The 143,071-nt window shown below is 48.5% G+C and overlaps 1 protein-coding gene and 3 long non-coding RNA genes across 5 annotated transcripts in view; 3 read left to right on the forward strand and 1 right to left on the reverse strand.

Moving 5' to 3' along the window:
• Positions 1-5,467: 5,467 nt before the first annotated feature.
• Positions 5,468-10,554, forward strand: EN1 (engrailed homeobox 1). Its single transcript, XM_036105277.2, has 2 exons — positions 5,468-6,347; positions 9,455-10,554. The coding sequence occupies exons 1-2, from the start codon at positions 5,507-5,509 to the stop codon at positions 9,769-9,771; spliced, it is 1,158 nt and encodes a 385-aa protein (XP_035961170.1). The 5' UTR covers positions 5,468-5,506; the 3' UTR covers positions 9,772-10,554.
• Positions 10,555-15,029: 4,475 nt separating this feature from the next.
• On the reverse strand, positions 15,030-17,457 carry LOC118543878 (uncharacterized). The gene is made up of 2 exons (XR_013447084.1): positions 16,548-17,457; positions 15,030-15,198 (listed from the first exon to the last, which is right to left on the reverse strand). It is a non-coding gene; the product is annotated as an uncharacterized LOC118543878 (long non-coding RNA).
• A 153-nt stretch (positions 17,458-17,610) lies between these two features.
• On the forward strand, positions 17,611-87,995 carry LOC118543877 (uncharacterized). 2 transcript variants are annotated; one of them, XR_013447083.1, is made up of 5 exons: positions 17,611-17,751; positions 33,388-33,604; positions 69,013-69,130; positions 86,226-87,011; positions 87,249-87,995. It is a non-coding gene; the product is annotated as an uncharacterized LOC118543877 (long non-coding RNA). The 2 variants fall into 2 exon arrangements; XR_013447082.1 differs by having other exon boundaries at positions 86,226-87,995.
• Positions 87,996-141,282: 53,287 nt separating this feature from the next.
• Positions 141,283-143,071, forward strand: part of LOC144381495 (uncharacterized) — a 9,769-nt gene continuing 7,980 nt past the window's right edge. Inside the window, exons 1-2 of the long non-coding RNA XR_013446746.1 lie at positions 141,283-141,299; positions 141,777-141,939. This is a non-coding gene — a long non-coding RNA (uncharacterized LOC144381495). The remainder of the gene's footprint in view (positions 141,300-141,776; positions 141,940-143,071) is intronic.

The following is a 143,071-nucleotide window of genomic DNA, read 5'->3' on the forward strand; positions in this document are numbered from 1 at the left end:
AAGGGAGAAAACCCTGTGGGAAGGCAGAATGGTGGGGACATAAATCCAAATATTGAAATCCCCAAAGGGGACAACCTCCAACAGCACGTACCTTTCTTTCTTTCCTTCCTTCCTTCTTTCTTTTTCTTTCTTTCTTTCTTTCTTTCTTTCTTTCTTTCTTTCTTTCTTTCTTTCTTTCTTTTTCTTTCTTTCTTTCTTTCTTCTTTCTTTCCTTTTCTTTCTTTCCTTCCTTTCTTTTCTTTTCTTTCTTTCTTTTTCTTTTTCTTTCTTTCTTTCAAATTTCTAGGAACCTGGACATTTACTGGTGTATTTCATGCACACGGGGAAAAAAAAAAAAGAAATTCCCCCCGATCCACACCCCCCCAGTCTTCTGGGTCATCTACAAACAAAGCTGCCACCCCAATTTCGAGAGTCAACGGAGCATTCTATTTTCCATGGTTTGCCTCCCACGCATCCCCCCACCCATCTCAGTTTTTGCCCTTCCCCCGCCTCCCCCAGTCCCACTCCAAGCTTCGGGCAGAATTGCTTAGGATCCCTAACCAATACCCAAGGAATCCCCCTGCACCCACCCACCCCCCACATTATTATCGCCTCCAAATGAAGACCAAAACCAAGAGCGCTAATTGAATTAGTCTATTGAAAGGACTGTCAGGTACAATGACGTGGCTCGAGGCCCCACATTTCCCAAGGTCTATAGGCTTTGGGGACCTGCAATGTATAGTCTGACCTTCTGGCTCATAATAATACCGCAGCACTTGTAGCAGAAATCTCCTCGCATTCACTCCCAACAAAACCGCTGGTCACCCAGTCCCCGTAGGAAGGCTGCACGCTATTGTGTTGCGACAACTCATTCATGTCCCGCACCACGAGGCCCCACTGCCATCTGATCTACACTCGAAATGCGATTACCACCGTGTGCATGCAACACGCTCGCACTCTCGGCCCATCGCGCACACGCCTGACCAGGCTGCAAGGGTTTCCTTCACAATTCTCCTCACACCCATCCTCAAAAGAGAGGGGGAAAGAGGCAGGACCATGACATTTGTCTCTGCCTAAACGAGATCCAAAATTCTGCGGAGATGCAGGCTGGCGGGAGATCTCTTTTTTTGGAACAGCATGCACCCAAGCGCACACAAACACATTTCTCCAGGCCCAACTGGCTGGTGAGGCAGAATCGGGTGTATACTCTGAAGTGTACATACACGAGCCTCCTGCCATGCACACAAATACACAGACACACAATCAGGGTTTTTATAGACTCTCTTTGTGGTTCTCACATTCACAAGCAAATAGACAAAAATACAGGGTTTGGCCCCTACAGCCATGGGCCACTCTGCAAATTGATAAGTGGTTTTCGCAAGAATGGGAAGAGGAGAAACAAAGGTATAATTTCTCAGCCTTCACCTTGAAAAGCACTCATCAGTCTTCTGCTATGTGACCCTCAGACTTCTCTAGCACCCCCTAAACACACAAACATACTTCCTGTCTGTTTGGCCAGGTGCCTTTTGCTCCACAGAAGTTCCTGTTAGCCACAGAGAATGCAGAAAATGGAGGAAGTAGTCTGGGACTGGGAGAGAGGCAGTAGGGTTGGGGTCTCTATCCTGCTTCCCCCACCCCCCACACCACCACCAGTGAAAGCCTCTTTGGGCCCCCTCCTTCCCTCGAGTGGGGAAACAAACCATAGGGGCTCCCCTCTTCAGCATTTAAAACAAAACATCTTTTTCCTTATTCTCCACTTCAACGTGGGCTGGGTATGGAAACAAGCTTGGGGCCGATCTATTACACAGATGTGGCTAGGTCAGTGGCCTTCTGTGGAGCCTCTTGCCCTGGGGAAACTGCACAACTCAGAACTTCAAGGCAATGGAAAGGGGCACTGGGTGCCTCCAAACTTCCATACCTCTAGCCCAGAAGCAGAGGGCGTTTGGAGAAAGGGACTCCATTCTCTTCCTTGTAGATTTCCCCACCTGCTTCCTGTCAGTCTACCTGCTGGCCATCCCCACCTGGATATCTATTAAGTTGGAAGAAATTCCTTAATTCTCAAAGGCAGAAAAGAGTACCCCCAAACGCACAGCCACACAAATGTATTCAGATGTGCACACCCACGGCTCCATTCACACGCAACCCCTTTACCCACATGCAACTCACCCTGCCGGTACTTTCTCACCCACATGCCCAGTCCTGAGCCCTCTCCGAGTCCTCTGGACCCCCTCACACACCCATCTCGGCCAACATTTGCTCACTCTCAGCACACACACACCTCACTGCCAGGCTTGCTAGGACACCAACCCGCTAGCATAGTATGTTCATTTTCAGGACGGAGAAGAGGGCGTGGGCCCGGGTGGGGGTCGTGGAGAGCTGACGGTGCTGGGTGCGGAGCATCGGGGGCACAGGCCTGGCCTGGGGGAGGTGGGGGGGACCAGGCAGCGCGCCGGAGCGCCGCCTAATCCAGCCTGAGCTCGTGGGCCGCGGGTGCATTTATCATCCCATTACTGTAACAAATCCGGGCTCCACTACATGAAAGGTAAAATGAATTACCGACGTTAAGCCGTCAATAAAGTCATTTCTGTAAATGGTGTCTCCAAAGGGCCGCCGCATTATTCAGCTGGCTTTATCAGCTGGCTGGAAATTACGTGGAAGAGCCGGGCCGCGCGGCGCGCGGGGCCGCTCACTTTGATTAAGCGTCTTGCCAGCGCGATGTGACAGAGCTTTTGACCAGGGTTTTATTCACAGGCCTGTGATGAACGCCAAGCTGATCAGGCGGAATGAAGAGTAATTAAAACCTATAAATTATCTTCCGCAGCCCTTCTCGAGGCGTCTCCTGCAGGCGAGATAAGGCGTCGAGACCCTATTTACGGCGCTGAAAGGGACGGCGGCGCACAAAAGCTACGCGGCTAAATAGGATATTGATAGTGTCCTAATTAGAATTTAATTAAGTACCCACGCTCGCTTGCGGGATAAAGATTTCAATTTTGCGAACTTAAATATAAATAAAATCCCACCCCCATTTTGGGGAGAAAAGGTGGGGGCACCGGGAGATTTCGGGGAGCCCTTGGGTGTAGAACTGAAGAGGACCCGGTAGACTCCAAGGTGGGGTTAGAGGGGCAGCTTGGGAGGGCTGAGGACATCACGGCGGGCCTGCTTAGCGCAGCGCTCCCGAAAATGGTTCGGGCAGCCCCCAGGCCGCCGGGCAGGTCTAACCGGGATCTGTGAGAGCCCCGGGTATAAGAAGACCCTCGGCTGACCCGAAGATGAAGCGGGCAATCCGAACTCTCGCTCTCCACCAGCCCCTCGGAGAAACTTCGGCTCCTGCGGTGGTTCGGCCTTTTGCGGTTTTCGTTTTATTTTCCTCCTAACCCTCTGTGACTTTTCGGGGCACGGGGGATTATTCTGTATTGTCCTGTAAGACAATATCCCCAGAGACCCTTTCTCCGCCGTCCCAGTTGAGGATGGCGGACAGGGAGAACAGGTTCTCTGGAGCTCCAAGCTAACATCCCTAAGAAGGCCTAAGTTGCCCAAGCTTTCCTAGCCACTCTCCCGCACCGCAGGCTTCAGGACAGTCTGAGCCTGGCCCTCCAAAACAGCCGGGCAGACAAACCCTGCTGGTGTCCAGCGCCTCCCCTCCCCTCACCCCATCCTTGGCGACGGGAAAACTTTTAGGGTACCTCGACCAGGAAACAGAGAAAAAGAGCCCAGCGGAATGGAGACGGGTCTCCGCGAGCGTGGAATTGGCATGAGCCTCCGCGCTCCCCCAAAGCTTGGGAAGAAAATGCGGGGTTAGAGCCAGAGGCCTCCAGGGAGTCGGGAGCAATTCCAGAGAGATCTGGGCAACCGGGGTAAACTCGTCCACATCGTCAGCTGGCTAGGACTAACACTTAGGGTGCAGTACTTTCATTTGTTTGATTTCACTTCTCAGGAAAATCTAACCGGAGGTTGCCCTGAACCCAAAAGCCGTGCCTCGCGCACATCGGCACTCAGACTTGCTTAGCCCGGGGGCCCGCCCAGGACAACTCCACGATGCCGGGATGGCTTCGACTCCAGCGGCCAGGGAAAGAACAGGCGCCTGGCGCGACCCGCGCTCGGGCTCTCTCGCGCCCTCTGGGCTTGGCTTCATGGCGCCAGGACAGCTCCCGGGGGTTGTCGAAGGTCCGGACAGGGTAGGACAGGAGTACGGATACTCCGGAAAGGACACGCAATGCAGCTGGCCGGCATGCACTGCAAAACCTACAGACAGACGCTAGCTAGGCGCAGCTGGCCTCCGGAGTTTGCTATTTATGAAAAAATAAACTGCTTCTCTGAAAGTAACCAACTCTTGGTCTTTTTCACATCTCTGACCCTCTTCGTCTCACCCTTCTCCCTACATACACACAGACACACACACACACACACACACACACACACACACAGACATACACATACGGACATTTCACCCTTCATAACAAGAAGAGAGAAAATAAAAGCCTGAGTTTCTTAGGCACAGGGATGTAAAAGAGCCGAGGCCCCCCTGCTTCCTGACCCCGTGCCCGGCGCGCACGCACCCATAATCCTGCATTTCTCCAACAAGTTGTTTATGGAGTTGCTTCTCTATTTGCCTACACCCCGAAATCCACCCCTCCCTGGTCTCCTTTGCCCCTTTCTCGGTCCCGGCTTGAAAGAGGGGGAGGGGCTCGGCGCGGGTGGGGGAGGGCGGGCCGGACGCGCGGGGCCCTAGCCGCGGCGCCCCCTCTCCGCCAGGGCCGCCGCCCCCGGATTATTTATCCGCAAAGTCCCGCGCGCGCCCATTGGGCCGAGGCCCGGGTGTCAGCGCGAGTCCTGGCTCGCCATTGGCCCCGCACACGTGCGGCCTGACTCACGTGCTTCCGGTTTGAAGGCAAAAAGTGTGCCTGGGTGATTTTTTTTTTAAGCGAGAGAGTTTGTGCAAAGATCCGAGCTGTCAGAGATTTGAAAAAAAAAAAAAAGGCAGCCCCGGCGCTGGCGGAGACGCGCTCTCCCTGCAAAAAAAGCAAAGGCGATTAAAGGCGCTGCCAGCCTCGCGCTCTGGGCACAGCTTAGCGTGACACTCGGGGAAGTCAAACCCCTCACTACTGCCTAGGAAGATGGCTAGACTTTAAAGACTATTTTTTTCCCTTTAAGAAAAAAAAATTTCTTGGAGCTTTTTTTCTTTTCTTTTTCTTTTTGTTTTCTTTTTGGCCGTGGCTTACTCCCCATTTAAAACAAATCATTGAATCTGGTTGCAGAAAGAAAAAAAAGAAATAGCCAAGTGTCTCCATATCTGGATGTCTACAAATTAGAGAGAGGGAGAGACAGCGAGATCTATCTGCTCGATAAGAGCGAGCGATCCAGGCCAGACGCCTGGGTTTTTTTTCCTGCACCCGCCCCGTGCCTTCGCTGGGGCTTCGCCGGCCTCCTTCCTCCGCGCACCCCCACGGGCCGCTGGCAAAGTGGGGTGGGGAGCGAAGCGGGGGGGGCGGGGGCCGGCGCGGCGGCCGGGGCGGCGGGGCGGCCGAGCATGGAAGAACAGCAGCCGGAACCTAAAAGTCAGCGCGACTCGGGCCTCGGCGCGGCGGCGGTGGCGGCGGCCCCGGGCAGCCTGAGCCTGAGCCTGAGCCCCGGCGCCAGCGGCAGCAGCGGCAGCGATGGAGACAGCGTGCCCGTGTCCCCGCAGCCCGCGCCCCCCTCGCCGCCCGCGGCGCCCTGCCTGCCGCCCCTGGCCCACCACCCGCACCTCCCCCCGCACCCCCCGCCCCCGCCGCCGCCGCCGCCGCAGCATCTCGCGGCGCCTGCTCACCAGCCGCAGCCCGCGGCCCAGCTGCACCGCACCACCAACTTTTTCATCGACAACATCCTGAGGCCGGACTTCGGCTGCAAAAAGGAGCAGCCGCCGCCGCAGCTCCTGGTGGCAGCGGCGGCCGGAGGAGGCGCAGGAGGAGGCCGGGTCGAGCGTGACAGAGGCCAGACGGGCGCAGGTAGAGACCCTGTCCACCCGCTGGGCACGCGGGCGCCGGGCGCCGCCTCGCTCCTGTGCGCCCCGGACGTGAACTGTGGCCCACCCGACGGCTCTCCGCCAGCCGCCGGCGGCGGTGCGGGTGCGTCTAAAGCCGGGAACCCGGCGGCCGCGGCGGCCGCGGCGGCGGCGGCAGCGGCCAAGCCTTCGGACAGCGGCGGCGGCAGCGGAGGCGGCGTGGGGAGCCCTAGTGCGCAGGGTGCCAAGTACCCGGAGCATGGCAACCCCGCCATCCTGCTTATGGGCTCAGCCAACGGCGGGCCCGTGGTCAAAACTGACTCGCAGCAGCCCCTCGTATGGCCCGCCTGGGTGTACTGCACGCGCTACTCGGATCGCCCGTCCTCCGGTGAGTACCCAACCCCGGGCTGCGCCATGTCTTTCGGGCCCGTGGACGCCCCCAGAACTCTCAGCCGCCGCTGTGCTGGGGAGAGCAGACCCGGCCTTGGGTGCTCTCTTCTCTCACGCCTGCTTCCTCCTGACCCCCGTCCCAGTCACAGCCGGGTGTGCCCCCAGTCCTGCGCTCCTGGCCTCTGTGGCCACCACTCGAGAGGCTACAGCTCCTGGCTCGGGAAGCTCGAGTCCCGATCCTTCCTTCGGTGTTGAACTCCGAGCCCCTCGGGCCTTCTTTGTGTTTTACACCTTTATTATTCTTAGAAAAAACACAATCAGCCATTGATTTTTCTTCCAGGGAGAGAGGTGTTTAGAGCAGGCGGGAAGGTGGGCCTAGCGGTCTGGGTCTGAAATCCCTCTAGCCAGGTCCTGCGGAGGCCGAAATGGAGCCAGGCTCTGATCAGAGAAATAATCGTCACCTTGTGTTCTTACAAACACAAACACCATCTCGACATTTTCTGAGGCGAGTTCATTTACAGAGAGATAGATTGGAGGACACACGGAAAGAGAGAAAAAAGCCTTTGATAGCCGTGCCTCTTCCCCAGGCCGGGTAAGCTAGGGAGTCTGACCCGGGTGGGTAGAATCCAGGGAAAGATGGTTGCCAAAACAGTCGGTGCCGAGAGGGCCCTGGCTCCTGGTTCTCTAGAGCTCACAGACAGTGGGAGTGGAGAGGAGACCGGTCAGGCTCGGGCCAGATCGCGGGGGCACGGGGCATGATTGGCAGCCTCCTCGGCAGCTTCTCCGTGGCGCGGCGCGCACACCCTCCGGCCCTGCCCCTTCTCCTTCTTTGACTCCTTTCTTCCCTGTATCTGCCAGTTAGCAGATTTCTGCCAGCTGTAGGTTGTTTTTCTCGACTTCCTTCGGCCCTTTTCTCGCGTGTTCCTCGCGCTTGGAAACCCCGAGGCCGAGAGACCTGCGCTGGGACAGTCCTAGGCCCCAGGAGAGGAGGCTGGGGCCTGCCCGCCTCCCGGGTCGGCAGCGCCAGAGAGGCCCGTGGGCGCGGCGAGGAGGACGGCAGGGGTTCTGGCCTACAATTGGTGTTTCGGACACCCGGGTCCGGTAGGAGGCCGGGCACAGCGTAGCCATGCGCCGCTCTACTCCGGCTGGTGTCCAGCCTCCCCACGGTTGCCGGCCGGGCGCGGATCGATGCGCGCTATCAGCCCCCGCCATCTCGAGCCCCGTTATTGACACGTCGGGCTCCCTGAACCTCCGAAAAGCTGCTTTGATTGACTCGCCTGATGGATAGAGTGATTGAGCTGTCAGGCTGGGCGGCTCAGGCTGGCCAGGAGGCTACGATTTTATTACAAGTGTCCGTGCCTCTGCACACACATACACAACAACACTCTCACAACATCCCGGACGCACAACGCACAGCGAGGCCTTTCCGGAGATGTGCACATTTCCTGGGCCACCTCTGCCCGCTCAGCTAATTATTAATCTAAACCAAGGCCGTCCTTCCTCCCCACCCCACCTCTCAGTCCTCTCCGCAAGGCGCTTAGGAGTGGGCCTTGCCTTTGTTCTTGGCCGCTTTCCCTCTTCTGTGCCAGGGGAGGCAGGGGACGGGCTCCTCCTGCGTGGGCAGTTCAGGGAGACGAACCTCAGCCCAGACCTGAGTCGCTGCAGTCAGCCAGGCCTGGACTCTTTTGTCACAGGACAGCTGGTGACCCCAGGCGCTGGCCTGTCTGCCGAGCCAAGCAGCCCAGCTTGCCCCTCTGTTGCTAGGTTTGGAGATGCTGGTGAAGACCCTTCTTTCCAGACAGTTTCTGATATTAAAGGGCCGGACAGGGACTTAACATGGCTCAGGAAGCTCCCATAACCACGAAAGGCCCCCCAAGTAAATGCCGGAAAACTTGGGTCTGAGGCTGAGGAACAGCTTTAAAGGCTGTCTCCTCTTTCCCCCTCCTCTCTCCAGGGCTGGGCTCCACAGCAGCTCTCTTCCCACACTAGGTTTTGGGAGAATCTTCACATTCTTGGGGAGATTTGCTGGGGCCTCTTCCCATATCCGTCTTAGGGGCAAAGCACCGATTTCTGTCCACATTGTCCCTCTGTCTCTCTCCCTCTGCCCGTATTTTGCTCATGAATGGGGGGAGGACCGATGGAGTCTCCTTGCAAATGTCATCGATGGGCAAGGGAAGCAGATCTGGCCTGTTTTTGTTATACAGGACTTTTCAATCCTGAAACTGCAGCTTATGTGTTCGAAAGAGAGAGAAGGGAGACCTTGCCTGTACGGCTAGGTGGAGGAATGGGGAGGGTCCTCTCTTTCTTACTGGCACCATCCAAGGGGCAAAGCAGAGAACCCTGGAGACCAGGGTCATGTGGGTAAGGTGTGCAACTTGGGTGAAAGCCTTGTTCCGCCTTCAGAGAAGAGGGTGGTCAGTGTCTCCCTGGGACCCTAAAAAGGGCTTCCTTTAGGCCAAAGAGAAAGGAAGAGCCCAGAGAACATACACCAAAGACTTTGGATCTAGGCAAGCCCCTCACAGTCTCCTCCCTATCCCCCTGTTTTCTGGGGTCAATAGCTACAAGCAGAGGGGGTCTTATCATCGTAAGTGCTGGGCATAGGTGCGCTTCTTGAGGAGGAAGGGAGGATTAGTTTGCAGGCTGGCCATTCCCTCAGGGCAGTCCTGCCCGGTGTCTTCACTGGCCCAGGCTTGAGCCTCTTTTTATTCCAGGGCTGTGAAGACAGCAGGCCCCTGACCTCCAACTCTGGGATCCACCGGATGGGGCTCCAAATATCTCTCCATCTTGGATTATGGGATTTAAGCGTGGCACGCTGCTCTCTGGTTCCGCGAATTGGGGTGTGGGATGCACGGACAAGCTCGGCCGGTTTTCCTCCGCGGCCCTTCTGGCCCCCCAGAGAAGTTGGCGACCCCAGCAGCCAGGCGACTGATCTCGGGGCTAGTCGGCGGGAGGGAGGCAGGGGCGCAGCAGGGCCTCGGCTATCGCCCCGGAAGCGCGGGGCGCCATCCCCGCTCGGCTCTGCAATTCTCACGGCTTCCTCTGCCCTCTCCCCCCTCCCCTCTGCCCTCCGTCCCCACCCCCACCCGGCCCTCTCCGCCGCTGCAGGTCCGCGCACCAGGAAGCTGAAGAAGAAGAAGAACGAGAAGGAGGACAAGCGGCCGCGGACGGCGTTCACGGCCGAGCAGCTGCAGAGACTCAAGGCGGAGTTCCAGGCGAACCGCTACATCACGGAGCAGCGGCGGCAGACCCTGGCCCAGGAGCTCAGCCTCAACGAGTCCCAGATCAAGATCTGGTTCCAGAACAAACGCGCCAAGATCAAGAAAGCCACGGGCATCAAGAACGGCCTGGCGCTGCACCTCATGGCGCAGGGACTGTACAACCACTCCACCACCACGGTCCAGGACAAAGACGAGAGCGAGTAGCCGCCCGCCGGCTGGGGCCGCGCGGTCCGGCCGCCGCGCCCGCGCCTCCTCCTGGCATCGCCGTCGCCGCCGCCGCCCGGCCGGCCGCACGCCGGGGGAGAAAGAATCCGCGCACAGGAGGGAGGGAGCAACAGGGAAAAGAGAGAGAGAGATTCTCAGAATGGAGAGTCACGTTTGAACGAAACATTTTTAAAAAGGGAGAAAGACTCGGACAGGTGCTATCGAAAAATAAGATCTATTCTCTATTCACAGTATAAGGGGCGAAACTGCGAACTCCTTAAAGCTCTATCTAGCCAAACCGCTTACGACCTTGTATATATTTAATTTCAGGTAAGGAAAAGAAATATGTGTAGCGATCTCTATTTGCTGGACTTTTTATTAATCTCCTTTATTATTATTGTTATAATTATTATAATTATTATAATTATTTTATCCCCCACCTCCGCCTCGCTGCCCCCGGCCCAGTTTCGTTTTCGTTGCCTTTTTTCTTTTGAATGTTGTTGCTTCTCCGGTGCCTCCCGCCCCGCATCGCTGGCCCTCGTTTCTCTGGGACTTTTCTTTGTGTGCGTGAGAGTGTGTTTCCTCGCGTGTCTGCCCTTCGCCTCTTCCCCGCCTCCCCAGCCCCTTCTGTCGGTCTGTCTGTCCTGCTCCCCTTTCGTTTTCCGGAGACTTGTTGAGAAATACGACCCCACAGACTGCGAGACTGAACCGCCGCTACAAGCCAAAGATTTTATTATGTTCAGAAACCTGTAGTCTGAAATAAAGTGTACACTGTGCTCACGAGCCGTTGGCGGCCCTCCTCCTTGCGGGCTCGGGAAGGGCGTGGGCGCAGGGCACGCGAGGGCCCCGCGCGCATCGCGCACACACCGGGCGGCGAGCCCCGGGCGGCCCGGCCCGGCCTTGCGATCACCGCACAACGAATACCGGGGGCAAGACGAGCGCGCCGCGGTAGAGGCGGCCCAGAGCCGGGTAGGTCCCGGTCTGGAGGGTCCGGAGGCCCACTCCTGGTCTCTGATGGCGTCCAAAGGAGCCCAAAGACAAAACAAAACAAAAAAAACAACAAACCCCAGTCCTGACTTCGGAAGCACTGCCAGGGCGTCGGGCTGCTCCCTGTGCCGGCCCAGGCCCAGCCTGGCTTTGCCCTCCTCCTGCTCACCCTGCCCCGCTCCTTGCGTCGGCCTGCACCTTTCCCTTTTCTGTCCTTCCTCCCCTCACAACCCCATGCGGGTTTTGCTTGAGGTTTTCCCCTCCAGAAGCGCAAGGCCTTCCCAAGGCCGGCAGAGGTGAGGGGCTGCCTCCAGGGCTGAGCTGCCCACGAGGGCAAGGGGCTCTTCGGCCGGGCCTCTGGGCCTGGTCTCTAGGCCGCCGGGACTTCACCGCTCTTAGTTCGGAGAAGTGATTCCGTTCGCGAAGCGGCAGGTCGAGGGCGGCCCTTGGAGCCTCTCCTGGCCCGGATCTCCTGGTCCCGCATAGCCCAGGGAGAAGAGGCCTAGATGCTGGGAAGCGATGCTGCTGGGATCATTTTTGGGCCGGAATTCCCACGTGGGCACAGGCCTGCCTCGCCCAGACCCAAAACCTAAGCGGGATCACTCTCCGAATGCCAACAAAGGTTTGCTTCCTGCTTGAGGGGGGAGGAGGCACAGACACAAGCCTTCTGAACCCTCAGGGCACGTGGACTTCCCAGAGGGAAATGTCTGCACTCTTGCCCCTGACCCTGGGGCCTTCCCTTCCTGGGCAGGCACTGGGCCCCCTACCTTCAGGGACTAGGAGGAGGAAAGGGAGGTCCCTTTTGTCCAGGATTTGTTTTTTAATGGTAAATCCTCCTTTCCTCCTTTCTTCCTGTCTTCTGAAATATGTGTATGTACCTGTCCGTGTGTGGCTAGATATGTAGGTGTCCTTGCAGACTCCTGTGCATATGTGATCACGTGCAAATGTAGGTGCATCTGAGGAGCTACCTGGTTTCGTGTGTCCCTGCATGTCTGAGTATTGTGCTCACTGGGTGTTCATTTCTCTGTAATTAGATGCACACTTGGATGTTTGTGAGCTTGCGGTGTATGTACATGTGTCCATTAGTGTTTGCACACCAGAATGCCTGCAGGTGTGTTTGTGGGGCTCGTGCATGCATGGGAACTCTGTTTCTGTGTTCTTCCCTTGAGTTTCTTTCCTGTTGTTTTTGCAGGATTGATTTTGTGAGAAGTGAGAATGGTCATTCTGCCTTTTTCCTTGAGAAACTTCCCGCTGATTTGGGCCTATATCCTGGGAAGTGACAGAGCTAGTAGGCTCCAAGTCCCTGCTCAAGGGTTTGGGAGCCTGAGGTTCAATGGCCTGGAGTTGGAGAGCGTATTTGATATTGCCATGGGTTCCCAACTTTATTGCAGTAAATCTTTTCCTCCCTTTCACGCCTTCTTGGGGTGTGTAGGCTAACCTCTGCACATAATGGGTGCTTACCCACTCCTTGAGTGAAGAGTTGGAAGCAGAGGCCAGGGGTGGCCCTTCTCTCGGATGGCCCCTGAAAATGGTTTTCTGGTGGTTGGATGTACATCCTTTGCCTTTCTTGGTGGGGAAGGGGGCTCAGGATCTTCAGGCTCTCCAGGGCTTCAGATTAGAGGGTCTGAGACTTGGAGCCCAGGGTCCTCTTCCCCTCATCCACAGAGCTCAGAACATCAGGAAGGGTCCTGGCCACCTCCAGATGTGGTGTTGGGGGCGCTATGCTCTACAGAGAACCTGATCCTTTGAGTGCCTGGAAATGGGGCTACCCTTTCTTTGCCTTTCATCACGGTGGCCCTTAGGGTACCTAAGCCCTTCGAGACCACCAGATCTAGAGGCTGGGGCAGGGGCAAAGGCCAGGAGCCATCCTGTTCCTTAAGGCTCCTCTTCACCACTCTCAGGAGGTCAAAGCCAAGAGCTCTTCCCCTCAACCCTGGGGGAGAAGGAGGAGGTGATGACCCCTCCCTAAGATTGTATTAATAAAGCTTATGGATCTGTTATTATTATGTAATTTGATTTCTTCCCCATATCTCCTTTTATATTCCAACCCCTATGGGCGAAGAGAATTTTCTTCTTTGTTCAGTGGAGAAAACTCAAGCTCAAACGACTTAACATATTTGGTCCATGCCTTCTCTGTGGCTGTGTGTCTTTTTCTACGTCATCTCTACTCTTAACAACTGCCTCAACCTCAGGAATCCAGCCCTGGCCCTGACTTTCCTACCTTCCTGACTTCCTCATCCCCATTTCCCCTTCCTGATTGGGGCTGAGGAGAGAGGAAGAGGACTCTGGTCAGACCTCTTTCTTGTTCCCCCTCTAAAAAAAGAAAGTAATAATAATCATAAACAAGCATTGATTTCTCTGATTTATGGGGCTGGCTTAGGGAGTCGCCTGTGTATTAAAAAGTCTGAGGTTGCATCGAAATAAATAGTTGAGTGTGCTATCCCAACTTCCTCATTTTCTACCTTTAAAAAAAAAAAGATCGGATTGAACCATAAACTTAAATCTTCCTCAGCCCAGAAGGAAATACACACTAGCCGAGTCTAAACAGTATTGATCCCTGGCTCTTTCTGAGGGCAAAGGTCTCTGTTTTCTTGCTCAAAATTCTTGTTCCTTCAGTAGGGTCAGGGGGAGGCTGCAGATAGAGGAGGGGATATTGGGATGTGTGGGGCTGCGGTATGTGTGTGTAAGCTTCTATGTTTGTGGGTTGTACGGTGAGGGGCCTTTGTATAGGGGTGGCATTAAGTATATTTGTTCAGGCTTGGGAGGTGAAAGTGTGTGTTTGGGGTGTATGGCTGCCAATAGTTTGGTGTTTGTGAGTGTGTGCATGTGTGGCCAATTCTCAGGGCCCCTAGGCTGGGCTGCCCAGGGCACAGAGAGGGAGTGGCCTGCTAGCCTGCTCCTTACCTGGCTCCCACAGCCCCATGACCTATTCAGGATTTCCAGAGATGATCTCACCAGGGAGGTCGCTGTGTCCCGGTCTCCCTCTACCCCAACTCCCCCATCCAATGCCCTCAGTAAAAGGCCTACTTGCATGGGCAGGGCTGAGCCTTGGCTGACTCCTAGAGGCCAAAGGCCACGGCCAGGGGTGGAGAGGCTCTGGCCAGACTCCTTACCCTGGATGAAGGTGGTTCTCTAGAGGGGTCATCAGCTCTTCCAGTGGTTAGCCTAGATTTTCCTTTTTGTGTTGGAGAAAACCCTATTCATCTGGCAATAGAAGCTGCCTTCCACTATGCTCAGACATGGGCAGGGGGCGGGGAGGGGCAGGGAGGCAGGGCAGCAGCCCTCCCTTAGCCTTGCCTCACCTCAGGGTGGGTTCCGGATGGAGTATTCCCTCTGGGGGAGGTGGCAGAGTATTGCTCCATCCCTCTGAACGCCCCCCCCACCCCCAGACTGCTCTTCTCCCAATTTGAACTCAGGTGAGAGGGCTACTCTCCTGTGGCAACTTGTGGAAAGGGGACTTCGCCAATCCCCATTCCTCCTCCAAATGCTTTAGGCCAGTCTTTTAATGAAGTCCCATTGTTGGGAGGGGGTCCTCAGGGATTCTGGAATAAAAAGGTTTCATTTCACAGGCAGGGTTGGGGGGGTTGGGGGAGGGTGGGGGGGAAGTCCTGAGAGAGTAAGTACCTCATTCAAAAGCACACAGCAAGGGAGAGGCACCCCCCACCCCCAGCTTTCCTAGCAGTCCAGTGTCCTTGCCACTGCACCACCGAGTGGGTAGAGTTACTGCACAGCCAGCCACTCCGCACACGCGCGCATGCTTCTGCACATCAAAGAGCACAAGCACGCATTCATCCATGTGTACACGTGCACACACATGTAGAAAATGTGTGCATATACAAAGAAATGTACATGGGCTGATGTGTGGAGGTGTGTTCCCAGCGAGCACAGGGACATTGCCTGTGTAGAAGCTTCTGGCACACACTCATGCACGGTCCAGGAATACACATACTGGTACCCAACACATACCTGCCTGCCTCTTCCATGGAGGCCACCAGGGAGAACTGGGATGGAGGTGGGTGGGTTGATTGGGTGGGGGCCAGGAAGACGGGAATCAGGGCAGCCAGGGGAGTGATGGGGTAGCCCCCTCTCTCTCCCAGGAGGCAGCTGGATCCAGGTGACTCTAAGCTCAGACACAAGACACACAGGTACAACTCCCTCGGGCCTTACAGTGTACCCTGCACCTTCCCAGGTGCATCTCTTGGGGGAATAGCAGGCCTCAGGCAGGAGGAGGCAAAGTTTCTAAAAACAGATTTCCCAGAGAGCTTGGTAAATCCTGGGCCATTACAATTTATTCCTTGGATTTGCTTCTCAATGCAGTCTTTCCAGGCTGAGGTGTCACTCTGGAGGTGGAACTCTGGAATTCTCCCCACAGATATGAGAGTGGGTTGCTTTGTGAAGATTTCAGGCCACGGTGATGGAAGACTCTAGGTATAGGCGAGTCTGTAGAAAAGCAAGGACTTACTGTGGGTGTGTAGGCACACACATCTTATCCTGAAAAGAGAACTGGTATCAATCATTCCCCATTGGGCTCTTGGTGATAGGAAGGAGGTGGGGTGGTAGAAGGGAGGTGGGGTAGAAAGGAGGTGGGGAAGGGGTGGGATGGGAGAAGTGGGTAAGAGAGTTGCGTAGAGGAGGTGGTGAGCACAAGCATCCCCCCTCCTCAACTTTGTTGGGGAATGGGGTAAAACTCCCGCAAGCTTTTAGGGACAAACAGCCACCGGCAAATTCCTCCCTGCCCCCTGCCACCACGCAAGCGCACTGGGGAGTGTTTGGCAGCGCCAGCAGGGGTCCGCTCATCCTCCCTGAGGCCTGAAGACCGTGCAGTGGGGCCAGAGGAATACAATTACAGCGCAGAGGGGAGGGAGACCCCTGCGGGCAAGACAGAAGGAGTCCCCAGAAGAGAGGGACCCACAAATATTTAAAATTTGGCCACAACGGCTGCAAGAGTGGGCTAGGGCCCTGACAGACCAACCAACTCAGGCAGAAAGACTCCCAGTTCTGCCATCTGATAAAGCCCACACAATGGGAAACCTGACTGATAAAGTTCTGCTGCTGCTTGGCAGGCAGGGCTGGGGAGAAGCCACCAGGAATAGTCTCCAGGTCTCCAAGCTGAAGGTAATTAGATGCTGAAGAAAACAAAGCAAGTCCCAGAAACCACCACAGCAGATCTCTCCCTGTCCACTCCCCTTCACTTCCATGAGCAGGACTTGTCCATTGGACAGGATGGAGACAGTTCAGAAGAGGACACTTCCAGAAATTTAAAACTAGTAATAACATAATCATTATTTATTGCTAGCTCACACTGCTAGCTATTTAGCATAATTTACCTCATTTAACCTCATACATTTCTTTGAGTTGGATAGTATCATCCCCATTTTACAGATAAGAAAATTGAGGCCCAGGGTCTTCTTGCCAAGGTCACACCAAACCACATTAAAACTTATACTGTAATAATGCATCGTTAGACTACCAGACTGATTGGCCCTGGCACCTCGCAGTATCAAGTCTCCACCATACGGACACTTGGCACATGGCAGGGAGAGGCACAGGCTTGCGTTCAGGGCTAGTGTCCGTCTTTTGCAGTCTCAAGTAGGAGTGGTCCTCAACTCCCACCTCCCCACCCTGCACTCCCCCCCACCCCAGGCTCCTAAATCAGGGCTGAACTCCTGCTCTCGAACCCCACTCCACCCAGGTCTCAGATTAGGTTCCTGGGGGTTCCGTCTTTTCCGCATTCAAGGACCCCAGCCCTCCACAGTCAGCAGTGTCTGCCTCCTTCCTTATTCTCCCACCTGTACCCAGGCGGGTGCGGGCGGAAGCAGCCCGCCCCAGCCAGGCGTCTCCGACTTTGGCCTTGCTCCAGCCCGGTGCAGCGGCCTGCGCCCTGAGCTCAGGGCCCCTCGCAGATGCACTTCCGGTCAGCGCGGCCCAGGCCCCAGGCCCTGATCGCCCCGAGTCCTCTGTCCAGTGGGGTGTTCGAGATGGGAACTCATCCGGGGCTCGCCTTCCCTCCAGGCACCGCGAAACCCCAATTCTGTTCGCCCAGCTCGGGCCTCGGCTCCTGAGCCTCCGCTCGTTGCAGACGCGAAGGGAAGGGCCACTCCGGCCATGTCCTCGCGCCCGACCTCCGTGCGGCGACAGGGACCCGCGCTCCTGCCGCAGCCTCTCCCCCGCCCCACTGGGTTCTCCCAAGCGACTGTTCTTTGTGCAGTTTCGATTTGTGTCTAGGCCGGGTTCGCGTTCCTTTCTGTCATTTTCTATGGGCTTCCCAGCCCCTGAGTTCCTCCACGTCCTCTGCTCCGAGGTTTCCGTTTTCCGCTCCGGAGGGCACCCTCCTGCGGCCAACTTCTCCGGCCTCCGCTGCGGGTGTGCCCGGGCGTCCCTGGGGCTCCCCGCCTTCCGTCTCCTCCCTTACCCGGCCCAGCTCTCAAGTTCGCTCCCCGCTGCTCCGAGGGAGGCCGGCGTGTTCCGACCTTCCTGTCCCCCTCCCCCGGCCGGCGCGAGGGACCAGCGCTGACCTTGGAGGCCGCCACGCTGCTCCCCCAATGTTCTCCTGTCACCCCTCCCCTCCTTGACTCGATGGTTCCCAAGTCCTGGCCACTGGTGGCAGGGGAGTGGGGGCGGCGCCCTTCCTCTGGCAGTAACGCGCATCGGCTTGCAATCTTGGCTGCGCACGCCGCGGCTCCGAGGAGCCGGGCCTGGGATCAAACCAGGGAGGAGGAGGGGTGGACCTCCAGACTGGGAGATCCGACTTTATTTTTGTTGCTTCAACTTGTCCCGAACGGTTAGACGAGGCGCGCTCGCGCACACACACCACGGGGAGTCCAAACCCTCGCCGGCTCCGCTCGCTGGCTGGACCCGCCGGCTCAGCGCCGCGCGCGCCCTTGGCCCGCCTGAAGGCCCCGGCGTCAGAGGGCTCCCGCGCCTGCCTCCGCCGTGCGCGCTTGGGGCGGCCCTGACCCCAGAAGGGCCGCCAGCTGAATTTTCCCGGACTAGGTGAGCGCCTTCCGAAATCCCCCACGCGGGATCCTTTTTAGGGCCGAGAAAAAGTTGCAAGTAGCAGCCCAATTCCCTGCTGCCTCTTCCTTCAGTAAAGCTAGCACCTTCAGGGCCCAGATATTTGCCCACCTTCCCTCTCCTCTTCTGGAGATAATTTGGCCAAGTCACTTCCCTATGCACAGCTGCGGTTTCCCACTCGGGTTCACTGTTTACTTGGAATTTCTTTAAAACCAGCGGCGCCAAATTGCCCTCGCTCTGCGTCTTCTCTGGGCGGGCCTCCGCCCAGGCCTTGCGGAGCTTCCAGAAGGGCGCGGTCGGGCAAGGAGGGCGCGAGAGGCCTGGGCCTAGCTGGGACGCGTCCTTCGATTCTTTGCTCGATTTCCCACGCCCGCCGCCCCGCCCCTGCAGAGTGAGCTCCGGCCTTCACCGCGGGCCACCTCACTTCGGGCTCCGACCCAGTGGCGTCTCCTCCTCATTAGGCGGAAGCCAGGGGGACTCGGGATGTTGATACCCCAGAGAGGACAGTTGGACCCAGTTCCACCCTCATCAGGCCTCGAGTGCCTTATCTATTGTCTGAAATGCCCTCACAGGGCCGAGCTCATTGGCGGTGCATATCTAGTGTGGGGTGGTTTGGCAATGGCAGGGAAGTGAGGGGCCCAAGGTGCTGGGTGAGTGTTGGCGGAGGAGAGAATTTGAAGGATACAGTCTCCCCGGGCCAGTTTCATTCAACTAAAGTAAACGAAGTGCCGTTTGGGGGATAAAACTTTTGGGGCTCTCCGACCCCGCAGGACCTGGGGGTGCGGTGTGGGGGAAGGAGGCCCTGTGTGTTGTGCACTCCGCGTGCAAACTTCGGCCCCAAACAGAAGCAGCCACCAAGTGAAAGTAAGCAGGGATGTCCGGGGCCGGGGAAGGCACCACCACGGCTGACGGCTGACGTTCCTGCGTGCGAGGGAAGAAGACGCTGCTCCCAGCCGCGGCCTGGGCGAGGCGGACGTCTCCATCGAATCTGCTCATTTGCTTTTCTCCGGGACGACAACTCTCGATCTCTTCCTCCCTAGGCTCCCGCACCCCCTGTTACCCCAGGGAGAGTTGTTTGTACCACCGCCCTCCTCCTAGGAGAGCTGCCCGCATTTGGATTTGGCCCACCAATCCAAGCAATTCAAGACCTGCCTGGCGAGGCGCTAGGCGGTCCTCCCTCCAGCTTCCCGGGGTGGGGTGGGGGACCCCCTTCTCCCCTAGAGACCCTCTAGAGCCAGAGTGTTGATGATCATTACTTTAAATTAAAAGTCCCTTTTTTCCTTCCGTCTAAGCCCCAACTTAGTTTCAGAGAATGAAGCGTGAAAGCTCTTTTATGGAGATTACCGATGCTTCATTTATTCCCGCAAATGGCAAACACGGCCCCGGGAAAAACCGAGCGAGCGAGCTCCTTGTCTCGGATCCTCAGCCGTCTCCGTGTTCACAAGCTCACTTGGCTGTGAGACGGGGCGTCGGGGAAAGCCCCTGCAGTGGGCTTACCTGGGGAAGGGAAGAGTTCCTTTGCTGGGTCTGTGGCAGCAGTCTCCCGCTGGATGGGAAAAGGACCTAGCTACAAACCCCCGACTGGAGAGCTGAGAGATTTGGGACCAGGGAAGTGTGTGTGTGTGTATGTGTGTGTGTGTGTGTATGTATGGGGGGGGTGTCCAGAGCATTACCCTTGAGGATCCTTGAGGTATGGAATTTATGCCTGATCCCGAGATACTGGTTATCCTCAACTGCCTGGGTTTCTCTTGCATTTCCTTTTGACAGTGGGATTTGGGGTGCATTGCAGGAGAGAACCAGGAGACCCATGTGCCGCCTCCTGACCTCATTTCCCTTTCCCTTTCCAACCCTACACCAGCCTTTGTGACCTTCTCCATGCTGGGCCAAGTGGTTGTGTTCATAGTGACAGTTCTCTCTCCACAGTTTTATTTTGGTACCTATGCATGGCCCCAAGGGCTGGTAGTCCCTTCTGGAAAGGGTGGGTCATTTTGGAAATGGATCCAGAGCCTCTTAACCTTTGATTATACAAAAGTCACCTAGTGACCTGGTGGTTGTCTCCTCCTTTATCAGGGGTTCTTTGGTCATTTCACAAGGGGCAGTTGGAAGGAAGCAAGGAGAGCCTCCAGGAGAAAAACGACAGCGAGTTCTTATTCTTTTGAGACAGAGCAGGAAAGTTTGAAGAGGGAAAAGTATAAGCTTCTGGAAGGAGAATTTCCCGAGTTCAGGCTGAAATTCCTTTGTGACACTGTGTTATTAACTCCAACACAGTGGCGTCTCCACATTCCAGCTAGCCCACTCTGGGAACCCCTCTGACACAAAAGCTATTGTTTGGGGGGGGTGTGGATAACCAGGAGGGGCCATCAGCCCTTCCTCGTCTCACCTTACCCAGCTCCCAGGTTGCAAGGAAAGTGAAAGTGCTGCTTTTGTTTTAGAGGGGCTTGTGTTTTGTTTTTGTTTTTGTTTTTTTTTAAGAAGATAGCCTATGGAAGTGTGAGAGTGGGAGCTGCCCTCCAGTGTCAGTGGACCAGGCTAAAAAAAAAAAAAATGCACTTTTCCTTAGTATATAGCTGGTGACTTGTCTATAGCTTGCCCGGGAGTCAGGCCTATGTAGGTGCCTTTTCTGCCCTTAATGGGTGATGGCTCTTATACCACAGAGGTCCTCAGTGGCCAAGAGGGGCAGTGTAAATGGGTTTTGAGAGCAAGGTCACCCTACAGAGCCTGTGGAGGTTCCGTTCAGAGAGGGAAGGCGAGGCTCCCTAGGTGGGGCCAGGGTGCCGCATGAAGTATGTGTGAACACACCACACTGAGTCGGGAAAGAAGGAAAGAGGGCTTGCTGCTTGCATGAACAGTTGCCAACTTTCATTAATTACTCAGTCACTTTAATGTGAAAGCAAATACCAAAATGCTTTAGTGCCCATTCTGGATTAATGGCCTGCAAAATTAGATGAGGAGGGGGCCAAAATGAGAGTTGAGGTGTTCAGGACTATGCAACCCTTCTTTTAAATCCAGAGGGCTTTTTGGGTGGTTTTGGTTTTTCTGTCCCCGCCCCCCCCCCCCCCCCCCCCGCAGAAATGCCTCAGCAATGCCTGAGGTGGTGGTCTGTAATTTGAAGACTTAAAACAAAAGGTATTCCTTCGTGAACAGAGGTGGGAGTCTCATGATGACAAGCGTCAGAGGGGAAACCTTCTGCTGTTTTCTGATCAATTATTCAGTCCCTCAGCCTGGCCTACACTGAGTGCCCGTGACCCACAGAAGTGGGCACCAGTGGGAACGGATTCCTTATGTTCTAGGTGCTCATTTTGGTGTGCGATAGCCCAGGTTTTCACGTTAGCCAAATGGGTTCCTGAAGGCTATGCCTGGGTGTTTGGAATATTGTAAACAGATTCGGAGCCTATCTCTTAACTTCAGGAATGTCAGAGACAATACCTCTGGGACCATTTTTGGTTGGTTAACTTAGCTGAACTTATAACCTGTGAAATAGAAAACAAAGTCAAGTTTAGGTGAGCCTACCTTAGTTTACGATGTCGGTAGCTTCAGGGAAAAAAAAAATGCTTCCAACTTCTCCCACATTGAATCTGTTTAGGATAGTAAAATATACCACAGATTTACTGAATTTAGAGGTTATGTTTGCTTTTCCTTGATACTTTTCCTTCTTATCCTTGTATTTGTTCGTGGGTGTTGTCAATACATGTGCCGGCACTTTGGATGGATTTTTCTGGGAATTGTGTTTGTACGGAGCAGTGTCAAACAGCTTTAGGCTTTGGGTTTGGAACGGGGCATAAAGGGCTGGAATGCAGGGTGACTTTGCATTCTGGTTGTCACAAGATGTAGATGAAGCCAGAAGGGCATCTGTGAAATGGCTCAGGGTCTATTTGGGGGTAATGTTCCTCAGAGTTATTACCAAGGCAAATACCTTCTTCACCATAAGCATCACATTTCCGAATGGGCAAAACTGGGGCAGAAATTTGAAACATCTTACTGGGGCCATTTTATGTTTAATAGCTTGCCGTAAGTTCACTGTTGCAGGCCTAGCCCTTGAAGGATACATTCTTGGAATTCTGGGGCTCTTTCTGGGATTCTTTTAGGCACAGTCTATACATGTAAACCAGTTTGAGTAAAAGTGACACAGTGAAATAGGAGTCGGTTGAAGTCAAACAAATAGCAATGTGGTTCTTTAAACTACTTCCCACCCCTTGCCCAGACTGGGCTGTGGGTGAAGAGCAGGCCTGTGGCCAGTCTTCCTACCAAGTGTACCGTGTGCCCCCAACTTCCTGGGGTTTAATAGGGTGTAGGTAGGGGACAGATTGGGGGGACTGACACCCCAGAATTAATTCCCTTTTGAAATCAAGTGAATTTACCCTAAGTGAATACCTTTCATACAATCGGAGGATGTCGGATCCCAGGGGGAGGAATTCAGAGTTGGCCTTTGAGCCGGAAGATGACTCACATCTCCTTGGTGCTCAGGTTTGAAACTCAAATCCTAGGCCCTTGAAAAGTGTGTGTGTTTCCTCCAAGAGGTTATGGGACCTACACAGAAGCTACACTTGAACTACTTCAACCTCAAGGAAGGTCCCTTTTTTTCTCTTATTAATTTCTATAGTTAAGGACCTTATAAAAGAGATGGCTGTGTGTACTTTTCCTTGGGAACCCTAGACAGTGAGCTGTCAGCCTCTCTGTGGGGCCAAGGATTTAATATGCACAGAGGTGGGACGCCGAGGATCAAACAGAGTAAGTTGCAGAACCACCCAGGATCAAGACGAAATCGGCCCCCTTAGATGATCTGACTCCTTATCTTTGGCGTCGGCACAAACGAGTCATCCCAATCCCTGCAGTTTTTCCAAACTTACCTAGAGTCTCATCCCTGACATTCTGACAGGCAGATGCCAGAGTGAAAATGGCAGTTTATGCCACTGTTTGACCATCTCGGCTGTTGTTTATTTATTTTCCTGTGTGGGAGGGAGTGAAGAGATTACAGGAGGAGAGGATTTCTGGGAACCTTTAATGGTAGACATAGGCTGATCTTTTTTTAAAAAATGGAGTTTGCCGTTTAATAAATAAAACTGCATGTGTCAATCTGGGAAATGTGACGTGTATTTGGGTGGATAAAAGATTCATGAGGAGTCAAATCACGGGATGTGTTGGATGCAGCTTCCTTCCGTGTCTAGAGTCACATTCTGAAGAAGGCAGGTCTCTCCCCTCAGGTAACTCCGGGGCAGGCCTCAGCCTTGTAGGCCTTCATGAGAGGGAGGAGCTGGCCAGACTCCTGGGTCCACGGGTCACGTTTGTCTCCCAAGTGCCTGTCCTCCACCCCCCTCTCCCCCGAGTCCAAGTAGTAGGAAATGCCTCGGAATGACTTTATGCAAAAAGGAGTGGAGGGGTGCCCTTGAGCTTTTGGCGCTCGATTTGGACTGTTTTCTTTCTATCACAACGTGTGTCTGAATGGTGGGAACTTTCTATCTGGAAGAGAATTATTTTTGTGCACAATTGTCCGTCCTGCTAGGAAAGTTATGGCTGCCTTATAAAAGGGGACTGCCGCTCTTCCTTTGTCCTAGGTTGGGAAGGCCTCCTGGTCAATAAATACATATTAATCATGTAAAAGGATTGACATGCAAATGAAGGGCACCATTGACAGGCCCTGGATGGCAGAGGGGAAGCCCTTCTGCAGCTGTGGTCCTGGCCGGAGGAAGCCAGGGCCGCACCAGGCTTTTTGCTGGGCGTTTTCTAGAGGGTTAAACACCCTTTTCTAATAATTGAAAGAGTTAATTGAGCTGGAGATTGCTTTAGGATCTTTCGCTTGCATCCTTCTTAGCTTTGTCAAATCTCCAGGTTTGTGGGGTTTTTTTGTTTGTTTGTTTTGTTTTGTGTGCGTGTGTTTTTTGTTTTGTTTTGTTTTGTTTTGTTTTTTAATTTAAGTCTGGCAGTAGGCAGGCCGCCCTTTGGATCGCTGTGTCTCTGGGCCCAACTGGAAGTCTCTAAAGGTACTTTGTTCTTCTGATCAAAGAAAAGTTCAACCCAACAGAAAAGTGGTTAAAAGCTTAGCGGAATTTTTTGAGGAATGCTTGATATTGCAGGAATAATTATTAGTTGCCATTATGAATTACTGCTTATAAAATAGCATGTTGTACATTGTTGTAGCTTTCTTCACAGAGCACAGAAGACAAAATAACCTTGCTATAGGCAGGGCTAAGCTTTGATTCAGATTTTTCTACGTGCATGACACCTGTAGGTACGTTCAGTCCACAGCAATGATTTTCAGGATACATATGACCACTGAAGAATATGATTTAGTGTCAGGATATGTACAGAAAATCTTTTGCTCTAAAGACAGAATAAAAGACAGTATTATGCAGTATTATGTACTAGCAGGTCTTTGAGGTGAATATAATTGCTTTATCCATTATGAATTATTAGAATTTAAGAAAATATCTTAACTCCTCTATAAGACTCGGTTATTCTATATACAGAAAATCGAAGTGAAGAGTATTTGAGCAAATGGTTGGTGTAACTTTGATTTTCCTCCTTTAGGGGTACGGGATCTTTAAGGGGTGGACAATTGGAATTTACATGATTTAGGCTCAGAGTTATGCCTAGAAGCACTTGTCAGCCAAAATGTATGTGTTCAGTAACTTTGGAATTGGACCGCAAAGCAGATTTTGATGATATTCCTGCTCAGGCCAGAGGTGTGAAAACGGGCCTTAGTTTGGTAAAGACAGTGGATGGATGTCTGCGGGTTCTGGCAGGTCAGGGCCTGGGAATAGTTCCCGGGGAGCCATGTGCATGGGCCTGCTTGCTGTCTTTCTTTTGTGGTCTGTGCCTAATCTTATCTGATGCTCTGCAACTGAGTAACGGGTCTAGCCACACCAACTGGAGGAAACAAGTGGGAATCTGAATGGTCTTCCTTTCCTGGTCTGAAGCACTAACCTCCCTGTCTTGTGGGTTAAATGTCTCTGAGGATGACCGAGGGACCCAGCTCCTTCTGTATTTTGGGGCTCTATTAGCACTCGGACCGGGATATTGACTTGTCAAAACATTTGCATTTTCCTCTTTAAATAAATTCATGAAAATGTTTTTCGATGGGGCTTGTCGGCTCTGAAAATCCACACCCAGTTTAAAATCAAGCACCAAGTCTCCACAATTCTCACTATGGACCTATTATGCTTTAGTGTGCTTTGCTAATGTTTATCTAGATTCTGGAAGAATCGAACGTTACCTAGAATTCGAACCTGGCAAACATGTTGTCTTTTGAATAACTGCGTGTGTGTGTTTGTGTGTGTGTGTGTAAAAAAAGTAGCTACCACCAGAGATAAATTATTTAACATGATTTTCCTGTATTGTGGAGAGTCAGGCTGAGCCTCATTTTTTGGATTATGATTTGTATTATGAAATGCTTATCAAATGTTTTCCAAAGATTAGTTTAATTTTAATTAAATAAACCTTTCTCAAGAGGAGGCTCCCAACTATTTCTTGTACCCAGAGGCTAACGTACTTGTTGGTTTTAATTATTTTCTGCTGTTACCCAAACTGCTTTGGGTACTCCCGCCCAATTAAATCAAAAGCGCAGGTTCCTTATACACAATATGTTTAATATTTAATTTTAATTAAATTAATTAAATTGTTTATTTAATTTTATGTGCATTATTGTGCATAGAATGATGCAAAATTCATGATAGGAAGAGTTAGGGTGGGGAGGTGAATCAGAGAGCTTTCAAACAAGCTAATTACGGAGCTTAAAGGAAACTTCCCCTTCATTTCCAGGGAAACATCCTTACCAGAACCTGAACTTTCTCTCCCAGCGGTCCATGACTGCGGCCGCTGTGGAGGAGGGTCTGTTGGCCTCTTTCATCCTCTGGAGCTCGTCTTACAATTTGCAGCTGCAGCAGCAGCTCGGCAGAGGACAGGGTATGTGCGGGCATGTACACGCTGTTGTCACGGCTCACGCTCGAGTGACATTTCCTACTTTGCTGAACAAGGAGCCACCAGCACAGTGCTCCTGGAAGGGACCGTTTTCTCCCAAAGACACAGGCAAAACTTCCAGAAATGTCTTCCCACCCAGGAAGGGCCCATTCTAATGGCTTTGAGCTGTGGGATCCAGGCCAGGGCTTAGAACCGTGGAGGCTTGTGAGGGGGCTCACCTTATGGTTGGGAGCAATTCTTTTAAGGGAGGGGACCGTTGGCTTGGCTCAGTTGCATCTTTAGGGCATGGTTTTTCAGGAATGTTTTCGTCTGCACTGTGCTACACTGAACTGTCTCTCACTGGAGTGCTTAGTTCCCAGGAAATCTGATTTAACAGACATAGGAAATAGAGACCCCGAAGCCCCCAGATTTCTCTCTTGTCTGAGTCGTCTCTAAAACAAGGGGCTCTGGAATAAAAAGTTTGAAGTACCCCAGTTGAAGGAGCCCACTGAAATGTGAGGCATTTTCTTACCTCTCTTCCTGATTTTCCTGACTTAACAAATAATGACATTATCACCATTGTGGCCTGGCCCTTGGGGCACCTGAGCCAAATTTTCCAAACTTGACCTCATGAGGTGACGCATTCGCTGAATGTCTTTTCACTTCGGGGTTTTGCACATCTGGGCCGCGGTGGACTATTTATATTTACACAATTCATCACTCTATAATTTTTTTTTTTTTTGTGGGAGGGGATAGTTTCTTTCCTGGAGCCTTCTGCTTATTGAGACTCATTAGCTGTATGTAGTGAAATATAACCTTTAACGTGATTTGCTCAGCCACTGGGAGAAAAAAAGGAGAGGAAAAAAATAAATGGACAGAAGAACGAAAGTGAGAAAGGAAAAAGAGAGAGCGAGAACTAGTTCCCATAGGTGAAGCTGTTGGAATTCTCACTAGCCACCTTACTTGAGAGCAGGGTGCTAAAAATAAACTCTCTTTCTCTTCTTTGCTGTTGTTTGTTTGCTTCCCCCCCACCCCCCAAGGCTGGTTTTGTTTCAGTAGATTAAATATTATCATAAAAGTAGCTGATGATGCAGGAAATTAAAAATCAGGTTGTGGAATATTTTGCAAAAGCCTTTTTATACCTACAGCTCCTACCCAGTTGGGACAAACATTAGTTTTAAACCGAAAGCATTTGTCAGGATGAATTTTTGCTTCATATTCGGGAAATATTGAGGAGCACAGTTAGCCTGAATGGAAAATCAAAGTGGAAAAAAGAGTAAAAAAAGTAAAAAGTGAGTTTAGAGGGAAATCAGCGTTGGCTCACTGGGCAAAAAAAAAAAAAGAAATGTCCTCACCTTCCATTTATGCTGTACATCTGTAAGCTTGAAAACATTTTTAGTATAAAACACAAACCTGTGTCGTTACAAGACATGTGTCTGAGGGCAGACACCATCGAATTTGTGGGACGCTGCTGTGTCACCACGTTTGGCATCAAATTATGAATTAAACAAGAAGAATGAATAACAAATTAGGATTCGCCTAAGCTTAGCTTTGTGCAGTGGGACAATGAAAATTTATTTGAATTCTATTCCTTGATGAGGTTACAGATTTTTCTCCCCACAGAAGATACACATTAATGCTGTGGAGACAATTATTGGAAGTTCATTTTCTGCGCCCATCTTAGAAACCTTTTCATGGAAGCAGGAAACTCCTGTGCAGATTTCGATTTTCGACAAGCCCCTGACTACAGAACTTTTTCTTTGCCCCTCTCGATGGAGGAATCATTTGTTAGAAATATTTTGAAGGTGATAGCAGTGCTGAGTTGTGTGTCTGTGTGGGTGTGCTTCTTTGTTTTTGTTCTTTGTCGCCAAAGTGTAGGAAAACAATTGTTAAAGATGTTGGCTTTTAAGAGTCCTACGCCCGGCTCAGAAATGATAGGCTTCTGACAGCTGGACCTGTTTGTGAAAAAAAGAAAGAAAGAAAGAAAGAAAGACCATAATTTCCAAAGCCGACTGCACTTTTCAAAGTACAGTCCACTGTTCCTCCTCACCTAACTGGAACCGGGAAATAATGTGTTGTGACCCTGGCTAATGCCTTCACCACATGCTGAAATTGGGGCGAAGAAAGGAAAGGTGGCTGGAATGCTCACAAGGGAGCAGACAAGCAGACAAGTTAGATATAGTGCGAGCAATTTCTTGTGTTGCTGGATGTGAGAAAACTTTTCAAGCCCTTAATGTAACCCATATGCATCATCATTCCAAGCTTATTAAAGAGGCTAAATAGATAGACATATAAGATAGACATAAAAATATCACCTGCTCACATGCCGAGGGTATTTGGGGAAATTAAAACAAAACATAAGCCGGTGTGACTGTTGGTTATTTGCTGCGTGAGCGTATGTTACACCTAAGGGATGTCGCCTTATTATTATTATTTATTTTTCTAAGCAGCTTTTTCCCTTTGAGGGGTTTTAGGTCCGCAGGAAAGTGGTGGAGACTCTTGCCTATTTGTAGGGTTACTGTAAAAATTACAAGTTTGCCTCTTACTGAGTTCATTCTCAAGAGCCGGAAGGCTTCTTGCTGAGGTTAGATCTGATGCGATTTGTGCAGCTTCTTCGTTAGGGTTCCTGTCTCGCTTGAGGAAGACGCACCGGGCTTCGCGAACAAAATGGGTTTAGAAAATAAAACGACAGTGAAGTGTATACAGATAGCCGATGGCTTAAAACAATAGCCAGGTTTCGTCAAAGGAACAGCTTTGCGTGGACTGTTTTCAAGGAGGTGCCCCTGTGGTCTCACCTCGCCTCCCTTCCAGCCTGTCTGCTTCTGTAGACACGATTCCTGCTAGCTTGCTGTGTCTTTCTCCGTGTCGCCTTTGAGATCTGACCACAACTGGGGCAGAACCTGACGGCTCCCCTCTCCACCCCCCGCTTCCCTTCCAAGTCCAAGGCCTGTCTGGTGCCCCTGCCCTCGTATTTCTGCTCTGGGGCCTTGAGCAGCAAGCAGTTAATGTATTATGTTAGGTTTTGTCTCTTAATTTCAAAAGTGGGGGGCTAGGGAGGTAGAGAGTATGTGTGTGGTGTGTAACCCCTCTTGGAAATCAATCACCGAAGTCCCTCCTCAGAGGTCCTGAAAATCTCCTCTTGACTCCCTCCTCCCGCTGACCCCCTCACCCTCTCGCTGCCTGCCTCCATCCCGACCTGCTAATCACATTCAGGCCAAAGGCAGGGCCCGGCTACCTGGCTGCCGCCCAGAGGACATTTTATTTTATTTACAGATAAGCTGTTAACCCCTGAAATATGGATTCTCCTGGAAGCTGTGACACAAGGAAGACTAGCCCACTCGGGCAGTTCCAGCCCGGAGCTGCGGTAGTACTCACCTTAATGAGCTGTGTCGTTCGGAACAGAGCCCACAAGCCAGAGGTCGGGGGGTGGGAGGAGGTGGGGGGGGACGCCCGGCCCCCTCCCAGCCTTGCCACCTGAGGGGACATGAAAACATGTGTGCAGCCCAAGGCCTGGCCTCAGAGTGGATTCCACTCCAGGCTCTGGTGGGATCTCTGCTTTCGGTCACCAAGTGGGTTCGAAGGTGATGATCTCACACTTGGGTTTATACACTTTTCTGTGTATTTCTAAATAACAGTTGCCCTCTCCGAAGCAAGGACTTTGAACGGATATGCCCTTCTTCCCACAAGACTGTAACTACTCACAATCTTCAAAGAGCATCTCTTTCAGAATGACCTTTGTGAGTTAGTGTACAAATCACATATTCACACACATGCCCTGTCACAGACAAATAAAAGCCGTTTTGTGATTTTATATCCAGACCTTGCTCTTGCTCAAAATGGCTTTTCCCGGTCTGATCACTCACCTTATTCATCAGACTTGGCTCAGAAGGACTTTTGACTCTTTCCCAAACTCAGATCTTCCTTGAAGCAAGAAACTTCTCTATCACTGGCGATTTTCAGAAGAGTGTACCACATGCCCCGACACACTTCCAGAAGAGTTCTTAGGGGTTTTAAGCATGGCAGTTGTAATTGGAATAAACCTATGAGTCCCTGGGCATCTCTTGGAAGGCGACAAAATACACCTTGGATGTGAACGTTTTGGGTTGGTGACAATTCCATTCTCAAAACAATGTAGCCAGCAGACCTGCCATAATCCACCCCACCCCACCCCACCCCACCCCACCCCACCCCACCAAGCCAGCTTGGAGCTTGCTCCACTGGTAGCTGGACAACTAGTAAATATTTGTTTGAATTTCAAGCAGGGTAGGGCAGGTTCCTCAGATGAAAATCTGAGGCCTGGTTTTAAAGACATGGTAAAATGTTTGGTATCGGAGAACCTGGTAATGGTATGTCTTTAGCAAACTCTATTTGCATCTTTAAGACTTCTCTGGTAATATAGATGTGTGGATAACAATGATGTATAAAAATTCATTAGCCATGAAGCATGTTCTGAGAATATATTGTTGGTGAGGGCAGACCTAATCCTTAGCAAGTATGTTTCTTCGTTTCCATTCATTTCTTACATATATATTTTATATGTCTATAGTTTGTATGTAATATGTATATATTTTAAGCAGCCCCAGGATGCCCCACCCTTTCTACTAGGACACCGGAAGAGGGCTAATTAGGAGGGCATCTACACTGGTACATCTGAGCCTGTGGCATTGGTAAAGGAAGGGCTCCTAAAACAATTTGGGGGGAGGTAATTTGATATTTGACATTTCCTTATACATAAATTTCTGGTTAGGCTGTTTTATTTTGGATTGCTTTTGTAGGCACTCTACCCCCACCCGTGCATGATGGATCCCTATGCTCAGTGCCTGTAGGAGGAGGAGTCCCAAGTCAAAGAGAGCCCCAGGGGTGTGAGTACATGCCTAGAGAGGCTGAGGCGGGGCTTCAAGGGCTCCCCAAAGGAGGGATAGAGCATGGGGCAACTTCTCTGGCAGGCTTGACCACTACCCCGGGGAGGCCACGCTGCGCTTTCCGGCACAGAACATGGTGCTGGGGTCACGAGGCCAGCTTCTGCCACCAGCTGTGTGATCTTAAGTAGGACTCTTATCATCTCTGGATGGGAGCCTAGCATTTGCAAGATAAAATGATTGGATGAGCTCAGCAGTTCCCTACTTGAGGTCTTTGACAGGAGTATCCTGGGGAGGAGGGACCTATAGTAAGTCCCATTGTTTTCAGGCGACTGCTGGAAACTTCCGCCCTCCACTTGCTAAGGCTGCCTTGGCCAACCACACTTGACATTTCCTAGCTTTGGGTGGGAGGTAGAGCAGTTCCTTGGGCTCATGGATGCTGTTTCATGCTGACCAGGAGCTCTGGCTGCCAGTTACATGTGTCTTTGGTTAATAAAAATGGGAAAATAAATGTATTGTTATTCAATAAATATTTAAAAATCAATAACACTTATAAGATACCTGGCATATTGTTGGCCCTTAATAAATGGTAGTCGTCATTATTATTAATATTCTTCTAGCTTATCTGGTTGGCAAGAGCTTTTAAAACGTAGGCCATAGCAGGGACATTCATGGGGAGACAGTTGGGAGCCCAGGGGGCTGGTTTCCAGACCCTTCCAAGAAATAGTATGATCTCAGGTTCTCCTGGCTGCAGGCTCCTGGTGCAGGAGGGCAGGGTGGGCACGTGAGGACTGGCGATCCCAAGACACCGAACCCCAGGGAACAGAGTCTCCAGCCCTATTTCACGTAGAGCCCACCCTTTCCCCCAGCTCCTTCTTAGTCCTGAGCTGGCCCCATCTGCTGGGTGGACCGGCAGTCCAGCTCTGGTGGGCAGGGTCTTGAGACTGAACCTCAACAGCCTGGCTGCCTGATCCTTTGCTAACTACGGGTTGCATGGTCTGACGCGAATAGGGATGGGGTTAGGGAGAGACATAAGACTTACGAGGGACGGTTTTCTTCCTCAGCGAGTTTCACATCTCCTCGTCAAGGTGATGTAATTCAGAGTGCAATTGCACAATTGCTTTCATAGAATTTTTTTTAAAATTTTTTATTGTTATGTTAATCACCATACATTACATCATTAGTTTTTGATGTAGTCTTCCATGATTCATTGTTTGTGCATAACACCCAGTGCTCCATGCAGAATGTGCCCTCTTTAATACCCATCACCAGGCTAACCCATCCTCCCACCCCACTCCCCTCTAGAACCCTCAGTTTGTTTTTCAGAGTCCATCGTCTCTCATGGTTCGTCTCCCCCTCTTTCATAGAATTTTATGCCACACATTATAATAAGAACTACAATTTATTGACTGCTTCCTATTTGCCCAACGCTCTCTGGGATATTTGTGTATATATTATCTCACTGACTTTTTAGACAAGCCCTGAAGGGTGTATCAGTATTTCCATTTGATGATTTCAGACACTGAGGCTCAGAGAGGTTAAGCGACTTGCCCAAGATTACACAGCTAGATAGTGGCAGAGCTGGGATTTAAAGCCCATGCTCTTTCCAAATATTAAAGATTTGTTGCAATTTGATGAAATATCCCACAGTATGAGGAAGACAAACATTAGCAAGTTCCCAAAGAGTCACAGAGTGAAAGGTAATCCAGAAATGCTTCCGGGAAGAAGAGAGTTGTTGTTGTTGTTGTTTTTAGGAGAGTTTTGAGTTGGCTCTTGAAGGGGAAAGGGAACAGGGAACAGGGGATTGAAGGGGAAGGTGTGGACTGAGCTGGGGGCCGCGTGTGTGCAGGAGAGATGGGAGAGCCGGCATGCTGGTTTTGCGGTGATGGCAGAAGGCTGAGCCCCCTGAGGGTCAGATTGAGAGTGATGCCCCATGATTGCCGCTTGGGGAATAGGTGACATGGTTGGACACCTGTCTCTTTCTGATGCCTTTGGCTCTGTCTTTCTTTTTGGCTACCATTACCTCTCTGCCCACTGGTGGCAAGGGCTGCTCTGGGACTCCTACTCTGTGGACAGCAGTCAGATTCCAGGAAAAAATTGGCCAGGGATTTACTTTTCTGCTCCCTCCTCCCCTCCACCCTTCCTCCCCTCCTCCATCCTTCCTTCCTTCCTTCCTTTCTTCCTCCCTCTCCCCCTCCCTTTCTTTTTCTCTGTCCCTCCTAATATTTTCTTTTCAAGACTAGCATTTAGGCAAGAATAAAACTGAATGAGACCAACCACTCGTAGTGTAGCTCTCCCACCCCACCACTCCAAACCGCAATTTTCTGCTTTTCTCCAGCGCCTTCTGGCTCTTGTCCATTTGTTCCCATCAGGCTGACGGTTGTAAACACTGGGTAGATACAACCTTTTATTTCTTTTGACGTTGATATCAGAACCTTTTTTTCCCTTACGTTGTCACAAAATTATCAATGGGTGCCTATATCCCACTGGGCCCCGGGGGAACCCTGATGGACAGAAGCTTCTCACCATGGCTGCATTTCTAGTTGTTTCTTTGGGGGGGGCTCCTTTCCTGCTGCTCTTATCACTGAGAGACCCAAGAGGTGGGCAGGGACTGTGGGAGCAGAACGCAGAGGGGTTGGGCTGCCTGGGGAGGGGGACGGGGCAGGCAATAAGTCAACTGACAGAGATACCTCGGGGGATACATGCGGCTGGTGGGAGCCAGGAGAACGGGGTGGCACTGCCAGGGTGGCTGATACTTATTTCTTGCAACTATTATGAGGACTGAACGAGATCATGTTTGCAAAGCTTCTAGCTTTCAGTAAACATAGTTCCCTTACTGCGCTTTCCTTCCTTTCTCCTTCAGATGGTCTTGAGCAACTCGGAGGTATTGATGATGGATACAATGATCTCTGTATAAGGAGGTCTTAGCTATGGGCCTGGCAAAACGATGGTCAACCCATTCATTCAACAGATGTCTGCAGAGCAGCTGCTATGTTCCAGAATGTGGGCCTGAATGAGACAGGCAAGACCTCTGCCAACATGGACCTCACAGTCTCGTCGGAGAGCCAACAGATAAACAGGTAAACACAAAGATAAGAATGTCCCACAATGTTAGTTCTATAAAAGGATGCCAGATGTTTAAACTGGGAGGTCAGGGGTGGCAACTGAATTTTAGATGGAAAGGCCTGGAGGGGTATTTGGTTGGAAAGCAGGGCCAGGGGATCTGTCTCAAAATGGTTTTTTCTTAAGGTGGGAGTTTCTTTGGATGTGTCTTTGGGAGGGAGCCATTTAGGATTTTATGGGAGGAAGAAGCTAATGTAGGCTTTCCCCAAAGCCCATCCTCTCATGCCAACACTGTTGAGGGGATAATTAATATCTGAGCTAAGTTCTGCACGATGAGAAGGAAACAGCACGTGAAGTTCTGGGGGAAGATGTGTGTGGCCATGGCCAGCACTCAGGGAGGTGTGGGAAGAGGGGGCAGGGTGTGTGGGGGAGGGCTCCGGGAGGCTGAGCAGGCAGGGCCTGTGTGCCTGTGCCCTCAGGGTTTGATTTCCAGTGCAGGGAGTCACTGGAAGGCTCTCAGCAGGGCTGGGGTGCCCTGGTCGGGCTCAGGGTGTAGGCATTTAGACATTAGAAAATCTTTTAGAGGAAGCAGTAAGTATGAATGGCAGACCCAGGCGTGATCAGGCCTATCTGGGATTGTCACACGTGCTGGGTCCTATTGGGTGAACTAGAATGTGAATTGGTATAAATAGAGTACATGCTATGGCCAATGAGACATTCGGAAGAGACGCCACAGTTGTGATGTTTCTGTGACCGTGAGGCAAAGGGGAGACCTGGGGAGGAACCTGGGAGAAGCCTGAGTGGAGGACCGTGTCCAACGCATAGGGGGAAAGGAAGGCTGGGGCTCTGTGTGTGTGTGTGTGTGTGTGGGGGGGGGTCCGCTGGGCATTGGATGCCCCCCTTTCTTCTCCTGGTGTGGCTCCCCCCGATCAATGACTGTGTCCATGGACCCGCCAGGCCTTAGGCTGGCGCAGCTTCTCCCGGGCCATTCGTGAGCTTCCTTGGGTTCCCAGGGCCTGGCCACTGCTCCTTCTCTCAGGAGTCTCTCCATCCCTGCTGCCGCCAAGAGTAGGCTCACATCTACAGGGAACATGGATTGTTGTGATTCTGTTATGATTCTTGAAGAGCAAGTGCGTGTCTATCAGCTCACCTGTGTACACGTATTCAGACACTTCTGGTCACACCAACTTGAGCGACTTCTTGCCGCCACGCAGATCCTCTGACGTATATCACCCCCCACACATGGGCCTGACTCGCCAGGTCCTGGCAACCCACAGATGTTTGTATACATTCGTGGACCTGCCACAGTGCAACTCACCTCATCGGTTGGATTCACATGCAAGCTCCCAACACAAAAGGCTGCACCAGCAGAAGATCCTTGCTTTCCTGGACCCTCCCTCTGAGGAGCAGGTCTGGGTACAATGCGCCGTCCATGAGGCTCAAAATGCAAATTCCATAGACAGGCGACTCTGAAACTATGCTTCATGACCACTTAGCGAGTCATGAAATCAATTCGCGGGGTTGCAACTAACTTCCAAAGAAAGTGCAGAAGATAAATTTGGATGGAATAGTACGGGAAATGTGAGTCGGTCTGTCCTATGCAGTAAGGATAAGTGTAACGTGAGCTTTTTTTCAAATGCGTATTATGTGTACCAGATTGCAGTGGAATTTTTTGTTTTTACTGTGACTTGTGGCAGAAAATGTTTGAAAGGCACCACAAAACCTTCTATCTTAGTCTAGCACTGTGATGGGCAGTACGAGGAGCCCTTTCCCCTCCCCTGCCCTCCAGAGATGCTGGCTAGTGGGGAGCCTGAGCCCCCGCAGAGCTCAGTGATGTGGCCTACTTGTGCCCTGACCCAGGGGGGTGGAGGGGTGAGGCTGGAAGCTGAGACGCTGTCTGGTGGGTTGGCTGAGAAAGAAGCCAGGAGATGCTTATAAACCTGAGTGGACAGGACCGGTGGACGGGTTGGTGGTGGCAGAGGGGTAAGTGACGGCTGAGGCTCCAGCCAGGTTTGGGTGTGGGGTGGACTGGGGCTGGGAATGCAGGTAGAGGAGAGACTTGTCTTTTGTGAAGGTGGATAGTGAGATTTGACACCAGCATATTGAGTTTGGGTGGCAAGGGAGACTTTTAGTTGGCCACAGCCGTGGTGGTCCTGGGTAGGGTCTGGGAGACAGTATGGGTCGGAGGTGCAGATGTGGGGTCTGTTGCACGGGTGGGAGCGAAAGTGGGCTCAGGGGGGCAGGGGGTCAAGAAGAGGCCCAGGAGAGAGCCCCGAGAACCACTGCCATGCAAGGAAGGACCAGAGGCAGGGACACTGTGATGGGAGAGAGGCTGTTCTAGAAGCCAGGGGGTGAGTTCCAGGGAAGAGGCATGGCCTGCTGTGTCCCAGGCGTCCCTGAGCAGAGAATCTAACCAGAGAGGAGACCTGAAACAACCAGATGGCTGCTCGGGACTGAACTTCATGCTGTCGGCTCCGTGGGCCAGTGCGCCCCCCGAGACCTGCCAGGACTTCCCTTGACATGTTGTCATCAAGAGCCAGGAGGGAAGAGAGTGAGGTTGGGACGAGGTAGAGGTAGAGCTGTGTTGTCAAACTGGCAGAGCCACCGGCCTCCCCTCCCCTCAGCCGCCGAGTGACACGGCCCCCTACCACAGCAAGGGACATCGGGAGACATGGGTTATAACTCTGGCCATCAGGAGCTCCCCTCACTCTCCACAGGCCTCATTTCCTGACCGAAAAACAAATGGGATGTCACCAGAATGATCTCTTAGATCTCTGCCTTCTCTAAAATTCTTTAAAGCCGTCTGCGAAATGGGGTTTATCATCCTTGCCCTGCTTCCTTCACAGGAGGAACGCTTTGGAGAATCGTCAAGAACCACCAAAGCAAGGGTATTAAGATTATAGTCATCATTCAGGGTATTTACCCAAAGAAAATGAATACACTAATTTGAAAAGATACACGCACCTCTATGTTTACTATAGCCTCATGTGTAATAGCCAAGATATGGAAGTAGCCCCAGTGTCTATTACTAGATGAATGGATTAAAAAAAAGTGATATACATACACAACGGAATATCACTTGGCCATAAAAAAGAATGAAGTCTTGCCATTTGCAAAAACATGGACGGATCTAGAGAGTATTATGCTAAGAGAAATAAGTCAGACAGGGGCGCCTGGGTGGTGCAGTAGGTTGAGCATCTGACTCTTGGTTTCGGCTTGGGTTGTAATCTTGGGGTCGTGGGATCGAACCCCACGTCGGGCTCCGTGCTCAGTATGGAGTCGGCTTGAGACTCTCTCCCTCTCCCTCTGCCCCCTGCACATGCGCTCTCTCTCTCAAATAAATAAATCTTTAAAAAAAAAGAAATAAGGCAGACAGAGAAAGAAAAACATCATATGATTTCACTTATAGTGGAGTCTAAAAAACAAAACAAATGATTATGTAAACAAACAAACAACAACAAAAATAGAAACAAACTCAGAACTCTAGAGAACACACCGATGGTTGCCAGAGGGGAGGGGTGTTGGGCACGGGGAAAATAGGTGAAGGGGATTAAGAGATCCAAACTTCCAGTTATGAAATAAATAAGCCACAGTGATGAGAAGTACAACATAGGGAATACTGTCAATAATATTCTCATAACTTCGTGTGGAGACGGATGATAACTAGACTTACCGTGGTGAGCATTTTGTAACGTATGCAAGTGTTGAATCATTATGTGGTATGTCCGAAACTAATAACATGTATCAACTATACTTCAATTAGAGATTTCGAAAAGGGTTATGGTTGTTCATAATTAGACTCAAAAAGGCCCTCAGCAGCCTGAGGTAGCCAGGTAGCTGTCAGATCTCTCCATTCCTTTCTCCTTCCTCTCTACCTGCTTACCCGTTTGCCGCTGTATTCTCAAAATTGTGCATAGTGGTTGGCAAAAATGGGGGGATAGGAGGAACTGAGGCATTAAGCCAGTGAGTAATTGTTGGGTACAGACTGGGTGCAGGTCTCTGTTAGATGCTGGGGTTACCATGGAGACCAGGATACAGGATTGGCCGTGAAGGCTTCTGCTGTTGGTGCACAGCAGAACCACCCCTGCAGTTCTTCAAACCCAGATTCCATGGGTCCCGTGCTAGACCCACCTCTCTCAAAGCTTCAAGGAGGCCACCTTGGCATGTGTCTGTTTAAAAAACTCCATAGGGGATTTAATTGCACTTGGAAGGGTGAGGTGAGGACCAACCACTGAGTGGGAAGACGCAAAGCAGCTCCCTGAGATGGAGTGGTAAGTGCTAGAAGAAAGTAGGGTCATGAGTGCTGGGACGGAGTGCTAAGGAACCCCAGAGCAGGGGTGTGTGAACATAGATGCAGTCAAGGAAGACTTCCTGAAGGAGATGCTGCCCATACTGAATTTTGAAGGATGTGGGAAGAGGGAATAGCAGGTGCGAAGGCACGGAAGCTTTAAATGGATGGCCATATGCCACCTTAAAGGTGTCTACACATAAAGTGCACAGTCCGGCTTAGAGGTATACCTTATAGGCAAACCCACCTGTGACCCTGAGAAAGTCCTATTGCAGATCCCTCCCTTTTCAGAACACGGGCTGGCTTCATCATGAGGCTGGATGTGTTCTCTGGGGAACCGGTTCCTGTTAATAATGGATTTATGCAAACAAGAGTAGCAACCGTATTAAAGCACACCAGGGTGAGAGGCAGGCTTTTCTCAGATTTCACCCGGATCAGGCAGGAACAAATGGGTAAATTTACCAAGGCTTCATTATGGGCAGGTCTGTCCTGCATTGTTGCTAGCTATTGTAAAGAAAGTATTATTCCCGCCATCTTAGCTGTTCAGAGAGATGGAGTGACTTGCCCAAGGTCACACAGCAAGTGTGTGGAGAATGAGGACTTGGGTCTAATCCTACTTGGGCACACAATGAGGTGGCTAAGAGTGTGGTAGCCAAATTTCCTGGGCTTGAATCCCTCATCCATGTGTCTGAGGGATCTCGGGGCAATTTCCTTCAGCTCTGGGCTCAGTTTCCTCATCTTTAAGAAGGAGAGGCTCATGGGGCACCTGGGTGGCTCAGTTGTTAAGCATCTGCCTTCGGCACAGGTCATGATCCCAGGGTCCTGGGATCAAGCCCTGCATTGGGCTCCCTGCTCAGTGGGGAGCCTGCTTCTCCCTCTCCCTTTGCCTCCCCCCAACTCATGCTCTCTCTCTCTCTCTCTTTCTCAAGTAAATAAATAAAATCTTTAAAAAAAAAGAAGGCGAGGCTGACAGAGCCTTCCTGGTAGTGCTCTGGTGAGGACTGAATGCGCAGTGCCTGAGCATAGTGGGTGCCCAGTCAGTGGTGCTGAGAACACCCCAATGCTGGTGGCGGTCACGCTCACTCCTAAGTCTGGGCTCCCGCCCTGTCACACCCAGGGAACGGGTCTGAGGGACTCAGATTCGGCAGTGCCCAGACTGCCTACCCAGCTCTGACATTCCGGAATGGGTTGTGAGTCTCAGTTTCTGGAAACCCAGCTGAAGTCCTGGGATAACTTGCCTGGAGGCACGTGGATTATCCCTTCGACCTTCCTGAGCACCCAGTTTGCTCGACTTGGCAGAGGCGGGTACGGGGACAGAAGCCTCCCTGTCTCGTCTGGGATGGTGTCGGTCGTCTCCTGTCAGGAGGCTGGGCTGCCTTGTAGAGCTCTGGGGAAAACTATGGATGTAAAAGTAGAATGGGTTGTCGTGGAGAGGGCGCTGGCCTACCTGCCCCAGCGGTAGACAGGAGAGACAGCAAGAGAAAACTCTGAAAGTGGCCGATTTTCTGCAAGTATTCAGTTTTAAAGCCCTTTGGATGCAATTTCTAAAGGGCCTATGTGCAGGGGCAAGCACCGTGGCAGGGCTCAGGGCCGTCAGAGGCTGCAAGGGCATGGCTGGGGGGCAGGTGGAGGCCTGCCAAGCGGGACTGCAGCCCAAGCAGGGGGGCTGGGGGGAATTTCTATGCAAATGAGCCTGACAGAGGCAGGTGTGTGTGTGTGTGTGTGCGTGTGCGCACGCACCATGATGGCAACCACACTCCTAACACTCCTAAGGGCGCATCCTGGAAGCTTCGGGAAGCTGCTCGAGAAGAAAGCCAGAGACAAAGGGCTGGGAGGAACAATGCCAGTGAAGATGGGCACGAGTCAGAGCCCAGGACTGGGACCTGCTGCTTCCAAGACCCCCAGCTCTAGGCCTGCTGGAGGTGGGAGGGGGCGATGGGCCCAGGGCAGGATGGCCATCAAGGTTGGGACACCTCTGACAGAGCTTTTCCTATGCTGTGGCGGGAGCAAAAGATGCTGCCTGCTTCTTTCCTGTGGGTCAACTGAGGTGGAGAGTCGGGGCACAGTTATCTAGAAAATGGCATCGGAATCCATTGTGAAAGTCAAGGGGCTTCTCAATTTGGCCCAAATCATCCCAGCTGTGTGGTCGCAATGATTCTTTTCCTCAGCCAATTCAAAATAGTAATGGTTTGCGGCCAGACCCTGTGGGAACCTGCGAATCTTCAGGACCTGCTGACGTAGGGGAGGTGCTCAGGAGAGAATATTGAAGAGACAGAAGAGAAACTCTCATGCCAGGTGGGCTGAGGAGCATTCCAGGCGCCATGAGGAACACCAAGCAACATAGCGGATGAGGGCCTCACTGGCCGGAGAGACAGAGCTCACCCAGGAAGGACAATGGCCATAGCTAATAGTTTTGAGCATTTGCTATGCGCAAGGCTGTTCTCAGTTCTTTACGTATATTAAGTCCTTTAAGTCCTGTGAGAATATGAGGTAGGTGGAATTACGAAGCCCCTTTGACTAACATGGAGACCGAGGCACAGGAGTTCAAATTACGTTCGTGAGGCCCCAGAGTGAGGGCCAATCCCGCGGGGAAGATATGATGGACACCTTAGTGCAGCTGAGGGAATGAAGCCCAGAGAGACCAAGGTATCCAGGATCACTCAGATGTATGCAGAACCCCCCTTGGCTAGCTGGTACCTGGGTATGCAGAGGCCCGCGTGGGGCGTGTGTAGACCTTTGACTGTAGCCCCAACCCAGGCCTTGTGACCTGAAACATAGGCATTTTCTGCTGGTCCTTCATGCCTGGGGACCCTCAGATACCCGGAGTCCCCCCCAGGTCCTCTGGAACCCCTGGGCTACTGGCATCCTGGGGCCTGCCCTGCCTGCCAGGAGCAGATTTGCCCAGCCATTCGGCTTTCTCCACAAGTGCTCCCGGGCTGAAGATGGAGCTGGACCTCGGGGCTTCCTTAGAGAGACTTGGGGTCTGCACTCAGCGCAGCACAAGCCTGCACTGCTAAAGCAGCTCGACTGTTGGACATCCTCTTGCTGGACCCTGTTGAGGGGCTCAGACTTCATCAGTGGCTTGTAAACATTTGGGGCCAAGATTCCTTTGTTTAAATAACATCTTATTCAAAAGTTTTGTAAGACAACAGTGGCGCTGGGCTGGCTGAGGATGGCAAGGCCCCTGCAGCTTGGTGGCTGGCCTCGTCTGGATGCTGTGAAGGCCACGCCTCAGGGCCCCCTGGGTTCCTTGGAGCACATGTGAACCCCCATGAAACAGGTGCTTTCTGACGTCCTGTCGCCCTAACACCACGTCTTGTGGAGAAGCTTGAACGCACAGCAGGGCCATGTCTTTGGGGTCCAGGCCTGCTTCTGGTCTGTTTTGGGGAGCGGACAAAGAGAAAGGACAAAGGCTTCTGGGTCCCTTTGGCCTTCATCCCACTCAGCAAGTGCATTTGTGGGTTTGGGGTGAACAGACCCACGTTTTAATCTCATCGCTTCCAGTTCCTAGCTGGGTGACCTCAGATAAATCATTCCATGGGTGCAAGCCTGTTTCCTCTCCCTCGAAGGGGTGCTGGGTTTGAGTCAAGTAACACCCGCCGAGTCCTTAGCCTGGCTTCTGGCCCAGTGTACTCATGTGCTACACCACGGCTCTCCAGGGGTGTTTGGGTCCGGCTCTGGCAGGCACGTGATGTCAAGGCTGGACCCAGGCTTTACTTCTGGCAAAACTGGGAGGTGCTCTGGGCTCCTCCTTTCTTTCAGCTACCCCCTTCTTCCTGCTCCCCTCGGATGCCACCAACAAAGCTGTCTTAGTCGTGACATTCTCTGGCCCGACAGCTTGTCTTATCAAGGTCACACACTCTTTGGGTCTCCCAAGGTGAACATCAGCAAGCCTGCTACACCGGGCTCCTCTCCCAGGTAGGGCAATGAATTTTGTCCCGTAGAACTTGACCGTGCTCTCCTGGCCACCTGCCCGGGGACACCTGGCCTGCTCACCTTTCTGCCCTCAGCACCCAACTCCAGCCCAGGGCATTTCAAACAGGCCATTTTAATGGCGTATTGGGATAGAATGATCTTCCTTCTTTCTGATCCAAAAGAGTGATCCTGAAGATAGAAATGTCTGGCCAGCTCCGGGGGTGTAAAAAAAGATTCCCTTGTGCAAAGACCCTAACGCCCTTTAAATTATGGAAGGGTCTATGTGACAGGCCTTTGCTGTGAGGCCCGAGGGGGAGGGTTTGCTGTTTTGTTCGGGAGGCAGGTTTTTAACATCAGAAAATGTCAGTCGAGGCTGTGGATTGGTGCAGGAGGGAGAAAGGGACTTGTTAGACCCAGACCAGGACCTTCTTTGAGAGGCCGGAGAGGAATTCTTTGACTAAAACAAGCCATTCTCAATGCCAGGGAAGGAGTTCTTTGTCTCCGTGGTAGCCAGAGATGATGTAGGATGGATGCCAGGAAGAAATACAAATTTCCCAGGGGAGGATGCAGACCAGCTGAAGGAAATCAGCATTTTTCCAGAAAACCATGATGGCGGTACCAAAGGCCAGCACAGCTGCCACCGTCTGGATCTTCTGGAGCCTATTACCTGGCCCAACGCCCCCAAGTCTGGGGTGCTTGTATCATCCAGGTAATGGAATACAAACACGTGTGTTTTCCTGCACAATTACAGCTCTCGCAGCGTGGGCCTAAATAGTGACTCCAAAGGCAGAGCCAGGGGGCTTCGGGGACTATCCATGTGGAAGGCGATGTTTCAGAGACTTTGGCAGGAAGGCTGAAGTTCAGTGCTGCTTGCAGTAACCCAGACTCCCGTCTGCTTTGTGCTCTGAAGGCCAGAGTGTTGGGTCTGATTTTGTACACCTGCCCGGTTGCCCTGTGGAGGTGGCAGTAGAGGTTCGACCAAAAGGTGAGGGACAAGAATCTGTGGCTCGGGGCAGTCAAGACCCTTGTGCCAAGGGGAAGCCTCTTGCGTCTGCATCCAGAAGCAGTGCCCGCTAGGAGAGTGGACAGCAAGACCCTTGGCCCAGGGGCATCTGCTTCTCTGATTCAGATGCCAGAGCTGACCAGGAGCTTATACAGCATCTAGTCTAACCCCTTCATCCCACAGGCCAGGAAAGCGATCTGGAGCTGCTGAATGACTGGCCGTTGGAATTTCAGTGGGCATTTTAAATACCTCTGATCCCTTTGAATAGGATCAGCATCCCCAAACACCACTGTGCTTATTAAGTAACCCACAGTTTGGGGCAGGGTTGAAATGAGAATCCAGGCTATAAAAAAAGGCCACTTAGGAAAAAAAAAAAACCAACAAAACTAATGCCATAAGCAAAATGAAATGAAAAACTGGGGGAGAATGTTTGTAACTCATCATATCGGGAAAGAATGAATTTCTTTAATATATGAGGAGCCATTATAAGTTAATAAGAAAAGAACCAACAACTCAACAGAAAATTTATCTGGGAATAGACATCATTTACAGTAGAGGAGGTTCAAATTGCTCTTAAAATATTTGCAGAATTGCTCAACTTCACGCATAATAGCGGAAATACACATTTAAAATTTGAGAGACTGCTTTTTAACTATCCAGTTGGCAAAGATCAAAAAGGTCCGCATCACCTAGTGCTGGCCTAGGCTGTGGGGAAACAGACACTTATATGCAATGTTGTTGGAAGTATAAATTGATAAAATCTCTATGAAGAGTAATTTGATAATAACTATCAAAATGAAAAATGCATGTTCCTTTTCACCTCCAGGAATCTCTCCTATAAATACATTAGCACACTTGCGAAGCGAGCAGATACAAAGTCTATCAGTAAAACACTGGCAACAACAAAGGAGTTAGAGTCAAATAATTAAGAGCCTACTTCCATAGAGGACTTCTTAGATAAATTATGGTATATCCAGATAATAAAATATTACACAGCCATTAAAAAGAATGAACCAGTGCTCTGGATGGATATAGAATAATCCCAAATGCATATTTTTTTTTAAAGATTTTATTTATTTATTTGACAGAGAGAGACACAGCGAGAGAGGGAACACAAGCAGGATGAGTGGGAGAGGGAGAAGCAGGCTTCCCACGGAGCAGGGAGCCCGACGTGGGGCTAGATCCCAGAACCCCGGGATCATGACCTGAGCCGAAGGCAGATGCTTAACGACTGAGCCACCCAGGCACCCCCAAATGCATATTTTTTTATATGACAAAAGTAATTGCAGAATACATGCAACCATTTGCATGAATAATAATATATATATTATATATATACACACATATTTGAAATTGCTTGTATGTGCATAGGTTCTCTTTGGGAGGATGCACACAAAATAGCAGTGGTGGCCTCTGGGAAGGGAAAGTGGATGTCTCTCAGCACAAGTCTTGGCTGAGCACATGTCTGGGATGGGGTGGAGGGAAACTTTTCACTGTATGCTCTTTGGTTTCTTTTGAATTTTGTATCATGTGTGTCTATTCCTAGTTTTAAAAAAATGACAAACATTTAATTCAGCTACAGAAGATTTAAAGACGAGGGTCTCGGGGCCAATCTCACCTGTCATGACAATTCCACCTGGCTGACTGTGACCTTGGTGAGGCGCAGGCCAGAGAATGTCTGGGGTGCGGAGGAGCTAGGCTGGCTCAGAAGGTCTGGGGACACCCCCCTCCCCCCCGCAGTACACTGGAATCAAAATGGAGCATTTGAAATGCCAGTGATCTTGAAAACAAATGGCTAGTTGGACCAAATGGCAGGCCCGTTTCCAAGTGTCTGTCTGACTTTTTCTCCTCCCCGTCCAGGAGGGTAAGGTCTATGAGGTTAGGGATGGTTGGGTAGCCTTTTGCAGAGCCTGGGGCCTGCCTGAGTAGTGCTGAGCACAAGGCCGGTGACGAAGTCAGCTGGCTTTTGAACTCAGTGGGTATCATCTGGCCCTGCTGTATTCTCTGAGGTGAGATCTGCACTGGGAACAGGTGGTACAACAGAAAGAACACGGCATTTGGAGTCACGCTGACCTGGCTTTGGGTGTGGACTCTACAAATATGAGGATTATAGTGTTAAATTAATTATACAAGGGGACTGTAATGTCCCTGCGGCCTACACAAGGAAACCTAAATCTAAGGCTGTAAATGCCTCAAGGTTATGAAATCAAAACGCGAAGGACAACCAATCAGAGACAGCCAGCTAGGTGTTCAGCTATAACCAATCAAAGAGTTTCCTTCCTTTGCTCTGGCATTTTCTCTTTATAAATCTTTCCCTGAGCTCCTGGAGGCAGAACACTCCTAACCAACTTCTGGTTTGGTGCTGCCCAATGTGAATCCGTTTTCACTCAAATCATCTGTTAAACATTTTAATATGCCTCAGTTTATCTTTTAATAATAGTTAGGAGCATGATCCTTAAGCTTTCTGAGTCTCTGCTTTTCATCAGCAAAATGGGGATGATCTTATCCATTCCAAAGGGCTGTCATTAGGTCTGATGTGAGTGAGGATGCAGTACCCAGAGTCTCAGCACCTCCCAGACGCCCCTGTGGCCTGGTGTAGGTGGCACTCTTGGACCATGGTAGATGGCTACATTAATTAACGGGCTCTAGGCAGGTGGCCTAGGTCTAAATCCTGGTTGTGCAAATTATAAGCTGTGAAATTTAAGATAAATGACTTAACCTCTCTGTGTTACATAACCTGTAAAATTGGGATAATAATAGTACCTAGGTCATCTAGAGTTGTTGTGAGCATAAAAAGTGAGAGATAACTTGTTCCATAAAGCACGTAGCACCGAGCCTGACTTGGAATCAACAGTCAAGAATATTAGCTGTCATTCTTATTATTAGTATTGGTTTGGAACAACTGGATAAATCTAGTCAGTCAATGACTGGTCTTAAAATTTAGTGATCAGGGGCGCCTGGGTGGCTCAGTCATTAGACATCTGACTCTTGATTTCGGCTCAGGTCAAGATCTCATGGGTAGGGATCATTGAGCCCCCAGACCCCCAGACACAGGCTCCGCCCTCAGCAGGGAGTCTGCTTCTCTGCTTCTCCCTCTCCCTCTGCCCCTCCGCTAGCTCTCACTCACTGTCTCTCTCTCAAATAAAGAAATTAATTTTTTAAAAAAAGTTTAGTTATCAGGTTGAACTTTTTCTTTTTTTTGGACACACAGTGGGAGATGCTGGAATTGGCATCTCCGGTGCGGGCAGCTTACATTTTCCAGAGATACAGATCAAGCAAATGGGCAAAACACACCCAATTAGACTCACCATGAAACTGCATCCCATCTGTCAGTGCCCATGTGGGACCAGGTCAGGGAGGAGTCACGAAGGGGCTTATTTCAAAGAAATAAAAAACGCCGCGCTGAGCCCTGTTGTTCAGGGAGAAACACTGAGCATTTGGAGTGGTCTTTGAAGGAAATGGAAATGAAATTCACAAGACCTTGGTGGCGGGTAGAGGCAGGGTCTGCGTCATGGGGGGAAGCTGGATTTTTTTCTGAGGTTCTGAGTATAAGGAACGGGGAGGCCGTGTTTGGGAAGCTGCAGTGTTTTTGGCTTTCTTTCCCGGAAAGAAACATTATTTGGGGGTGTGGGGTGAGGGAAGGCTAGTGGAGGCAGAAAACTTCTAGACAGAACAACTGGAAGGGTGTAGGCTATTGCACAGGCTCGAGAAACTGACTTTGAGGGGGCTTAGCGCAGCGAAGAACTCCAAAGAGGTACAAGGACACAGTGGAACCGATTATTGAAGTCATGTCAGAAGGGAGATTTGTTAGAGGGATTTAATAGCAACAATAATTCACTAGGTGCCTCCTCCCACATTAGATGACACATCCCAGCAGCACCAGTAATGAGGAGCCCCAGTAATCCTGAGGTGAGGGGAGGGAGGGAAGAGGGCTCAATGCACGGTACATATATTAACTTCTAAAATAAGCCAAAGAACACATCCTACGGAAAGGATACCTGGGCCCCGCCAGGGCCTCCTGTCTCTCCGACATTTTATTAGAACTTTGTGTAATTGATTGCTTTTTGATTCAGGAGTTTCCGGAAGAGTGTTTCCATCCTATGGCTGGGCCAGGCTGAAGCTCAAGGTGGGGGGAACCTGCTGCTCTTCACTGCTTCCGAATGGAATGTTTTTGAGACAGAAGCATGGGGGCTCTTTCCCCTATGTTTCACGCAGATCTCCCTTAGGAGATCACTTCCACCCTGAAGTGTTTGCTAGGATAGCATGTGGGGTTCCGAAACAGGCTTACCCCAGCATCTGATCACTCCCTGGCTACACTCTTCTGAATGGGAGTGGAATCGGAGGCCACTTTTCACAGAGGGGAGCTGCGCTGGGCCCCACCTCTGGTCCACAGGAAAGCCTAGGACAGGGACATCCAGCCAAAGCCCTCCCTGGCCACCTGCGATCATTCCAGAAGCGCCGTGAATCTCAGCGCCCTTGGCACAATGAGAGAAGCAATCGAAACAGGATCTAGGTCCAAGCTGTTACTTAATTACGATTATTATTTTTCATTTCACCACCAGGAAATTTCAACCCCAGGATGGCCGAAAGCAGAAGGCCGCACACCCTGGAGTCGGAAACCTATTTTGTAAGCACTTCCTCACAGCCTCCCAAAGTTTAAATATTAATTTGCCTGTAATTGGCGGAGAAAACAAACAGGCAAATTAAAAACGCGACAAAGCTGACTTTCTCCTTCCTCGGAGCTCCCTCCCTTTTCATTTCACTGCCGCCCGCCTAGAACGGGGTTATAAGACAATGGGACCCAGAGCTGGGTGGAATTCTAAGCCTGGGCTTGCCTTAAAGCTACAATATGGATTTAATTTATATGCAAATGCAAGCAATAAAAAGGCAGACACTGTAGAAATTATAGGGTTTCCCCCCTCCTTTTCTTAGGAGATGCTCAAACCCTTTCTCTCCTCTTCCCACTAAGACCTAATTATTATTGGTTCTTGCTCCCTTCCCCTCTCCTCCTGCCCACTCTGGGTGTAAACTGGGCCTTTTAAGAAAAGCAATGGAAGATTGAGAATAAGAGAAGGAGCATCAGGATAATTTCACAGTCTGACTCCCCACCCCCACTTGGGTTTTTTTTTTTTTTTTTGCCTGCCGGGGCCCTCCTGTTGGTCAGTAGAACGCAAAACTGATCAAAGCCAGCCGGAAGCCTTAAGTAGGCCAAAATGGGGCTAAAGTATGCTAATAGAGGAGCTAAATATACTTTAATCCTGTTATAATACAAGGTAACTTGGAGGCAGGGAAAGGGCCCAGTGGCTTTGGCAGGGGGCGGAGGGGGGCTGGGGACCCCTGTGAACCCTGAATAGAAGTTGCTTCCTATTCTTTCTCTGGCTGGGGGTGGGGTGGGGGCCTTCTTCCTCAGATGCCCACACGAGCCCCGCCTGTCCCGTTTACTGAGTGTCAACAGTTGGGTGAGCAAGACTTCTCAGCCCTTAGATCAGGACCCTGTGACCCTCCGCACTGAGGCCGCACCATTCAGCCAAGCCTTCCAGCTGTTGTCTGAAGGATGAAGGGTTTTTGTTTTTTTTTTTCAAAGTAGGGCATGGCTTAGGAGAACACTAGGCAACAGTTTTAAATTATGTCCTTACCACCACCCAGCTTGCTCTGCAGATCGTGGGGTGGGGAGTTGGTCTGTGCAAGGCCCGGCGTGTCTAGCCTGGTGAAGAGCAACATGGACACACAGATCCATTTTGGGCAGCGCTGAGCAGGCCTTGGAAGGGAACCAGCCTCTCTGGCCACCTTCAGAGCTGGCTTCCACCAGGCTAGCCTTGATTTTACGGAGGAGACTGGGACTGGAAGTTGATTTGGTTAACTCTCGCTGAAACAAGAGCTGGGGTACTCTGTTTCCCATCTCTTTCTGGGCTCTCGGCCTTGGAGGCTCATTCCAGAGCATTTCCTGGGCCCGGTCTCCCTTTGGAAGCACCGGGGTCCAGGCCCCCCTCCCCTCCAGGAGGACCTCAGAGGACACGATGCAGTTTTGCAGCCCCGCCAACTGACGCTGGTATCAGAAGCTTGGAAACAAAGGTCGCATTGAGGCCTACCTCCCACTGTGCGGCTGGAAGTCTGAAGGGTGGGGTGGGGAGGAGGCCAACGGTCCCAGATACCTCTCTGTTAAGTACAAATTACATACTGGATATATTAAGTTGTAATGGTGTATTTTGCCTCTGACTTAGTTTCGTGAGAACGCCGGTGCATCCTCCCAAATGCTGAGTGCGTGACACATGCAAACAAAAAGAATTCAATCCTGACAGAATATGTTTTGTTTGAATTCAGGCCCAGCTTTCTCTTTCCTTCTTTCTTTCTTCCTTCCTTCCTGCCTGCTTGCCTTCCTTCCTTCCTCCCTCCCTCCCTTTCCTTCCTTCCTTCCTTTCTTCCTTCCTTTCTTCCCTCTTTCCTTCCTTCCTTCCTCCCTCCCTCCCTGCCTTCCTCCCCTTCCTTCCTTCCTTCCTTCCTTCCATCTTTCTCTTTCTTCCTCCCTCCCTCCCTTCCTTCTTCTTTCTTTTCTTTTTATTCTTTCTCTTTTCCCTCAGTCGCTCTTACTCTCTTCCTTCCTCCCTGCCCCCCGCCCCTCCTCAAAGTCCCCACCTGGATACTCCAAGCGGCAGAACACTTCCAACGCACTGTGCTTTGGGGAGCATTGGCTTATGAAGTCGGCCAGAATGTGTATGAATGATCCTATTCTGAAAACCTGGCACTGAACAAAGAGATCATTTCTATACCTGCCCCCCCCACCCCCACCAGGCCTCCATATCCTGGTCTGTAAGGTGAGGGGGTTGTACCAGGTGTTCCCTGAGTTTCCTGGAAGCCTCTGACAGTCCAGGTGGCTGTCTGCCCCGACCTCTGCTGCATGTGTACGTGGGAGTCTGGAAGGGTTGAGGACACAGTAGGTGGGGAGCGTGCGTTCAGTGTTGACGCGTCGAATGCATCACCCGGATGTTGCAGGGAAGGACCTGGTGCGCCAGTGTCGCCCAATGCAAAGAGAACCCACAGACAACTTAAGAGAGACAGTTTGGATCCTGGCTGTACCACTTCCTGGCATTGAGATCTGGGGCAAATGCTTAAACTCTTCACACTTGAGTTTCTTAATCTGCAAAATGGGGGTAAGAATCTCTATTTCTTGGGATTTTGAGGATCTCACGAGCTGATACCTCTGACGTGCTTAATAGGGCCCTTAGAACATGGTGAGTACCTCTTGAAAGTTACCTCTTACTACTCCAAGACTTAAAATGTTGCTGCTCCCATGTTACCAGAGGAAAAGTCCCTTTCTGTCCTTTTAAGGTTTCAGCAAGGGTCAAATGCATAATCTGCCTGGAGCCAGTTCTGAGGGTTCATCTGCCTCCATTATGTTTTCCTGCCAAGTGCAAGACATTCGGTGTTGCTCAGATCTGGCTTCAGGGTGGATGCTGAGGTCCTTGGTCCTGAGGTGGGTCTAAGGCTCTCCTCTCACATTCTCCCTCTCTTTGGTTCTGCTTTTCCTCTCACATATCTTCCTGGAGTCCTGGCGTATGGCCTCGATGAGCATACAGAGAAATAAAAACTATTTGCAAATGTCCCATCTGGCCAAGACTTTCTATTTCTCGCTTGAGTAGAACCCTCACCCCCACCCCCACCCCCAACAACGAATCTTGAGGCCTGACTCATCACTTCTGTGTTTGCAACAACTCATAAACTGGTTTTAATTATACGGTGCTTTTCCAAATAAACAACCCTACCGAAAGAGAAAACAACCTCTGATTTTTGTTGAATTAAGTGAGGAACAATCCCAGCACCATGACCGCTGAGACGAGTCAGTGACCGGAGGCTTCTAATGCTGTCCTTGTGCTCCTACCTGCCCTCCCTGGACGGGAGCAACAAGGACATAGGGAACCAGCCCGGGCTGGGGGGTGGGGGGGTGATTCGACAAGAAAAACCCCAAACGGAATTTCAGGACGGGGCTCCAGATCTCAGCTGAAATTCAGGAGTTTTTTGGTAGCAGTATTGCCAGGGGAAAAATAAGCCAAGATCTTTGTCTCCATCATAAACAAACACAATATTATCCTGGCTACAGTCTGACCCACGAAGCATCCTCCGCTTGACTTCCAGACAGAATGCTGTCGCCCGCGTATGAATAGTGGTAGCGGATTTCTGAGCAATTCCTTTTCTTCCTTCATTTGAACGCTTTATGTTCCACACATTCATTAACAGTTCCCTGCATGTCTCATTATTATCTCATCAAACATTTATTATTACTTCAAGATAGATAATTAAAATTTTATACAATTATTCTCTCTGTATGACAATCCATGGATTTCGGATCTCTCCACCCTCCCCAGAACTCATCTGCACCCTCACAATCGGGTCACAAAACTCACGAAGTTCCAATTCACCGTGCAGAAAGCAGAGGAACAAAATCTAAAATTCAGTTTAAATGGGACTTGCGTTTCCTGAATAATGACTCAGTTATGGCAGTTGTAAAAGAATCAGAGAAAGAGGTCTCGCAGGACAATCCTTGTTCTTCATCAAATAAATAACCCGTCTCCATTGATAACATTACAGGGTAGACAAACAATGTCCATGAGTGATTCTTAAAGCTAGAAGTGGATTTGTTAGAAACAAGGACTCCCAGGCAGCAAATGCAATAAACTCCCAAAGATTAGCAAAGAATTACTGTCTTTGCAGGATGCATATTACATTTAGGATTAAGAAATTTTGATATGGATTATATATCACACATATTGCACAGAGCACAGAAGTATCGAATTCATTGCAACCAGGGTGAGATATTTTTTTTTAGTGGAATTTAAGAATGTAGGTTGGGTTTTCGGCTACTTACAGCTCGGAAGAGAATTTCCGGGTGGGAGGAACTTTCAGCCTTAACAAGCCCTTGGCCTCTTGTTTTTCATGTGCCGTTTCCCTGCCTAGACCCGAGCGCAAGCGGAAAAGTCATCTGAGACCAAACCCGGCCCTGAGGGGCATGCAATTTCTGAAATTGCTTGAATTTGGTTTTGGAGCTATAAATCTTACTGTTGCCCCGAAAAATAATCAGTGCCAACCTCCAGGAAATTCAAACTGTCTCGCATTTCTTCCTTAAATATGCAAACCGGGGAGCTGTTGGTTTAGTCTGTCCGGTTAATTAAACGGGTTTACGCTACTTAATTTGGGGAAAACATGAAGGCTATCCTTACCTATCACCCCGATCCAAAGAAGGAGGCGGCGATGGGTTGGGAACCCATCTCTTCTAAACTTTTTAAAAGTGTGGTCTGAAAAGCATCCCTTGGCAAGCAACCATTTTCCCCACTTTGGGGCTTTTCACACATAGCTGGCTCAGATTTCAGCGTCGCTCACAGGAGAACGTGTGCTCTGCTCTCCGGCGGTGTGGGTGGTGCAGCATGTGGGGCAGGGACAGACCGGGGTTCTGAGCTGGGGAATAGGCCGGAAGGCTCGCCTTTTAAACAGGCACTCGGGCTGTTTAGCCCTTGTGTGTTGGTACATAGGTCCGCCCTGGGACTCACGCCCTGGGACACAGGGCCAATGCCCCTGCTGATCGATGCCCACTGACTGATGCTAAGTCTCTCCCTTCTCCCGGGCGCTCTCCACATGTTCTTAGTCAATGGCAACCGTACAACTCAGCTGCAAGAATTTATTAACATATAAAACAGGCCTGGCATGTAGAGAAAGAATGGTCCTTGCCTTCAGGGAACTTTAATTCATTAATTTTTGTGGTGCTTTTCCCATGTGCTGAGCAAATAAAACAGTGCACAATACGGACGGACTCTCCCTGACGTAGGATGGTTCCCAATTTAAGAGTTTTAAACTTTGTGATGGTGTGAAAGTGATACCCATCCAAGTAGAAGCTGTACTTGGAATTCTGAATTTGGATCTTTTCCGGGGCTATGCGGTGCTCTCTTGTGGGGCTGGGCAGGGCAGCGAGCCAGGTGATCCCCAGGACAAACAGCTGAGACACTTAAAACTACTCTGTACCCCGAGTGCCGTTCTGTTTCTCATTTTCAGTAAGGTATCCAATCAATTACATGGGATGTTCAGCCCTTTTTTATAAAATAGGCCATGTGTTAGATGACTTTGCCCTGCTGAAGGCTAACGTAAGTGTTCTGAGCACATTTAACGTAGGCGAGGCTAAGCTGTGATGTTTGGTAGGTGAGGTATAGTAAATATGCTTTCGACTTAACAGTATTTTCAACTTAGGAGGGGTTTATCGGGATGTAACTACACTGTAAGATCGAGGAAGCTCTGTGCAGGCAGAATATAATTTGGTCTCAAAGCGTTTGGTATAGATGGTGATCCTAAGAGGTCTGAGGGGTTTGGAAGGCTTAGGGGTGGCTTCAGGGTAGGGGGCTGTGTGATAATGGAGCAGGGAGATGGTGCATAGGCTTTGAAGAACCTAGAGCATGCTCGATGTTAGGGCCCCCAGGAGCCTAGTCACACCTTTATCAAATCCTTATTGGGCCTCTATAGGATAAACAAGGCACCAGGTTAACTGATGTGAAGGTAGTCCCCAGAGATCTTCTGAGTAATATAAACAGGAGGGGGCAAGATGTGATTCATCTTTGTAACTCCCACCCTAACTCCTTAGGAGGCACTTCACTCAAAAACTATACTTGTAACTAAATTAAAATCCGTATCTGTCCTTCTGGATGTTCTTTGTTTGCAAAGGGCTATTGAATCTTTTATTTTTTCCCCCTTAGGTGTTTTCAGGTCCTTCCTCTTCCATTCTGCAGATTCTAGAGTCTTTCCTTCAGGATGCTCAGATCTTGGGTCTCAGCGTGCTTCCTGACATCTCAATACATGAGTATTATCTGAGTGTCCCTTGGGTCAGCCAAGGTGTGAGGCTTCTTTGCATGGGGTGGAAGCACAAGGGAGGTATCTGCCCTCCAAAGCTTGACTTTTGATTAGGAAGGTAATAACTAAAATTCACTGCTGTCTAGTGAGGTCATTGTCACGGTGAACCTGTGAGGTTGGGTGTTGCATTGTCAACCGTTTTGGAGAGGGGAAAAGTGAGTCCCAGGATGGTTTCTAAGCTGTCAAAAGTCACACAGCTAGTGGCTGAGTGACCCAAGTCCCTCCTTCAGAGTTTGAGAGGGGCACCCAGAACACTGGGCTTCGGTGTCTGTCCGGGGCAAGGATCACGTTTAGCTCGTCTACGCACACCTGGCAGAAATGACTTTAGTAAGGATGGGGGCTGCATCTAGAGGCTCATCTGTGACAAGAACAGACCAGCAAACAGCAGGATAACCTAACGCCAGTGCCACGCACAGTTTTTATTTTGCATTTCTCCTTCATTGTCTCCCTGCTACGGCGGTGTTGACCAGTCAGTGAGAAATGCTCCTTTGTGTGCCCAGACGCAACCTAACATGGAACAAATCTGAGCTCACCCTCTCCCCTAGCCCCGTTAAATTGGTTTGATCAGCCTGGTGGCCTGGAATGTCTGAAGTCTTGCAAAAGACACAGGCATGTTTGTTGGTGGGTTTCACATACACTCCCAAATTGACATGACTCAACCGTTGCAAACCTATCTCTGTCTGCTTCTTGCACCGCCCCTGTCCCTCTGCCCAGCCCCCACCATCCTTGCCACCAACATAGCAGAGGGAATATATCAGACTGACCCTTTTATTTTTTTTTAAGATTTTATTTATTTATTTGAGAGAGAGAGAACACAAGCAGGGAGGAGGGGCAGAGGGCGAGGGAGAAACAGACTCCCAGAGGAGCAGGGAGCCTGACGCAGGGCTCGATCCCAGGACCCTGGCGTCATGGCCTGAGTTGAAGGCAGCGGCTTAACCAACTGAGTCACGCAGGTGCCCCCAGATTGACCCTTTTAAACATCATTTAATCCTGAACAAAATCCTGATTTTAATGATGGAGTGAGTGAGCGTCTACGTCTTAGAAAAGTCAAAAGTGCTACACAAACGCAAGGTGGGGTGGAAGGGCAGTCTGGCTTAGGAACGAGTAGGGCTGGTCTGGGCTCAAAATCCCAAAGGTGTGACTTTGGACAAGTCACTGAACCGCTCTTGAATTTCTGTGTCCTTTTTGGAAATGAAGGCTAATAGGGGTTGCCATGGAGACAAAGTGAAGTACTCTGTGCAGAGCACTTGGCACGGTGCTTGGGATGGAGGGGGCACTCCATCAAGGGTAGCTATTACTATTCGCATTTCTAGCTCCCACGTACATCTGATGGCGTTCGTCCCACACTCGCGACCAAGAACACTTCGCTGTCCCATTACTCCCTGGATCCTGACATCCTCTGGTGCCGTGACAAAGGCCTGGAATAGGGGTTAGGGTTGTCTCAAACAAGCCAGGCAAGTATTGTCAAGGAGTGAGGGGCCGGATCAGGAAGCAGTAGAGAGCGGTGGGGTCTGTGGCAAACCTCACAGGGTGATTGTGATTCCGTTCTAGCCAATGCCAGGTATAAATGTGGGCCAAAGCCCCAGATTTTTCAAAGAAAGCCATACTTTTTTTTTTCTTTTAGTGTGTAATTAGTTGGTAACTGCTTAATATCTTTTGAAAATATCATTCAGGCCGACTCTGTGTGGGCCAAACCAAACATGCCTGTGGGCCAGATGCAGGCCTCCAGGGTGTGACCTCTGGCTCAGAAAGCCTGCCTTCTTCTGGAAAGGCAGAAGCTACTAGGCACTTCATCTTGTGTGAAGTGCTGTGAAAGTCTAGGCCGGCTCTCATCAGAACATGGAGACCATTAAATGAGTGTCTAGCGCAGTGCTTGGCAGCTAATAGGCAATCAGTGTTGTTAGGGTTGTATGTTCTAGAGTGCATATTTTCCCAGGATCACTTAGATCAGTGATAGCTTTGGGGTCCACGTCAATTTCAATTTTCAGTCCCCATTTCAGAGTGAGTGTCATTTATATGATCTTAGGGGCATCATTATGGTTTTCTGGGTACAATCCATTTCTCTTAATACATTTTGCATTCTTATTTGCCATTGATATAATTATCCCTGAGGCATTTTAGTACTAGAAGGGCCTTTAGAAATAACCTAGTTTCACCTCCCTATTTCACAGAAAAGGAGCCCCGACATTCCAGAGAAGTTGAATGGCTTACCCAAGGTCTTACAAGAGGGCTGCTTGGACTTCTTCCTTGGATCTGAAATTCCAGCTCTATCTTTACTTAGTCCAGGGCCAGGCCAAGAGCTTGTCTGACAAGGACCAGATGGGAAACATCACCCCGTCTGGGTCTGGGGACTGGTGGGTGGTCCACACTACTAGTCGTGACCTGAGTAATGGCACCTGACCCATGGGGGGTGAGAGGGAAGGAAGGGGTGCTGGTAGGAAGGGTATGGAGGGGAATTGCAGCCCTGGGAGGAAAGGGTCTCTGACTCTTGGAAAGTCCCTAACTCCCTGACCCAGCTTGATTTTTTTCCACCTCCTCATATCCCATGCTGTGTGATGATGTATTATCTTCATTGTCTGTCTCCTGCCAGTAGAATGTAAGGTCCATGAGGACAGAGTGCTTTATTTTGGTTACTGCTGTATCCCCCATGCTCAGCACAGGGCCTGGAGCAGAGGTGACTCCTACAGTGTTTGTTGAATGAATAACAGTGACAATGTGCACACACGTGAGAGTGGTCATATTTGTCTCCATCCTTCATGCATGGGAGGGAAGGGAGCAGTCACAGCTCCATTTATGCCTGAGGTGGTTTAGGCATCTTGCTCGCAGTGACACTGCTAGAAAGTTCTTGATAGACCAGGCTCAGAAACCAGTCCCCCGATTCGAATCATGGGGTCCCGTCCCTTCATCACTGCGTGTATAAATTCCACAGTCTGGACAATACAACTCGGACTGCCACTTCTGTGCTTATGGGTGGAAAGGAAGCCTTGAGCTAAAAGCTTGCAATTTAAGGAAAAAAAAATCATCGGAGAGATTCATGCATAGAATATCATATTTCTCTGGCTTGGAGTGGTTGATACCGAGACGGAGCTTCTCCTGTTTGAAATAAAAATGATCCCACTTTTATCCCCAAAACTTTGTCTGAGGTCACGCTCCAGATGGAAAGCAGGAAGTGTCTTCCGAATTGAGGAAATGAGGTTAAAGCCCGAATCCCAAAGCTGGCACCCAGACTTGGAGAGCTCCCAGGAAATCAGAGGACTCATCCCATTCATAGAATTATGGACTCACGGGGCTTAGAGCTGAATGGACCTTAGAAATACCATCTGGCCCTGTGTTTCCCAAAGAGTGGCGCATAGACTCCTGCTAACAAGAATATAAGCATTTTGTTTTTTAATAGTTACATGTTTTTAAAGATTTTTATTTATTTATTCGACAGAGAGGCACAGCGAGAGAGGGAACACAAGCAGGGGAGTGGGAGAGGGAGAAGCAGGCGTCCCATTGAGCAGGGAGCCCGATGCGGGGCTCGATCCCGGGACCCTGGGACCATGACCTGAGCTGAAGGCAGACGCTTAATGACTGAGCCACCCAGGTGCCCCTTAATAGTTACATTTTTATTTTAATATGCAGTAGACAGAAATTACTATTTTATCTGTTCCTGATTTCAGGCTACTGTTTTAGGATAAAGAGGGTAGAAAAGTGAGTTATTAAAAAAGAAGTACTAGGTTTAATTTTGAGGAAATGGCAAAAATCCTGTTGGCACGTAAATGCCTGAAGTTTGGGAAACTTAATTTTGTAGTGAAGGAGGAAAAGACCTGGTAATATCCTTCACAAGGTCATTAAACAAATTGGTGGCGAAGCTATGATTTGAGTGCGGGTCTTCAGGCTCCCCGGCCAGTGGAATTCCCAAGGAGGGACAGCATCTTCCCCAGTCTCCCCAACTACTATATTCATCCTTTCCTGTCCACTATTACTCTGTCATCCCTCCACTCAACAAATGTTTCCTGGGCAGCCATGGCCAGGTATCGGGTGGGATAGAGAAGCCGTGGGAGGATTATGTTATTTCCCTTGTCCCGACGGAGCCTTCCGTCCATCCGTCCATGCATCGAGGCACTCATATGAATCAGGAGCGAACACCATGCACTTTTGTTCATACATCCTCAGTCCCCCGTTATGATCACTTTATCAACCAGATGCACCTCTTTCTGTACCAGTGTTACAGTCAGGATAAAACATGCACAAAAGAAACGAATAAGTGTGCTAAAAATAAAGCAAGTGGCACTTTAAAATGTTAAGATATTTGATTCATCAGTAGGACCAAAGGAACTAAATATGAAAAGAGGAATACAAAGGAAAACAAAAGAAACTACTATGGGAAGAACAAGTGGATGAGCTAAAGGTATATTAAGTAATACTTCCTGTTCTTTAAAAAATTAATTTTGTTAGTGGCAAAGAAGCGTTTTTGTCTTCACTCAAAATTGCCATGAGCTTTAGAAAAATATATTGGAATATGTTTTCATGTTGGTTTAAACCTTTATAATAGGCCATTGGATTCAAAGTTCTGGTTCAGTTTTATTTTACTTATTTATTGTTTAATGCTTAGTTTTAATGGTTGTCAGGGCTGAAAAAAAAAGAATCTTTACAAAGACACAGACATCCAAATGGAAGAAATGCAATGCTGGCTGTGCTTACTCAATCAAGATGCTCATTTAAAAAAAATTCCACCCAGCAATTACACAAAGGTTTTTATCGAAATTCATCTAGTCAGCTAGTCAGTTTCCATCTTCCTTAATGTCAATTCTTGTAAGCTAATCAAAAGTTATATTTTTAACAAATGGGTTCAAGATCCACTGACGCTCCTCTTTGGGAATATTTTTAAATAGGTTAGGGATTGTTTCCAAGTTTTTAAAGTGTGCAGATATGAGGGCTTTTTCAAGAAAAGGTATTACATATGTTATCTCAGAACAAAATCCCGCAATGATGGAAACATTTTCAAACATCCATGCTCAAGGTACTTTGCTATAGCACACTAGACTTTGGCAAAACAGTTATTTATCACTTGTTTAAAATACGACTTTTACCTGGAAAGGATATGTTTTTAAAAAACTAAGAATATTTCAGCTGTTATACTACAATAGCTAGTTTCATCACAGAAAACTCCAGCGAATTTAGAACACATATTTTTTTGTACAAGAAAAATGTATAATTCATCTTAAAATTGATCACTTTTTAAAAAAAGATTTATTTAGGGGCGCCTGGGTGGCTCAGTCATTAAGCGTCTGCCTTCGGCTCAGGTCATGATCCCAGGGTCCTGGGATCGAGCCCCGCATCGGGCTCCCTGCTCGGCGGGAAGCCTCCCTCTCCCTCTCCCACTCCCCCTGCTTGTGTTCCCTCTCTTGCTGTGTCTCTCTCTGTCAAATAAATAAATAAAACCTTTAAAAAAAATAAAAATGATTTATTTATTTATTAGAGAGAGAGAAAGCGAACACAAGCAGGGAGAGGGGCACATGGAAAGGGAGAGAGAGAATCTCAAGCAGATTCCTCGCTGAGTGCAGAGCCCAACCCGGGGGCTCGATCCCATGCCCCTGAGATAATGACTTGAGACAGAATCAAGAGTCAGATGCTTTACCGACTTGAGCCACCCAGGCACCCAAAATTGATCACCTTTTAAAAAATAGTTTGCCATGAGAAAACTTAGAGTCCTCGTACGGTACAAAAGATTTTCACGGTCACTCCACATCAGATTACAAAGTGTTGTAAACATTCTACTACTTAAGTTAATGTAATCCATAACTCCCATACAGACCGTACACATCACGAGATGCTGAAACAGTCAGAGGAGTGAGGAGGCCACTGTCATCCCCATCATACTATAGACCAGCCACAGTCCCCTCTAAATTCCCCACCTACCACGTGACATATGAGGCTCTGACTTAAGGACCCAGCGAGGGCAACGGATGTGAAATCCTGAATTCTGTACTTGTAAATTTGTGCTACTTTTTAGACACAGAATAAACACAAGTAGAATTTCTTACTTGTTCTCCACACATCCTACATGGAGGTGATCCAATTGGAGAAAGATCCAGAATGGTCCGCATTGCAGAATTATGTGGCATAGACTTTAAGGCAGGTGGGCTGAGATGTCAGGTAGGTGTCATCGAGGGGGTGGGCACAGGCTGGGTACTGGATGAGTGAGGTGATTTGGAAGAGGGAGAGGAGCCGATCAGTGTCCATGTGGCAGGCAGGACACCCCAGGCAGCCTTCTGGGAAGGTATGGGCTCCCTTTTGGCTTTGCCTCTTAGCAGAAACTGACAGGCTGACCCGAAGCCAAGAAGCCCACCTCCTCTGACCGAGGGTAAGCTGGGGCAGCACGATATGGGGTTGGGGGTTGGTGGTTGGGGTCGGTGCTCCTCTGATTCCTGGTGGAACCACAGGGTCCAGTCTGTCTGCCTGCCACTGCCCATCCCCACCCATGTCCACCTTCGCCTTGCCATCACTGTGTCCTGGTTTCTGGGAACGGTCCAGCCACCCTGATGAGGCCAATACATAATTCCTTCAGGAGCCATTGCCCTGAGGCTCTTTTGTCTATATTTGGCACCTTAAGGTTGGCCAGCCCTGAACACAGTAGCTCTCACAGATAGCAGCCCTTAAAGTGAAGGATCAGAAATCATAGGCCACAGTAACGTAAAGACATTTCCTGCCATGCTTCCTAAAAACCATGGCCAGATGCTCCCCCGTTGGCCATGGAGGGACTCTCTCCATGCAGGTGTCTGTAGAGGCGCCAAGAGCTCTGTCCCTCGTCCCAGGCCCTGGGACTCAGCATGTCCTCGAATTCTCCTGCTAATTCCTATCACCACCACTTTGGCTTAGGAGGCACTGCTACTCCTTTCATTCTTAGGCCCAAACTTAGAAAATACCTTCCTTTCCTGATCCCATAATAAGGTCAGAAGGTTCGAGGTTCAAGGCTCTGTAATTTCCATGTAGCCAATTTAAATCCATGCACTGTTTGCAGGTCTGAGGAATGAACTTCAGAAGACCTGGCTTATAGGTGTAATCGTCTTCATGGGTGCATGCCTCCTTAGCGCCCACCACCCAGGAAATACGTCTAGACTCCTCGATTCCTCAAAGTCCAAGTTCAAGGCAGTGAAGCCCTAGATGTAGAGAAAGACATGTGGCCAATCTTTTTGGTCTCATGCCAGCCTTCTGGGTTTTAGTTTTCTCTCTGGGGTTCCTTGTCTTTCCTGAAAGGCGATGCCATTTCCCCGTGCTGGGCACAGCCATCCGTAAAGATTTTGCTTATCTCTTTGAGCTTGTAGACCATTAACTAATTCAGCTAACAAATATTTATTTTCTACCATGTGCTTGGCTCTGGGAGAAATGCTGAATATCCAACAGTGAGGGACACTGGCATGGTCTCTGTTCTTCATGAGCTTACAGGCCAGTGGGGGAGCTCATCTGAAACACATGACCGTACAAATGAATGTATGATTACCAATAGGACCAGTGCTACAAATTAAAAATCTGGGATCTACAGTAGGCGATAATAGGGGCGATGGGCGGGGACTGACATTATCTCTGAGGGAGAGGGCTTTGAGCTGAGGCTGGAAGGAGACAGTGGAGGAGGAAGAGGGTAGCAGACAGAGGGAAATGTGAGCCAAAATCTGCAGTCAAAGAGAAGCTTGGCTCAAAGACTCAGCAGCCGATAAGTGTGGCTAAGCCAGGAGCGGTTCCCCATGAAGCTGGAGAGACAGGCAGGGGCAAAATCACAGCTGGTCTTGTGAGTGGTGGCAATGACTTTGGACTTCATCTTAAAAGTGGAGAGGCACTAAAAGTCTCAAACCCAGGGAATGCCATGATTGGATTGTGTGTTAAGAAGTTCACCCCGGCTGGCTGTATCGAGGGGAGGGAATAAGACAAGGTTAAGAGACCGGAGGCTATTGAAAGCTATTGATAATGACGATGTTGAATAGGATAGTGGAGGATCTTAGAATAAGATGAAGACAATGGAAGATCTCGGTGGTATCTTGAAACCAGCTAAGGTGACCGAATTTACACCATAGAGATTAGCGAATGATACAGACCAGGGCTTTCTTTTCCCTGGAGAACTGGTTGTTCAACTTTTACCAGTATACCACTGCTTACAGATAACCTCTGTTTTGCTAGCAAGTGGCTAAGGACTCACTCCCAGAGCATGTCATGTGGCTGGGGATCTGCCTGCCAGACGGCCTCCGGGCCTCCACTGGCAATGAATCAGTCCTTGAACTGCCATCAGCCTGGGATGCATGTGGCCAGGCAGTGAATATGCATTTTGAATACGCTGTGATTCAAATTCAACAAACATTAATAAGCTTGCCACTGTCTGCCAGGGACAGTGATTAGCACAGAGGGCCACGGAGATGAACTTTGCTCCGTCTTTTCTCCCTAAATGAGGAGAAACGATCCCGTCCTCAGGATATAGAATGTCAGGCCTGCATGTGAAATTCAGAAATTCAGAAATGAAGTGTGAGTAGTGTTCTCTGGAAGGGGTGGGAGAAGAAGGATTTGTTCCAAATGAGGGGATATAGCTATGAGGATGGGGTGCTCGGGATGGCAGAATGAGCAGGTTTTCAGCAAGAAGAGGAAGAGAGAGGAGAATTCCTGCTTGGGAAGCAGCACAAGCAAAGGCCCATACGTAGGGAAGCATGAGGTATATTTAGGGATTAACAACCAATCAATATTAAATGGGAACATTAAATGTGTGTGTGTGTGTGAGAGAGAGAGAGAGAGAGAGAGAGAGAGTGTGTGTGTGAGTGTGTTGGTGGGCGGGAGTCTTAAATGTCATGCCAAGGCATTCTGATGTTGTCTGCAGGCAATGGGGAAGCAGAGAAGGTTCTGGGCGTTGACTCAGGCAGGCAACAGTATGGCTTGGGGGTGGACCTCCGTCAGGGAGACTGTTCCGTAATGACATTTGGTTCCCGCGTCCCCATCTGTGCTCCATCATTCCACAATGTGCTGGGGACCTTCTGTTCTGCCGGTCTCAGCGCCACTCTGGTCTCCTTTAATGGCCCTGACACACATACCACGCTCAGGCCCAGCTGGGTGGCCCCAGTTAATACTGCACGGATGCCAAACTCAGATGGTGGACCTCTGGGTCAACACCTTGGGACCCCCAGAAGGTGGCGCTGTGCAGGCCTGCTGGTGCCTTGGACCACCATGATAGGGCACACCATAACATGCAATGACATAGATCCCTGGTAGGTGTTCCGAAATGGCCATTTCTCAATGTCCCTTCTCTCTGATGCCAGAGAGGCAGAGGACTCAGCGTACCGGCCACACAGACACAGGAGGAAGAGCTCGGTGAACTGGGGCTGGTTATTTCACCTCTGAGAGCCTCAGTGTTGTCAACCATGAAAAGGAGGCTAGTAACACCAACTGTAGACTTGTGAGGGCTGAGGTCACAGCATCTGTAAATGAGGTTGAGAATTTATTGTTGGACCAACCCAGGTGCGAACCCAGCTTTGTGACTCGGCCACATTGTTTTGCACCCTTAAACCCCAGTTTCTTTAAACAGTGGTAGTGATCACTTTCTAAGATGGTTTTAAAGATCCAGTGCGATACTGTTTGTAAGCACTGGGTACATAGTGGTCAATCAACGGTGGATGTCATTGTTGTGTGATTTGTGTTAAAGTGCTTCATTGAGTGGCGGACAGAAATTCTGGCCTGGCCTATCAGACCACCAGAGCCCCGATCCTTCACTTGGCTCATGTTTGACACTGTCCCCCACAGATGGGACATGCCACGTGGAGCGGCAGCAGAGGGAGAGGCTGGGGTACTGGTGCTGCTTCTCTTGGGAGCTCTGCTCCTTGGAGGCATCTAGGAGGTTTCAGGAGAGGACATGATGACCGGGCTGGTTCCTCTGAGGCTGGATGGGACTGCCGTGCAGCATGGTGCATGCATTTGGCATAGAGAGGGCCACTCAATTAACGGCCCCAAGCAATGAAATGCTCCAGAGCACCTGGAAGCACAGGCCCCCCTGGTCATGTTCCCACCAACAGTGAGGAAACCTCATGTTCTGTTGGACAGATCCTCCTTCACATATAATGGCAAAGACCCTTCCCTTGACCAGACTTTAGTCAGGCTCCTTGAGCCGTCTTTTTGACTAGGCCTTGTCCTCGGGCCCCATCTTTGGCCTACTAAGTCCAATTGTAGCAAGACTCCTTCCCGGTTAGTGTAGAGGGAATACCCCACCCTCGAAATCTGGTCAGACTCCTCATCCCCCATCCTTGATATGTGATCTCCGTGGCCTCTGAGCAGGTCCTGACCTCACCCGTCCACTCAAAGTGGTCACTGAAAGGTGGTTGGCACGATCCTGGCCCAGCCTGGATCTCACCATAGCCTGGCCTGGGTTGTGCAGATGGGCCCACATGGTCTTGGCACAAGCAGCTTCTAGGCTCTCTTGTTGGATCCACTGGTGTTATGTTCAATTCCCACTGGCTGGGACTGTGGGCTGGTCTTCTCCAGTGTGAACACTCTGACTCCCGACACTTGAAGGTCTAGCTTCTGCCCAACACTCATCTCCACCAGGCCCCAAGCCATCTTCAGTCTCATTGGCCCTTCCATGCTGAATGGGACTACAGTCCCCTATACTCCATGCTTTCATCTGCGCCAGTGGCCTGGATTGTTCTTCCTCTTCTTTGTCTGGCTAAATCCTACCTACCCTTCAATCTTCAACCAAGGGACCACCTCCACCTGACCCCATTCTCTGTCTACCAGCCCAGGCTGGCACAGGTGTACCCTTGAAGCTCCCCAGTACCTGGACCCCCTCCACTGAGGCATGGATTTTGCTATACTGTCCTCACCTTTACATGGACTATTGCCCAGAGGACACCCAGGAACCTGCCCAGGTGCATAGCTCAGGTTTGTTGAATGAATGAAAGTGTCCAGCTGACCTCGAGATCCCTTCTTTTTTCCTTCTCTGCTTATGTTTTGTACTCCCAGACACCTGCCTTTCTATTCTGTTTCTGGAACCTTGAGTCTACCTGTGAACCCATGAGGCTGATTGGCCTTGAACTCAACAGGAAAGAGGGAAGCAGAGGCAGTGCTCCGAGTCTAACTTCTTGCCTTCATGTTGGCTAATGTCCAAGCCACCCAGGCGGATGGTCCCCTTATCTCATTTAAAACAAGGAGAAGGCTTCTCATTCACTCCTCTGCAATAATCACCCTTGACATAAATCCAAGCCGCTATTGCTCTTACTTAATGTGCCTGCTTATTCTTTTTACTCCAGCTCCAAACTCCTTCACCAGGCTCCCAGGACTTCCCAGTCTGGTTAACCCTGGCTAATCCTTCTCTCATCCACCATATGCGCCCATCACCCCCCCCCCCCCCCCCCCCCAGTTCACCACTTCTTAAACATTTCCTGGGACTTTGCACATACTGTTCCTTTCACAGGGAATGCCCTTCCCTCTCTTCCCTGATGCATCATCTTCCCCAAGACCTGGTTTGATGTCTCTTCTAGTTCCCATGGAATTAGCCACTCCCTCTCCAGGGTCCCTGTAAAACCCCAAGTCATATGTTGAGGACCCCATTGACCAAATGTTGCTTTAGTTGTTCGTCTATACTTTACTCTCACTAGAGAGTATGATGACGCCTGACTTTTACTTGCTCCCTCTTGCCTCTCCCACCCCTCTAGCCTCAGAGACATGTCCGATCCATGGTAGGTCCTTCATAAACACTTGGTCTGATGGGAATTTCTTTCCTAGCTCCATCTGGCCACCCAGGTCCTTGTTCCACAATGACGTGCTCCCCAGCGTTATCCATCGCTCAGGATCTGCATTGAACGAGATCCTCAGGGGATGCATACATACCCTTAAATTTGAGAACCACTAGCTGAACATTCAGAGTTCCTGGTGTCTGACCCACATCTTCACTGCTTTTAGCTGGCCCCTGGGACAAAACCCCACGGCGCTGGCCCTTTCTCTTCCCAGGGGCTTGAGAATGTTGCATTGCACCTTTGCATGTCCTCAAGCAGAATAAATGAGAGCAGCACTCCTAATGTGCCAACCAGCAGGTTCCTCTCTTCTAATCCAGTCCAGATGCTTTTGGTGACTCCCTTTCTGGAATGTAAAAATAACACTATTACCAACCCCTCCTCCTAGTAGCCTTTTCTCTGTAGCCAAGTTAATTCCAAATAGAACATCTGGAAATTCTATTTTGTTGCCTAATTTAAACCAGACTAAAACCAATCTGCATAAAAGTTTATGAACTTTCTGGGGCCTCACACCTTATATTTCCCCATCTGCAGAAGCCTGCAATTTGGAGGCCAGAAATAGGAAGGATTTGCGCCATCTCTTTCTCTAGCCCTGGGGAGAGTGTTTGTGGCTTTGTGTATTGGGGCGGAGAGGCAGGCTGGAGGTGCAGTGGGTGGGGTGGAGGGAGAGGCCAAGGAGGGAAATGGATAGAGCTGCACTTTCTTGGACAAAAATAAATCTGCATGTAGATTTAAAGGCCCTTTAACTTTACGCTGAGGTGGTGGGTGGCAGGAGGGGGTTGGGGGAGGAGGGGATGCCAGGTGGGGGAAGAAAAATGGAGTGTCAGGCAATGCGAGAGGGGAACAGGGAAGGAGGCATGCATCACCGAGAATAAACTTCGAGGAGAATTTCAGCAGCTGCCCATTGGAGCCAAAGGCCCAGGACTTAAGACGAGGCTAATAGGGCTCCGGTGTTTGTTATTAGTTTGGGGACTCACAGGAGTGGGGGGGTGGGCAGCGCAGAAGTGTGGGGCAGGGAGGAGCCTTCGTCAGTCTGGGTGGGGAGTGGGCAATAAAATCAACTCTTGATATTTTAAGCAAGAGTCAATAGAATCCCCAAATGCCGGCACAATTTTTTTTTTTTGGTAGAAATTGACCAGATGACTCAAAAATTTATGTGGGATAGCAAAGCACCCATACTAGCCTAACCATTTTTATTTTTTATTTTTTTAAAGATTTTATTTATTTGAGAGAGAGAGAGAGCATGAGCAGGGGGGAGGGGTAGAGGGAGAGGAAGAAGCAGACTCCCCACTGAGCAGGGACTCCCATGCGTGGGGGGGGTGGATTGGGGGCACCTCGATCCCAGGACCCTGAGATCATGACCTGACTGAGCTGGAAGGCAGACGCTTAACCGACTGAGCCACCCAGGTGCCCCTAGCCTAACAATTTTTAAAAAAAGCAAAAGGAAGTTAGAGGACTCCCATAACTCAATTTCAGGATTTACTGTAAGTCTACAGGAATCAAGGCAATGTGGTATTAGTGAAGAGATAGACATACTGATGATCTGAGTGGGAAGAAACCTAGTAGAGTGAATTAGATGCTTACAAAAGTATTGCAAGGGTAGGGGGAGTAGGTAGGATCTAGCCTGGGCCTCCAGGATCAAGTCCCAGAATACGGCTCTGCACAACCCATCCCCAGGGGAGCGACAGCATCGGAGGCCACCACGGAGTCACTGTGATCCAGGAATCAGGAAGCTGGACTCAGGGGGCTGCCTCCGCCACCCCACGTGTCTCTTGAGCCCCAGAAACCTGAAAAGGGGATGCTGGAATGCTGCTGAAGAAATTCCTCGCTCGTCATGATTTTTCTTGTTGGCAGGCGAGACAGGGAAGGGGAGAGAAAAAATATCCAAAGGAGACTCCATTGCATGCCTGCCTTCCAAACCCTGGGGGAGCCCCCTCGCATCGAGCACGCCAGCTGTAAAGGACTCTGGGAAATGTATTTCTATGCTTTCCAGTCCCTGTCGTATTGGAAGTTGCTCAAGAAGTGGGAAGCAAAGGAGCTTGAGAAACCAGCCCGTAGCAAACTAACCCGTACCTCCGGGATGCTGGAACTCCTGCTGACACTATTGATATGTACATTCTCCAGCCATCCTCAAACGCTGCTCCTGACAGGCAGAGCTCCATGCTAGGTGCTGGGGCTGCAGGATTGTATAGAACAGAGATCAGGGAAATATATTAGCTAACACGCACCGGGCACGATGATGGAAGCTTGCATGGATTACCTTGTCAATCTTTATGATGCCCTGGTGAGATAGGCACTGTTATTCCCTGCCCTCCCCTGCCTGTTATAGATGGAGAACTGATGCTAGAACAGACAGATGACTCACGCAAGGTCACAGAGCTAGTCGGTGGCGGACTAGAGGTTTGAACTCAGCTCATCTGACTCTGAAGCTCTTTCCTCTCTGTACCTTTCCTGCTAAGCTGCCTCAAAAATATACATCTGCAAGACATTACAAAGGTTGGAAGGAAAAGAATGCCCAGCACCCATGGGTGAGACTTGTCCATTCATGTTCTGCTTCCCACTGAGGTGGAGGAGGTCCCTGCCCTCCTCCGAGAGGTCATTAATCCCTTCTGAAACTGTTTTATAGGTCTGGTTGCTGTACAGTCACTTGGATGATACGGGTGCAATTAACTTTTCAACATGGCAGGTGCGGTGGGTTAAACTGCATGTTCCCCAAAGACGTGTCCAAGTCCTAAACCCTGGTAGCTGTGAATGTGATGTGTTTGGAAACAGGGCCTTTGCAGATGTACTTAAGGTATGATTGTAGGATGAGATTATCCTGGGTTAGAGTGGGTCCTAAGTCCAATGACCAGTGTCCTGATAAGAGACAGATCATGAGGAGACAGGAGGAGAAGGCCACGTGAAGATGGAGGCAGAGCTTGGAGGGATGTGGCCACGAGCCTTGGAGCACCAGCAGCCACCGGAAGCTGGAAGAGGCAGGGAAGGATGGTCCCCTCGAGGCTTCGGAGGGGTGTGGCCCTTCGGACACCTTGATTTCAGACGCCACCCTCCAGAACTGTGGGAAAATACATTTCTGTTGTTTTAACCCCTCAGTTGTGATTATTTGTTATGACAATCTGAGGATATTAACACAATAGGTAAAGTAGAGCTCCCTTTCATGGGAGAAATCTTCGAGCTTCAGTTGGGTTTTCCTTCTAGAATTTACAGTTGGTTTGCAGGCACTCTGACCTTCATCTTTACAGACTGAGCATTCATTTGCTTTTCAAGGTGTTTTGTTTTGTTTTGTTTTGTTTTTTTAACAATCTTCTCTCTGTCTTTGAACTTCTTTCTAAATCTCTCTTGCTACTCCAGGTCCTATACTTTCTAGGGGCTACAAGGAAGAATGGCAAAGCATTGGCTTCGGAGTCAGATAGCTGTGGGTTTAAGTGCTGACTTTGCTGTGGGACCTTGGGCAGGTTGTTTACCCTCTCTGGGCTTTGTTTACCTCACCTGTAAAATATCACACCTCACCTCATAAGACGGGCAGATGAGGTAATGTGCCTGACACAATGTTTAGCAAATAGTAGTTCTCATTCTTTTCCCTTTTCTTTTAAGACCAAAGAAAGTCAAGACCCTCTTCGAGGCAGCTTTCTCCGAGAAACCTTAGCCCCAGAGTCCTATCCAGGCCATGAGGTGCGGCCGTCCTTACCAACGGTATCATCAATCCAGTCTTGTGCGTATACCATTGTGTGCTGTCCCCTCAGGTACACAGACCTCCCCCGTCCCCCCCCCCCCCCCCCCCCGCCGGGAGAGCCATCCTAGGGCCTCCGCCTCTGCCTCCTGTCTTCCTCTTGCAGCTTCTGTCAGCATCTCGACAGGGCAGGCCACACAGGAGCCATGTGGAAGTTTTACCCCAGAGTGGGTGTAAACCACTGCCCAACCATTGGGAATGCTGTGTCTTTATTCCCCTGAACCCCGTTTCCTGAAAGTGACCGTGTGAAAACCCAACCTGGAAATAATTAAGTAGAAATGGGGTGCCCCGGGGAGTGGCACGGCATCGAAATGGGGAAGGTCACCTCTAAATGGAGTAGAAGCTCATTAGTTCTTCCCTTTCTTGCAAACACAATAATTCTTAAAAAAAAAAAAAAGGCAAAAGAAAAGAACCTGTCACTTTTGCCCCATTTCTCAGTGGGTTCTGCACAGCCTCACTGAAGGGAAGCCTCATTACGAAGACTTTATTAAGCTTGCAAAACAGACGAGGAAGTGCAGCGAGAAGCATGCAGAGCAAAACTTGCCAAAATAAATGAACAAAGCACTTCCTGATGCCTGGGCCCTTCGGGAACGTAAGCCCAGGAGACCTCATAGACTATTAGGATGCAACTTTATTAACTTCACTTGGGCTTGTGGCAGTTAGCCTGGGGGCAGCTCCAGCAGCTCCTGGCCGGACTGCTGGCTCCAAGTTCACCTCCTGCTTGGTCCTGGTGGGCCACTGGCTGCCCGTCCTTGAGTGTTGGCCGCTGCAGCCCATTTGCTCCTCTTGCTGCAAGGCCCCAGGGTCAGCGGCTCTGTTTGGGGGTGTCTTTTGCTAAGATAAGCTTCTCACTTGTCTGTGCATCTATAGCCAAGGTCATAGAAGGAAGAGGGCGGGTGGGAGAGGCAGGAGGAGGGAAGCCGGGCAGGGATGATCATTTTTTGCAATTAGGATAGGCATATTCCTGTCACACCAGATCGCTCAACCATTATGCCACCCCACCCCAAAGTGACCCCTCTTTGCAAACAGGTGAACAGGCGTATTACCCTAGCACCCCTTTCCCTCTGGGGGAGTCCCTGGGGAAGTGACTTCAGCTCTGAGCCCCAGGCTTCTCATCTGTGAAATGGGCTGACAGCACCACCCACCTGGCGGGGTGGTCCTAACTTTGAGGATGTACATGAATGCCAGCCCCGCAGCTAGCAGGTAGTGGGCACCTGCCTGTCCCTCCTCCTCGCCTCCTCCCGCCCCATAAGGATGACCGAAGTGCCCTTCCAGGAGCTGCTCTGGGCAGGGGGAACGTGGTGCACAGATGGGGAGCTATAGGCTGGTTGAGGCACTGTTGGCCTTGACCTCTCACTGCAGGCTGGCCAGACCTGAGTTCATCTAAATCCTTTTCAAAGCATCTTCTAGCTTTAGCCTATGTTTCTTGGGAGGATCGTGTGGTCCCTGTTGTCCTGAAACGTGCTTGTTCATGTCCTTTAGGACTCCCTTCTTTGTGGGAAGAATGCAGTGTGGGAAGAGGACCAGAAGGTCCTGAAGCTTCCAGCCCCTGCAAGAATCACCTCCTGTGTCTCTCTGGCCCTTGAATTTGGGATTCAGCGGGCCAAGGACAGTCTAAAGAGGGGCACAGATCAATCCCACCAGAGCAAGCTGGAGGAGGTTCCCCACAACCAGCTGTCTGGGTGGGCACAGTTAGGGTTCCAGTAGAGGTAGCCGACATAGTGGTTAAGAGGGGCCTCTGGTCTCCAAATTGCGGGGGGTCAGCTCCCAGCTTCAGTTCTTTCTTCTGGGAGACTCATGGCAAGTCCCTTCATTCTCTAAGCCTCAATCGCTCCATGGAAATAGTGACGCAATCCAGTGAGATAGAGTGCCCAGCGCTATACACGTTGCTGTTTTAGTTTTAGTGTTTATTTTTTTTAAAGATTTTATTTATTTATTTGACACAGAGAGAGCCAGAGAGCAAGCACAAGCAGGGGGAACGGCAGGCAGGGGAGAAGCAGGCTCCCTGCTGAACAAGGAGCCCGACGTGGGGCTGGATCCCAGGACCCAGGGATCATGACCTGAGCCGAAGGCAGCCGCTTAACCAACTGAGCCACCCAGGCGCCCCTTAGTGTTTATTTTTAATCAGGAGGAAGACATAGTGGTTTGCAGATGTGATCTTGCTCTTTTTGGCTCTGCAGACAGGGGGACGGTCGACATGAATGAGACTTCTACGAGATGCAGGCCAGTAGGGAGAGAGACAGATCTTTAGTTAACATACACCGGGTGATGGAAGAGTAAGGAAGCGTGATTAAAGTGCAGGGAGTGGGGATGTGTGATTCTGTCTTGTGGATGAGGGTTTGGAGATGGCTTGACAAAGGGACAGCAGGTGTGTTGAGCCCAGCTGGGTGACGGCAGGCCGGGGAGGGGACCCATGTTGCATGGTATCTTACTACTGTTTGCATGATGCCTATGCCTCCTGCCCATGGGAGCCACCACTCTAGGCGAGGAGAGGGTAAGGCAGGGATGGGGCTGGGGGATCATGGGAGGGACACTATGTCTGGCCTTGCCTAGATGCTCAGTGACTTGGTCCCAGTCTCAGGTTCATGAGAGAAGTCTCATTCTGCCTGAGGTCTTGTTTTCTTATCCAAGGGGAGGGCTGAGCTTCATTCTAGCTCTGAAGTTCTAGGTCCAAAGGGTCATTCTGGTTCCCAGAAATAAGTTCAAGGAGTGGTCACAATCTCAGAGAGCAGTAAAAAGTGAAGAGGGGGCAGGTGAACACATCACCTACCAGGGGTGGAAAAGTGAGGGCTTTGGGTCCTCCAGAGGAGAGGGGTGCCTGGAGGCTTCAGGCAGATGGAAAATCTGGGGCTGTGGCCCAGAATTCCTGATTCAATGGCTCATTTCTCTTTATGACACATTAGCTACCTTTAGTCATGTGATATGGCTTTGTCACTCTGGATTTTCTGAAAAAAATATTTTAACTCCTCTTCACCTCTTTGATGGGTGTCATCTCACACCATATTAAACGACAGAGTGAGGTGGGTGCTGGGACATGGGACAATCAGCGCAGGCCTGGGGAAGGCATTTTAGAGCAAGCGATTGGAGACGGGGGTGGGGTGGGCAGTTAAAGCTATAAGAACCATCAGGTCAGTCTAAAAACGGGAGGATGATTTCTCGCTGGGTCCTGATAAAGGCTTCAGAGATTCCTACATTGGTGGGATGCAATCTTGGGAGGCCCTGAATTCGTTCACCTCAAGGATGGCAAATCCATAGTATGCATTTCACAACTGCTATTTGCACCCATGGCAGGCATCATTAATCGATCACAGCACTCTTTCCCAGTGAGCCAGGAAAGAACAACCTCAGAATCCCTTTCCATGTAGTGTCTGGGTAGCCGCTGTTGGTCAGCTGGAGGGGGCATGCAAGGGGACTCTGTCTGACCTCAATGATCTGGCCCAATCTCTTATGTGTTGTTGGGGAAACTGAAGCCCAGAGAAGATTTGCCGAAGCCTCCAAGTTGGTTCATGGCAGTCCCGGGATTAGAACTCTGGTCTCCTATCTCTGAATCTTTTGTTTTGTGTACCAAATCATTCTGTTTTATTTGCATCACTCTGGAAAAAAAAAAAAGGAAGCGCAAAAAGATGCCATAATTGCTCATCACCTACCAGCTGTCACCTGGCAGTGAGCACCAGCCGTGGATTCTTTCCCGTGTTGATGGTACTTGTTCTGCCTTCATGGACAGTTGATTTCACTGATGGCCTCCCACGCACCTTTCTGCCCAACTTTGGGGAATTTGCTCTCACCCTCCTGCTTTCCTGCTACCAAGTCTGGGGGACCAGGCAGACCAGAGGGGGTTCTTAGGGAAGATGACAAGAGAAGGGAAAGAACATTTTCTAGTACTATTTCCATAGATGGGAAATCTAAAACTAGAAGGGCCCTGAGGGGGCATTTTCATTAATAATAATAATAATAATAATAATAATAATAAAGAATCACATAACCTCCAACACGGCTGCACATCCTCATGAAAAAGTGATCTTTTTGTCTGGAAAATCAGGTCATTACTGCATTTCATTGTTACCTCTGCCTAGGTTCCATCCAGAAATCATTTTCTTTGAAAAGAGATCAGCCAATTGCTGAACAGGGGAGGGTGTTTGAATGGACCTTCTATCTGAAAGCTGTGAGTGTGTACCTCTGAAAGAGAGCGCTGGGACTCCCAGTTTCCCTGAGATTGGCTGATCCCCAGAGAGCAGACTGCATTCGGGAAACCAATGACTCACGCTGTCTTTCCTTCAGCCAGGCTCTCGAACATGCAGCTCAGTGCAACTCAGCAGCCCCTTACCGAGCAGAGAATTCCTTCGGGGAAACCCACTTCAGCAGTGATGACTCTCCACGTTGCCTTAGAGCTCTGTTATTTTCCGTCATCCTATCTGCCCCTAACTTACAACAGTTCTTGTTGGCAGCCCATTTCACATCCCATTTCACAGGGAACATGGACTGTGTCAGAGAAGCTAGGAGGTCTGTCTGGTGCCACAGTGCACGCCCACCACCCAAGATTGCCCATGTCACCAGACATAGGTAGACTCAGGCCGGCGTGTACAGCTTCTGCTTGTTCCTGCTAAATTTAATACCTGCTAAATTGAACAGAAGGTGGCCATCTTTTTTGATGGCTGTAGAACATCATTGCAGTGCATGTTGAGCTTGGTTAATCTGGAGTTTGTTCCTAAAGATGTTATGTTTGTGGTGGTGCTGGTTGGTGCTGCTAGACCCACTTCAAGCATCATGGCAGGGAGAAGTGTGCACGGATGCAGAGTACAATTTAAGTGTGTGGCAGTTATTTCTGGAATAGTCTCTGCCCCCCAGACACATATAAAATGACACATATATATGTGTACCTGAGGTTTCAAAGGCCATCTGTTACATCCTGCTTCAACGCAGTGTTCACCTAAGTTGTTCAAGATGGAAGTGTCTCTTTCATTCATTTTCCCTTTCAGAGAGTGTCAACGAAGGAGAGTCCCTAACATCTGTGGGTCAACCACTTTAACATTTACCGACTCACATGGTCAGGAAATTAATCCTGACATTTAACCTAAATTCTTCTTGTTGACTGTTTCCTCTGTTCCAGACTCAGTGGGGCGAGAGCACAGCTACTCGCCAGTCTTCTTTGCCCCACCTGCTCATGGAGGACAAGTCCCACAATGCCACTCTCTATCTGTCTCTTCAGGTTCAAGGGGAACAACTCGCTTGAGGGTTTTACCTTTTTTCAGAGGACCTGTTTGCCTTTCCGTATTTCCCACATCACTCTTGAATTGTAGTTCAGGGCAATTCTGATTAAGTGGTTCTGTTTTATGTCAGACCATGCATGCTGTGTACCTTTCTCCCCCCTCCCACACAATTTTCTCTGTTAAAAACAAGTCACACAGGGGCACCTGGGTGGCTCAGGTCATGATCTCAGGGTTGTGAGGTCGAGCCCTGCGTCAGGCTCACATGCTGGGCGTGGAGGCTGCTTGAGATTCTCTCTCTGCCTCTCTTTCTCTCTCTCTCCAAAAAAAAACCACACACAAAAATAAGTCACACAAAACAACCACAGCCCTGCCTAAATGACTTGTTATATACTTTTATACTTGTATAAATTGTTATACAATGATATACTATTGTTCTCTGCTTCTTTTTTTTTTTTTTTTTTTTTTGGTGCTCTTTGTGTATTATTCTTTTATCCTGAGTCTGGATCATTTTTTTTTATTTTTTATTTTTTTTAAAGATTTTATTTATTTCTTTGACAGAGAGAGACACAGCGAGAGAGGGAACACAAGCAGGGGGAGTGGAAGAGGGAGAAGCAGGCTTCCCGCTGAGCAGGAAGCCCAATGTGGGGCTCAATCCCAGGATCCTGGGATCATGACCTGAGCCGAAGGCAGACGCTTAACGACTGAGCCACCCAGGCGCCCCTGGATCATTTTTATTTTTAAAAGAATCCTGCTTAACACATTTCCTTGTTGAATCAGATCTTGAAGATGAAAGCCATACCTTCAATATGGCCCATGGATGTGAGTTGTTACAGAGGGTTCTCCTATACTTTCTTCTTTTTTTTTTTTAGTAATATGTGTAATCTTTATTACCAATCTTAATCTTTTTTATATGACTGAAAAATTATTTTATGGTAGTACAATTAAAATAATGCTAAAACTGTCAGCATAACAGAATTAAACTAAAGTAACTACTACAATATTGTACCCCAAACCAGCTAATTTAAATGCAAAATACTTTGTAAAGGCTATTTATCTGGGCTAATGCATGTTAAAGGATTTAAGGAGTAGTTTGTGTAGCTGAAATAAAAGGAAAAATAAGCACTGTACAGCAATCTTTACTATTGTTTAACATGAGGGAAATATTAAATAGGTTTGTATATAGACCACTTGAGGAAAATTCCTATACTTTCTTCTTATACTTAGAGATAACTTGCATGAATATACTCTTGTGGTTTCAAAATTGAAAAACAAAAATAAAAAATAATATTATTGAGCATTTGGGGTCTACCCAGAGGGGGTATAGATCTAAGCTCTTGTTCTCAAAGGTTAGGATTGTTTTGATAATGCAAGATGTTTACACATGATCTTTGAAGAGCATAGTTTAAGATAGAATATATTCAGGGATGGAGTGTGTGGTAACAATGACAATACTGGGCCCAAGCATGTGCTAAGCACATTATGTAAATCATTGAAATGGGTCATTAATGAAAGAAAAACTCCAAGAAAGGATAGTTTGGTGAGGGATAGAGAAGTCAGAACAGTGTTCTGGAAGAGGAAGGACTTGGGTTGGGCCTAGGTTTCTTTGCCTTTGTTTTTTCATTACACAGTGCTTGCAAGGTTAGTGAAGGTTAACATTTTTAGAGATAAGAAAATTGATAGACATTCTTAGGTTGAGGAGTCTCATTCCTATTATAATGGTATGTTATTTTACAGATGATCCTGTCTTTAGGAGGGGCCCTTAGCCCAGGTACATTTGGGGCAACGGCTGGTTTAACATGGATCCAGACCAGATTTTGCAAAATGATTTGCCATTGACAAGAAGGTTAACAGGCAAGTGGTTGTGGATAAAAGTCTGTTCTCGAAGACTCCACATACCTGAGTCCATAGCTCTCTGTGCATGTACTCCCAGCAGAGTTAAGAGTGAGGATGTCTGTATTTTTATTGCAAATGAGAAAGCGATACTTGAAGGAATCAAATGTCAGGGCTCCACATTCAGCCTCTAGCTCTGAGAGCAGAATCAGAGCAAAAGCCCTCCAACTAACTCAGTGGAAAAATGAGGACCTGAGTGGAGCTAGCACTGGTCCCCGATTTACTCCCCTTCTAAAAGGGAGACGTTCACACACATTTCCTCCAGCAGGTCAGACATGCTCTGCCGGCACGATGGGTCCTGAGCGTAACTGCATTCTGGAACATCATCTGTTCAAGCCACTTTTCTGTGCAAGGCACAGGAAGTAAGGTGGACCCTCAACGGAGGGTGAGGGGCCCCGAAGATGAGGAGGTGACTCTGCCTCTAGTGAGTTTTGGGCCATTGGACCACTTGGGCATGGAAATTAGTAACCAGATGTGCCAGGGGAGGTGTGTTAAAATCAGGGTCCTCCATTTGATAATGTTCTCTCCATCTCACCATCCCAGCAGAAGGCAACTTTTCTCACCTCTGAACGACTCTTGAGCAACATGATGACCTGGCATTATTATAGTTATATATACACATGTAGTACATGTATGATGCCCTCTGATTGACTACAGAGTCAGTCTGTCTCCCTGGCCATCTTAGCATTTCCCACAGTGCCTTGCACCATGGGCAGACCATATTTGTTGACAGATGAGAGAATGAGTGAATGGTGTTAGTGGGACGAGGGCTGTAGGTGCCAGAGAGGGGAAAGCTTAATTAATTTAAATTTATTTATCTAACTGGTATTTATCTAACTGGTATTAATTGAGCACCTGCTGTATGCTAGGCACTCTCCCAAGGGCTGGGATATAGCCATGAACAAGATGGACAAAAGCTCTGCTCCCAGGGTGTTTCCATTCACATTGGGAACTTCACGTCCCACTTGAAGATATGAGCAGGTTTCACAGTAGAGCCAGCTGTGACCTTGGCCTTGGAATATGGAAGTAATTTTGGTGGGTGGAAAAGAGTAGGGAGGTGATTACAGATGCAGGGTATGAGCAAAAACCTAAAGTAAACCAGGTACCTTTCCATCACAGGTAAGTGATGTAGATTCTGTTTTTTCCTCTTGAGTATACCTTGCTATCAGAAGACATTTGTGGGGTCTGCTGTGCTGATTCCAAATTGAGAGAGAGGTGAAGAAGGAGGATAACTATTTATCGGGCTGGACTTTACTTCATTTACTCTTCACAGTGGTGCTATAAGTTGGTTGCCATCTCTGTTTTGCAGAGGATATTGTTCCCCAGGGAGGATGCATGACTCGCTCAAGGTCACACAAGAGGATTTAAACCCAGTCTATCTGGACTCCCAAACCTATCCTCTTGACACTTGGCCACCAAAGCAAGGGTTCGAGCAAATGAACAAGCAAGTCAACAAACAAGCCAAGTCTCTGGTGAATCTCTTTGCTCCTGTTTTCTACATGGATCCTCCCAACATTTCAGTTCTGGCCACGCCATGCTGAAAGCAGCATGACTCTGCTTGGGGCTCATGCCTATTCTTGAATGTCAGCTCATGGCAGTGAAGCCCATGGGAACACTTTTAGGTTGGCCGGGAAGTGGGGGGAGGAGGGAGGGTCCTTCACCTGATAATGGCTGTGGGGGAAATTAAGCAGAAGAGACAGAAAATAAGACACCAGACCCACAGCAAAGTCAAAGGGCAGTGGGAAGAGTCTTGTTCAAGTTCCCTTAGAATGTTTGGGTGAAATCATGGGCATTTCCATGGATTTCCTAATGGCCAAACCTCAAGAGATGCTTTTTGTTTTCCTCTGATCCTTGATTTGTTCTGGTTTTCTGTTCTCTTCCTAGAAGCCTTGACCTGCTCCATCTCTTCAATTTCATTACGCTCAAGACTGGCTGAAAACTTGGACACCGTTTCCCTAGCCCCTAGGTATTTAGTCTTCCTGGAAATAAGCATTCAGTCCCTTTTTAAAATAGGCTGAATTTAATCATTGTGGGTGGATCGCTAGCTGTCCTCCAGCTGCACCATATTTCCTATCCCCCCCATTGCAGCTACATAGAGCCATGTGACTAGTCCTCCCCAGTGGAATGGGAGAAGGAGTGATATGGCCATTTCTGTCTGACCCATCAAAACTCTCATCCTCTTTTTCTGTTCCTGTGGGCAAGAATGGCAAGGACAAGGGTAGCCTTGGAAACCACTTGGCAGAGCTTCTGTTTGCCTGGATCCCCAAGCGACTGTGCACAGTAGAGCTGTCCACCAGTATGGAACTTGGCCCCGGATGGTTACTGTATACTTGGGTTGTGTTTGAGCCACTCTATGTCTTGGGTGTGTTGGTGACAGCTGTTCAGCCTACCCCAACTGTATCGATTTCCTGGCGATGCCATAACAAAGTACCACAAACCAGGTGGATTAAACCAACAGAAATTTGTTCTGTCACAGTTCTGAGGCTAGAAGTCTGGAATCAAGATGTTGACATAGTTGGCTCCTTTTAAGAGCTCTGAGGGAGAATCCGTTCCATGCCTTTCTCCTGGCTTCTGGTGATGGCAGGCAATCTTCACCATTCCTTGGCTTGGAGATGCAGCATTCCAGGCTCCGTTTCCGTCTTCATGTAGTCTTCTCCCTGCATCTCTGTGCTTTCACATGGTCTTCTTCCCTCTGTCTCCCTCCTCGTTTTATATGGACATCAGTCATAAGGAGTGAAGGGCCCGTCCTTCTCCAGTATGACCTCATCTTAATTTAACTAATTACATCTGTAACCATTCTATTTCCAAGTAAAGTTACATTCTGAGGCACTGAGGGTAGGACTTCAACGTATCTTTTCTTTGCGGGGGGGGGGGGGGGAGACACAATTCAACCCATAACATCAATTAATACAAGCAACAAACAAAATGCAGAGAAATCCCCAAAGTCATAGCGTAAGTACAGCGGATTCTTGCAGCAACTCACCTTTGATACTAGAGTCTGAGGTGGATTTTCAGTTCTCCTCTTGTCCTTTCCTGGAAAACAGGCCCATCCAGCCTTTATTCTCCTGGATCCTGGGTCAGGCAGTTGAGCCTGAATCCATAGATAGGTTTAAATGGCCTCTTGGGTAAAAACATCTTGGGTCTCAATTTTCTTATCAGCAGAAGGAGAATGTTGATTCATGTCCTGCTGACCTTACAGGGCTTCAAATAAGGATCAAATCAGTATGTAATGGTAACAACCGATGTGCATAACATGCTTTAGAGTTTAGCATGATCTCATCATTCTTGGTAAACCTTTCCATTTTTTTGCTAGTTGGCACTCAGGTGTACAAAATTGAGTTAAGCAGTTCATGGCAAGCCATGCCAAACATAATTTTTCCTCTCATTTTATTATTTATTTCATTTCTTTCATGGTTAGTTCTCATTTTCTGTCACCTATCAGTGGCCCCAGGGGCTTCTGCTACTAGAGCACATTCTTTTCTTAGAATGGGACCCAACCACTTTCTGTCCCCAGTGGGATTCCCACAGTTTCTGTGATGGAAGCTGGGGTCAGCAGCCCCCTCCTCTCTTCTGGGTGGGGTTTAGGGAGGGAGCTGGTAGCTCAAACCAGTTCAGGATGTGGTCCAACACAATCGAAGCTTGTGTATACCAATTTATTATTTTCGTCCTTCCTCCATTCCTCAGCTCCAAATAAATAAGGAAACTAAAGGGAAGGAAAAACGGATTGTAAGACAAAATGAGGGGTAAGGTTGGTATACAGAAATCCCACCGTAAGTCCTGTGTCGTTTTAGAGATCTTCTTGAGCTTCCGGGTAGCCAAAGCAAAAAGTAAGGCAAATGATTGATTATGAAAATGAGCAAGTTGTTCCTTAAGAGAAGCCTGGCTTTCCTGGCAAGGAGGCCTGAACCTTGTATCTCCTGAGATCCTCAGTGAAATTCATATACCAAACACAGCAGTGATTGTATACCATGACTTTTAAAATGGGCAAACTCCATTTTTACTTATTTCCTTTTACCTCATTTTTTGACATGATGCATATGATGCTCATTAGGAATTTGCAAATTAAAACAATTATATACCTATGAGAATGGCCAAAATCCAAAATACTGACCACACCAAATGCTGGTAAGGATGTGAAAGAACAGGAACTCTCATTTGTTTCTGGTGGAAATATAAAATGGTAAAACTACTTTGGAAGACAGTCTGGCAGTTTCTTACAAGATTAAACATACGTTTATCGTATGATCTAGCAGTTGTGTTCCTTAGTGTTTACCTAAATGAGTTGAAAACTTACATCCATAGAAGAACCTGCGCACAAATGTTTATAGTACCTTTATTCATAATTGCCAAAACTTGGAAGCAACCAAGATATCTTTTAATGGATGAAGAGATTAACAGACTCTAGTACATCCAGACCATGGAATATTATTCAACAATAAAAAGAAATGAACTTTCAAGCCACAAAAGGACATGAAGGAACCTTCAATAAATATTGCTAAGTGCAAGAAGCCAATCTGAAAAGGCTACATCCTATATGATTCTAACTATGTAACATTCTGGAAAAAGCAAAACTACAGAGATGGCACAAAGATCAATGATTGTCCGGGGTTGGGTGGCATGGAGGTGGGAGAGGAAGAGAGAGATGAATAGATGGAGACAGGAGATTTTTAGGACAGTGGAGTTATTTTTCTGTCTGATACTGTAATGGTGGATACATGTCATTATACGTTTGTCAAAACCCATAGAATGTGCGACACAAAAAGTGAGTCTTAATGTAAATTACAGAGTTTAGTTAACAATAATGTTTTAATATTGGCTCACCAATTGTAACACATGTACCCCTCTAGTCTAAGATGTTAAAAAATAGGGGATATTGGGGTTTGTGCAAGTGTATATGGGAACTCATATTTTTCACTCAAATTTTTTCTTAAATCCTAAAACTGCTCAATAAAAGGATCATTACTAAAAAAAAAAATGATGCACCTCTAGGTTCTCCTGGAATTGCCAGCCACTAGGAATGGACTCAGCACCCCCAGGCAGTGCCAAAGTCTTCCCTTTTTTGCACCTGTCCCATAGAGCCCACAGGCTTCCAGAAAAGTCTTCCTGACTTACCTCCAGCAAGGGAGCCAGATTCCCTGAAGAAGGCAAGCCTTGGGGTGGGGGGGACCTAGCACAGGAGGAGGGGGGTCCTCTTACCCCCCTGCTCACCACCACACATGGGCTTACTCTCAAGTAGGTCCTTTTAACTGCTTCTCAGCTGGGGTGTAGTCATTGTCAAGTCAACATGTTACCTAAAATATGTTGAGAAGGCACCGCTTTTAGACAGAGTATTCAAGGCAAACCCCTTCTTGTGTTGTCCTGGTGTCTACTATGACTTCCATTCAGGGTATCGGTAAACTGAGGCTCAGAGACCAAGTCCCACAGCTCTAGATGGCAGAGGGAGGACTGAGTCCAGGGCTAAGGATGAGCCCTCATCATCACACCCATCTGCTCCACTGGGTGGACAGGCCTCCTGGCCTGCCCCGCCCCGCCCTCACCTCCCCCAGCGCACCTCCTCCACGTCCAGCCCTCTGGCCCCAGAAACCCAGCCCCGTGCTCAGCTCTATCTGTCCCTCGCCCCGCCCCTGGCCTGCATCTGCCGTCTGGACTTTCCCACCCTCCTGTACAAAGCCACGTGTTTGGGAGGTAGGAGTTCCCATTTACACTGCAGCAAAAAATGAGAAAAAAAAATTTCGTCTTAGATGTTTACTTAAAAAAAAATCCAAAGACTTATCTCTGAAAGTGTACACACAATAGCAGATGTTGTTTAACAGGCTTGTAGGACATTCCCAAAAAGTTATAAACATATCTTTCAGTGGTTACTTAAGATAAACAGATAGAAGTCACATATTTTTTAGTACAAGAGACAGCTTGCTGTTTGGAAGCCAAATAAAGATTCCTGAGTGTGAGATGCACCTGAAAAAGATTAGGAGATCGTATCAAGGACATTAAGCTGGGGCCAAATCTAACATGCTTTTCTTGGAGTTGTGTCTCTGCAAAAAAAAAAAAAAAAAAAAAAAAAAAAAAATGGGTTCCATCTCCATGCAGGGGACTTAGGGCTGATAGGGGCTTAGGGGACCTTTTCTCCGCACCTCTGCTGTGTTTCCCTTCTCTGGCGCCAGGCCCCAGCCACCCGGACAGGCTGCATGGCTCACTTCTACCTCATGGCTCCACTCAGCCAATGTTTGCTGAGCACTTCCTGGGTGCTGGGTGCCGACCAGGTGCCAGGCACACAGACTTGACATGGACGGCTCAGTCCGGCCAGGGAAGCCGATGTATAAATGGATACTTTAATCAAATGCGATCGCTTGTGGAAGCATCCGGTGATGCTTAATCGTATGGGCTTGGGAGCCAGACTCCTTGGATTCAAATCCTGACTTTGACACTTCCTTGCGCTATATCCTGGGGCAAGTTAATTTATCTCTCTGTGCTTCAGTTTTATCATCTATGCAATGGAAGTAATAATAGTACCTGCCTATATAATGTATCGCCTTAAAAAAAAAAGATTTTATTTGTTCATTTGCGAGAGAGAGAGAGCACAAGTGGGGCAAAGGGACAGAGGAAGAGGGAGAAGCAGGCTCCCCACTGAGCAGGGAGCCCAATGCGGGACTCGATCCCAGGACTCCGGGATCATGACCTGAGCCCCAGGCAGACGCTTAACCGACTGAGCCATTCAGGTGTCCCAATGTATTGCCTTCTGTGTAAAAAATTACCCAAAGCTTAGTGGCTTAAAAATCAACTTTTTGAATGTCACGGTTTCTGTGGGTCAAGAAGAGAACGCTGGGTGTTATACTCAACTAATGAATCACTGAACATTATATCAAAAACTAATGATGTATTTAGTTTGGCTAAGTTGGCTAATTGAATTTAAATTAAAAAAAAGGAATATGGGCATTGCTATTGGGTGCCTCATACTCTGAATCTCTCACAAGAGTGTAATCAAGGTGCGGGCTAGGCTGTGGTCTTCTCGGGGCTCCGCTGGGGAGAGCCTGCCTCCAGATTCACTCACACTCACGAAGCTGCTGGTGGCTTCAGGTTCTCGCTGGCTGTTGGCCAGGCACATCAGGCTCTTGCCACATGGATCTGTAGGATACTCACAACCCGCAGCTTGCTCCTCCCAGAGTGAGACCAAAGAGAGGGAGGGAGAGAGTGGGAGAGAATATTTTTGTTACCTAGTTTCTGATGTGACATCCCATTCCTTTTGTCATATTTTTTTTTAAAGATTTTATTTATTTATTTAAAAGAGAGAGAGAGCAGGAATAGGGGGCAGGGAGAGGGAGAAGCAGGCTCCCTGGTGAGCAGGGAGCCCAATGCGGGACTTGATTCCAGGACCCAGGGATCATGACCTGAGCCGAAGGCAGATGCTTAACCAACTGAGCCACCCAGGCACCTCCCTTTTGCCATATTTTTTTATCTAAAGCCAGTAACCAGGTGCAGCTCCCACTGCAGGGGAGGGATTTGCACAGGGCAGTGAACCAGGGGTCACTGGGGCCACCCTCGAGGCCATCCTGTGGTACCCCCCCTACCTCATAGGATTGTTGTGAGGATCGGATGAGTTTATCTTTGCAAAATGCTTAGCCCAGAACTGAGTTCTCCTCTCTCCCATTTTAAGATTTAATTGCTCAGATGATTGGAACTCTCACCTCAAAACACACAGGCATGTGCGCACAAACATCCTATCCTCCCATCCTCTCTTGTCTTCTTTTCCCGTCTGTTTCCTTACCCTTGTCGATAAGCCTCATGGCAGTAGGGGTTTTTGTCAGAATCAGTGGCTGGCGTGTAGCGTTTTCTCTGATAAATCATTATCGGATTGATTGGCAGGATCGAACTGTGCCTCCCTTGGAAGAGGCAGTGTTGCAATGCTATGATCCCACTACTCAGTGGTGGTGGCCCCATGTCTTGTTGAGCTTTCTTGCTCTTCTCAATAGCACATACCATCCTTTGTGTCGGACCATCTCCAGCACCCCAGAGGGTCCCTGAGTGCCTCTCGGAGCTCAAGACCATCTTTGATGTCAGAATTTTCCCACCATGGCTAACTCAACCCCCTCCCACTGTGGCTGAGCAGGGCTGTGATGCGGCCCATGGGTGGCACTCATCATGTGAAGGGTAGTCGGGCCTTCAATCCTGGGACCCTGAGCCCTTCGCTCTGGCCTCTTCAGAGAGTGGCCACTGGCTGAATCTGTCATGTCACAGGAGAAGCTGCCCGGGGGAAGGACCGGGGGTGGGCTTAGGGGTGAGTCCCTGATCTGCCATTGAGCCTAGCTTTGACTTGCAATTCCTCAACTTGGCCATGGCCTCTCAAACTCTAAAGTGATACTGTTCACCTGGGAGATCTTGTTAAAATAAAAATCGGAGTTAGCCGTGTGGGGTGGGGCCCAAGATTATGCCTTTCTAACAAGCTCCCAGGCAGTGCCGGAGTGGCTGGTCTGTGGGCCCCACCGTGATTAGCAGCAAGGAAACAGACAACAGCAGCTCCTCTGTGCAGAGATCCAAAAAAGCCAGTGTTTCCACTCCTTTTGTGCAGATTCCAACTGAGCGGTAAAGCCACAAGCAAGTAGGAAAAACAAAGATGCAGAATCAAATGTAACTAGGGGTGTGGGAAGACAGGGCACACCCTTTGGATGATGTATAATTAACATGAGCCTGCAGGGAAGGTCCACTCTAGAAGGATAGAGAGCAGGGACTTTAGGTTGGTTGGAAAGAGAAACTGGGGGTCAGTTTGCAAAAGGTTTTGAATGCCAGGTTCAAGTCTCTGGATTTGGTTCTGAAGTCCAGGGTTGCCAAATGCAAATGCCTACAAGCATTCTTTTGAGACAGTAAGGAGTGGTGGGGTCTGTGGTCAATGGTGAGAGCGTGTCTATCCAAGGGGGCAATTCCTACTCAGCTCCAGCTGATTGTTCTCATGGGAGATTATAGTTGGACCTTCCGATTTTTCAAACAAAGTCACGTATTTGGAATTTTATGTAAAATCTTCCAATTTTTAGAAGTTGTGAGGCCAAATGAAATTTATTTGGGACCATATCTGGCTTGCGATCCTGCAATTCACGACCTCAGATAGAGGTAAAAGGCAACCAGTAAAGGCGTGGGTCAGGAAGCTGCTTCTTGGAAGAAACCAGTGCCTGGATAAAGTCCACAGCAGCTGAGAACCTTGGTCAGGAGAGAGTGTGCTGACTGTGCACCTGTGATCTGGACGTCCTCCTAAGTAGTCATACTTCCGGGTAAGAGGTCTCCCAAGGACTGAGGGAAGGTGTTCACCTGGAGTGGAGATAATCACCTGCTCTAAACATGAGAACTAAATGTGCCTCCACCTTTTCTGCCACGCCCCAAGGCTGGCCACCTCCGGCATCATTAGAGGGCGTCATGCAGTGTGAGGTCAGGTAGCAGAGGGGAGCCAGGGGATGTTTGCTCACACCTCAATCCGGTCATTTCTTAGCTTGTTGACCACTGGCAAGTCAGCTAACCTCTCTTGCCTCAGTTTCCCTTATTTATAATAATCTTGCCTCTCTCACAAGGTAGTTGAGAATCAAATGAGATAACATAGGGAAACACCACTGTGTCTTGCACAGACTAAGTGATCAATTGATAACGATGATGATGATGATGATGATGATGATGATGATTGTCATCATCCAGTTTGGGGGCAGTGAAATATATTATCCTTGGAAGGGTCATTAGGGATCACTCAACCTAATCACTTTACAGGGGGAAACTGAGGCTCAGAGCAGGTAGGTGGTTTGGTCAAGGCCCCACGGGAAGGTGGAGTCAGCGAGATCCACCAGCTCCCACCCCTTGTGCTACATGTTTCTCCCCAGCAATGAACACAGGGCCTGGCACGTGGTTGTTTGTGGAATGAATGAATGAACCGATAGCCATGGAAGAACCAGCCATTTCTCTCATTTTCTCTCTGTGTTTATAACATTTCATTCGTGATTCACCCGCAGGTACGTGGAGAAGAGAGAAGCGATTTACATAGGATTCACGGATCCGGGGATGTAGAAATGGTGAAGAATTCACATGGTGTTGGAGCTGGTGGATACTGTCTCTCCAGCCGGCCAGCCTCTTTCTCACCCTCCCTCTCATTCTTCCTTCCATCCCTCCTGCTTCCTGCCTGTCAGTCTGCCAATTATTCTTTCATTCAATCCATTTTTATTGAGCATCTACTACATGTCAGGTTCTTCAGGCACTGGGGATGCAAGATTGAGTAAAACTGTCAGGATATAGGCAGTTGTTAAATGTTGTAAATACTTACAGGATTTCCTTCACCAAGAAATCCCCAGGCTCAAGGAAGCAGCTGCTCAACTCCCACCAAACAGGGCACATCAAACCCGGAGCACGGTCCCCAGGAAGCCGCCGTCTATGTGCAAACCCCAATTTTCCACAATTTTTGAGTGCCTACTGTGGGCTGGCGCTGGGCTAGGCACATAGGCACCCCGCTTCCCACTGACAGGGGTGTGGGATGAGTTCTAAAGCTGCTTCTTCCTGCACGAGTAGCTGGATGCTGTCTCGACAACACCAAATATCAGGGGGCGAAACAGAGCAGACTGTGTGCTTCCTGATGTCTCCAGAGACACCGAGATTGCTGTTTCCATAAAGATATTTGGGTTTCCTGCGGATGAAGGAGGCTTCTTTGTCCTTCAGAAGTTTGTTGGTAATGGGGCCAATCAGCATCAATGTGCAATAAAACTGGGCTTTCATCCGAAGGACATGGAATGTCTCTAATGCAAGTGGTGAGAAATTTCAGATATTTTTAAATAGAAAAAGAGTTCCTTGGCAGTATTAGGAAATCATGTCCCTTGCAGACTGAATTTTCCAGGTTTTAGCCAGATGGCAGGGTTTGGAGGCCTGAGTTAGCCCTGTCCGCACAGCTATTCTGGAAATCTGGAAAGACAGCTTCTCTAGGCAGCCAACCGAGATGGCTGAAATGATAAAAAATACGTTTTTTTTTTTTCTTTGCTTAACTGCAGGTGTTTTGGCCTTCATTAGCGGCATCAAGGGTCTGTCCTCTCAGAGCCCAGCTCTCTGGAGGGTGAAGCGACTGACAACTTCTTCCAGTTCTGGGCCGAACCCTGCCTTAACTATCTCGCACTGCACTGCAGACCCACCCACTGGTGGAAGAGAAGGCTCTGATAAGGGAAAAAAGACAATATCTCCAAGTGTTTCAAGTACAAGTGCTAGACCCCATGTGTTCTCTTCTAACAAAGGTCAGCAGAGAAGAAGATGCCGGTGATTTGTTGGTCTGACTTTACCTATTTGAAAAATGCCCTCCATGCTTCAACATGACACTCTCGAGCATTTCCTATCCTCTTGACAGATCCCAGAAAATTCACAAAGCTGCAGACATTATTGCCCGAGATAACTGGGAAGTGGTGTATTCGTGGCAGCACAAATAGGGAAAGAAAATGAATTGTTTGCAAAAAAAAAAAAAATGCATGGGCACATAGGAAGACATTTATGCACAGATTTATAAGTTCCTATAAATGCCACTTCTAGAATATTCATCTCAATCCAGAGCCGTTTCTTTTTCTGAAAAGTAATTCTTAATAAAGATTCCATCACCCTCGGTAAACCTTCAAGTATTTCTTTCATATCTTACACGAGAGGATGCTTCTTTCTCAGTCAGGACTGCTGGTGTCTTGGTCCCCTGCTGGAGGGGTGAAGTTTACTGCTTGCTCCTTTTGTGTGAAGGGAAAATAAAAGTGGGGTTCTCTTTCTTCTGGTTTGTTTTCTTGAGCTTGTAATTTTAAAATATCTTCTTTCAGGGCCCCTTAGATATTGACTACCATGGCACAGAAGTCAAGCAAAGGGGACTCTGTCACCTGACAAGTCTGCCCCCCACTGAGACATCAGGCAGGGATATCTGGGTAAAAATCCCAGGCTCGAACGCAGTTGTGTGATTTCCTATGATAAATAGCTTGGACGAATGCTAATCAAAATTACTTTCTGCTTCTACCTTATTCAGCAAGACGAATGCATGACATGGCCCCAGAGGCTGGGGTTTGTTAATTTGCAGATGTCTTTGCTCAGGTCTGTCTGACTAGGCTGGCAGCTCTCTGTGCACACAGGGCGGAGCGTGGGCCCCTCTGTCGTGGGCCCCTCGTCTTCTCCCCTGCTCACCGGATTCTGCAACTCGGGCACCATCCACGATGCCCACTCAGGGAAGCAACTCTGGATCTCTCACATGCTGGAAATGTACATTGCAGACAGCAAAAGGGATCCCGGTGATGTGAAGACAGAGACACTGATGGTGTGCATTACCGTTCTCCTCTCTAGGACACACCCCTTCCAGGTGGACATAGGTAATCAAATGGGCAGGAAGGAATGAGAGATTTTTTTTTTTTCCAATCGGATATTTGGATCACAAGATGCAATCTCAAGAGATCAACAGCTTGAGAAACCACTATGCATGTGGGTTGAAGGATTTCAGGAAGAGTCCCCAGTAGGGCAACCAGATCAGTGAAGAGGGTGTCACTGCCATTTTAAGACTCAGCTAATGATGTCAGGGAAAAGCAAAGGCTAATTTCAACCGGGTGAAATGGTGGATATATGAATAGAGATTGACAAACTTAGACCACCACAGGCTGTGTGCCTCCTGTTTTTGCTGCCTTCAATTTTTGCAGCTTTGTGGGAAGGACCAGTTAAAACCACCCAAAGACCAGGTCTATGAAGGTCTATTTGATGGGACTGAGTTTCCTGGCCGCGAGCCTTGCACGATCCCCATACAGGGACCCCATCTGAAAGGGACGTGTTGGCCTGGTGTGAGAGCGATGCCGTTTCCCTCCTAGGTCTTAACCTTTCCTAGCGAGACAGACAACCAGGGAAGTAGGAAATCGAAACAAGCTATGTTTAGCCGAATTTTACATACCATAATCTCTTTACCATGGTCCAGCAAGGCAGGAATGCTCAGGCCGATCAGTTCTGGTACAAATCCATTCCAGAGGGGAGTGATTTACAACTTAGCACCATTCTCGACTCTTTCCTGAGAGTGAAGTTAAATGACCCAAGAATAACAGGACTCTGCACCAGAACTAGGGAGAATGGTTTTCTAAAGGGTGGTCTCAGGAGTAGGTTTTCACCTGCAGAAACGCAGGTGCGGGCACTGCTCCGAAGTCCTGGTCATCAGGGTCAAGGCTCATTCCTATTTTAAGAGGACGGTGGTGTGGTGAGTTATGAGGTCTGAGGGAGGAGTGGGCCTGGCCCAGGGGCCTTTTGTTGCCTTCTTACCAAGGAATCTTGAGTTGATCCAGGCCAGGGATACATGGCTCGTTCCCCCCTCCTCCTGACGCCAAGCCTGGTCGCTGGTGACCAGCCCCATGGAGGTCCTTCTGCCTCCAGCATGATGCCAAAAGATCCATCCCAGTGGTGTTGGAAGGCAAAGGTTGAATGGGTGGGCCCTGGCGGAGAAAGAAACAAGGGCAAAGGTTTGAAACACCATTGGTTAAAATACCTCGATGTAAAAATGAGCCCCTTGAACGCGTCTGAGAGGGTCTAAACACCCATCTGACAGGGCTTATAAATAGACAAGTGAGATGTTGAAATTATTTTAAGACAGATGCCTTTTTAAACTGTATTCGGAGCACCTTTCAGGGCTCCTCATGGCACAGTTCCTCGAGCAGGAGGTATTTCATCTTCGGAACATCTGGAACTGTCAAGGAGGTAGCCCTGCAGACCCCAGCAGATGCAGGCACTTCCACATAAAAGTGCGCCAGCAAATCACGCCTGCAACTGCAGACCAGCTCAAGTGTTCCGCAGCAGCGACTGAGGAAGCAGGGCTCAGGCGGGGAGCACAGCTCACGGGAGCCCCTGGCCCCCCTCCACTCCTACTGCTGGAATCAACCCTTAAAAAAACAATTCGGCTGCAATTGTTTTTGTTTTAAAGATTTACTTATTTGAGGAAGAGAGAGTGTGCGCGAGGTGGGGGAGGCAGGCAAGAAGGAGAAGGAGAGAGAGAATCTCTCCACTGAGAGTCAGAGCCCGACGTGGGGGCTTGATCCCACGACTCTGAGATCATGACCCGAGCCGAAACCAAAAGTCGGATGCTTAACCGACTGAGCCACCCAGGCTCCCCCTTTCTCTGCAATTCTTTACCAAGTGGCTAACCAACTGCAAGCCAGTTTGTTTCCTTGTCTTGTAGGAAGTGATTGACAGAAAAGTCTTTTTTGTTCCCCGCTTTGGGGTAACATTTTCTCCATCCCATAAATCCATAGGCTTGACAGAATAGGGTCAGTTTGTGCTGTTACTCAAAGAATCCCCATGCTTGCTTGCTTTGGGTTTTCCACTGGCCTTGTTGGTCTGTGGGCAGGCAGGGCGGGGGGGGGGGGGTGTCACGGCACCTTGCCCATGAAGGGGGCCAGTGTGGCCCCATACTGCCTTCTTACGGCAGGTAAAGCCATGTGGCAAAGTCAGACCCCCCTCCCCCCGGACGCTGACCACTCGGCCCCAGAAGGGACTTCTTCCATTAAAGCCCCAGACAAAACTGATGATACTTTATCTTTTCAGGGGCTAAGGCTCAAGTGTGCCTTCAAAACCTGTGTCTCAATGCATCGCTTGAATTTTTTTTTTTTTTTTTTTTGTGGCTGCATGCCAAAGTGCTACAGGAGAAATAAAAACAGGAGAACCTCACAAGGACTGAGCTGGAACTTTATACAACTTTTCTATAAATTATAGCAATAAAATAAATACTGCTGATAATAATAATAATAAATAATAATAATAATAAATGCCTTGATCAGTTTTATGAAAACATTTGGACCTTGCGGGACAGAGGAGGAAATGAAACTGGATGTTGGAAGCTTTGGGATTTATAAGAACTTCTTTGGCCAACGTAATAAAGACAATCTTCCAGAGTGAAGGGAAAGCTGGTGTTACGATGGAATCTCCACCACTGTCACTGTTTTCTCTCTGCTGTAGTGGCAAGCCAGCCACCACCCTGGTGACCAAGTACATCCTCAAAATTAACTTCCCGGCAGATGAAGTGATGCTCTCCGCAACTTAGTGAGGCGGGTTGCTTGGCCCCTATTAAACCGAGCCAGGCATGCTGAGGGGTGGCAATGATTTCAGGGTCAAACGTTGAAACATCTGGTACCTCCCTAGAGCCAGTGTCGGCCGAGACACCGCTGTTTGGGCGGGAGGGGCAGGAAGCCCCCGGCTGCCATTCTGTGCATCTGTGCATTGGAGTGCTTGGTTCTTTTCCCCTCTGCTTCTCAGGGAAGAATGCCCGAGTGAGGACAGGCAGCCGCACAACTTCTACCACCCTGTGGTAACTTCATGCCATGACATACACTGCCCAGATGGGCCTTCACTGCCATTCCTGTGATAAGCGGCACCCCGGGTGCCTGGGCACCCCATTTCATCCTGCGGTCCACGGTGGGGGGGCAGCTTTAGCGGAGCTCTGGAGGTCAACAGCAACACGTCTTTGTCAACAGCAAATTTTGAAAGATCTCAGAATCACCAACGCTGGCCCTCCATGGTCGAGGAATTGGCCACGAGACAGACCCAGAACAGGTTTCAGCCAGAGCCCAATGGCGATGTCCCACGTCCAACACCGTCTCGGGGGCCGGGGGTCCAGAAAGGAAAGCGATCTGCCCACTGAAGCTGCCCAAAGCGCGCTCGGCTTTTGCATTTTCTCCCAGCCTGTACATCTCCCAAATATTCCTTTTCCACAGTGTGCCCCCACCCCCAATTTTATATGTAGCAGATGGCCTTCAAACAAATCAAGGACAGAAGCTACAAAAGCCTTAAAGAAAAAAAAAAAACACTGAAACTCATATATTTCTTCAAACGATAAGATGAACTACAGATGTTTGCTGAAGGGTGATGCTGCTGCCTATAACTTAAGACTCAACTTAAAAGAAGATTCCACTTGTGTTTAGCGTTGGACAAGCCCGGTAGCTGTCAGGGTGTGATTTATGGAGGTTGTTTGTGAGATTTGATGTCACTGGGGACATAGCAATTAAAATGCTTTGCCATTGGGCCCGCAGAGCCGCCTTCTCTGTGGACCCAGGCATGGAGTCCAGGTGGAAATGCCCTGCGCTCCACAGCCAGGCACGAGGATGGGTGCGGCCATCCCCGGGGTGCCCTCTCGCTCCCGATCCTCCCTCCCTCCCCTCCTGCAGAGTTCTTGGTCCTCTTGGACAAGTCCCGTTCTTACCTGACACCTGCAGTCAGATTAATCTCCAAAGAAGTTTGACAAAGTCGCTAAAAGAGAAACAGTCGTCTGTTGCGGGACTCGGCTGCATATAGGAAACAGCTGCTTGCTAGGCTCGGTTTGTAAAGAAGGCAGAACAGCATCACTGCGAAGTGTTTAAAAACGCACGGAAAGCATATATTGGAAAGGCCAGCGGAGGCCTGTAATTAACACAACGCTCAGTATCTGTGTTTCTATTAAAAGCCGCTTTTCCAGGACTTGTTGTAACTTGGACATAAATATTTATTACGAACTGAAACCAAAGGTACGAGCGAGGCCTTAGCTGGATGCCGTTTGCCCTCCCGTCGTTTGGCTTTCTAAGCAGAGATTCTTAATAATGCAAAGAGAGCGAGGTGTTTTGGATGCACACGCCCACTCCCAAGCACGAGCCGCCGTCTGCATCTGTGCCGAGGCAGACACCTACGCCCATCACACATGTGCCCGGGGCCCTTTGGCAGCTGCTCGGCGCTGGGTTGATGGCAGAGGCCGCAGGGTCCTGGGTAGAAGCAGCGGGAGGAAGCCCCAGCCCTCCTGTGGCCTCTGGAACAGAAATGTGGGGAGCCTTTGAAGTTCCCACAACTCAGGTGGAAGCCCCTCCGAGCGGCCCTGGGAGGAAGTCATTCGTTTTCACACAAAGGGGAAAATTCCTCAGGACCCTGGTGTTTCCACTCAAACAAACCTCTGAAAAGTTGTTCTCCAGAGGATCAAGGACCAGCTGTTCTCCATCTCCGTGAGGCGGTGGAGAGAGGAGCTGGGCTGGCTGGACGACAGCGTGAGAGACGCAAGCTAGACAGGAGGAAGCACGGTGAGGCGGGCCAGGTCCTTGGCACGGGAACCAGGAAGATAGCACGTGGTTTGGCAGTCAGAGGGAGGAGGATGCCCGGTGTAAGCGTTTCAAGATCTGTTCTGTGTTCATGGAGAAGATTGCAGCCCATGGCCTTTTTACCTGCCACTGAGTTCGCTGGGCGGCATGCCGCACGCAGGACCCACAGGCTGCAACCTGCTGAGGGCCCTTGGGTGTACCTCAACTCACACCCAGAAGTTTCCAGGGAGGTGAGAATGCTGCTTATTTTTGTGTGTGTGTGTGTTTTTTTTAAAGATTTTATTTATTTATTTGAGAGAGAGAGAGCATGAGGCGGGGAGGGTCAGAGGGAGAAACAGACTCCCCACCGAGCAGGGAGCCTGATGCGGGACTCGATGCTGGGACTCCAGGATCATGACCTGAGCCTAAGGCAGTTGCTTAATGACTGAGCCACCCAGGCACTCGCTGCTTATTTTTTAAAAATACCTTAAATGACTTGGTAGTGGACATTCATCTTTTTTTTCTTTTTTCCTATTTTTTTGATCAGGTTACCTCTTACTCTCTTTTCTTGTGTAGGAGTTTCTCATCCTGTGAATCAGAATTCCTCTCATTTCGGAGGCTGAGAAGTCAAAGCCTTGCCTCTGTCCTCCCTTCGCAGGCTGGACCATCGGGTCTCCTGTTGTAGACGAAGCTTGCCTCATCGTTGTGCTCGTTCACCCCACCAAAGGTAAGCCGCAGGGAGGGCATGCGCATTGTGCATTTTGGCCCGTTAACCAGCTCTGCGCAGACAGACCAAATAATAATAATGTCCTGAACAAATCTTGCGGGATAGGGGGCCCTGGTGGAGGGAGGCGGGGCCGGCACTCTTTCCTGAAACCGTGGAGTCTGGTGACGCAGAGCCGTAGGCTTCGCAGGGCTGGATGCGGATCCCGACTGAGTGATCTTGGGCAAGACTCTTATCTTTTCGGAGCCTTGCTTTCCTTATCTTCAAACCACCGCCCCTTACAGGATCGTTGTAAGGATCACATGAGGCTCAGTGCTCGGCACATAGTAGGTGCTCAAAAGCGGTAAGCTTTCTGCCATTGGGGGGAAATCCTGAGGAATGGGCAGACGTGGATTAAGGCTTGCGGGGAACATATCACTGTACTGGGCTGTTACACCATAGCCGCGGCAAAAGACCCTCCAAGGGAAAACGTAAATGTCTCACGTGGCAGATTCCTCCCTAGTTTTCTGTTTGCAGGACCTGATGGGGAAGCTGGAATGACAGGGGTGTGCTTTCTTTTCCATTCATGCTCCTACCCCAGATCATTCCCTTCCTTTCCCTGTCTTGTGCTCTGGGGCCACGGAGGCTGACCTGCATGCGATGCATCTCCTGGGCTTCCAGCCCTCTGGTTTCTGCCTGGGTTTGGCCAATCCCCAGCCTCCCTCCAGCTCCCACCAGGTTCCAAGAACACCATTCCCTTGAGGCCAATGGATGGATACAGCTTCTCGCCATTGCTAATCTCTAGGGCTTTGCTTTCCCATGGTACTTCCTTAAGCCGTGTCCCTACTTCTGTAAATGGTCCCTTCATTAAATTCTCTTTGCAATCTCATCTGAATGTGCTTTCTCTTTCCTGCCAGGAGACTGAAAAAGAGTGTGACTGGACAGCATCAATCTAGGAAGACTTCCTGAAGGAGGGTGTCTCTTCCCCAGATTTTTGGAGGAGAACCACAGTAACTTGATAAGGGCATCGAATAGAAGGCTGATGTTCCCACGAGGGAGACTGGAGTCAACAAAGACTTAGGAGTTAGACTCTGAGTGAACTCTTCACGGGCGATGGCAAAGGTCCTTATCAACAGGACATCCCTGCAGACTCAGAAAGGGAGAGAATAATGATGCTAAAAATAGAAAACCGTGTCATTTATTTATTGTCTACTGAGTGACCAGCACTCACAACTGTGCGATAGATATTATTATCATTTTATGGATGAGAAATGGGAGCTCAGAGAGAGTAAGTAACTTGCTCAAGATGGATTGGAATGATGGATTTGGAATTCATAATGATGGATTTGGAATTCATAATCCATACATGATGGATTTGGAATTCATAAAGCATGGAATTCATAAAGCCCAGGCAAGGCTGCCCAATGGTGCCCACTCTGCCCGGGACTGAGGGGTTCCTGGGATGTGGGACTCTCAATGCTGATTTTTCTGTTAATGGCAGGATCTGTTGGGTGGTTGTGGAGGTAGTGAAAGTGGGTACTAACAGTCATGCCTATAATAAATAAAGTTAATTTCCTTGCCTCAGAGGACCCCCTAGAGTTGATTGGTAAAAGTGGAAGCACGAAGGGAAGGAAGGAAGGAAGGAAAGGAAGGAAAGGAAGGAAAGGAAGAAAGTAATTATCAGCTCAGAGCATTCCATACAGCAGCAGAGAGGTGGTGCAGTCAGTCCAAATAGCAAACAACATTTCTATTTGTCTCAGGACTGTGATAGCATTTTTCCCTCTGACAGACTTTCCTTTGCCAACTCATTTTTGGCTCTAATTAATAATAAATGGAGGGTGCGTTCTTTAAGCACAGGGAACCAGAGGAGAGAAAAGGTGGTGTCCAGATTCTGGGAGTATCAAGAGGTAAGCCTCATGACAGGGCAGAGCGCAGCCTTAGGGGTCTTTGGAGGTACGAACACCATCACTCAGTTGACCCACTTGTTAACCCGAGTGTGTGATGGGTGGTGGTGTCTGTGGGCAGGATCATTCCAGGCTCAGCCATGATTCTCCGAAATAATAGCAGCAAAGCTGCCATTATGGAGCTCCTGGTACCTTTGCTCCAGGTGTTTCATAGACATAATTTTAAATGCTTAGACAATCCTTCAGAGCAGGCATTATTAATCCCATTTTCAAGATGAAGAAACAGAGGAGGAGCAGTCTCTGGGGACTTCTTGTGTGAAACTGGCAGGTCTGGGCTCCCCAGTGACGTTCCTTGGGCGTCAAGTCATGAACCAGGGGATAGTCTTCCTGAGTGCCCACGGCTCTGGCGATGGCTGGTCCCATTCAGTAAACATTCACGGGTGCCTGGCATATTCTACCAGAGGGGGTGGGTTCATGGAGTTGTCCTTGAAGAACTCGGATGGATCTTTTATGTTCCCCACCACTGTGGTGATAGCTGCCTATGTTCTTCCAACTTCCATTCATTTGCACATGCTGTGTCCCCTGCTGGAGTGGTCTTCCTCTGTTTGACCATCTGGAGAGCCTCTACCCATCCTTCAAGACTCAGTTCAAGCACCACTTCCATGGATATAGTCTTTCCCACCCCCCAGCCCTAATCTGGGTGAGGTCTCCTCTTCTGGGGTCTCCTCCCATCCCATATGGATGGTGACCTCAACTGATGGTTCTACAATCTGTCACCACCCTTCTCACTGCCAGTCTCCCCAGGCTGTGAGCTCCTTCAGGGGAGTGATGGTGGTTTCTTTGGTTGGTGCAAGGCAGATACCCAACACTGTTGAATGAGTAAGGGACAGGCTAGAGTGTCCCGGGAGCTCTGGCTGGGACACACTGACGTCCATTGCTTCTGGTGGACCCTGCTCGACATCTTAAGTTTGCTTCATGCTAGATTTTCCCCACACATGCTTCTGGGGAGCATGCCTTGGGGACTCTCAGTGAGCTGCTTTCTCTCCTTGGGTGCGGCTTTTCACCAGTCTGTGCCAAGACTAGGTGCTGCCCATAGTGTGCTCTTAATTAAGGGCGGTGATTCTGGAAGGGAGAAACAGAGGAAGCACCATAATTTATACCGGATGGTTCCCATCTCATTTTATCAATCTCCTAAGGTTTGATTAAAGAGACCTCTAAGGACAGGGATAGATTAGATGCAAGCTTCGCTAAAGAAAGCGTTTCTCACAAGACTCTTCTCTGGAGAAGGAAGGATCCAAGCTCTATAAATATGCAGCATGCCAAATCTGAAGGCAAGAGTTGATTTACAAATTTCCGCTCAGCCCAAAGTGGGTCATTCGCTTGTTTAGAGAGGACTTTCTGCCTGGGTCCCTCTGAGCAGTTGGCATCTCAGGGATGGAGGGGTCAGAAGGCTGGGCTCCTGGTGTTCTTTACCATTTACCAGCTGGGTAGCTCGGTGAGATCATAATCCTTCTGACGTTGGCATCTCTGAGATGGCAGTGATGGTGATGATGATGGTAATAAGCCTTCCTTATAGAGCTGCCATTTGGATTGAAAGAGCTCACACCTAATTCTCAAATGTAAATGAACACATTCTCATTTTAGTGGTTAAAATCAAAGCCGAAGAACCAACTAGGACAAAAAATTCTGCTTCAGATGCTTCTGTTTTGCAATCTAAGTAAGGCCCAGTGAAACACAGTTCACAAAGCTGCTCATTGTTCTCTCTGGTGCTGAGTCCATACCTTTGAAGTATGTCCCAGAGAAGCACCAAGTCCCAGCCAGGGCTGATGTGAACCACTGCACCCCCTTGGCTAGCTGTGGTTTCGACTTCAATTACATGAGTTATGTTAGATGTTTGTTGGACTTTGCATCTTGATCAGGAATATTCCCTTGTGAAAGGGCTGCTTGATTTTGGCTTGCTGATGTCAGCAGTGTAAATATGATTTAATTGATTAATAGGCATTAATGACTGGTAATTAAGGCATAACCTGTTAGCTGGAAAGAGCTCACAGAACATGCCCATAAATGGAAGGATGGCCTCGTTTCTGATCATCGTCCCTTGTCTGTGGACAGTGATTCCACTGTAGGGTCAGTTGCCTTCTGCCATATGGGTTATACATAAAATAAAATGCAGATATTAATATATTTTGTAGAATCCATTTATTGTACTTTCATCCACTGAAAAAACCCCGAGTTTTGTCCATATGAAATGCGTCCTTAATCTCTGATCTGAAGGTCATCTGTCGAGAAAGCCCTCTGCTATGGTTGGTGGAGGTGCTCTACTCCAGTAGGTTTTGCTGTCTATAAAATCCTGGGCTTCTACTGCATTCATCCCTCTTTGATTATCGAAAACTTTCCTTTGCTGCTAACACTCAGGAACAATGTAATAAGTAACTTCCAATTAAAGTTTTCCATATGTGGCAAAAATTGTAATGAATGAATAAGTAAAGACCGCATAATGGAAGCCTATTAGCCAAGTGAATATACTCTTTTAAGTCAAATTTCTATAGCACTTTTGTATTATCTCCCATCAGAAGAGAACGTGCAATTACCAATTTTATCTTATCTCAGGCTTATTATTAAAGAGTAGTAAAGGAAACTTCATTCCAGGAGCCATAATGTGATTTTTGATTAATAGAGGGATTCTTATGTGACAAGAATATTTCTCCTAGGCAAAGTAGGCACATGGATTTCTGCCTGAGCTGGCTTGTAACTGGAGGCTACATCTCAGGTGGAGCGATTGTTCAACAATAGAACATATGTCTCTACACGGGGATCGGATTCTTAAGGTACTCTGGAGCGTGAGAAGGGCAGGGCAAAGTTGACATTGGCTTTGCAAGAGACCGATGTTTATTTAGTTGCTTCCAATCAGTATATCAAACCCGACACAGATTCGTGTGCAAAGGGATGAGATGAGCACCCCACAGCTCATGGTTTCTCGGCATTCCTTCCCGCCCCTCTTGGAAGCTCTTCTACCACCTGCCGTAGTCTCTCGTGGGGTCCAGGCACATTCTGGGCACACAAGGGATATCTGTGAGTCGAGGACCCACTGCCTCCCACCTCCAACTGAGGGCGGAAATCGTTTGAATTTGAATGCCAGTCCTCCAAGCCAGCTTTTCCCAGAGAACTGTTCTGAGGAAGTTATCTGGAAACGTGCCCTTGGCTCCCAGCGGCCTATGTTTATGCCAGTGACCTGGGGAGCATTTGTTAGGGGACAAGGCGAGGGCTGTCCCAGTTGCCCTGCAACAGCCCTGTTTGACCGGAAGTCTGAGCCCTCCTCTTCAGAGGGTGGGGCAGGGCCCGTCCCTCAGAGCCTGGATGGTTCCCTTGGAGCTGGCTCTGCTCTTGCCCGCTACATGACACTGGGCAAACATCCTGACCCATCAGAGCCTGTTTCCTCAGCTGGAACCAGGAATCCTATCTATTCTGGGGACTTATTGTGAGGATTTGAGGTAGACAGTGTTTTAACACGTAGGCGTCACCATAATGTCGAGGCTACCACCTGTTGACCTAATGGCTTGGGCGCATAATATGGCTTCATTCCTGTGGCTCTCTGTCCCTCCTTGAGGATGCTTTTTCTACTGGTCATTGTCATCTCCCATCCCCCAGGGTAGGTGTGCTCTGTGCAGGGGACCCCCACCATTGACAAGGCTGCTGACATGGGATTTAATCCTGTGGAGAAAATGGATTTTTCTATCATTTGGCAGAATAACTCAGATGCCAAAAACAGCACATGCCCTTCGACCAGAAGCTTTCCTTCTAGAAGTTTATCATAAAGGAAGTAACTGAGCAAGCATGAAAGTTATATGCATATGAATGTTCACTGAAGTGCGGTCTACAGGGCCAAAAAATCGGAATGCAAGGAGAGTGGGAGGTGGTGTTTGTTATATCAACTGTGGTGCATCGAACTTTAGAGTCCTGCGCAGCCTAATCGAGATACCACTGTAGAAGACCATCTAATGTCGTAGAAAGATGATTATGACTCGGTAAGTAGAAAATCAAGTTATAAAACAAGATATGCCATATGATTCTATTTCTGAGAAAAAAAGATTTAGGAATATAAATCAATAGATTAAATGTCAGTTATGTCAGGATAGTCAGATGGTAGATTATGTTATATCCACTCTCTCTTTTGCTTATTTCTGTATTCTGATTTAATAATTAATCAGTATAGATGTAATTTTTTTTTAAAGCGAGAAAATATTATTTTGTAAAGTCTTTTCTTTTAAATTGAGCCTGTAGAACAGTAAAGTCCGCATCAACAGGCGGGGCTTACTCTGGGCAAGCCGGAGCCAGAGTGGGTGGTGGGATTTCAGGGGTCCCAAGGCCCTTTCTGAATCCCTGCTTCCTCCTCCTTGATGTCCCGGCTGGCATGCAGGTTCCCTGTAGGGGAGAGAAACACTGCTCACTGATGTTTCTGGTCACTGGCCCCTTGGTGGGACAGAGCAGACAGGCCATCTGGCTGTCCCGGGTACTCTTGTGGTCAGGGGTAATTCATGTCTGGGACCAGATATGATGGGAAAGGTAAAGCTGATAGAAAATGTGAGAAGAATATTCTGGAAGGAGGCGGAGGAGGGCAAGGAGAAGCTCAGGGCCTGAGGGGTGGGGCTCCAGGACGACTGGCTACCTTCCAGCCTGGCCACACAATTTAGTGCCTTCCAGAAACAGAAGATGCCTGGGTCACCAAAGGGAAGGGCCCAGCGGGGTTGCACACAGGGGTGGCTGGCTCACCCAGGCCTGGCTCATGCCCTGGGGGCGCCACCCAGCACCCACTGCGGACGGGTGCTTGGAAGGAGGAGGGATAAATACAGCTGTCTCCAAGGGGCAGAGGTAATTGGCTTCTTCCTCAGGAGCATTTCCTTTTTAAGGCAGAATGCTATAACTGGCAGGCCGCAAACACTGGTGTGTGAAGGTAAAGCCACCAAAGAGAGGGCATTTTGGCCCCTGGCGGTTGGGCCTTTTCATTAACCCCCTGGGCTGTGGTTTGGCCAGGCCTGGCTTCCTCAAACCCCGCTGAACACAGACCAGGGCGCTGCCCTGCACTAAACCCACCTGTAGTTCCCCATAGCCCGTGGGGTAGGGCCTGAGCGCTTTGTGGTAACAGGGCCCCAGCTGACCTCTCTGGTCCTGCCCCACCCCCTCCAAGCACACGCCTCCTTCTGCTTCTAGAAATTTAGCTGGGTCCACTCACAGTGTGTTTTGATAATGCTGAGGCTTTAGGCACATGCTGTCCCCTTTGCCTGGAAACCCCTCCTCCTTCTCCACACACTGAGGTCTTATTTGTCTTTTAAGAACCAAATGGAATTTTCGATCAATAAGCCTTCCCTGATTCACTCCATCCCATGGAAGCCATTCCCATGTCTTTCTTTCTTTCTCTTTCTTTCTTTTCTTTCTTTCTTTCTTTCTTTCTTTCTTTCTTTCTTTCTTTCTTTCTTTCTTTCTTTTTCTTTCTTTCTTTCTTTTTCTTTCTTTCTTTTCTTTCTTTCTTCTTTAAGATTTATTTATTTGAGAGAGAGATAGAGAGAGAGAGCACAAGCAGGGGGTAGGGGAGAGGGAGAAGCAGCCTCCCCGCTGAGCAAGGAGCCCAAAGTGGGACTCGATCCCAGGACCCTGAGATCATGACCTGAGCCGAAGGCAGACGCTTAACCGGCTGAGCCACCCAGGCGCCCCCATTCCCATGTGTTGCTTAAACGCTTAGGTCGTTAGCCACATGAAGGAAAAGCTGAAGGAATAAATGTGTTGACGTATTTTTTCCTTTGAGATTCCAGGCAGTGTATGAACTCTAAATACAAACCTCAGCCCTGCAAATTATTTTTTTTAATAACAATGTTTTTATTTTATTTTCAAATAAATAATATAGTCACATGGTTCAAAAGTATAATATGAGTCTATGCTAATCAAATATGAATATTCAGCAGAAATTCAACCTTTCACTATAACTCCTAGACCTGCCCCTCCAGTTCTCTCCCAGACAGAGAAGCAATGTTACCAATTTCTTGTCAACCCTTCTAGACACACAAAAGCAAGCACACACACCACATTGAGATTTCCCCAGGGCTTAAACAAATTGGGCCATCCTCTATGCCCTCCCCTGCACTTTGCTTTTTCCAGTCCACACAATATTTTGCAAGATTGGTTGATGTCAGTCCATAAAGAAGGTTGTTTTTTTTTTGTTTGTTTGTTTCATTTTTTCTTATTGTTTCTAGGATTCATTTGAATCAGTGTGTCATACTTTGTTTAACTTGTCCTCCACTGATGGGCATTTAGGTGGTTTCCAGTCTCTCACTCTTACAAACTGCACTGCAATACATCGTCTTCTACAGAGTCATTTCTCAGAACTACCTGCATGTGAGTATATTCATAGGATAAATTCCTAGAAGTGGAATGGTTGGGTCAAAATCCAGAGCACTTCATGGGGTGCTCTTTTAATTTAGATAAGTTAATTTAGATAATTTTTAATTTTTTAGTTTAGATGGTTATTGCCACATCACCCTTCAGGAGAGCTGTGTTAATTTACACTCCCCACAGCAATACGTAATGTGGCCAATTACTGCCCATTTTGGAGCACCGTGTTGGGAGCCACCCAGAATGCATCCATGGGCGAGTTTCTCCAAAGGGTGCCAGTTTGAAAACCCAGTTCCATTTTCTGTTGAAACTTGTAGTGGACAAATTGTTTCAGCCTCAACATCTTTACCTTTAGGAAACCACCGTTCCTCCTGGGTGGAGCTCCTCCAAGTTCACTCCTTGCTGTCACTCCCTTCCTTCCCACAAAGGACGGGCATGTAGCTGGTCTTGGCCACAGAGATGATTGGTTTAGGGCTGACGTGTGAGCCAAGCTGGACCAACCAGAGACCTTCCTAGGATTCTTACTGGAACCATCACTAGATCAATCACCCTTGCACTACAGGGATCATGAGCCATCAGGACAAGGTGGGCTTGGGGCCTCCAGGGGCCAGGCAGGCACTACATGCAGAACGCCTCTCTGCAAAGGACTACAAGCCAAGGACGGCAGAGCTGAGTGGTAGGGAGAAAGGCTGAGGCCTGGTCCTATCTTTAGTGTTCCTAGATCCAGCACTGCCTGAAGCTGGTCTTCTGGGTTATGTGACCTAATACATTTCCTTTGGGGCTTACTTTCTGTCATTTGCAGGGGGCAGTATTCTGACTAATACAGTGCTTATTTTGGTAGTACCAACTAGTTTGGTCTAATGTGTTCTTTTTGTTCGCTTCACATTCTGACTTCTGTTCATGCCCGTGTATCCAAGCCATGCCTTTGGAACTGCATCAAGGAGAAGGTTCAAGAAGCCTGCCCACTGGAGTTCCTACTTATTTCTGGGAGGCCAGCTGGTAAGGTGTGGCAGGAGAGGAGGCCCTACGGCTTCCTTTTGAGGGAGGGGCAGATGGAGATGCAGCTAAGCAAGGAGCTATCGATGAGCCTTTTCTGGTAGTGGTCAATTCTGGACCCAAGCCTTTCTTCTGGTACCACAGCGGAGTCCCCCTGAAACATACAGCATGCCACAGGGCCTTCCGCCTGCTGGCTCTGTGCCAGTCACGGAGGAGACCGAGATGGACAGACCTGTGTGCCCCCATCATGTGTTTTAAAATAAAGTGTATTAATAGAAAATTTGAGGTACAGTAAGGTGAACAGGAGCAGGAGATGACTGCCATTGAAAAGATTGTTTTCCATGGTTTCCAAGAGAAGGGGCCACTCAGGGAAGCACCAGTGTTGGTCAGGGGGCAGAAGGACCAAGGGAAAAATGTGTGTAAGAGCCTTTACTGTGATTTCCCCAGGAAGGAACAGGCGAGGCTGGATTAACAGAATTAGGATTGGCTAGTTGGAATAATCTCAGTGGGTTCTGGGGTGTAGGGACAGTCCCCAGTGGCCGGGTACCTGGTATTTAGGGCAGCAAGCAGTGGGTCAGAGCGTGAGAGCCTCTAGAGGAGGTGTTTGGGGTGTGGGCTCTGAGTTGGTTGATTCCTATTTGGAAAGGGCACATCAGGTGAGTCCTTGACCATCGCTAGAAATTGGTTAACCCTAGGAGGGGCAGTCGCTGTAAAGGCGGCAAGGCTCCCGATGTCACCAGAATACAGAAAAGCAAAGCCATGGTCAATACTCAATGTGACTAGGAATTGGGGCTGTGGATGGGGGTTTGGTCACCAACCAAAAGTGTCCACCGTAGTATATATCATCCAACAAGTGTACCTTTCTAAGGAAATAATTCGGCAAATGAGCAAGGACCTTTATCAGCATGATGTTTACAGTAGAAAAGGAAAGGAAACCCTAAATGTACAACAATTAGTATACGGCTAAATAGTTTATCACTCATTCCACACAATGAATCACCTGTGTGGTAAATGAGCATATCAATGTAGAGACATATTTACTATATGTAAACACACGATCAGAATATGTTATTGAGCAAAAACATGAGTTACAATCAATAAATATGTGTAATCCTACTTTATTAAAATGCATATCATTAAATGTTCACTTATTTTTACAGAGTATTTCTATCTCTGAAAAACGATCAGAAGGGAATATACCAAATTGTTAACAATGGCAGCCTCTCAGGAATAGGATTGTTGGTGATCAAAACACATCTTTTTCTTTTTTTCCATCTGTGTTTCTGTATATTACATAATGGGTGTTTACTACTTGTGTAATAAGTGATGGGAGTTTGTAATAAAGACACATAAAATACCATTGCTGTTTGCCTGTGACTCCATGGAGGGCGCTCCCCGGGTTATGAAACATTCACTTGTAGATTTCATCGAATGAAAACAGTTGCACATGGGGAAGAAGTAGCAGCAGTGTGAATGCAGACGGCCCCCCATTTGTCCCTGGGACAATGTGGCCTTGCGGAGCACCTGTTCATGGTCCGTAGGTGCAGTCTGTGTCTGATCCTTCTGTAGTGTCCTAGCCATGACCAGGAAACCACCATCCAAACCACGGCTGGAGATTCGTCTGATGCTCACAGAAGGAGGATGGCAGATCCAGCGCAAACTTTTTGCTTCCTTAGATTTGAAGTAACAGTGGACAGGGAGGTTGTCAGTGATGGTAATAATCAAGAGAAATTTATCTTGAAGCATTTCTATTGGGTCAGACCAGATGGAATTGCCAATGAAATGACAATTTCTGTAAGTTAGGCAAGGCCTTTCTGAACTGGATGATGAAGGAAGCCAAGAGAACATCTGTTGGGGGCATTTGTATAATATTTTATTTGAAGTTGTTTCTGAAGTTCAAAAACTGCATTAAAAATCCTGGAGTGGAAGAGCTCTAGGGTCCTTTTTAAGTCAAAAATATTGCCCTCTCCTTCCCTATCCCTCCTGACTCACTCCCTGGCAGCCCATCCACCATTCATATCAGTCCCGAAGAGAATGAGGAAGTCCCAACTAGCCTTCCCAGAAATGGCTGAAGGTCCTGCCCACCTGCCTCGTCTCTGGAGCTCAACCATTGGCTCCCTGACTTCAGCTTTGACCCTTGCCTCAGACTTCCCACATTAGTTATTCATCTACATTTCTCTTGGACATCTGGACCAAACTCTCCCTTTTTATTAACTGGGTCAGGCCATTCCCATGGTCTAAAGTATGTGGGGCAAGACTGGAATACAAACTGTTCCAATATGGCCCCATGGAAAGCCAACCCATTTGGGTGATTCGGTGGCTACCTGGCAGGGAGGCACATGCAGACAGATTCATGGCGCTGGGGCTCCCTGGGAACTGCTACACAGTCACGGGTCAGCTGGGGCTCAGTGTACATGCCAATGAGGTCCTCAGAGGCTGGGGGTTGGAGGGAGTCCCCCACATGGTGGGAGGTCTTAGCAGCCATCATCTGCATCATCATCACCATCACCATGATCAAAGCTTCTTGGAGGAGGGAAATTTGGGGCTGTCCATATCTAGAAGGAGGCAACAGACAAAGCTTGGAGGAGCACGATGTGAGGGAGCACCTGGGTGGAAGCCCGCAGGTTACCCGCAGATGCAATCATCAACCAAGCAACGTGTTGGTGTACAAAGGAGCCTCCATAGTAAGCAAGTCCAAAGGCTGAGGAAGAAGCACCTGCCACTTGCCTCAACTTGAAGAACCTACTGGGAGAGGAAGAGAGTGAGAGAACACAGAGGATGGGGTGGTCACGGGGTGCGACAGGCCAAGACCGAGGGGTCAGGGGTATGACGGAGAAGAGAATGTGAATCTCAAATAGAAGGAAGATTTTTGGGGTGGGAGGGGCAGGGGTGATGCTAGGAAGGAGGGATGAGATTGGGGAAGGGTGAGCCTTGCACTGTGGATTTTCCAAGGCACCTGCAGAGGTAGGTGTGACTCGCTGCCTTGGATGCTCAGGAGGACCCACCACGGCAAATCCTGCCTCCTCTTGGAAAGCTCTATGGGAAAAGCTGTGCTGTGATTAAGATCTTTTAATTAAGGAAGCTGTTTGCACAGGATACAACAAGAGGCTGATGGAGAGTTTGCTTAAATTGGATTTTTTTTGGTTAACTAGAAAAATAATAAGAGGACCTCGTCTTTGTGTAAGAGGGATGTGCCGTGTAGCGATCTGTGAATGAATTCATCTGCTTGTATTGTAACCACTGGAAAGTACACATTTATTGAACGCTTACTCTGTGCCAGGCATTGTGCTAGCGGCTTTCCATGAACTCTGTCCCTTTCCCCACACAGCCACCCAACGAGGCTTGTGCCCTCCCTTTCCTGCAGATGAGAAAACGGGCCTCTTTGTGTGGAAGACGCCTCCTCCGCCCTTGAGGGAAAAGCTAATCATGAGAGGGGAGGCGGGATGGGGTAATTCTGAGCCCTAATTTCCTCCTTTCTTACAGTTTCTGTGTCTTTCTCCTTTTTGTTTCAAGGCCCCTGGCCACGTCCTTTCTGACTGCACCCATCTGTCTTGGGCTCCCCTCTCTCCTGCCTCGACTGTCCCCAGGGACACACTGCAGAATGCCCCAAGGCCCCGTGGTGGCTACCTTCCAGGTCCTGAACCCAGGCAGGCGACAAGGCGCTCATGCTGGTCACCTGTCTGACCCTTCCTTCAATGCCCCTGCAGCCTTGGATTTGATGACACAACAGACAGTCAGTCGCCGGGCACTGGAGCTGACCTTGAGTCAAAGCTCCTGCCTCCCCCACGGAACCACTGGTACTGGCTTCATTCCCAGGACTGAATGTCTCTTGGTTCCGAGTGGTACAGTGGCCTTGTTTTTGACCTGAGTCACCCGATACCATCCAGGATTGACTGAAGGACATCTCCTGGGCTCTCTACTCTTTGGATGAGCCCCTACCTGCCTGGCTCTATCCCGAGAGCCAGTTTCCTGACCTCTGTCCTTCTCTGGTCTGAGGTCAGAAGCCAGGTCCCAGCACCAAGCCCCATTCTGGGTGTCCTGTGTGTGGCCCAGCATCTCTTTCTTTGGGGGAAACCTCCTCCTACGGTTCCAAAATATTCCTGCTCAGTTCATGGCTTTGGATTGGGGAGACTACAGGCAAGCCAGAGGACTCCACCTTCTTGGCCCCAGTAATCGGTGTCAGAAGGGCATGTGACCCGTGCCAGGCCAGAGTCCTCAAGGCTTCCTGACGGTCCTAGCAGGAATGGTAGGGCTCATCCCTCCAGGGCCAAGAGAGCCTGCAGCAGCACAGAGCCTTTCTGAGAGGAAAACAAGGCCAGCCACGCAACTCTGAGAGAGGCCACGGCCTGGAGACCATGTTTCAATTGCCCTGGATCCCATTGTGCCTGAAGGCAGCTTGCCCCTTGGACTTTTCAACTTTGGGAGTCATAAATTTTTTTTTTTGTTTTTCTTGAGTCTAAATTTATGTTTTGACACTTGTAACTGAAAGAGTCTTGCCTATCATACTTTGTTTCTATGAGATGATCTTCATTTCTTACACCCAGCTTCCGGTTTTGGCAGAAGACACGGGAGAGCAGGTGTGGCTTAAGCCTGTGATTTGCCCCGGTAGCTACTCCTGGCTTTTTTTTGTTTGTTTGTTTGGAATGATTTTATTTTGCTCTTACACCTGAATTATAGGTTGGCTATGGGCAGAATTAAAAAAAATTTTCAAACACATATGAAAATAGAGAAAATAGCATAATGAACTCTCTCTTGTCCATGGGTATTTAAAATTTTTCTAGCAGCATAGAATTCTAAAATTTGAGAAATATCAGTTGGGCTCTTGTGTGAAGCAGACTGTTGTAGGCGCTGGAGGCATAGCAGTGACGAGCCCCCGTGCTTCCTCTGTTGGAGCTTGCACACCAGCGAGGAATATGGCCATAGCAAGTTCACAAATGCACACACACACACACACGGTCATTTCAGATAACAGTAGATGGGGGGAAGAGGGTAAGTCAGGGCCCTGAGTGAATGGTGAGGGAAAGCTTTCAAGAAAAGCTATCTGAACTGATGTCGGAACGATGAGAGGGAGTCCCTGCTGTGATGACTTGTAGAAGGTTCCTGGCAGTTTCAACCGTGTGTCCAAAATACCAGATGAGAAAGGAGGCTTGCAACTGAGGCAGAGTGATAGTATTGGCCTAAGCAACAAGAACATAATGTGGCTACCAACCGGGCGCCAAGACTACAATCTCGGGCCAATGCTGCCGTGTTTGGTTATATAGGTTGTGCACTGCACAATTCTAAGGAGAGTCATTCACACACACCAGGGGTTGGCCAACATTTTCTGTGAAGGGCCAGATTGTAAATATTTCAGCCTTGTGGGCCAGATGGTCTCTGTCACAACTACTCAATTCTGCCATCGTAACACCAAAGCAACCTCAGACAATATATAAATGAATGGGCATGGCTATGTGCCAATAAAATGTTATAGACACTGAATTGAAACTTCAAAATTAAAATGAAAATAATTAAGAGGAATCTTTTGAATTTTTTCAACCATATAAAAATGTAAAACCCATTCTCCACCTGTGGGCTGTATGGCGGACCGCAGACTGGATTTGGGCCATGGGCTAGAATTTGCTGACATAAACTGCGTATGCGGTGGCCTGGTCATCTGAATGTCCCTATGTCCTTCACTCTTTGTGGTCGCACTGTTACTCCCACTGGGAAGCTCTGCTGTCTCCCATGTCCTGTGTTCACTGGGTAGCAGGTGCCAGCCAGGCATGGGAGTTACAAAGATGAGCGAGATGCTTTCCTTGCTTGAAGGAAGCTCCCAGATGGTTCAACCCTCCAGGGTCAAGCAGAGGCCTTGCCGGGGATGAACACCCCAGGTCGCCCTGCCCAACAGTGCTTTCTCCCTCCCCTGAACTCTTGGAGTTGCCAGAGCTGTGTGGCTGAGTATGTGGCAAGTACGCCTCGCTTCCTGCCTGGAGCGGGCTGGTGCTTTTGGAGCAGGACCCCTGTCTTAGATTCCCAGCTGTCCCTCGCTGAGGATGCTGCTGTTCTGTCCCTGTTGAATTGGTGTAAAAGAGCCTGATCTTTTCAGGAAGGGCTGGCCTCCTGTGATGGGTGGGGTTCAGGGAGCAGGAGGAGAGGGGGTGGGGAGTTGGGAGAGGGGTGTGCCCAGGTACTCAGGCTGGATTTAATTGGGATTAATTACTGATAATTCTACTGTCTCATTTGCCTGCGTTGGGCTGCCCCATAAATGGATTTTATAATGTTCTAATGATGAAAGGATTGCCACTTACAGAACTAAGTACCCAGCCACTCTGCTGTGAGTGCTGTCTCCTTCCCGGCTCCCCTCTGCAGTCACCTCAGTGATCTCTACAGGCTTTCATCTCTTGGTGACTTCTCACCCACGGCCTTGTCAGCCCCTCATTCAGTAGTTTCTGTTTGTGCTGGAAAAAATAAAAATACCACCCTAAGCTAAGCCCACCATCATCCGTTGCTTGGATAATTGCAGGAGTTTGCTAACTCGTCTCTTTGCTTGTGCTCAAAATATACTCTCAACTTGGGAGTCGCTCTGATCCTGTTAACAAACCCATGCAGCCGACCTCTGTGGTGGCCCCCTTTCCCAATTGTAATAAAAGTGCTTCTTCTCATGATGACTCAAAAGACTCCATAGTAGGGATTCTTCAGTTTTATTGTGCCCTGGAACCCTTTGGAAGTACAGTGAAGCCCATGGATCCCACCTCGAGATGTTTTGAAATACATGAAATAAAATTCACAGAATTTCAAAGGAAACCAATTGTCTTAGTCTGCTCAGGCTGCTGTAAAAAAATTTCCATAGACTGAGAGGTTTGAACAACCAAAATTTATTTTCTCACAGTTCTGGTCGCTGGACATTCTTTTGAAGGCTCTCTTCCTGGATTTCGGAGGGCTGTGCTGTGTGTCCTCACATGGTCTTTCCTTGGTGTGTGGCCATGGGGGTGGAGGGAGGAGAGAGAGAGAGAGAGAAACCTTTCTTTTTCTCTTCTTCTAGAGGCACTAATTCCATCCTGAGGACCCCACCCTAATGACCTAATCACCCCTCAAAGGCTCATCTCCAAATACCAACACATTGGGGGTTAGGGCTTCAACACTGGAATTTTAGGAGGACACAAACATTCAGTCTATAGTGCCAATTAGATCGGGACATAGTTATCAAGCTATTAGAAAACAAAATTGGGATATAGTAATATATGCGCTTCTTTATTAATGCAGTATACAGTAAATACAGTTAAAAATATCAACAAGTCAAAGGTTATTTTTGAATGACATATTAGGGTGAAGGTTATAGTGGCTTAGCTTGAATAAGAACATTCAACCACGGGGTCGTCTTTGGCAAGAAAATATGCATGGAATGTTGGATATGAAAGTGCAGTTATGATTCTTTTCTCAGCCTAGTTCATGGACACACTGAATGCTCTGCATGGACCCTGCCCAATATGATGTAACCCTCTGGTCTTAACCTCTAAGACCTCGTCCCTCACCTATTCACCCCTCTCCTGCTCTTCTCTAGCCACAATGGCCTTGTCGTTGTTTCTCCAACACTCTGGCACATTTCTGCCCCAGGACCTTCAAGCCTGCCATTGTCTCTCTCCAGACTGTACTTTTTGGCCAATATCTATATAGCTCATTCCCTCACTTATTTCAGATCTTTTCTCCAATATCACCTTATCAACAAGTCCTTTGACTACACCAACACTGTGTTCCCCATTTGCCTTCCCTACTTTATTTTTCATATTTCCCACTACCCATATTTTCCTAACCACTGCCTCTATTTTCTGTGTCCCCCAACTGGAACGTAAGACCCACATGGGTAGTGATGCATCTTTTTTGTTCACTGCTGTGTCCCTGGTGCCGGGCACAGAGCAGGCACTCAATAAGAATTTACTGATCAGATGCACAAACTGACATTGCTCACATCCTGAGCAAAACACAATCAGAGCAGCAAGTCTGCCTTTTAACTTTCTACCAAATGTTGATATACAGAATCCCATTTTCTCATTGGAACTTAAGAAATGAAACAGAGGATCATAGGGGAAGGGAGGGAAAAATAAAACAAGACAAAACCAGAGAGGGAGACAAACCATAAGGGACTCTTAACTCTGGAAACAAACTGAGGGTTGCTAGAGGGTAAGGGGGCGGAGGGATGGGGTAACTGGGTGATGGGCATTAAGGAGGGCACGTGATGTAATGAGCACTGAGTGTTATTACAACTGATGAATCACTAAATTCTATCTCTGAAACTAATAACACAGTATATGTTAATTAAATTTAATTTAAATAAAAATTTTTTTAAAAATAAAGGTAAGATTTGATTATTGAGATGCTCTGTGAGGGGCAGGCGAAGGGGGCTAATCCTGCCTCACCTACCAGCTGTACAAGCCGGGGTGGGAACCTCGCTTTCCTGAACCTCCCTTCCTCATTCACAAGAGGAGAGAGAAGCTCTCTCCGGATCTCAAAGGGCGGTGCTGAGCTTTAAATGAGATACTTCACGAGCACAGCAAAACCAGGCTCTAGAAATAAATGACAGCTGTTGGCCACACTTGTGATAAGTCAAAGAAGAAGCAAGCAGATGGTTCTTGGAAGTTTTCTGCTCTGCTGGAGACCTTCAAGCTCCTGGGGAAAAGCCCCAGTCTAGCTGAAGGGGACATACTGTTCTCCCGGCCTCTCAGTATGTGCTCCTGCAGCCTTTCCCATCGGGAGAACGTCGTGCTCAGAGCCTGCCCCAGCTCTGGCTGCCTGTGGATGCCTCTGGCCTTGAGAAAAGGTCCTGTAAATCAGAGCTGAAGGGACGGGATGGAGCCACTCAGGCCAGGCCAGGATTCAAAAGGCAGCAGGAAATGAATACATGTGTTTGAACACATGGCAAAGCGGACTTCAAACGTCGGAGGAGTGAGTCATCAGGTACACTGAGCTCGCGAGCCATCCCTGGCTCACAGACCGATGGTCACTATTGGGGGGTCAAGCTACGAATCCTATAGTATACATTCCAGCCAACAGAAATGACTTTCAGATTAGCTTCTGTTTCAGATTATCCGTTGCCTGCCTCCCGTGTATTAACGCAGATGACTGAAAGTTGACTGACTATAAATACACTACGTATTATTTTATTCATTCATTCACCGGATTTATTAATCACCAATTATATGTAAAGGACTGAGTTCGACACTGAGGGCATACAAAGATGATCACCATCTGAAAATGATAAAGAATGTGGGAGTTTACCAAAACAACCTCGTGTTACCCTTAGAACATGAAGGAGGGCACAGTTAACTTATTTTCATGATTGATTTGGCAAATGATTTGTTGATTCATTTAATCACGCAATAAACACTGGGCACCTACCATGTGCCAGGTACGGTGCTAGATACTAGGGAGTGGATAATAAACCAAACAGACCTGTTGACCTTGAACTCACCTTCCATAAGAGAGACGGAACATGAATAAGGAAGCAAATAAACATGGAATGTCCGGAAATCACGGCGCCATGAACAGTGAGGCTGGGCTGGGGTGCCTGTTACAGAAGTCTTGGTAGACAGGAGGTGGCTTTGAGGGGAGAGAACTGAAGGAAGTGCGAGTTAGCGGGGTACTTCCGTGAGGGAGGAATGGTGTTTCTGGCTTCCTCTCTGGAAGGTGAACCACAGAAAAATGAAGTGAATTTCTCAGGGTCACATCACCAGATGGTGGCTGAGCGGGGGCACTGTGCTGGCCTCGGCACCAGCCGGTTTAAAGACTACTGCGCCTGCCTTCAAGGAAGCCTGTGGCCCAGTAGTCAAATACAGCTTCCAGGCGGCCATGACTCCATAAAGAGCACGTGATGTCGGAGAGAGCAGAGCGCACATGCGCACACACGCCTTAGATGGGTAGGTACACACGAGGCTACTGCCCACAGCAGCGGCAGGAGAGAGAATGGAATCGGGAATTAAGACCCTGTTTGTTTACAGTTTAAGATGAGCTGGCGATTTCTGCTCTTTCATCCTGCAACGCTAGCGTATGCAAGCGTTTGCCGAGTTTTCTACCTTGAGTTGAGTGAATGCAAGACTCACCAAAAGAAAATGTGTGTCATCTGCAAATTCTCTATTATGTAAAGGCAGAAACAGTTTTCAGTCACAATGTCTGCAGAAATAGAACTGTAAACTTTCATCTTTTGCAAGAATTTGCTCCCCATTATGCCTTGCTAGCACGTTGAAGACCCAGCCTCTAAGAGAGATGAGCATTTAGAAGCTCCGCACCCTGACTCCTACCTGTTGACTGGTTAAGGGAACCCGGCTGCTAGTTCCAAACCGCCCCCCCTCAAAACCCAAAGAACCAAAAAACCAAAACCCAAAAACCAAAAACAGAAACACCCAGCAGAGAGACCCTAAGGACAGGGGAAGGGACTAAAATACATTTTTACTTTCCTCTGTACTTTTGAAAGGTTTATTTGATACTTGAGAGTCCGGATGGTTTTTTCCCTCCCCCTTAAAAGTCATTTTTTCTTCTTCTGTGTTTAAAAGTGATGCATATTTATGATAGAAGGTAGAAAACACAGAAAAGTAAAAAGTAAACATTTCACCCATAATCTCACCACCCAGAGAAAACAGCAAAATTGTTTTGTTTTCTGATCTTTTTGTACTGGGCTTGTATTTTTTTCATTATTGATGTCCGATTGTATTTATAACTGAGTTTCTTGTGTTTCAGTTAGCTAGACAATATTACATATATTATTGCTTCATATTACTAAATACTCTTCATAAGCATCATTTTGAGTTTTTTAAGTTTTCCCTTCTGTTTTGAAAATGCTGCATTTTTATTGTAGCAACTTTGGAATACACATGCACACAATTATTTTGTATGTGCCAAAGCACACCAACAGTAGGGCGAGAAGGCAGCCCTGTGAATTGGAGAAAATGTTTGCAAGCTATCTATCTGACAAGGAATTGATATCCAGAGTACATTTAAGAACTACTACAGCTCAAAACAATCACAACAGAAAACAAACAACCTCATTAAAGATGGGCAAAAGAGGGGCACCTGGGTGGTGCAGTCGGCTAAGCATCTGACTCTTGATTTGGGCTCAGGTCATGGTCTCAGGGTCGTGAGATCGAGCCCCGCATCAGGCTCAGTGCTCAACATGGAGTCTGTTTGAGATTCTCTCTCTCCATCTCGCTCTGCCCCTCCCCCCAAATAAATAAATAAATCTTTAAAAAAAAATGGGCAAAAGATTGAATAGGTATTTCTCCAAAGGAGATACTCAGATGACCCAGACGTACATGAAAAAGTGCTCAACATCAGTAACTTTTAGGGAAATGCAAATCAAAGCTACCGTGCAATACTACTTCTCCACAGCCCTTAGCATGGTTCTTATCAAAAAAAGGAGACAATAATGATATGAAGTGTTGGGGAGGATGTGGAAAAATTGGAACTCTGGTGCACTGCTGCTGGGGATGTGGTCTCTGGATAAATTCAACACGGAAGTACCGTATGATCCAGCAACTGCACTTCCGTGTATGTACCCAAAGGAACTGAAAGCAGGGAGTTGAACAGATATTTGGCACACCCATCTTCACACCAACATTGCTCACGAGAGCCAAAGGTAGGGGTGCCTGGGTGGCTCAGTCGGTTGAGCATCTGACTCTCGGTTTTGACTCAGGTCATGATCTCAGGGTCATGGGATTGATTGTGGGATTGAGATTCTCTCTCTCCCTCTCCCTCTGCCTCTTCCACCACCACCACCCCCCCAACACACTCTCTCTCTCTTAAAAAAAAAAAAGAGCCAAAAGGTAGGAACAATCCAAATGTCCATCAATGGATGGATGCATAAATAAAATGAGATATATACATATGATGGAATATTATTCAGCCTTAAAAAGGAATGAAATTTTGACTGTTAAAGAAAAAATTATTTGGACCCTTATTAAAGCAGTAAAAGAGACTTTTTCAGGACTATTGCAGTTGGTGTCAAGACTATCCCTAGAAGGGAGAGAGAGCAGACTTGATTCCAAATACAACAAAGATGGCTGGGGATTTGCAGCCGGGGAGCAGAGTGAGGGGCTCAGTGGCTAGGAAATTATCAAGAGGAGACATCAAGGGTAGGGGGCTTCTTGCTAAACCAACTTAATAGAATTCTTGCTGACAACAGGCCAGTGACTTGTAGGATACTTGCTACAATGAGGTGATGCGGGCCCAGCAAGGATGGAGACCAAGGTTGAGTCCTTGTTGAGTAGAGAGCTCAGAAGGGCCTGAGTCACGTTTGGTTAAAAAGACAGCCTTTGCAATGGTACATGCTGAGTTGTGGCTTGACCTTGAAGACGTTCTGCTGATCGAAATGAGCCAAAGGACAAATGCTACATGATCCCACTCACATGAGGTCCCTAACGTTGTCACATTCATAGACACAGAAAATGGAATGATGGTGGCCAGGGGCTGCAGGAGGGTCAAGGGGAAGTTACCACTTAATGCGTAGACTTACAGTTGGGGAAGGTGGAAAGTTCCAGAGATGGATGGTGGTAATGGTTGCACAATAGTGTGAATTGTACTTAATGCCACTGAACTATACACTAAAAATGGTTAAATGGTAAATTTTAGGTTTTGTATATTGTACTGCAATTAAATAACAATCTCATTAAAAATCATCAGTCTTTCTAGTACCCAGAGATAATCTCCATTACCATAGCAACATGTTCTCTCCTCTTCCTGTCTATATGGATCTGTATGCATACGTAGCTAGCCATTTGCATGTACAGATATGCATATCTGTACATACATAAATATGACATAGTCAAACTCAGACTAAGTCTAGGATTTTATATATTTAATAAGCATTATCACATTAAACATTTACTGGTCAATAAACAATCTTTTTAAATATTTAAAATTGCTCCATTCCATTCCATCATATGACTTTTACTATAGATATTTTCACCTATATTGTTGACATTTATGTTACTTCTATTTTTTCATGTTTATAAATAATTCTACAACAAGCATCTTCATTTATAAGACTCTTTTCCCCTGCATTTCAGATTCTTTCTTTAGTTCAGCTTCCCCAGCATGAAATACACAGAGGGTGTGAATATTTGGAAGCCCTATGTCAAATTAGGAGGGTGCCTTCCCTTCTTCTTTCCTCTTCCTCTTTTTATCTACTTTTTGAGGAGTGTGGCAGGCAGAATTTTAGATGGGCCCCAAGATCCTTGGCCCCTGGTGTACATACCACTTCTCCCAGGTTTTCAACCAAACACTAATCTAGATCCTGCTGAGAAGAGATTTTGCAAGAGTTATTAAGGTCCCAGGTCAGGTGACCTTAAAATAGGGAGATTATTTGGGTGGGCCTGACCTGATCGCCTGACCCTTTCAATGTAGGCCTGAGGTCAGAGCTGGAGGGGCACAAGGGTACTCAGAAGTACTCCACTGCTGGTTTGAAGATGGAGGGGACAGGTGGCAGAGAAGGCAGGCGGCTTCCGGAGGTAAGAGCAGTGCCCAGAGGACAGCCAGCAAGGAAACGCGGACCCAGCCTCACAAGTGCAGCCACCTAAACACTGCCAATGACCTGACTGAGCTCGGATGGTCCTCCAGAGCCTCGGATAAGAACTCATTCTGCTGACACATTGATTTAGCCTTGTGGCGGCCCCAGACTTGCCAGCCTGCTGACCCAAGGAACTGTCAGCTAACAAATTTGGGATGATTTAAGCCACCAAATCTGTGGTAATTAGCTATGAAAAATAGAAAACCAATACAGTGATGTATTTGTGTCTGTAAGATATGTGGCTGTGTTTGCCTGTGTGTGTGTGTGTGAGAGAGAGAGAGAGAGAGACAGACAGACAGACAGATGGACAGACGGAGGGAGAGATGCACAGTGGGTTGTGTGAAGCGTGGATTTCACATGGCCTACTATGATTTTATGGGCCACTCATCTCTCTGCCTAGCTCTTTCCAAGGGCACTTTACATACAGTTGCTTGTTTAATACCTCTGACAGGTATAGGATTAGCCCCATTTTACAGATGGGGGAACCGAGGCACAGAGAGGAGAAATGACTTTGGCATGGTGACACAGCCAGTGAGTGTCACAGATGGTACTGGAAAGCAGACCTGTGTATGCCGACACTCTTGCTGTCTTCTGGGCCACACAGTTAATGCAATCTCGAAGGACCTCACTGCTAGATGACAATCTGGGTAAAGGACTTTACTTATCAATCCAGTGAGGCCAGAGGGGAAGGCCACAGATCAAGAAAGGAAGCACAAGGTGTCTAAACACTAGTCTCTTTCAAAGCCCATGTGTGTCCTGCCTCCTTGGGGAGCACTGGCCCCCGACCTCAGCCTCCTGTGGGCTCCCTGTCATTCTTTTGCTGTGGGTCCTCCCTCTTGTCCCCGCTTCCTGTTCCCTTGCTCTGTGGGTGTCCTGCTCCCACATGCCTGAGCAGGCCGCCAGCTCCTCTGGGGTCTGGACTGGGTCCTGCTCTCTTTCGAATCCAAAGCACCCGAGCCCCTCACCAGCACAGCCTAGTGTGGTCCTATGGCAAAAGATGACCAGTAAGATTTTGTTGAAGAAGAAAATAGGGCAATGGATTCTTCTAGAATCCTTCTGCTCTTGTGAGGAAGTGCCACGTTCCTTAATGAAAACAACTGTCACCATCTACATGGGGACTCTATACTTTTGTTTGGGGTCTTGAAGTCCTCGGGGAGCACTATTACTTACTAGGGGGATGATTCTGTCATGACTGTGTCCCCTTTGCCATCCCCTTTGTGTAGAGCAGACCTGTCTGAATGTTCCAGCTTCTCGCATCTAGGCCAGGGGGCAGGAAAGGGGGGACAGACTTGCTCTTCATTTGGTCATTCTGCTCTAAGTCATGGGGGACAGCAAAGGGGACATAATCGAGAGAGAACCAAGCATCTGGGTCATCTGGTTCACGGGACACACCTCTCCTCTGCAAATTGTCCTCAAGTCTAGAGATTTCTGCCCATCATCCAGGAGCACATGCACGGCCCTGGGACACCGGGCCAAGAAAGAGAGGCTGATTCCTAAGTCCCGAGTCTTGCTGACTTAGGGCCCATTCGTATCATCTGGTCTCCTGTCTGAGGACCACTGCCTTTTCCTGTGACCCCAGGAATGTCTTCCCCACTTCCTGTCAGGTTAGCTTCCCCGCTCTATGTGCCGGTGTAGCTGCCTTTCCAGCCTGCATAGCGTGTCCCCAGACACTCATCAATCCCACAAAAAGCACCCCATCCAGTAGAAAGGGGAGGTTGCCCCCTGGACAACAGCCTGAAGTCCAGTGGTGCGCTTCGTCTTACAGAGAGGTCAGGGCGACACGGAGGGCCGGTGACTGGGGCATCTTCAGAGTCCCCAGACTGGAGTGAGGTCCTGGACAGGGGACCTCTTCAAGCAAGAGTAGCCCAGAATGGAGAGAAGGACTGGGCCCCACGGGGGGCCCCCCGCCCCTGCACCCCAGGGTCTGTATTGTCTCAGCAGGGGAGCCCAAGCAGGAGGCTTTGGGGAAGGCAAGAGGAAACCATGGTCTGGCATTTCTGAGTGAGGGAGGAGAAAGAGGCATAGGGAAGAAGATTTGGCAGCTCAGAGGCAGGAAGCAAAGCGGGTAAGGGGCACTTGCCCAGGGGAGCCGATATGGAATCTTTACTTTGTTTAAGGAGCAAGAGTCCAGGAGATACACAATCCATGCTGGGGAACCCTGACATGGGGACGGGTTTGTCTAACATCTTGATCTACTTTCTGAAACTTTCTGGATGGAGAAAACCCCCAAACCCCTGTGCCAAGCCATTCCCCCCGCCCCATTTGTTAAACCCATCTGTAGTTCAAGGGAAATCAGATTCATGTGTTTTCAATTCATTTACACTTAACTTATTAAAATATTGCTTTGTAAGAGCTATTTGATGTCCAGGAAGCCATTTGTGTCTCTTAAATAAGTCTTTAAAGTCCCTTTTTCTTAGAAACAGGAAATTGCATTTTGCCAAATGCAAATTAACTTGCACCTCATAAAGTTCAAGTTGAGCTCAAAACATTCACTGCGCGAGGGTCGGGTGGGTTTCAAACTTGGCAAGCTATCTCAAAGTCTAATCTAAGCCAAAAGACAGCAATTGGAGGCTCCAGGCGCATTCCGAGGGGTGGGATTATTGCAAGCTGCCAGCCCAAAGTCGAATTCATATTTTGCTTCCCTCTCGGTTATCCGGCAGTTGTTATCAGCACTCCCTCCCGGCCCCTCCTTTCTCAGTCAGCCCTCTTTGACCCAAGCCAGATCAAGAAGACAACATTAAGGTGCAAGTGTTCCCCCCACTGCCTTTGTTGAGACACTGGGGGAGGTTGGGGAAAGGTCTAAAAAACTGAGTCTCTGGCATCAGATTTTAGCTTTTTTTGTTCTGTATGAACACTGGAAGCAAAGGGCTTTATCCTCGCAGTGCCTGGCCTTGGAATCAGACACACTCATCCTCTCCTCACATGTGTGGAGTGGTGAGTGTGTTCCACATATGCACGGGCCCCTTTCCCGAAGCTTTTCAGACCCATTAACCCATCTGTCTGCACTGTCAGGGTGGGACAGGGCAGGCCGGGACTATTAGCTTCATTTTACACACAAGAAAGGGAGGGTCATTTAGAGGTGAGGTGATTCACCCAAGGTCATGAGTGGAGCCAGGCTGTCTCCCTCTAGGACCCTGAGAAACCAATCCTGGCCCTTTATGTCGGCCAGGCAGAAGGAAGGATCTCCCAGAATTGTGGGGCCAGGCAAATAAGATGCTACTGAATGAGCCAGTAGCTGGACCAGTGATCTGGGTGGTGTTCTGCTGAGTTCCATAAATGTTTCTTGAACACCCATCCTATGCTTGGCCTGGAATGAGATCCAGGAAATGCAGACATGAACAGCACGTGTTCTCTGCCCCCAAGGCACACCAGCCCGATGGGGAGACAAGTGCATGAATCAATAGCTAGAACAGATTATGGTCAGCATCATCACTAAGGCATGCACAAAGCATTCTAGAAGAACACAGGGGAGGTGCTTAGCCCAGTCTGAGCATTCTGGAAGGCTCTCTTTGGGCAGGGGGGCTACCTGGACTGAGCCTTTAAGGATGAGCAAGAGGCAGTCAGGAGAAGAAAGGAGGGAGGACATTCCAGCCAGAAAGAGCAGCAGGAGTGAAGGGTGGGGCATAGAAACAACATGGTGGAAGTGGGGAATTCTAAGCATCTATGGCCTGGAATTGTTAGAGCAAAAAAGTATGAAGAGGGAAGTGGTGGGTGAGCAGCAACCAGCCTTTACTGACTTTTGTCTGCCACACTAAGGAACTTGGACTTAATCCTGAGTCCAGGGGTTCTCAACCTTTTCTTGATGGATCCCTTGGAAATCAGATGAAGTCTATGGATGCTCTCCTAAGAACACTGCACTTAGTGTCAACGCACACAAAATGACAAGGCTCACCTACCTTTGGGCTAGGGCAATAGAGAGTCGATGACAAATGTTGAGCAGGAGAGTCAGGTGATCAGACTTGGACTTCAGAGCGATGTTCTGCTGCAACATGGAGAACAGACTGGAAGGAAAGTAAGACTGCAGGCAGGGAGATTGGCTAGAAGGGTGATCTAACAGTTGAAGTAGGAGACGGTGAAGACCTCGCAAGGACACATGCCTCCCTGGAGAGAAGCCAGAGCAGGGGATGTAGTCTTGATTGCAGAGCAGACCTCTTGCAGATGGAGACCTTGGTCCTGAGGACAAGTCTGGAATGACATCTGAAGTCACCAGTGGGACCAGTAAGAGCTGGGGGTTCCCAAAGGTGCAGGAAGAAAAGGGTAAAAGAGATGAAGAAAGAATAACATTAATTTAAGATTTGGGCCCTGTTTTTCTCAATGAATGGTGATGTGCTTGGATTTACTTATGGCTCCAAATTCTGGGAGAAATGTTAATTTTATCCATTATTGTGCCAATCAGAGGACATCTGTAGAACTTCTGTATGCAGTGTGTATATTTTATTATTAAAAGTCAGCTTTTGACTTGGGATTTCAAAACAAATTTAGTAATGTTAAAATAAACATTTACTTAAACATAGATTTAAACTTCCAGTAATTTTTAGGGGGGAAGAAGAGTTCTTTCATGGTGCTGTGTGAAGGCTATGAAAACGTGCCATTCAGACCTCCCACTGCCCAGAGAGCATAACGGACAGCTGGCTCTAAGTGCTGCCCTTTGAAATCTTCCATCGCCTTGGTGGAGAGACCACGCTGCTCCGAGCCGATGACTGTGCATGGCAGGCTACCACTCCAGCGGCCCCATTCCAGGAGATAAGATCCCAGGGAGGAAATCCACGTTGTTACATTCCTGCTCTCTGATCCTCAGACCCATTCAAGTTTGCCAATTGTCCCAGTAATGTCCTTTATGGCAAAAGGACTCAGCACAGAACCACAGCGGCGTTTACTTGTCATGTTTTTTTAGTCTCCTCCAGTTTGGAAACATTCCTCAGTCTTTCCTTGATTGTCACAGTCTTGGTACTGTTAAAGAGGATGGTTCATTTATTTTATAGAATGACCTATAATTTGGGTTTGGGTCCTCAATTATACAACTTCAGCAGCAGCAGTATCCCAGAGGTGATGCTGTGTAATTTTTAGTACAGTCTATCAGAGAGTACACAATTTTAATTTTTCCTATCACCATTGATGTTAATTTTCATCACTTGATCAAGATAGTGTCTGCTAGACTTCTCTACTTTACATTTTTTTCTCTTTGTAATTAATAAGTATTTTGTGGAGAGGTACTTTGAGTGTATGTGCATATTCCATTTCTCATCAAAATTTTAATGTATATATTTATTTATTTATAGAGTATGAACTCATAGATTCCTATTTTATTGAATAGGTTATGATTATCTATATGTAATATTTAATACATATAATAGGTTTCTATCATCTGTCTTTCTATCAGCTACCTAATCTATCTATCTTGATTGAGAGATTGATCAATCTATTGATCGATCTACCTATATTGATGATCAAATTATCCTAAATTTGGTCATTGGAATCACCTTCAAACTGCCTCTGTGTCCTTTAGATATGACTCCATCCATCTTTGAGCAATTCTTTACTTTCTAACACAAAAAGACATTTTGGGCCATTTTGTTCTTTCTTGCCCCAGTCCTGAAACCAGCCATTTCTCTAAAGAACTCAGTTTCTTTTTAGTAGAAACTGGTGTTTAGAAGCCACAGTTGGGTATCTCAGAGTGCTCACAGTTATTGAGGTGTTGCTGCTCTCCTGGTCTCAGTGGGGAGAACTTGAGAATAGATACATATTTATTTTTAGAAACCATGAGTTCACCTCTGATTTCATAGCATCTTCTCTGAGAGTGAGAAATCTCTCTCCCATTATCTTTATACTATTTACTTATTTGACAAATCCCTCTCTATGTAACCAAACTCCTGTCACTGTTTCTCCTGCTCCCTGGTGTGGACACTCTCACATCCCCACTTGGGCTCTGTCACATGCACTGTGTAACACCCTGCACGGATGTTGACCTTAACCTCTCAGACTCCAACACTTCATGTGGGACCACCAAAACCACCTCCCCTCCGTGAGAATATTCTCTTCATACTTACTATTCAAGCCCCACCCTCATGGACATTGTATTAATTTTCTTTTGCTGTTGTAACAAATCACCATACACTTAGTGACTTAAAAGAACACGAATTTGTTATTGTACAGTTCTGGAGGTCAGAAATATAAAATGGAGTCACAAGATTATATTCCTTCTGGAGAGTCTAGGGGAGAATTCTTTTTTTAAGTCAACAGTGTAGCATTCTCTCTCCTCTCTGATCTCTGCTGCTGTCCTCACATCCCTTCTCTATCTCACCCTCCTCCTTCCCTGCCCTTGTAAGAACCCTTGAGATTACATTTGGCCACCTGGATAATCCACAATAATCTCCCCATTTCATGATCCTTAACTTAATCACATCTGTGAAGTCTTTTTTACCACATAGTAAGGTAACATATTCAGAGGTGTTGGGGATTAAGATGTGGACATCTTCAGAGGAGCTATTATTCAGTTTACCTCAGACCTTTTTCAGTCCCAATTAATGGTTTGGAAGTGAATTATTCAAGGAGGGAAAGGAAGAGATAATAAGGGGAAGAGAAAGAGGAAGAGCGGTTCACCAACTGTATTTATAGGTAACACTGAGAGGTTTCATATTGCCCAAGACCTCATAGTTTACGTCAGGGCCAAGACCCAAATCCAGATGTCTTGATTCCTAAGACACTTGGACTTCTTTTTTTCCCCTCACTGTGTCCTAGATGGTCATCTTCCAAATTGCATTCCCTCATCTGACACCGCAGACCACCAGGGAGCTGGGCGCTCTCTACCATAATCATAGATCCTGACTGCGTTTTTCTAGGTTTATCAGGAGGCTAGGCATAGTTTTACTCCATCATTTGGGTGTTCAGTTGTTGTATTGTGGCGATAGACAACAGTTTTTTCTGGAGAAAAAGAGAAAAAAAATCATCTCTAATTATTGACACTCTTCTGCTGACCTTATCCATACCCCAATGGGAGAAGGAAGTGACACCTGTCACTATCTCAATAATCAAGCTATGATATTTTTTAAAACCTCTGTGGGGGCAGAAGAGAGGTTGGAGTATAGAAATAAACAGTTGGTCCATGTTATATGACTATTTCCTTGTAGAGATAGTATAAGCAAAATTCACAGTGCCTCACATATTAGCCAAAATAAACAAAACACCAGCTTCCCCGGTGCTTCCATGGGGTCAATGTGGATCCACCCCACTGGGCACATTAAGGAAATCAACATTATCAGAGCATGTCAACCCTTGTATTCTGAGGATACTCACCCCATCTGCTGTCCTGGAATTCTGGGGTGTTTTCAGCATTGGGGGTGCCTGTGGCTAGGGCAAGACCTTCTGTCATTTGGTTTCACCAGGAAGGAAGTGATTGGCTAAGGTAAGAAAGGAGGGGTATGAGGTGCAAAACACATCCCAGAAACTGTCCAGAAAAAAAAAAAAAAAGTCTCTCCTCCTATAAGCACGTAAGTTCTTGCTTTATTTTTTTCCCCCTTATATAAGTGTCCTTGTTGTTTTTGGGAGATTGCATTTGTAATTTCATCTTTTATCTACTCATCTCACCCACTCATTCAGCGATGTTTATGAATGATTAACTCTGAGCCAGGCACTGCTCATAGGATCAAGGGCTCTGAGGTGAGCTAGACTCAGACCTTCTTTCCAGGAGCTCACAGAGCTTGGTCATGGAGGACCTTGGTGGGCTAATCTAAATGTCTGGTGCCGGGGCGCCTGGGTGGCTCAGTCGTTAAGCGTCTGCCTTCGGCTCAGGTCATGATCCCAGGGTCCTGGGATCGAGCCCCGCATCGGGCTCCCTGCTCCGCGGGAAGCCTGCTTCTCCCTCTCCCACTCCCCCTGCTTGTGTTCCCTCTCTCACTGTGTCTCTCTCTGTCAAATAAATAAATAAAATCTTTAAAAAAATAAAAAAATAAAAAAATAAATGTCTGGTGCCACTGCACATTCAGAGCTGAACTCAGAATTCTGGGCACATGGCTGATGCTCCATAAATGTTTGTTGAATGAAAATACACTGTTTTTGCCCCAAGGACCTAGAATCTGCATGGTTGCTGTTATGTTCATTTTCACAGATGCTAACACAGGCTCAGAGAGACTATGACTTGCCTAAGGTAGCACAGCCAGTAGATGGCAGAATCAGGATTTGAACCCACATTCCCTGATCCTGTCCTGTCTCACTGAGAGTGTGTCCCAGGCTCATGCACATCGAGGCTTGTAAAAGGAAACAGGGCAGAGTTCACAGGCATGGTTGCTGATGGTGTGGTTTTCAACCCACTAGAAATTTGAATTGCTCTCAACTCACTCCTTTCTGAGCAACCCGGAATTTAGGGAGGTTTCTGCTCCTTCTCCTAACCCAAGCCTCCTGCTTTCACCTTGACATGCTTTCCTGATATCTTGGTGAAGCTGTCTCTCCTCCTGGTGGAACGCTTCTTCAGCCCCCGTTCCCCCCAAGGTACAGCCCTGGGGAGCAGCCCAGATCTTCTGTTCTTTGTCAGCTGGGCCCCTTAGTGCTGGGCTGTCTTACTTGTCTGTAGGGACCATCACTGCAGAGTAGAGGTTTTTAAATGTATTTTAAAATGTGGGTGAGGCCCTCTGTTCAAACCAAAGCTTCCATGGAAGCCCAGAATGTGAAATGGGTCAAATGAAGGTGGTGGTTTAGTGGGCATGGGCTGGGAGCCTAGAGTCGGGAGCCTGGAGTCAGAGTCTGCTTTCTTCCTGCTCTCCTTTCTTCTGAACACCTGCTCCTGGAGGGGCTCGTGGGGCCTTTGGAGCTTACCACTCAGTTTGAAGACACTAGCTTGGTGACTACAACCCTGTCCCATGGCAGGACTGTGAAGTCAGCATCCCGTCCGTCATCTGAGCGGGTTGGGAGCAGCAGACTGGGTTGCGGGAGACCCAGGCCCATGTGTCTGAGGATCCCTGCACCAGTCTCTAAGGGAGACACACACACATTTTCCTACTGCTGCATCTCCCCCTTCCCCATGACCTTTCCCCTTAAGGTATTCAGACCCCTGACATATCACCAGATTAGTGACCAGTAGAGGTAAATGCAGACACTCCCCTGCCCCATCCCTTTCCGTCTTGATGGACCTGCTTCTGTTTGATGCCACTGTGCCCTGTCCCCAGACCTCTGACCTTGACCACTGAACTTGCTTGCCCTGGGCTTGCTTGATTGTGGATTCTTGGCTCTTTCTTACCTATGCACTCCCCAAACTGGGCCACCTCAAATAAGAGACTCTGTTTTATTTCTGGCCACTGGGCTCCAAATCCCACCCCACCCCACCTTGCTCAGCACAAATAGAAACCCATTGCTTCCCAGCTCAGCTCTGAGGAAGGCTGGAATTGTCAAAAGGGACCTTTACTAAGATGCTATAGCAAAACAAAAAGGAAACAAAGAAATCACAGCAGCACAAAATGATTGACTTCTGCAAACTCGAATTCCTTATTCTAATTCTTCCCACAGAGTAGGTCAGCTGGTGCCAATTCTGGGCATGCTTCCCTGGGTGCCTGCCCTCCCGCTCAATCCTGAGATGGCTTGGGCATTGCTGGGAAGCTTGGTGGCATGCTCTTCTGGAATGATTTCTTCATCTTCTTTCTACTCCGGCTCCGGGTCATCACCCCCTGGCTCCGGGCTGAGCTGTCTATAGGCTCAAGTTTGCCCTGGTCTTCCTGGATTCCTGTCCCTGGAAGGCATCTCCCTTCTGGGGCTCCAAGTAGTCCTCTCCTGGCTGCTGCCGACCCGCAGATGTCCCCTCCACCCTCCCGATGAGCAGGTGGTCTCCCTGGCTCCCTGCGCTCATCCTCCTCCCCCACTCTATTTTGCTATAAAACTTTCTCCTTTAAAGAACATTCACTCACAAGCTTGATGGGGCGTACCCTCTGGGTCTATACTTTATTTTTATATTTTAAAAACACTTTATGGCCCTTTCAAACATTAAAAAAATTCATACATCGCTTTAGAATTAAGTCACACAAAACAACGTTGAGTACATTTTAAAAATCAGTAAATAAAAAATAACAAAATTTGACCGCCTTGAAGCAAAGGATGCTACTGTTTGTCAGCCCCTTTCTCCACACTCATATGCATACACACACAAATAAGGTTCTTTTTCTAAAAACCTGGGATTATACTCTGCATACTCTGCAACTTGCTTCTTTCACTTCGTTTTTCTTGCTTTGTATAGTTGATACTTTGGTGGACCTCAGTTTCCTCACTGTGTTCTGGGCCAGAAGTTCCCAATCATGCTTCTGCAGAACATGGGGTTCCCCTAAGTCGAATCAAGGTGCTGAGCTGTCAAAACACAGTCATAACTAATTTTTGATTCAGTTTGTAGCAAATTAAATGAATAAGTCCAATTTTCACCATTTTGGTGTTCTGCCATGACTTTTTACTAAAACATTGGCTCTACTACCACTTGGGCATGCTATATTTTACCCCAAATGATTTCTAGATTGACACAAAGCTATACTTAGTTATCTTCAGTTTAATCTGCCAATATTTCATAAGGTCACACCAAGAGCCCTGTGGCCTCCAGCGACCCTGCTGTCTTCCCACGTCTGGGATGTGCTGAGGGTCTAGAATGCAACCTGGACCTAAACCCACAGTTTTAACTTGATCTAGCCATCGGGGAGTGTGTGCCCAGTCAGAGGAGGTAGGGAGACAAAGTGCTGTGTACAAGTGCTGAGCACGAGGGGCTTGCTCAACTCTGTTGAGGGACGTCTCCAGAAAAGCGGGACACAGAGAAGGGGGGTGGTTTCTCTACCTGCAGGGCAGAGGTAAGTCCAGGAGCCTGGATGAGCAGGGAGCCCTGGGAGAAGGGCATTGCTGAAGCATATCCGCTAAGGGGATCTCTGAAGGGCTGCAGAGGGCATGGAGCCCAGGAGAGCTTTGAGGTTGGTTCCATGGAGGGAGCGATGGTGGAGTTCCAGACAGGTAACTATACAACTATACATGAACATTGGAGATTTCCTTTCCAGAAAGATCCTGGAGGGTGTGAAAACTCTGAGGGGAAGTTGGGGTTCTGCAAGGGTGCTGTCTATCACGCGGTGACTTATTGGCACGTCTGTTATGGGAGAGATTTGCGTCAGGGACAGAACGTTTAACTCAGAGTGACATAAGCCAAAAGGGAAGAGCAGAGATGTCTCATAGCTGCTGCCTGTAGGAGCTCAGGTAGCATCACCAGCACCCTGGCCTCTCTCCTCTGCGTTGGCTCCATGCCCACCTGAGCCACGCTCTCCTTTGGCTTCAGAGATGATGTCAGGAGCTCCAGACTTGACATCTTCCTGCTTCGAGCCCAGCAGAAGGGCCCCTGCCACTCTCCCAGCCAGCCCAGCAACCCCCTCACTGAATCAATCACCCCATCAGGGAGCGGGTCTCACTGACTGCCTCAGGTCGGGGCCATGTGCTCCTTTCCTGAACATTGGCGTGGGCCAACCCATCCCAAAATGCCAGCCTGGTGATGGGTGAGTCCATGAGAAAAATTCGAGAATCCTAAGGAGTGTGTGTGGGAAGAACAGATGTTTGGAGGCCAAAAACCACTGCCCTAAAGTATTAAATAAGTATTTAAGTTGGGTTGTTGCATGTCTCTGAGAAACTGAGGAAGAAGAGAAAACTGAGGGAGGATAAGGTAACCATTTTTACGTGCATGGAGGTCTTCTCAAGGAAGCCAGCGGAGGTTTATTCCAGGGGTTCAGCAGCCCCAGCGCCCCCTGAGCCCCCATCTTTGGGAGTGCGACTGATATTCCCGACAGTAAGATTCCATATCTCCACAACAATCACCGGTTGTGTAAAATATTTTCGTATAAAGCATAATCATGGTTTTCTCACCAGAGACAAACATGGTAAAGGGGGTAATGTCTAGCAGGGCTTAGACACAGCAATCCTTTTCAGCCATGAGGATTTATGAGAAACAGAAAACACATTGCCTGAGTCTTGTGCACATGCACATGTGTGTATGTGCACGTGTGTGTGTACGTGTGTGTGTGGGCGTGTGCATGCCTGTGCACTGGGGGAAGGTGAGGGAGAGGGGTGGACTGAAAGTTGCCATGGAGACCTGAAGTGGCTCATCCCCCATCCTGATCCTAAAGGGGGGCTGGTGTTTGGATGAATGATGGATTTGCCTTGAGCCTCTCAGAGCAGAGGAGAGCAGCAGGACCAATCAAGCAGTGTGCTCTTGGTAGAAACAGCTGGGGCAGGGAGGGGACCTGGGCCCTTCTCCCCCAGTCTGGAAGTCCAACCGGCCTCCTCCTCCTCCTGTTTCTGCAGAAAATCTCTGGTGAGGCTGTGGAGGCTGTCATACGCAGCTCCCTGCTGAATGGGGAAATGAGACACAGTAACAGGTTTGATACTCATCTTGTCTCCTATCAGGTAACCCTCCTGGTCCTCCCAGGGCTCACTATTGTCTCTCCCTCTCTCTCCGTCTCTCTGTCTCTCTCTCTCCCTCTCAATCTCCTCAAATCCCCTGTATTAAATTACTGTTGAAATGTTTCGAACTCTCAGCACCAGGATCATATGACAGAATGCATGGGGGTTTGCTTTTTAATCTTGCCCAAGAGAGAGAAATGAAAATGACTTGCAGGATTTTGACACAACGATCAGACAAAAAAGATTTTTATCCCCCACCCCTCGAATAAATAGGAACTTGTCAGATGCCATTATCAAATCATATAGATCAGAATTCGTCTCAGGTTTTTTTTTGTGTGTGTGGGCCTAAAAGCAATAAAGAGTTATAACTGCATTCCAAGTTATGCTTGGATTATTGACGACTCCATGACCAAGGATTTCTCTGTCCTGAAGGCTGATGGAGTTTGAGCTGATTTATCTCCTAGAGCTGGATGCCTGATCCCTCACTGAGCCATAAAACACTGCAGCGAACTGCCCCTGACCACTTTGTTTGAACCACTGGACTTGGATTTTCTGAAATGACCAGCTCTGAGGCTAAAACCCTCCAGATTCAGAGAGGCGGGGGCGGCAGGGGGATGAACTCATTCTCCCTTCCTGGTTTTCATTTGCATGGGAAAAAAAGAATCTGTTCTAATAAAGACCTCCGCCTGCACTGAGCGGTGTTCAGGAATTATTTCCTGCCGCTGTTCCTCCATTAAATAAATAAATTGCTGCTGCCTTTGATTTTTCATCGGGGGACTTTGACAGATCTCGGATGGGTGACTTCAGGTTTTAAAGACTTATTTGGGTTAGTTTGGCTTTGGGTGACGTGGCCTCGAAGAGAACGGTAAGTAAAAAGTCTAGTTTCTTGACCCTCAGGTGAAGAAGGCAATCAGGACCCCCCAGTGCCCCTTCCCCCTCCACCAGTCCATCATTTCCTTGGTTCTTTCCTAATGAAGACAGATGCCAGGCAACTCTGGTTTATCCAGCTACTCAAAGGTGTAACTGACTTCCCAATTTATTAACAATGGTGATTCATTACCATGACAATTGGGAAAAACTGATTACCTTTGAATTTCTGATGAGGTAATCCTGCCTCTCTCAAGCCCTGGTAATGAATCACCATTTTCCCTCCCTCCTCTGACCTAATTTTCCAAATCATGTACCTGTATAAAATATTGTGCAGAGGCGTGCATCTATTTATCTTATAGGAGTTCTCTCCTTCTGAATTCAAGGGAGAAGACAACCCCTCCAACTGGGAGGGAAGATTCATGAATGTTCTGGGTACGGAATTCACTAGGGTCCAATCTCTGGGATAATCAATCTGCACTGTGACGAGTCTGGGAACATCCATTCCCATCCTGCTGGCTGGGATGCTGGAGTCTGTACCTGATGGAAATGGAGAAATCTATAGGGACAACGTGATTCCCCTTCTCTCTGTTGAAAGACAATACCTGAACCTTAGTCTTAAAAGGCTGGGGTTTCTTGTGATAATTCTTCAAGCTCCATGATGTCTCAAACAAGAAGACTTCATGGTTTCACAGTTGTTAGCTTAAGTAAATGGTGCCCTTGACTCATGGGTCTTGGGATCAACGGTCAATTATGAAAGTTGATACTTACAAATTAGCTCTCCCTAATCGTTGAGTCTCCCAGACACAGGACTCCTTCCCCATGGTGCCGAGGGTGCCTTTGACTAACCAGGCTATGTTGTCAGAAACACGCAGCTGTAGGGTGCAGGAGGAGGACACACCACCACTCATTTTCTCCTAATCGCTTATGAACTGTCCTTTTATCTTTCTTCCAGCTATGAGAAGCATCCTTAACTCTCTCTCTGTTTTTAGATCACTCGTTAAAAACACTCTACTAGGGGCGCCCGGGTGGCTCAGTCGGTTAAGCGTCTGACTCTTGGTTTTGGCTCAGGTCATGATCTTAGGGTCGTGATATTGAGCCTCATATTGGGCTCTGCACTGGGCATGGAGCCTGCTTAAGACTCCCTTCCTCTCCCTCTACCCCTCCCTCACTTGCTTTCTATCTCTCAAAAACAAAAACAAAACAAAACCAAAAAACCAAAAAACCCAACCAACCACTCTACTATTTTTCCGGCTTATAGGAGCACTCATGTCTTAGTTAATCTTAGCTACTGCATGGCTATATGGGCAAGGGGGCACACCTCCTGAACACACACACTGGGCAGCTGGATCCCCTTTAATACATACTCGCTGAGTGTCCCCTATGCTGGGCACCGAGGACAACCAAAGATAAATGGGACACACAATGGATGCCTTAAGAAATTATTTCACTGAGAAGATCAATATCAATGTGGTTCAGACCAGTACATTCCTACTGCATTTTCATATTTGTCCCAGCCCCTAGTCTAACCAGCTTTCTGGCTTTGGAATTTCCCAAAAGCAGAACCAGGGATAAAGTCTTGGTTGGATGTGGTTGTTTCAGAAGCTTAAGTGGGGAAGTGGGAGAAGTGGGCAAAGAAGAGCTAGAACCAGTGAAGCATGTGTTGTTGAGGAGGGATTCAAGTCCATGAGGTAACCTCTGCAAAACCATGGGGAACATGCCTCAGAATTGACCCAGGGGATATGGGGAGGCTGGTCATTTATCCACTGAATCCCTTGGTGGAGTCTAACCCCCTTCTTTTCAGGGCTGTGCTTGAGTCAGCTGAGCAAACTCTGTGGTGCCAGAGAAATCCCCCAGGGGGGAGAGGAAGAGAAGTGTGGGCAAGAGAACAGGCAACTGAGTACCACAGCTGAGGTGGGACTATGGGGCTGTGGGACAGTGGCTCTACATTGGCTCAAATAAGAGAGTCAGTGTGAGCTGCTTCTTTTCAAACCAAACAGGCAACACTCTAGCCTGGGCTCAGAGGGGTCCAGAACTGGGGCTGGTGGTGAGTGAGTGAGTCTGCTCCCCTTGCCTGTTCTTCTAAGAGAAATTCTTCTTTTCCTTTTGGGACTGTCCCTTCTCTAACCTGGTAGAAGGCTTTCTATTGTATGACCTTATCTAATAGCTCAGGTTAGCCAGTCAGAATCCTTTGGGACTTTACCTTTGGTATGTGAAGAGAGTTCATCTCTTAAGGGTCATTTAAGTCTGGGTGGATGGTGATTTTTTTTCCATCATATTTGAGAATAAATCCAATATGCTGGACAATAGAGCATTAAGAAGAGAGAAGGAAGAAGATCATGTGAAAGAGAGAGAGAGAATTGGGACACATCATTTGAAAAACATATCTGAAGTAACAAGTCCTCATGAAGGCTCCCCTGATCCTTCACTCCCACCTCAAGCTAGTGGAGGTTGCCTTCCTCAGATAGTCAATTGCACCATGTTAGTAAGTCTATGTTTGTACTGAACATATTATATTGTAGTTGTCCAAGTGCCTAGAGCAGTCTGCCACTTGGATGTTAATAGTTGTTCCTGGAATGGATGAGGGACCATGTTGTCACTTTTCTGATTAGCCTTTCATTGGATTGAAGGAAAAGCACACTTTCTGGAGGTTCCTGGATGCTGTGGGGTTCCTCAGTGCTTGTTATGATCCCTCTTCATTGGTGGTATTTCACATCACATGGGGCCAGAGAACCATGCTCTAGGCCCAAGGATGGTTGCGTTGAGTCATCAAATGGAAGCTCTTCTGGATGGCTCTTTGCAGAATTACTTCATGCAATAGGCTTTTCTAAAGGAATAGATAAAAGGGAGGCACAACTTCCTACATCAGCTAGAGATAGTCTATCCATTGAGAGTTGAGAGACAGGAGGTTCAGACTTTTCTGCTACATTGATCATCTTCAGCTAAGTGACCATTATGGCTCAGAAGGATTTTGACTCAGTCAAAAATGATGACTCATACAGAGAGGTATAAATAGAGCATTAGGAGAGGCTAGGAATTCAAGTAGTTTCAAGATTTTCTTGAGTACCTACTATGTGCTTAAATATCCTTAGTTGATGTGGGGAGTTCAAGAGATATTAGAACATAGTTCTGGAGAAAATGGAAAGCATTGGACTGACTATCAAGGGCTTAGAGGCCAAGCATGGCCTTGTTACTAAGGATGTCACTTTTAAAGAAGTCACTTAACATCTCTATCCTCTAATTTACTCATCTGAATCATAGGCATGAGAGTCCAGTCCTTTCTGACAACATGTGGTCATCTAACAAGATAATGCATGTAGAAGGACAACTAGAAGTACGGCTGGTTAGATCGTGTGAACCGTTATTAAGGGGGTCTCACATCTGAAGAGCACTTGCTATGTGCAAAGTAAGTGAGCAAAAATGAATGAGACATAGTCTGTCTTCCTCAACAGGGGTTCTAATTCTTAAATCCTGGAAGCAGTTGACAGGTTTATTCATTTATTTATTCGGCAGATATTTGTTGAGCACCTAGTATGTGCTGAGTGCTATCCTGAGAGCTGGAGTAATAGCAGTGGACACAAACAGACAGAATCCTCATCCTCATGGAGCTTCTGTTCTGGAGTACACAGATGCAAGGGGGTGCACCAAGAAGAGACAGGGAGTGATGCATATGGGCTGCAGACCAAAGACCTTAGCCTCATGTTCATCTTCAGAACACAGGGATCATGAGATGGAGCGGCTGCTTCAAAATGTTGAGGTGAGAAGGTGGGACTATTGCCTTTTTCTTTCTTCTTATTCATGGTCCAGTCATGGTCCTTATTTTCAAAGATCTAATCATTTTGAAAGGACCAGATATGACAAACACATGACCTCTCAGTGTCCCATGTATGAAAAACCATGCCAGAAATTTCTTTCAGATTTAAGTGTCAGTGGCATATTTGTTTCTTTCGAAATGAATTTATTTTCTCATACACAATGTGAATTTTGTAACTTATCTTATTTCTTATTTCACTTTGCCTGCTTGGAAGCTCAGGGCTGAGGCTGTAGCTCAACATTCATCACTAGAGATTTCTTTGATGAATATACATATGTATGTTCTCTCTATCCACTGGCCTTAGCTTCCTAGTCTCTTCATATCTTCACTAACCATTACTTATAATCCTTTTCTACATTATTGTGTTTGTAAGTATTTTCTTATGCTGCCTCTAATCCTGTGTGGAATAGACTGGGGCTGTAGATTTTAGATGAAGAAAGAAATATAAGCCAATATCTCTAAGCCTAAACGCAGTTGTCAGTTCCGACCGGCATGCCCTCTCTTGATGTTTCCCTTGACTCTTCTTGAAAGCTGGGATACTAGAATTAGCCTTTCTTGGTGCGAGTGGGAAAGGAGAGGCCTCAGCAAGCCTACGGTGGGCACCTGTGCCATGTGATGGGGGTGCATCAGAGAAGTTTTGACAGTGTTGGACACAGCCAGCTTCTTTCCTCAGCATTTAACTCAATTCACATGTATTATACTTCTTGGCTTGGTTCTTGCTTTTTCCCCTCCATCTTTCCCATTAGAGTATAAGCTCCCGGAGGGCGGGGAGGCGGAAGTCTCTCATGTTCACCAGTGTCTATCCAGGGCCGTGCACTTTGCTTCACACTCTACTCGTGCTCAACAAAAACGGGACCAATGAATAAGCAGAGTAGACACCGATCTAATTAACAGTTAAGCCTCAAAGCCTTAGCTTTAGAAAGTTCATGGACAGAGGAGAGCAGCCAAAGGAGGCAGAGAGTGGCTTGCTACAAGTGACACCTGACCTGGGATTTGAGCAGGCGACTTTGCCGGCTAGTGATCGGCCCCTTGCCAAGAGGTCTGATGGGGATGTCACCTCCAGACTCACCTCCACTGCAGGAAAATCAACTGCTCCAGGAGGGCCAATGGATGGTAGCCCAGAAGGCTCATCTTCCCGCTAGAAGCATGACTGTCTGGGCTCTGATACTTTAAAGTGGATTTCCTTCCTTCCCTCCCTCCCTCAATCCTTCCCTTCTTCCTTCCTATCTTCCTCCCTCCCTTCCGTCTTTCCTTCCTAGCAAAAATGTCTTGAGCACTCCCAAACCCTGGAACCTCTCCCTCCTATATTAGTTTCATATCGCCATGTAACAAATTACCACAATTTCAGTGGCTTAAAACAACACACATTCATTATTCTGCCATTTCTGTAGCTCAGAAGTCTGTGCACTGCACAGCTGGGTTCTTACTTAGGGTCTCACCAGACAGAAATCAAGGTGCCAGCTGGAGCTGTGGTCCCATCTGAGGCTCGGGGTTTCCTTCCAAGCTCACTTGTTGGAGAAATTTCGTATCTTGTGGTTGTAGGACTGAGAGTCCTGCTTTCTTCCTGGCTAGCAGCCAGGGGCTTTCTTCGCACCTCGAGGCTGCTTGCGGTCCCCTGCCGTGTGGCCTTCTCCAGTGAGGCAGTTTGCCCCTTTAAGGCCAACAGGAGACTCTTTGCTGTTTAGAATCACTCCGACCTTTTTGAAGGGCTCAACGGATTAGGTGAGGGTCACCTGGGATAATCTCCCTATTGATTAAATCAAAGTTACCCGATTAGGGACTTACTTATATCTGCAGAATCTCTTCTGCCATATAACGTAACACAGCCATGGGAGTCATGTCCCATTATACCCACAAGCCCCACTCACACTCAAGGGGAGGGGATGATGCAAGGCATGTACACCAGTTGGCTGGAATCTTGGGGGCCATCTTAGAGTTCTGTCTACCACCTCTCCCTTCCCCAGCCTTTCCTTAGGCTCAAAACAGACTTTGTCATAAAATGGTGTTATCTGTCTCTTAGGAAAAGAAGAGAGGAGTTGGTGTAGGGCAGAGGTTCTTCACCAGGCTGGTTTTGGTCCCAGGGGACATTTGGTAATGTCTGGAGATAATTTTGGTTGTCACAACAGGGGCGAGGGGGTGTAGGCACTACTGGTATCGGAGGGTAGAGGCCAGGGACATTGCTAAATATCCAACAATGCACAGGACAGCTGCCCCCGCCCAACACTGAGCGATGGGTTTTCTGGCCCAAAAGGTCACTAGTGCTGAGGCTAAGAAACCCTGGCATAGGGGATGAAGGAATGAAGCTTCTGTGTTGGAATCGGGGAGTAGAGGAGGTAGGGCTAGTGTAGCCACAGGAAATGGAAATCAAACCTTGTAGAAATGGGTAAGGTGAATGAACACGAATATCTCCATGCATGAGTTGTGATATAGGGTCTTTATTCCATCAGACATGGAACAGGTACAGGAAGGACCAGGATACCCGAGGGAAGTCAGAAATTCTGAAAACTGCAATCTCTTGGCATATCTAGGATTTGAGGCTGGAGGGCTTTCTGTTGGGGGGGGGGTTGCGCAGGGGGGAGGGTTGGATAGAAAATCAGCTATCTTAGTAGGGCTAAACCATCAGGTCAGAAACAAATAAAAACAGCTTATTGTGATCAAATGAAAACATACCTCTCCAACTACTTTGCAATTTGCTCAAAACTCTTCTAGACAGTCCTTACTAGACTTTTGGGGTTAGAAGGGACGTCTAGGGCTGGGACAGGCACCAGGCAGGTGGAGTAGAGAAGTCAGGGCCTGATAGGGACTGTGGCCACCTGCAAGGCACCCACCTGTCCTCTCCTGCACACTGCAAGAATAATGACCCAGTATTGCCTGTCTGATTTTTCAAATGAAGCTGGAGAGTCAGATTTTTATTTCACATCTCTTAGTTTTCAAATGTTGGCAGTGGATTTCTCCATCAACATCATCATCATCATCATCATCACGTTGCCTCCTGCATGCTGGGCTGCACCTGACCCCGCCCCCGGACCACTGCTCTGTAGCCCGACTCTTGTCAGCCAGCAAGAGCTCGTGGTGCTGATAACAAGAGAGTCCCAGTTATAGGGGTTTCAACACATTGGGGATTGATTTCTCACGTAAAAAAAAGCCCAGGGCTGGGTAGTCTAGGGCTGGTATGGTGGTGTCCTGAATAGGTTCACCAAGCACCCAAGGGCCTTGGTTTTACAAAAGAACATGGACTTGGGGTCATCGCTCCAGTGCTAATGATCGCTTCACTGATAACCAAAGTCTACCTGTGCTCTGTTCCCCTGCCTTTCTGTGTGCCCACGAGGCTTTGTTTCAATGCTGAATCATAACTTTAAGAGGATTTTATAAACAGTAATGAAACTTCACGTGTAGGGGACCAATCGTGTTCACAGCACAACTGAAGCGAGGCATCTTGAACATCTATGACCACGTGCATGCACGTTCAGGTCGTGACAACTATGCCCCGACTGCCACCTGGTTAACACCAACTCCAGGAAGCATCCTGCTTTTAGGGAGTTTGCATTGCAGGAAAATACTGTGTCTTAGAATCAACAAAATGTGTGGTTTTTATTTGGGGTCAACTCTGGGGATGAAACTACTCAGAGACCCTGGGTGCTGGACCCCATCCTTGCCACTAGTCCTGTCTTCCTGCATTGGTTTCTCTCTTTCGATTCTATTCCGAGTGGCCCAGTCTCAGTTCCCCAGTTTCAGCTGGCTCTGGGGATCCGCAGTGAGGACTCAAGGACAGGACAATGGTTTCCCCAAGGGCTCACATGGCAGCTTTGTCCTACAGAGCTGTCCTTGCCGAGGCTCGCTTTCCTCATTTACGAAATGGTAATAATTGTCTTCTTCCTGGCATTAGTCTGTGTATTGAGTTAAATAGACATCAAGTTCCTAGCACAGTGTTTGACCTAATAGCAGCTTAATAAACATTAGCTTCCTTTTCCATTTACAGAACTCATTCACCTACAAGCTGTTTTCCATTTCCTCGACTCACTGGGGAAAAGCCCAACTCACAATGTGTGGGTTATAGTCTCATTGATCCAGGCTCTTCTGTCCTTTCCAAGTCAGGGTGTCTTCTGCCTGCTCATTAGGGTCTAACTGGAGATTTATCTTTCTATCTTAAGGTGTAGATCTATATACCTTTGTCTCCGATTAAAATGCCCCTTCCTCCTAAGTAACATTATAGAATTGCTACCAGGCATGTACTCCTTACGATGAGCAGCTACTAGATCCTTTCTTGGGAAGAGATCTGAAGAGACAGAGGGGCCAGAGGACATTGGAAAACTGAAGGTGGAAGGAGGATGGAGGAAGGAGGGTGGGCTTCGGGGAAGCTGAGAAGGTCACCTATTCACCTAGTGAGTTTCACGATCAGCTGTGGTCTGTGGTGGCAGATAGCCTTGTTGCAGATTTCTGTTTCTTAATTCCTTAAATCCCCCTCTCCTCTTCTAGTATTTCTTCCCTCCTGGATCCTTAGGGATGCATTTTATTCTTTTTCCAATTTCTTGAAGTGACCGCCCTGCTCTTCATTTTTCCGATGCTGTGCATTGACCTTTGAGAGCAGCTTTGTTTTGCCCCCCTACCTTTGCGACATAGATTATCCTTTTATTTTCATAAGACTGCATAATTGTAGCTTTTAGTTGGTTTCTTTCCTTTTTCTTTCTTTCTTCTCTTTGTTCATATCACTATGGTCCCTTCTCCCCCCCCACACACCTAAGCTCTGAGGGTATCACAGAAAACACAAAGGCAGCATCCTCTTCTTACCAGAGGCACAAGACCCATGTTCATGTCCCCAAACAGTCAAGTCACCAGCGGCTGCATAGGAGGTAAAGTGAACATTCCATGACCACACATATCTACCACTGAGCCCAAGTGAGGACCCAGCATGTGCCAGTGGTGTGGCCATAGTTTGGCCTTGTTGTTACTTGCAAGAAATACTCATTTTTCATGATCATTTTCATTTATCGAGTTGAATGTGTGTGCCAAGTACTGCATTAGGTAGTGAAGAAGACAGAAACACCCCTTGCTCTTATAGAGCTTTCAGTCTGGTAGGGAAGATGAGCATTAAACAAGAAATCACCCAGGAAAACTGGAGGAAGAAAGTGCTGGCTGGGAGGGCCACAGCTGCGCCAGACTTGGAACAAAGAAATCCGTTTCGTGGGTGAATGGCAGTGCGAGCGGTGTCCCTGGGGGTGAGCTTGAGCTGCAATGTGAGGCCTGAAACTGTAGGGAGCTGAGTGATACAGAGCTAGTGAAGGTGAGGAGGGTGAGTGGGCAGAATCAGCATGTGCAAAGGCCCTGGGGCTGGAGGCTGGGGAGGGAGGGTGGTACAGTGAAGCTACAGCAGCAGGTCAGGACCAGGCTCATGGATGGCCTTAGATCTGTGTTTTGAAGACATTTCCATTTTTCAGAAAGGCTCCGATCAGGTCTGTTCCTAGAAATGCTTTCTAGCTGCTGAACTGGCAACACATTAGAAGGGTTGAATGTGGGGGGTGCCTGGGTGGCTCAGTCGGTTAATCGCCGACTCTTGATTTTGGCTTAGGTCATGGTCTCAGGGTCACGAGATCGAGCCCCGTGTCAGTCTCCCTGCTCAGTGGGGAGTCTGCTTGAGATTCTCTTTCCTTCTCCCTCTCCCTCTGCTCCCCCGCAACTCTCTCTCTCAGATAAATAAATAAATCTGTAAGAAAAAAAAAGAAGGGGTGAGTGTGGTCATAGGAGGCCAGCCGGCAGGGCTCTGTGGGTCTGGGGGAGACTAGAGTAGCTCGGGCTGGCGGCACGTCAAGAGTGCATGGACCCAGGGGTGGGTACGTGGCAGGACCGAGAGGATGGAAGCCTCCTGGTGCAGTGGCGGGGCTGGAGTGCATGGGTGAGGAGTGGCAGTGCCCACTGCTGCCGGGCCCCGTGGAGGTGGGTTTCCCTTGGTGGTTATCTCTCTCCATCTCCATCGTCTGGTCTCTCCTCGCTGTTTTGAAATGCAGTTCCGTGCGATCTGATTCGATGCGTGTTTCTGAGTTGGAGGGTTTGGTTTTAGTTGAGGGAGCGGCACCCCCACCCTTTGCAACCCCCCCGCAAAGCCAAGTGGAACCAGATGTCTGACCAGCTCCTGGCACCAAAAGGCTCATTTAAGACTAGATCAAGGGCCAGTGTGATTCGGGTGAGGGATGGGGGTTTTGAAGTGCTGGCCACATGAGATGATGTTTAGAAAGTCTCTTGTCACACCGTGTTGAAGTGCTTAAGAGAAAGGCTCCCCTCCCAGCCTTATCTTTGTTATGACTGCAGCGGCAGCGGGGGGTGGGGGGGTGGGGGGGTGGTGCGGCAGGCACCTAACCGGCTGCCTTCGTGGAAACATAATGCGGGATGGGACGGTGGCCACAACAGGGACGGCCCGGGCTCCGTTTGTGAGAAGGGGTGGGAGGCAGCCCCTCAGGGGAGGAGCGTCCTGCTGCCTCTGAGGGGGGCCACGTGGGCTAGACCAGGGTCTACCAACCAGTCCAACATGTGGCACATTAACTGTGGCTTTTAGATCTGTATTCTGATGCTTTGGCATTTTGGACCTTGGTGACTTTGGAAGGACTGCCCCTTTGGAGTTAGCCAATTCCTAGAGATCATAAACAACTAACCTGGCACACACTTTTTAAATACAAACCGACCAGTCCAGAGTCCACATCTCCAACTACGTCCTTTATTAGGCTCTGACACTCAGATCACTATCCACTACCACTACTCACCCCAGGGCCAGGTACCGGACAACTAGGGACACCCCTGCCCCCCCAGAGCCCCCTGAGATTATTCAGACTAGCTGATCTCAAACGTGCCTACCCTGACTCATCCATGCCTTCCTGCGCATCCGCAGCTCCTCTTGCTCCCGCTGCCTCCTGACCCACCCTGTTGCTTCTCCATGTGGCCCCTCTCGCTTGGGAACAGTGAGTAACCAACTGTATTTTCAATGACAGTTGTCTCCTGATCTGTTGACCTCACTGTACCTGACAGGTTCTGCTAGCACACTGTATTTTATTTCTATTTTTTAAATTTTATTTTATTTAAATTCAATGAACTAACATATAGTGTATTATTAATTTCAGACATAGAGCTCAGGGATTCGTCAGTTGTGTATAACACCCAGTGCTCATTACATCACGTGCCCTCCTTAATGCCCATCACCCGGTTACCCCATCCCCCACCCCTTCCCCTCCCCCAACCCTCAGTTTGTTTCCTATGATTAAGAGTCTCTTATGGTTTGTCTCCCTCTCTGGTTTCCTCTTGTTTCATTTTTCCCTCCTTTCCCCTATGATCCTCTGTTTTGTTTCTTAAATTCCACACATGAGTGAAATCCTATGATAATTATCTTTCTCTGATTGACTTATTTCACTCAGCATAATACCCTCCAGTTCCATCCATGTCGTTGCAAATGGTAAGATTTCATTTTTTTGATGGCTGAGTAGTATTCCATTCTCTCTCTCTCTCTCTCTCTCTCTCTCTATATATATATATACATATGTATGTATATATCTGTATGTGTGTTTGTGTGTATATATATATACTACATTTCCTTTTTCCATTCACCTGTCGATGGACATCTGGGCTCTTTCCATAGTTTGGCTATTGTGGACATCGCTGCTATAAACATTGCATGTGCCCCTTTGAATCACCATGTTTGTATCCTTTGGGTAAATACTTAGTAGTACAATTGCTGGGTCGTAGGGTAGCTCTATTTTTAACATCTTGAGGAACCTCCATACTGTTTTCCAGAGTGGCTGTACCAACTTGTATACCCACCAACAGTGTAAGAGGTTCCCCTTTCTCAGCATCCTTGCCAAGCACACTATATTTTAGAATGGTGGGAAGCCAGAGTTTCATAACAAATAATAATGGTTCACACTCTCTTGAGCCCCATGCCTACTTACAGCTGTGATGGAGGTTGGGTGTGCCATTTATTGGGTCTAACAGATGAAGATAATCACACAGGAGTCCCTCCTCTTTCATGGATTCAGTTACTCACCAACAACTGTGGTCTGGAAGCAGATGATCTTCCTTCTGACACATTGTCAAAGGTCAGTAGTAGCCTAAAGCTACGTCACTGTGCCTATGTCATTCCCCTCACTTCACCTCATCACATGGGCATTTTATCAACCCTCAGCATCACAAGAAGTGTGAGCACAGGACAATAAGATACTGTGAGGGAGAGAGAGAGACCACATTCACATAACTTTTATTACGGTATGTTGTATAATTGTTCTATTTTATTATTAGTTATTGTTAATTTCTTATTGTGTCTATTTTATAAATCAAATTTTATCATAGATATGTATGTATAGGAAAAAACATAGTATATGCAGCTTTCAGTAATATCCCTGGTTTCAATAATATCTGTAGTATAACCAGGGTTCAGTAATATCCAGGGTTCAGTAATGGCCACTGCGGGTCTTGGAACATATCCCCCATGGATAAGGGGTAGACTAATGTAGTTGTGGTGGTTTTTGACATGACCTCCAGTTCTTTGACACTCTTCCCATTGAGAAATGGGGTGTATGTCCCCTCTTCTCAAATCTGGGCTGGATCAGGACAGGTTTGACCGATAGAGTTAAGCAAAAGTGATTCTACTGACTTTGAAAGGAGATGAGAAATTCCTTGCAACTTCCATCTGGTCCTTTTGAGATGTTTGCTCTGGGAGATCCCAGATGCCCCGGAGCAAGTCTTATTACACAGAGAGGGCCATGCTGGAGAGGCTGCGTGTCGGCCATGCCCTTCTAGAATTCCCGATTCATAAAATCATGAACAAATTAAAGTGGTTATTGTTTTAGGCTCCTGAATTTGGGGGTTGTTATTCATTAATAGTATCTGAAACAGTAGAGTACATTTATAATGATGTAATAAGTAATAAATAACCCAGTATAAAGACATAATTTTCAAGAACACATAGTTTATATATTTCACGTAAAATTACTCATTTTGGAGCCGACATTCTCCCAGGCCATTTAAGTCATGGCCTACCATCTCTCTCTGCAACCCTCTGGTTCTAGAAGGGAAACCCACAGTTACACTGGGCCTCAGCCAGCTGTCCCCTCCCCAGGATCTCTCTCTCACTACCCCGGGGGGAGCCCGTTACACGGGTCTCTCATGGTTGCCCCTGGGAGTGGGAGATGGGGGCTCAGAATGCTATTGGCCTGGCAGGGGGAGCGGGGA

The sequence above is a fragment of the Halichoerus grypus genome, chromosome 4 (assembly GCF_964656455.1).
Source record: "Halichoerus grypus chromosome 4, mHalGry1.hap1.1, whole genome shotgun sequence".
In the NCBI taxonomy this organism is placed as follows: domain Eukaryota; kingdom Metazoa; phylum Chordata; class Mammalia; order Carnivora; family Phocidae; genus Halichoerus; species Halichoerus grypus.

Coding starts and splice junctions, on each gene's coding strand:
- EN1 (XM_036105277.2), top strand. CDS start 5,507: ATGGAAGAACAGCAGCCGGAACCTAAAAGTCAGCGCGACTCGGGCCTC. Junction 6,348..9,454: donor CTCGGATCGCCCGTCCTCCG/GTGAGTACCCAA, acceptor CCGCCGCTGCAG/GTCCGCGCACCAGGAAGCTG.